General features: G+C 40.7%; 5 protein-coding genes and 1 long non-coding RNA gene across 26 annotated transcripts in view; 4 read left to right on the forward strand and 2 right to left on the reverse strand.

Annotated features, from left to right (window-relative positions):
* LOC126953753 (uncharacterized) overlaps nt 1–1702 on the reverse strand; it is a 9906-nt gene extending 8204 nt beyond the window's left edge. The window contains exon 1 of one of the 2 annotated variants that reach the window (XR_007725349.1): nt 1626–1702. This is a non-coding gene — a long non-coding RNA (uncharacterized LOC126953753). Of the gene's footprint in view, nt 1–1263; nt 1431–1625 lie in introns of those variants that run through there. The other variant, XR_007725348.1, reaches the window with a different exon arrangement.
* Nucleotides 1703–2258: 556 nt separating this feature from the next.
* On the forward strand, nt 2259–11034 carry ZNF165 (zinc finger protein 165). 3 transcript variants are annotated; one of them, XM_050789362.1, is made up of 4 exons: nt 2259–2344; nt 6936–7346; nt 7626–7764; nt 10034–11034. In XM_050789362.1, the coding sequence occupies exons 2-4, from the start codon at nt 6936–6938 to the stop codon at nt 10939–10941; spliced, it is 1458 nt and encodes a 485-aa protein (XP_050645319.1). In that variant the 5' UTR covers nt 2259–2344; the 3' UTR covers nt 10942–11034. The 3 variants fall into 3 exon arrangements, with proteins under 3 accessions (XP_050645319.1, XP_050645320.1, XP_050645318.1); XM_050789363.1 differs by lacking the exon at nt 2259–2344 and adding an exon at nt 2561–2645; XM_050789361.1 differs by lacking the exon at nt 2259–2344 and adding an exon at nt 2645–2904.
* A 44798-nt stretch (nt 11035–55832) lies between these two features.
* Nucleotides 55833–81630, reverse strand: LOC126953752 (uncharacterized). 11 transcript variants are annotated; one of them, XR_007725346.1, is made up of 6 exons: nt 81287–81372; nt 76196–76252; nt 73799–73896; nt 67349–67475; nt 64769–64929; nt 55833–61446 (listed from the first exon to the last, which is right to left on the reverse strand). XR_007725346.1 is itself a non-coding variant. In XM_050789370.1 (3 exons), the coding sequence occupies exons 1-3, from the start codon at nt 81628–81630 to the stop codon at nt 64803–64805; spliced, it is 528 nt and encodes a 175-aa protein (XP_050645327.1). In that variant the 3' UTR covers nt 64769–64802. The 11 variants fall into 11 exon arrangements, 4 of the variants coding, with proteins under 4 accessions (XP_050645327.1, XP_050645328.1, XP_050645329.1 ...); XR_007725343.1 differs by having other exon boundaries at nt 55833–64929; XR_007725341.1 differs by lacking the exons at nt 55833–61446; nt 64769–64929 and adding an exon at nt 65698–66905.
* Nucleotides 69580–74204, forward strand: ZSCAN16 (zinc finger and SCAN domain containing 16). Of its 2 annotated transcripts, none has more exons than XM_050789364.1 (3): nt 69580–70056; nt 70919–71057; nt 73551–74204. In XM_050789364.1, exons 1-3 carry the CDS (start codon nt 69580–69582, stop codon nt 74069–74071), a joined length of 1137 nt encoding a protein of 378 aa, XP_050645321.1. In that variant the 3' UTR covers nt 74072–74204. The 2 variants fall into 2 exon arrangements, with proteins under 2 accessions (XP_050645321.1, XP_050645322.1); XM_050789365.1 differs by having other exon boundaries at nt 73493–73643.
* A 500-nt stretch (nt 81631–82130) lies between the features above and the next one.
* On the forward strand, nt 82131–104427 carry ZKSCAN8 (zinc finger with KRAB and SCAN domains 8). Of its 4 annotated transcripts, XM_050789358.1 has the most exons (7): nt 85835–86526; nt 87052–87154; nt 93028–93536; nt 94195–94336; nt 96804–96895; nt 97218–97341; nt 98021–104427. In XM_050789358.1, exons 3-7 carry the CDS (start codon nt 93120–93122, stop codon nt 98977–98979), a joined length of 1734 nt encoding a protein of 577 aa, XP_050645315.1. In that variant the 5' UTR covers nt 85835–86526; nt 87052–87154; nt 93028–93119; the 3' UTR covers nt 98980–104427. The 4 variants fall into 4 exon arrangements, with proteins under 4 accessions (XP_050645317.1, XP_050645315.1, XP_050645314.1 ...); XM_050789360.1 differs by lacking the exons at nt 85835–86526; nt 87052–87154 and adding an exon at nt 82131–82486; XM_050789357.1 differs by lacking the exon at nt 87052–87154.
* An 86-nt stretch (nt 104428–104513) lies between these two features.
* Nucleotides 104514–114552, forward strand: LOC126953749 (zinc finger protein 3-like). 4 transcript variants are annotated; one of them, XM_050789366.1, is made up of 6 exons: nt 104514–106768; nt 107525–107715; nt 109542–109843; nt 111441–112522; nt 113378–113498; nt 114373–114552. In XM_050789366.1, exon 4 carries the CDS (start codon nt 111507–111509, stop codon nt 112314–112316), a length of 810 nt encoding a protein of 269 aa, XP_050645323.1. In that variant the 5' UTR covers nt 104514–106768; nt 107525–107715; nt 109542–109843; nt 111441–111506; the 3' UTR covers nt 112317–112522; nt 113378–113498; nt 114373–114552. The 4 variants fall into 4 exon arrangements, with proteins under 4 accessions (XP_050645323.1, XP_050645324.1, XP_050645325.1 ...); XM_050789367.1 differs by having other exon boundaries at nt 113381–113498; XM_050789368.1 differs by lacking the exon at nt 109542–109843.
* The last annotated feature ends 28754 nt before the right edge of the window (nt 114553–143306 follow it).

Raw genomic sequence — 143306 nt, forward strand, 5'->3', positions numbered from 1 at the left:
TAGTGTTTCCTCAGATGAGAGGTAGTACAGAGAGGGACTAGAAAAAGAGTAGTATTAAATCTAAGTTGTTGTCAATCTATAGTTCTTATAGATCAGGTAATGGATTAAAAAATGTTCACACTTTAAGGCCACGCATGGACCAATGACAGCCAGTGGTTATAATTAATACCATTTTGAATATCTGAGTTCCACTGGAGTAAGGCGATGAATCAAACAAGGCCTTAGAAGAAAAGTTGCATGGGAATGCAGGAAGGTTTTGCAGAGGAGGTGAAGTTTCAGTTGCATCCCTGTTGCGTCGGCTTCAATTTCACCGTCTGAGATTTAAATAGAGGCAGGAGTCACTCAGGCTAGAGTGCAGTGGTGCAATCACAGCTCACTATTGCAGCCACCACTTCCTGGGCTCAGGCGATCCTCCCGCCTCAGCTTCGTGAGTAGCTGGGAGTACAGGTGCACTCCACAACCCTCGATTATTTTTTTTTTTTAATTTTTGTAGAGACAAGGTCCCAGCTATGTTGCCCAGGCTGGTCTCGAACTCCTGAATTCAATTAATCCTCCCATGTTTGCCTCGCAAAGTGGGGAATTAGAAAAGTGAGCCAACACGCCCGGCCCACTAGTGTTAAAAAATAAAAACAAAAGCAAGAATCTGACAGATAGAGCCAGGGTCTCTTCAAGGGTCTCTTCATAGCCCTTCTCAGGCTTGTACGCCTCATAAGAAAACTATCACATATGACTGCAAAACCCACCTTACACCAAAAATACTTCTGCAAGGACATCTGCCCAGCAACTGTTTGTCTAACCTCAGACTGGTGTCATCCTTGTTACCAATCTTTGTAGTCAAGGATAATGATTTTAAACAATCACATAAACCTCCTCATTCTTCCTTTAAAAACCTTTGTCTTCCCTTACCTCCCTGAATAGAAACATAGTTTACTCTGGCAAGTCTATTCTTTAATGCAATTTCCTATTCCCGAATAAATTTTTTTTTTTTTTTTTTTTTTTTTTGGTGGAGTCTTGCTCTGACGCCTAGGCTGGAGTGCAGTGGCATGATCTTGGCTCACTGCAACCTTCACTTCCTGGGTTCAAGCGATACTCCTGTCTCAGCCTCCCAAGTAGCTGGGACTACAGGCACTCGCCACCACACCCAGCTAATTTTTATATTTTTAGTAGAGACAGGGTTTCACCATGTTGGCCAGGCTGGCCTTGAACTCCTTGTTAAATACAGTGCGTTCTAAATTTCTCTTCAAAGAACCAGTATGTCAGTACCTTCAGTTCTTTGTTCTCCATTTTAAAGTTTAACTTCCTCATTTTCCTCATCTCCTTGCTTCTAGTTTCAGTAAACGACCTTTTCCGCCAGTTCTAATCAGTAGTTCACATCTGTTTCCCTGGTGACCTGCTCCGTCCTGAGTCACCCCTAGTCACCTGCTCTGTCGTGAGTCACCCCGGTGACCTGCTCTGACCTGAGTCACCTTTAGTCACCTGTTCCGTAACCGTCCTTCGCGCCGAAACTACTCACCTCACCACCCCGGCTCTTACCCCTGCTCTCTTTAAAATAGCCAATCGGAATTAACTTAGACTGTGCGGCCCAACCCTAGCCAGCACGGGAACGACACAGCACTAGGGACTACCTGCGTCAGGGATAAGAACCCCTTCCCTTCCTTTGATCAGGTGTGCTCTAGCCATTGCTCTATCCGTGAGACGCACCCTTCTATAGAAGTAAATTGCTTTGCTGAGAAAATTTGTGCTCGAGTGTAAATATTTTTTTTTCCTTCTTCTTCTTTTTCTGAGTCTCACTCTGTCACCCAAGCTGGAGTGCAGCGGCGCGGTCTCGGCTCACTGCAAGCTCCGCCTCCCGGGTTCAAGCGAGTCTCCTGCCTCAGCCTCCCAAGCAGCTGTGACTACAGGGGCGTGCCACCACGCCCGGCAATTTTTTTTTTTTTTTTGTATTTTCAGTAGATACTGGGTGTCACCCTGCAAGCCAGGATAGTCTCGATCTTCTGACCTCGTGATACGCCCGCCTCGGCCTCCCAAAGTGCTGGGATTACAGGCGTGAGCCACTGCGCCCGGCCAACGTCATTTTCTTTTCGAGAGTCCCCTCTGTTATTTAGCGAGACACACTACTACAATGGAGAAAAAAGACGCCTTCTCCTTCAAGCCCTGAGAGCTTCAGGACTTTGGCGAAAAGTCTGCGCCTGAAGCGACCCAGGAAGGATTCTCGGAATCATAGTCCAAAGGCATCCCGTCTTCTGCGCAGACTCACAAGTCCCTGTGGACGGAATCCTTGAAGTGTAGTGCCGCTCAGTCCTTCCACCGGAAGTGTCCGATCGGAATCAGCCCTGTCCGAGAGGTGAGTCCGGGTTTGGGGACCCAGACGTCCAGCCCTGTTTCCCCCTCCAAACATCCAGTCCCTCTCATATTGCCTTTGAAATTAGCAGCCTCTGGGTGACTAGACCTTGGACCTCAGAGGAATCCCGGAGAAAGGTGGAACCAGCTTCGGCGTTGGGAGGGCAGGCGCGCTTACGTATTTAGTGAGGGTTTGGCGGTCTCCATAGTTACCTCCGCCGCGCGTGACGTCATAGTGGGGCGCTGAGAGGGCGTGGTGGCGTGGGGTGGGGGCTGTCCTGCTGATCCTGAATTTGGGGTCACTGGTAAGAGGAGTTGCCCATTCCAGCCAGGTGGAACGGGGAGGGGTGTCAAATGTCTCGCATCTGTTATTGTCTGCCAAAAGAAACTGCTGTGACGACCATCCCCAGTCCCCTGCTTCCCTTGGGAAGAGTAACTGCCCTTTTGTAGGACACTTGGGGACAACCCCGGCTTGTCCTGAAATTTATTGACACGGTAAATAGTATTTCCTGTGTGCCGAGGATGCAGTGAAACCAACACTGACCTACCCTTGAGAAACACAAGGTACTATGGGAGCCTTTACCAGCATGCCCCTTGACGCCTCTGTTCTGCTTTGTGGTCTCTACCGGATTTCCCCTGACTCTCTCCCCCTCCACCAACAAAACTCTCACCCGTTTTCCCCTCCTCCATATACCCACCAAGGCATGGTCATCCATCAGGAGCCCTCCTCTTTAACCTCCACCTTTCTCATAATTAATTACTCGTTCCTCTCTGTTCTCCTAGCGTTTGTTTACACTTCTGCTTACCCGTTTTTGTAAGTCCTCCTAACACTATTATAAGGCACTAGATGCTCAAGAAATATTTATTAAAGCTACTAACTTTAGAGGGACTAGGTTTTAAATGGATGAGAAGTGATAAAACACCTGGAGATAGGACTGTCAGCTGAGATAACATGCTTAGCATAATTGAAGTTTCATTCGGATTATATGGGCCTACTTTATACCCATCTACTATGGTAAATGAGATCATGCTCATTAAGCATTAGGACACTACTTGGTTAGGGCATCTAGGAAACATAACAAGAAACATCAAAGGAATGGCCCAGTAAAATATAAGGGATTGAGACTCTCTGGTTAATATACCATGGAACTAACCCCCTCCTTTTTTTTTTATCATTGATAAATTTTGTTCTTATACTCACTCAAACTGTTTGTTTTCCAAGGTTCAGTCTGAACCTGTGATATTTATTTCATAGTCTTGGAGAATTAATACTGATAGATATCTTCAACTACCCTTTTCATGAATCTTGTCTGCGGAGACCAACTCGGTCGTAGAAACCCTAACGCAGTGGCGCTAGAGAAATTAAAGACACACACACAGAAATATAGAATGTGGAGTGGGAAATCAGGGGTCTTACAGCCTTCAGAGCTGAGAGCCTTGAACAGAGATTTACCCACATGTTTATTGACAGCAAGCCAGTCATAAGATTTACTAAAAGTATGTTAATGAATATATATTAAATATTCATATAATTTCTTGCAAATATTAAGTAAATGCACATTGAATTTAATCTCTATATGTTTAAAAATGTATAGATATATGTATAAAAAAATAAATTCATCTAAATATTAGTAGCATTTAAAAAAAAAAAGTATTCCTTATGGGAAATAAAGGGATGGGCCGAAATAAAGGGATGGGCTCTGGCTAGTTATCTGCAGCATGAACATGTCCGTAAGGCACAGATCGCTCATGCTATTGTTTGTGGTTTAAGAACTCCTTAAGCCATTTACCACCCTGGGTGGGCCACGTGTTCCTTGCCCTCATTCCGGTAAACCAACAGCCTTCCAGCGAGGGCATCAAGGCCATGATGAGCATGTCACAGTGCTGCAGAGATTTTGTTTATGGCCAGTTTTGGGGCCAGTTTATGGCCAGATTTGGGGCCCTGTTCCCAACACTTGTCAAAATCTGTCTTCCCATTCCAAGTTCCTTTCCATTATTGAAATATCATTGTTTCTGTTGGAAATATTTTTCCAAGTAGATGTCTTATTATCATCTTAAATACAGATCATCCAAAACAGAAGTCATCTGAAACTTTCCAAATTTTTCCTTTCATTCAATCAACAAATATGAAGCCTTAAGAACACTTAATAATGCATGGTCCTTAACCTCATGGAACAGCAATCAGTTGATGAAAAAAAGAGCCAAACAACTAAAAATAATACAAGGACTTATATATTCATATATGTATGTGTTAGGAATTGTAAGAACTCAGACTAGAGTTGAGCAATTTCTTAACAGAGGCAGTAGAGTTCTTAGTCACTCCAGCCACCATACCCTGTAAGCTGATCTCACCATCAACCTGCTGCTCATTCCCACTTCCTCAACTCTGTTCCTGTCCTTTCCTTTCTGAATCTTTCTCATCCTTTATTGTCCAATTTAAGCCCCATGTTAAATACAGTGAGTTCTACATTTCTCTTCAAAGAATTATTATGTCAGTATGTTCAGTTATTTGCTCTCCATTTTAAAGTTTAACCTCGTCTCCTTGCCCCTAGTTTCAGTAAACAACCTTTTCCACCAGTTCCAATCAGTAGTTCACATCTATTCCCCTGGTCACCTGCTCTGACCTGCATCACCTTAGTTACCCGTTCCATAACTGTCCTTCCCGCTGAAACTGCTCACCCCACCACTCTGGTTCATACCCCTGCTCTCTTTAACATAGCCAATCGGAATTAGCTTAGACTGTGCAGTCTAACCCTAGCCAATAGGGGAATGACACAGCAGTAAGGGCTACCTGCGTCAGTGATAAGAACCCCTTCCCCTCCCTTGTTCAGGTGTGCTCTCGCCATTGCTCCATCTGCAAGACGCACCTTTCTATAGAAGCAAAATTGCCTTGATGAGAAAATTCATGTTCGAGTGCTATTTATTTTGCCGCCCAAAAATTTATTTCTAACACCCACCACCTCTGGGAAATACCTTCTACCATTGACAGTCTCTTCCCACCGCAGGACAGTTAGAACATTCAGCATCTCCACCATAAATTCATTTTATACTTCAATATTCAACATTTAACAAACATGTGCAATGTATATGTCATGTTAAATGTTTCTCATTTAAATCTTTTATTTCCATGTTTTATAATTTCTTCCCAACTAGTTCACAAACTCAAACACTTCTTGTTTAATCCATTAAGCTGTATATTAGAATACAGATTTTCCAGGCATATGCCATACTGACCAAGTTACCATCTCTAGGAGCAGGGCCCAAGTCAGCATCTCCAGAGGTAGGGTCTAAGAAGCTGTTTCTACCAGAGATCCCATATGATGATTAGGCAGCAAGCCCAGTGTCAGATTCAGACTTTCTTGTAAACCATCGCTATACAACTTATAGCCCAACACTGTGCTTGTGATAAGATTCTTAATAAAATGTATGTGATTGCATCAGTCAGTAGTCAACTTAGTGAAATGTTCAGTAAAAGAACCTCAGGCCTGGCACGGTGGCTCACACCTGTAATCCCAGTACTTTGGGAGGCCGAGTTGGGCAGTGGGCAGATCACAAGGTCAGGAGTTTGAGACCAGCTTGGCCAACATGGTGAAACCCCATATCTACCAAAAATACAAAAAAATTAGCCAGGTGTGGTGATGTGCATCTGAAATCCTAGCTACTCAGGAGGCTAAAGCAGGAGAATCACTGGAACCTGGGAGGCGGAGGTTGCAGTGAGCCGAGATTGTGCCATTGCACTCCAGCCTGGGTGACAGAGTGAGACTTCCTCTCAAAAAACAAACAAAAAGAACCTCATACTTTCATGAATACAGTGGCTTCTGTCTTTTCCTATTACTACCCACCCTAGAAATTAAGAACATATTCATCTCTACAGTGTTCAGCAGGTCATTCTGCTCAGAAGAATTGACTCCTCTTCAATGACTCCTTAGTGCCTAAAAGATAAACTCCAAATTCATGAACCTGACATTTGATGTTTTCTGCAGTGACATCTCCAAGCTTTGTCTCGATAATTTTCTTATACAAACCTACTAAACATTTTGCTTTCCCACTTCTGTATTCCTACCCTTACCCAATTGTTCAGACTATTTCTCTGTTTGTAATTTCCTACTTCTTTCTCTCTTGCATCCCAGTCAAATCTTTTCTATTCTTCAGAATTTCATTTTTTCATTAAGCTTCCCTTGACCACTGCAACCATCTGTATTTTTCCCATCTCCATTTTATGAAGCACTTCTGTCATTTTTCTTTTTCATCCTTATTTTCTCTGTGACTTTTAAAATTTAATAACATGTACCTTGTTAATATTTAGTATTACATTTAAGTTTATTGTTTCTAATTTAAATTCTTATTTTTAAATTTAAATGTTAAGCTATCTTGAAGCAGAAATCATAACAGTTATATTCTACAAATCAAGTATGTCAGTGCTTTTGCATACAATAAATGCCCAGTAAATTTTTGTGTAATGGAGAATGATGATTTTTATTACATGGTCTTTCATTTTCCTAGACAGTAATAGTAATTTTTGATCCCTCAGGAGGACTCTTGAAACTAAAGAAGACCCTTTCCAAAGCAGTTCTGATAATATATTCTTTCCACAGATGGCTACAGAATCAAAGAAAGCTGCAGCCCAGAACTCTCCAGAGGATGAAGGACTTTTGATAGTGAAGATAGAAGAGGAAGAATTTATCCACAGGCAGGACGCTTGCTTACAGAGAAGTGAACTCCTTAAGCAGGAGCTCTACAGGCAGCTTTTTAGGCAGTTCTGCTACCAGGATTCTCCTGGACCTCGCGAGGCACTGAGCCAGCTCCGGGAGCTCTGCTGTCAGTGGTTGAAGCCGGAGATCCATACCAAGGAACAGATTCTGGAACTGCTGGTGCTGGAGCAGTTCCTGACCATCCTGCCAGGAAATTTGCAGGCCTGGGTGCATGAACATTACCCAGAGAGTGGAGAGGAGGCAGTGACCATAGTGGAAGATTTGGAGAGAGGCACTGATAAAGCAGTACTCCAGGTGCATAGGGGATGGGAGATCTAACACCTCCATAATGGATAAAGTCCCACAATGGGAGGAGAGGCCTGAGATTGCGTATCTAGCTTGCAGGACCTATTGGTTGAATGTGCATTTATGTCTCCTTTCCTGTCTGTTTGATTCCACATGACATTTTACAAATGACTCAGACTCGATTCTTCCTTCCCCAGTTTTGTATTCCTATGGGAGTTTCTCTTCGTTGTTAGAAGATGTTTAACACAGGGATTCTTTTATAGCCCAAATGTACTTTATTTTTCTCAGGTTCAAGCCCATGAACGTGGACAAGAAATATTCAGGAAAAAAGTGTCACCACCTGGACCAGCACTTAGTGTCCAGTTACAGCCAGTGGAAACCAAGGCCTATTTTGATTCATCAGAACCCCAGCTCCTATGGGACTGTGGTAAGGGGCAGAATGCCATACAGTGCACATCACTGAAGAAACAGGAGAATGAATCTCCCTTCACAAACTAGTCTTGGTAACTGTAGGTGGTCCTTTCCTTTATTACCCAATGAAAAGAGAGAATTTGTGGCCAGGTGCAGTGACTCATGCCTATAATCCTAGCACTTTGGGAGGCCGAGGCAGGCAGATCATGAAGTCAGGAGATTGAGACCATCCTGGCTAACATGGTGAAACCCCGTCTGTACTAAAAAATTAGCTGGGCATGGTGGCAGGCACCTGTAGTCCCAGCTACTCGGGAGGCTGAGGCAGGAGAATGGTGTGAACCCAGGAGGCGGAGCTTGCAGTGAGCCAAGATCGCGCCACTGCACTCCAGCTTCGGCGACAGAGCGAGACTCCATCTCAAAAAGAAAAAAAAAATGAAAAGAGAGAACTTGTTTTCCTGTGAGTCTTTGGCCAATTGTGGGGGAAAAAATAATTTTGTTCCTCATCCAGAATATTTCCAAAACACAGAACATTTTTATGATATGACCAAATTAAAGGAAATAAAAGTGAATGAGTGAAAAAATATCATAAAAAGAGAAAAGAAGCAAAACAAAAAGAAATACATGGGCAGAAGCAAAACATGTTCATAGAGAAGTACATATAATGATCAAGAGAAACAGATACACGATGATATACTGAGAAATAGTATATAATTCACAAGTAACATAGACCCTGGTCCATATTTTTCCTCTTATGCTCTTGGTCTTATAAAGCTCTTTTACACTTTTATAGAAAGTTAGCTATACTTCTAGAGACTACTTCCATAGACTATGCATCTCTATTCTAAGACTCATCTATTTAAAAGATTCATAGATACAGTATCACTTAAGGTGTGAATGGTCCCTATAGTAAACCCAAGAATAACTTACTGTTTGTTCGTTTGTTTTGTTTTGTTTTGTTTTTTCCCGAGACGGAGTCTTGCTCTGTCACCCAGGCTGGGGTGCAGTGGCGTGATCTCGGCTTACTGCAACCTCTGCTTCCTGTGTTCAAGCAATTCTCCTGCCTCAGCCTCCCGAGTAGCTGGGGTTACATGTGCCTGCCACCAAGCCTGGCTAATTTTGGTATTTTTAGTAGAAACGGGGTTTCACCATGTTGGCCAGGCTGGTCTCAAACTCCTGACCTCGTGATCCACCTGCCTCAGCCTTACAGAGTGCTGGGATTACAGACATGAGCCACCACGCCCAGCCATCATTAATTTTTAATAAATTTCTACACATTGTGCCTTCAGGTTTGTTCTGGAAACATCTCCATCTATCCTATATAAAATTGTAAATTTCCCTCACCCCGCGAACAGCACTCCCTAACCCTCTTTCCTGCCCTAGCATATTGTAGACAAAGGATACCTTATAACAAAGAAGGGCAATTCAACTCCAGCATGGTATAGAGTTGTGAGCTACAAGGTGGGATTTGTGAAGACTAGATGATAAATGGATCTTGGAAACCAGGCTGGGGAGTTTAGTCTTGTAACAAAAAAGAGAGAGAGAGAGAGATTCAAGGTTTTTGAGTAGAGTATGTAAGGATGACAGTGTTTAATGACCATTAGTCTAGTAAGGATCTTCAGGATAACTAGGAAGAAGAAAAGTGCAGTCAAAACAGCAAGGAGGCAGTTAAAGTCTAGATAGGAAATGGTGAGGTTGAAGGCTACAGCAATGGTAGCAGAAATGTAAAAGAAGGGATTTATACAAGGGACACTTAGCGGACAGAGATGACAGGATTTAGAAGACTGATTTACCATGGAATATGAGGAAGAAATAGACGATAGTTGGATGGAAGTTTTCTCACACATACTTCAGAGTAACATAGCTTTACTTTTTTTGTGTTCTAATCTGCTTTCTTTGAGGTAGTGCCTCCATTTTCCCTCTAGAAATGTATCATAGATCCAAGGTTCCCAAGATCCCCTTCAGTCAACATTGTAGAGTTCCTTCTCCTTACTCTGTCTCCCCCTATCTCTTGAGTTCTTGCTGATGGCAATCCTCCTCCCAATCTTTTCTAATATATATGCTTCACATGTCTGATTCCTCTCTCTGCCAACCACTGCAGGCATTACTTGTTCTTACCAATGTTTCTTTCATTCCTGTCATCCTCTTTCATTCTATCATTCCTCTCATATGAAAGTCATATATTAAAGTGGGCATATCAATATGTTACTATCTTGAGCATGCTGCAAAATTTTCTTTCTTCTAGTGCAGCAAACAGATGATACTTACCTCTTTCTTTTTTATTTTAGATAATGAGAGTGAAAACAGTAGATCCATGCCAAAGCTGGAAATTTTTGAAAAAATTGAATCACAGAGAATTACATCTGGAAGAATCTCAGGATACATATCAGAAGCATCTGGTGAATCTCAAGACATCTGTAAGTCTGCAGGCAGGGTAAAGAAGCAATGGGAAAAAGAATCAGGGGAGTCTCAGAGACTGTCATCTGCCCAGGATGAAGGTTTTGGTAAAATCCTCACCCACAAAAATATAGTCAGAGGTGAAATAATAAGCCATGATGGATGTGAGAGGAGATTAAATCTGAACTCAAATGAATTCACACACCAGAAATCTTGTAAACATGGTACCTGTGACCAGAGCTTCAAATGGAACTCAGATTTTATTAACCCTCAAAGAATTTATGCTGGAGAAAAAATTCACCAATATGGAAAATCTTTCAAGAGCCCGAAACTTGCTAAACATGCAGCAGTTTTCAGTGCAGATAAAACTCATCAGTGTAATGAATGTGGGAAAGCTTTCAGGCACAGCTCAAAACTTGCTAGGCATCAGAGAATCCACACTGGAGAGAGACGCTATGAATGTAATGAATGTGGGAAAAGCTTTGCAGAGAGCTCAGATCTTACTAGACATCGGCGAATTCACACTGGGGAAAGACCCTTTGGGTGCAAAGAATGTGGGAGAGCATTCAACCTGAACTCACATCTTATCCGGCATCAGAGAATTCACACCAGAGAGAAACCCTATGAGTGTAGTGAATGTGGGAAAACCTTCCGAGTGAGCTCACATCTTATTCGACACTTTAGAATTCACACTGGAGAAAAACCCTATGAATGCAGTGAGTGTGGAAGAGCCTTCAGTCAGAGCTCAAACCTTAGTCAACACCAGAGAATTCACATGAGGGAAAACCTATTAATGTAAGGGACTTAAATTTGTATGTAAATGCTGAGGAAATGACACAATATGAAAAATATTAAATAAAAAATAAATATTGGGCAAGATGAAAGACTGAAAGACCAGTGTCTGGTCTTCATCTGTGTGTGTGTACTTTCTGTGAGACTGATGATGTACCCCTTCTTTCATTTACTACTAAAGTCAAACCGAAAGAGCTACATTTAGGGGGCCTAATAAATAGGGTAGTCTATGGCAGTGCAGTGTAGAGAAATAGAGACTGGGGAAACAACCATGATTACAGTGTGGGAAGAAAATAAAGATTTAGGTAAAGAGACTGATAATCAGTCCTAGTTTATTTTCCTAGTTAGTTTTGCACAAAAAGAGGTCAGCTAAACCCAGGAGTGAAATAGCTTGCACAATGCACTGCAGAACAGTGTTTTCAGAGCATCCCTTTAAAAACTGAAGACCACAAAACTAAGTTAGATGCTAATGTTAAGTTAGAGAGTCATGTCAAATAAGGACATATGTAATGGTGGCATTCCTATATGAGGCCAAAATCTGTGTCCAGAGGTCATACCAGGGAGTAAAAAAGCAGAAGAGCACCCCAGGGAAGAGGCCAGAATCCAGATATTTAAGTAAGACAGGAAGAAATAGAATTGGGTTAGGAGTGAGAAAATGTGTTCAAATTGAACTAAACCTCAGAAGTTGGAGGATAAACACAGGATAACCAGGCTTTTACTGGTTTTTGGCACCTTTCTGGGGTAGGTTGATAGGGACTATAGTGAGCTCTCCTGACAGAAAGTGATAGGATTCTCTGGCTACTGGCAATTGTGGTAGATTACTGAGGAAGTTAGTACTGGAAATAATGGTCCTGAAATGTTATTTCATTGCTGCTGGCTGCTGTCTACAGAAGACTGAGAAGAGAGTGTAGAGCAATAGTATATGAAAGAGGGTAGGGAGGAATGATTTAAGTCTGAAACATTCCATAGTATGTAAGGTTTTTACATTATAAAATGTAAACAGGAGCTTGATGTTAGATGTATGATAATGTGAAATGTACAAAATCTCCCACTAAGAGGCTTTGTAAGAGATAGCATTTACTTTCAATGACTTTAAAAATGTCCTGACAGGATCTAAGTAACACAATATTTGGTTTGTTTTTTAAGGTAATGTTGAGCCCACAGTTTTTTACAGGCACTATACTAGTATGTCCTACTTCATTCTGTAACGGTTATTATTTTTCACATTTTATAGGTGAGAAAACTCAGCAGTAATGAAGTTAACTATCTTGCTAAAGATCACATAGTAAGTGGTAGAACCAAGATTTTAACGCATTTTATTCCAGGGCCCTAGTTCTTAATGCTTAAACTTGATTATGTCACTGAAAATATTCCTATGGAATATAACATCAGAAAAGATAGCGCTTGTACACCACAACTCTAAAGTTGGTGGCGGGGGAAAGAGGGAGACCTAGCACCCTTCTAGAAGGTTAATGCATCAACATTTCAAAATCATGGAGGGAGCTGCCACCCGCTAGGCTAGGAACCGACTGCACCTTTAAACCCCGCGGCGGCTCCCTCCCAATACGGGGTGCGCGAGACCACCACGGAGAGCCTCTTCCTAGAGGGGCCGGAAGCAGCAGGAGCCCCGGTACACGCCCATCTTCCGGCCAGGATGTGTGTCCCGGGTGAGTGAGTGTCCTGTGGCGTCCGGGACCGAGTTTGTGGCCCAGGGTTATGTGCAGACTTCACACGTCTAACTTTTCTCAGGGTTCCTATTGATTGTTAGGAACAGGATTTCGGGGATGAAGGTGGCAGCTGCAAGAGGAGGCTGCGACTGAGACCCCAGATTCGTCCCCCCTTCACCACACACAACACCAAGATGGGCCCCAGGAGGGCATGGAGAGAAGACTTCCTTTCTTCTCCTCTCCCCTCCTGGTGCTGGCAGTATGAAGCTGTCTCCCAGAGGCATTAGTAGAGGAGCCCTGTGGAAGAAATGAGGTGTATAATCACACTTAAATCTGTTTATGCTGTCATTGAACCTCTAAACACAATTGGATTATTTTCTAATGATCAGAAGTGTTATATGTAGATGTATTTGTAGTGAGACACACTAGTATGCTTGCTTTGGTGTCTTAATTTTATAATATTTGTAGTCAAGCTTCACATTGTTTCCATTGTTAAACTTAAAAAAAGTTGACTCGCAAATGAGAAATGAAGATTATAACCTAGAATGCACAGAATGGCAAGCCACTAATGCATTCAGTGAGGGAAGGGTAAAGGCAAGTTTTTATTAGCAAAAAGAGAGGTTCATATAAGCTGCTTAGAGACCGTGTTCATTGGTTTCAGAGGCTCAAATCTGGAGTTGTCAGTTCATGGTGGAGATGCCATAATTGGGCAAGTGTTCTTTCCAGAACATCGTATCTGAATTATAGCAGTCCTAAAGAATGTCTACTGATAAACCTTGTCAAAGCAGGAGATGCATGGAGGAAATGAAAGGGTTTCTTGTGCGGTGTTTAGAAAGACCTTGGAAACAGTTCTTATCTCAAACATGTAAGCATGAGCCTCCTCTCCTTCATGCCTTCCCAGCCGTATTTTACCTGGGTCTGACAAAAGTGATTTCATCCTCGTATCTGCAGTTTTCAAATCATATTATTAATTGTATGTCTGTCTTACCTAGTTTGTGCTTTCTGTCGCACATGATAAAATTCACCCGAATTGTCCATTTTCCTTTTGAATTTGTGGTTCAATGAGTTTCAAGATAACTAGATGTCTTTAATCTTAAAAAAATAAATAAAAGTTCTTAGCAACCTTTTCATTTCTGCAAGTTAGTAATGATTTATTTTGCCTTGGGAGTGACCCAAAAGAAACTTGCCCAAGGACAGCCTCCTTAAAGCAGACTTCTATATACCCCAACCTGCAAAATAAGACTTTACATGAACTGTTATAGCCCATAACAGCTGCAGCCTTGACTAATAAATCTCAAAGGGAATAGAAAAGTCGCCTGACAGTTAAAGCAGAGGACTACACTAGGGGCCAAGATATGGGCTACTTCATATGGAAGAACTCCAGCAACCAGGAGGTAGCTCATCAGAACGTTAGGCATTTCTGCTACCAGGAGGCACCTGGACCCTGTGAGGCTTTGAGCTGATTCTGGGAACTTTGCCATCAGTGGCTGAGGCCAGAGACCCGCACCAAAGAACAGATCCTGGAATTGCTGGTGCTGGAGCAGTTCTAGACTATGCTGCCAGAGGAGCTCCAAGCCCAGATGTTAGAGCATCAGCTGGAGAACAAAGAGGATGTGGTGATCATGGCGGAGGATTTGGAAAGAGAGCTTGATGAAACAGAATGTCAGGTGTGATTAAAAGGCACATGAACACCCTAGCCAGAGAAAGAAGCAGCCACACACCCAGGGAAGCAAGGTCCCTCCCACTAGATATATAATTCTCTGTGTTTCTCACTCTCATCTTTTCTGGTTTGCTCCTTACTTCTTAAGGGTGGAAGAAGACTGTGTCAGCATTCTTTCTCTATTCTATGCCCTGAGATGTGTTCTGTAAGATGTCTTTTAAATATATTAACTGTGGTTCCCTCATTGAGTCTTTCACAAGCCCAGCCATATCTAATCGTTTCCAAGTTGCAGCCAGTGCATGTGGAATGGGACTGCACTCAGAATATCATCATCAAGCAGCACAGGAGCCACCAACTATTCCTTTCCAGCCAATGAAAAGACAGTTTAAATGGGAATATCCAGAATTCCAGGCCATTCATGAGCAAGGTGAGCATTGCAATCCATCTCAAGAGAAAGGGAGTGGTTGAAAGCTCTGCCAGTTACCCAGGCTGAACAGCATCAGGAGCATCTCAGACATAACACCATGCTGAATCAGACTGAAGGTCCATCTCCTGAAGTACTACATTCCAGCTTATGTGGCACTAACAAAGGACCTGATGCAGAATGGCATAATGCTGTCCTCCCTCATATCAGCCTCAGCAGGAAGTTGTACACCAGCTTCCCTAATATCTTTTAAAAAGCTATTCTAGGCCACTCTCATAAAACAAAAGTACCTTTAATTTTTTGTAATATTTTCATAATATATAACTTCATATACCAATCTCTACTACACATTTAGTGCTTTCTCTGTAAAGTAGACTTTATTCTTTTGTCTTAAAATTACCTTTTCTGAATCCCCTGGATCACCTAAAGCCATTTTGTACCCTCTTTTCTGTTCCCTTGTAATAGAAGCTACATCATTGACCTGATCTTTTAGACTCATCTAAACATTTTTATTCTTTAGTCCCTGTTGTCTTTAATTCAAACATTACAAATAATTCTAAAATATCCCTTAGGTCAATCGTCTTCAGTATTACTTCCTCATTGGACCCATTACTTCTAACTTCAGTATGTTGGAATTTGTCCTGACTCTCAATAGAAACAAATTATTTTTCTCTTACCTGTCACTTTCCACATGCCATCTTCAGAACTTCCACTCACTTTCATCCTCCTCTACTTTTGACACTCATTTTTACTTCCATTGCTCAACACAGCTCTCTTCTTGGTTGTTCCTTTATTCTGTCTCTTCCTTTGCTCAGTGGTTTGGACTGAATGTTTGTGGTCCCACCAACAACCCCCAAACAATTTATACATTGAGGCCCTAACCTCCAATGAGTTGGTGTTATAGATGCGGCCTTTGAGAGGTAATTAGTTCTTGAGGGCAGGGCCCTGGTATAATAGGATTAATGCCCTTTTAAAAGCAGACACCAGAGAGCTTGATATCTCTTCCATGCACACATGAAGGTAAGGTCTTGTGAGCACAACAGCAAAAAAGTGATCATCTGAAAGCCAGAAGGAGAGCCCTCCCCAGAAACCAACCATATTAGTACCCTGATTTCAACCTCCAGAACTGTGAGAAAATAAATTTCTCTTATTTAAAACCACCAGTATAGTATTTTGTTATGGCGGCCCAACTTAACACCACTTCATGTCCCAATTCTGTGGCAATAATGTGCACGAGAGGTCTCCTTCCATTTACCAGCTATCTTATTCCTCGCTTACAAGGAATATATTCTTAGAGATATCACAAGCAGGGAAGATAGTTATCTGCATGGAGCATAGCTTGCTTGCTTAAAGAAAAGGACAAAAGTATTAATAGTAGATTTTGACTGAAGAACCATTTACATTTTCTAAGGGCCATTTTTTCACAGAAAACCAGTGTGTGCTCCCAAAAGTATAAGTAACCCAATTTAGTATTTTATTCAAAGTGAAACATATACTTAGGAATAGAATTCATGAAAAATTTTAAAAATATAGGATGCATACTCCATTCACAGTGGCTATATCCTAGAAAATCCCTAAGTATTACTCTGTACTATATTTCTTTCCCTTAATTTGGGGAAACTTTAGTTACTGAGATTATACCCTTGAGATACGGAGATCTTTACGATTCAAGACTCAGACTTAACTAGCCTAGTTTTCCTTTTCTTTATTCTGGTTCCCCATCTTCCAAATGAGTCTGTAGTTGGAAACTCTCACCCCTTAGTTTCCTCCCGATCAGCACCAGTTTGGGGGAGTTAAGGAATTATTTTTCATTTCCAGCTCTGGCTCTAAATAATGTGTCTCCAGCAGTGAAATGTAGGCCAAGATAGCTCTCTGATATGTAGCTCCTACAAAGGAACCCACTTCTCAGAAGCACTGAAAAAGGCAAATTATGAAGGTTCATAATACAATATAATAAAAATTCTTTAGTCATCCACTATTACAGATAATAAGCCAAATTTTAAATTCATACTGTATAACAAATTTGAATTTAGAAATAATTCCTCTTTATTCTTTTCATTTCAACCCAAAGTTACTTACTGATATAGTTCAGATATGTGTCTCTACCCAAATCTCATGTTGAATTCTAATCCCCAATGTTGGAGATAGGGCCTGGTGGGAGGTGATTGGATCATGGAGTTGGATCCTTCTGAATGGTTTAGCACCATCCTCTTGGTACTGTTCTCCTGATAGTGAATTCTTGTGTGATCTCGTTGTTTACAAGTGTGTGGCACCTCTCCCTTCTCTGTCTCTCTTGTTCCTGCTCCTGCTCCTGCCATGTAAGAATCCTGCTCTCCCTTTGCCTTCTGCCATAATTGTAAGTTTTCTGAGGCCTCCTCAGAAGCCAAGCAGATACCAGCGTCATGCTTCCTGTACAGCCTACAGAAGCATAAGCCAATTAAACCTCTTTTCTTTATAAATTACCCAGTCTCAGGTATTTCGTTGTAGCAATGTGAGAACGAACTAATACACTAACTCTGAAACATAACTTTTTATGTATCCACATCATTTCGTAAAATTTTGTAGAAGTCTTAAAATATTTTAATCCCATCTTTCTCATCTGAAAGCACTGACATTCCACGTTTTTTCAAGAAAAAATATTTGGTTAGAAACACAGTAAAGTTTGTCTTCTGAGTATGTACATTTTATAAAGACAAAATAAAAAACCCTTTATAACATAAAGCCTGGGAAAAGATTTTGGTCCATAGCCTAGAAATACATTTGTAATATGTTGCTTAAATGAGATTCATGACATTTTAACAGGTATTTTATGATTGTTTATTTCTTTACTTATATGTCATATAATCCTTTTGTTCTTCCATTTTGATTTGGCAGAGCCAATACTCACCTATACTACAGCTTTCTTATGCCAGCACAAGAATGCTGTATTCAAAATACTTTCCATGTATTATCTTCTTTTATCCTCATATCCTTGGCAGATAGTAGGGCAGATATTACCCTCATCTTATTGAAGAAAATTCTGAGTATAAGGAAGTCAAATAACTTGTCAACAGTTACACGGTTATGAGGCAAAGAAGCAACAGTCTCCAAAGCTACAGCTATTTATACAAAGACAATACATAAACCCTTACATTATAAGTGTCTAGTGCATTGCAAAGAAGACTTATGAGTGTTTAGCTAGAAGACTGAAGGAATTCAGGAAATGCCACTCCAAACTATGCCAATTTGGTATATGGGTTAATTCTAGCCAAAGCGACTTGAAAAACAACAAATGTAAGGAGAAGCTTTCTCTGAACTCCCCCTATCTGCCTGAAGACAGATCCTCCAAAAGGAGCTCAGCTGTCATCAGTCCCCTCCCTGAGAGTTTCATCAACCAGGGAAGATTAACTCTTATCACAAGAGAAGAGGCTAGAAGTTGACACAGCACCTAGACAAACTTCTTCAAAAACTATCAGCTCTTCTGAGGACCCATTCATCTTTCCCAAACATTATTTCTCCCCTAAATTGCCTACATCTCCCCTCCCCTCCCCTGTAGATAGAAACTCCTGAATCTCACTGGTTGTTTAGGTGTATGCTTTCTTTTCGGTACTGCCTCCATGCACATAATAAAATTGTACATCTTCTCATGTTAACCTGCCTGTTATCAGTTTCTGTCATAGACTCAGTTATCAAATCCTCAGAGGGTAGAGGGAAAGTCTTTTCACCTTGCAAGACATTTTGAAGAATCATCTCCATATGAGGGCCATCAAGTCAGGAAAAAATGTGCCATGTGAGAAGGAAATGACTTTGGAGCTTTCTTTGTGCTCCTTCTCATAACATCCTTTTCCAAAATGCATTATCCATTGGGAAAGGCCTGAATTCTTAGCAAAATTGGTCCCCACATTTATTCCATTATTAGGGTCTCTTATCTACATGGAAGTTTGGTGCCTTATCAGAGCTGAGCTCACCCGAAAACTTCTCTTACATTCATTGCATTCATAGAGTTTCTCTACTGTGTGAAGTGTCTTGTACTGAATAAGGCTGGCACTTTAATTTAAAGCTTTCCCACATTCTTTACATTTATAAGACCTCACTTTGACATAAATTTTCAGGATAACAGTGTTGACCAATTACACTTATTACAATGATACAGTTTCTCCCAAGACCGACTTCTCAGATACCCAGTTAAGTTGGAAACACTAAATAAAGATTTTTCCACTCACTATAATTATAAGGTTTTTCTCCAGTCTGGTTTCTCCTGTGTCTAATGAGATTTGAGTTCCAGGCAAAATTATCCTCACAATTACAACTTGTATGTTTAAAGGCTTCTCTGCAATTGTCTTCCTTGTCAGTTTCCCCATTGAGTCTGCTAGATCTTCATGCCTGGCCTCAAAGATGTGTGACCTATGCAGTCACACAGGCCACAGGGCCCAGTATTCACGAGGGTACTGTGTTTAGAGGGCCCTGAGCACAGTTTAGTGCTCTGTTGTCACAGGCTTGAAACTGTTAATTTTACCTTTGAACTTGTGTCTTGTAAGTGAGGTAAGTAGAACAATAGGGCATCCACATGAGCAGAAGCTCTCCATGCTATATGTGTTATCTGTGGTTTCCTGCTGCACCATTCACGTATGGCACTTGTGATCCTCCATGAGCATGGAATTCTGGTGGGTCAACAATGCATCACAGTTCATTCAGCAAGATTCAGAGTGAGTACAAGGAAAGTATTTGAGTAAGCTGGGGCACTCACAGCCTGGAGAGATCATGCTTTCTGCAGGAACCAGAACTTGCTTTTAAGTCAGAAATCTGTCAATGGCAGGGTCTAAAAAACTGGAGTAGCCAAGGAACTATCAGGGCTCAAAGCATGGTGTGCCAAAGTATGGCACCTTGGCATGTGCTGAAGGAGACAGGAGGACTTCAGAAGCAAGAAAGTCTCTCTGACCTTCTCCTCCCTCCTGTCTCTTGCCCATCTTTCTCTTTTTATAGTTTGCTTTCTCAAAGCAAACTATAACACCTACTAAGGTCACTCTCTCTGACCTACCTCCCTTGAAAGTAGGTCACAAGATCCTCATGGGTCAGATGTCCTGCCTTATACTTAAAGGAAAGGAATTCATGCAGAGAGACCAAGAAGAATCTGAACAAAGAGACCTTGCTCAGTTTATTACCGTAAAATCATACCCTTTTTGTTCAATCAGGTTTCTCCACAACCATCTGCTTTTTTCATCATACTTAGGCTAAAAATACAGTTTTACCTGATTCAGTCTTCATTTCTGAAGGTTCTTGTGGCATGTAAAACTTTAATTAGATAAATTTGTAATGCTTTCCTCTTGTTAATATGTCTTTTGTTATAGGTGTGTCAGCCATGACTCCTGTGTTTCATAAGGAAAAAGTATTTCTTTTTTATTCATGTTACTTTCTATATTAGGCAAACACTTCCTGAAAATGACACAGAAGGAAAGGGAAAGATTGAGCAACTCATAGTTCTTTTTTCTTTCAATCCTTCCTAACTCATCAGTAAGCTAAAGATAGAGAGTTTTGGTAGACTGTGTGCCTTTCAAGTGATGAGTTCGTTTTATACAGTGTTTTTACTAATGTGGTAAGAACAAAATATATATGCATGTAGAAGCTACAAAATATGAATTTTGTGTAATCTTGGTAATTCTACACATGAGATAAATCCTTTTATGTTTGCATTTAAAACTGGCATTGCATAATATAAAGATGAACAATAAAATTAATGCTAATAATTTAAAATACACCCCTAGCTATTATGTTTCCCTGACTGGTCTATAAAAGAGGGAAAAATAATTTTCCCTTTACCCTTCTAAGTTTTTGTTGGGGCCCCTGTAATAAAAGACAAATTAATAAGAAAAAAACAAATAAGATGGTTAACATGTATTATATCTCATGTATGCATGGGGAAAAGCTCAAAGAAAGAGTAACTCTCGAAGAGATGGCTTAGAATTCAGGCTTAAACACCATCTTTAGCTAAAAACAGAGGTGTGAGAGAGACCAGTTATGGAAATGACCAGGAAAAGTAAACAAGAATAAGGTTTGTTGTACAAATCAAAGTTTGTGCCTTCTCCATTGATATGACTGTCTTGTAATTCAGAGTCTTCCTTCTCTTCCTGGTATAGAGAGGGAGACACCCTTACAAATAGAGATGTCCTGTTTCATAAATACAAGTTTCACTTTCATTAGGGTAACTTCTACCTTGTTTTCAGATCTTCTCCCATGTTTGCTGTTTCTCAGAATAATCCTTATGTCAAAAAAGTGTATTTGGGTTGTGGGGGGAAGAAAAGAAAATAAACCTTTTATCTAAGAAATGTGAGCCCCTTTAAATTATCAGGCCCAGAGAGATATTAGAATGAAACAGCAGTCATGTCACTCCACCTCAAGTTAAATAATTATCTCTTGAAGCCACCTGCTGTGTGGACTCTCAAATAACTGATGCCAAGAAGCAATAAAGTACAATATGCTGGACACCATAACTCATACCCCATAGTTCATATAGCCAATGTTAACATATAACCAATCATTAATCAATGTTATCTCTGTAAACCAATGAGAATTACTGTCAAACATTGTTGCATCAGTTCACTCCTTGTTCCCTTTGACTTTAAAAGCCTGCTTGTAACCAAGGCTGGCACAGCACTCCCCAGGCAACTTGGAAGTGTGTCCTGGGCAGCTGTCCTCACTTTGGCTCAAGTAAACTCCTTAAATTATATTTTGTGCCTCAATCTCTTCCTTTTAGGTTGACATTTTTGGCACTGTGAGCAGGATTCAGAACAACCCATCCCCTACCATCCAACGTTCCTCCTGGACTCAAGAGGTTGGCTGCCTCCAACCCCTTATGTTCATTCTTCTGACTCCGAGAGAAATTGTTGAAGATAAAGGGGTAAGTTCTACTGAAAATCTGTACCTTTTCACTTTTTGGTTTAAAGTCTATACTTTGTTTGAGTTATTCTTTCCAATCCTCCCTTTCTAGAATGAAGGTTTTCTGTTGTCACCCTGCAGATAGAAGATTTGGGTTACAGGAAAAACTGCCTTTTCTGCCTCTGCCTGAGGACAGAAGGTTTAGGTCACAGTCAGGCAAAGAGCTTTGCAGAGAATTCCTGCCTTTTCCACCTCTGTCCCACAGAGGGTTCAGTTCAAAGTACTAGCAATTAGGCACTGGTGGTTTCATTTTACATGGCATGCTTTTAAGACTACAGGTGTTTTCTATTGCTGGAAATCCAGATGTAGATTTTCATTTGTTACTAATTCCTGTTAGTTATAACTGAAAAATATATGAGGGTGAGTTCTCTTGACCTGAAGAAAAGAAGCAATTGCGCCTTCTGACCCATTCAGGTGTTCCAGATGACTGAAGACTTTGCAGAGGTGTCAGGTATATGGCCTAGGATGTGAAGTGGCCTTGTAGGGCATTCCTCACCAAAATAACATTTTAGGGATCCCCTTCTGCTCTTCAGGTATAATATGAGGGTATGGTCCCCTATACCTTGAGCACTCTAATGTCACCTGGTAGTTAGAGATAGCCCAAGATATGTAAGAGAGCAATTCACAACTCTTGGGTGACACCTAGAGCAGTGACGCTTATAAGCAGCACACTTGGACTCAAAACACATTCCTAGCCTTAGTCACTTTTGAAAAGTTCCTAAAATATGAGAAATCAAGCCTAAAAATCTAAGCACTCTTTTAAGGGACAGCCACTTTTAGAAATACCAATTGAATTTATAATGTTTATGGAGTGTCCTCTTATAAACACCTAGGAATGTGGACCCACCTAAACCAGGATGGTCATAGCAGCAATGGCCAAAATAGGCATCTTTAGAAATGGCTAAATCATTTATTGGTGCACACAGTTGGAAGAAGCTGGTTTAGAACCAGACAAATTGAATGGGGAGACTTACTTCCAACGGCAACTAGAAACTTCTAAAGAAATTCTGAGAAAATTTTCTCTATTCAAGAATGTGACAGGAAAATACCTTGGGCCCCCAAAATCACTAAGCTGAAAGGAAAACTCAAGCTGGGAGCTACTTAGGGCAAACCTGTCTCTCATTCTATTCAAAGTTTTCTCTCTGCTCACTGAGATAAAAGCATATCTGATTGCCTCCTTTGGAAAGGCTAATCAGAAACTCAAAAGAATACAACCGTTTGTCTCTCATCTATCTGTGACCTGGAAGCCCCCTTCCCACTTCCAGTCTTCCTGCCTTTGCTTCAAGTTGTCCCGCCTTTCCGAACCGAACCTATGTACTTCTTATACGTATTGATAGATGTCTCATGTCTCCCTAAAATGTATAAAACCAAGCTGTGCCCTGACTACCTTGGGTACATGTCGTCAGGATTTCCTGAGGCTGTGTCATGGGTGTGTGTCCTCACCTTGGCAAAATAAACTTTCTAAATTAACTGAGACCTGTCTCAGGTTTTCGGGGTTCACAAGAGGTAAACAAAAGAATATCTGAAACTATTTCTGAATTTTAAAAGACTTCAGAGACTTGCTTTCTTTCACCTCCAGCTCCTCCTCCTTCTACTCCTAAAATAGCCTCTGCAAAAATTATAACTCAGGAAATTATGACAATGAAAGAGATCAAACTAACCAACTCCATCTTGTTTGTAACCTCTAAGCTGTCCTTGTTCATCTCTGGGCATAGGCCGAACTAACCTTGGGAAGGAATTTATCATCTAACATTGAAACAAAAATTATAATAGCCCTTTCCCAGAAAAACAAAACAAAAAAACAAAACAAAACACACAAATCCTTCTTGCCTGGGGACCAGTCTACTTTAGTAGTACTAACAAATTAGCTGTAAGATTACTGTTTGAGGCCATGCAGCCTCTAGCTGCAAGAGTCTGAACCTCCTCAAGGGGCTCCTGGGAATAACATCACTGGTGTAAACCCCAAGATCAGTTCTTGAGATATTTTGCAGATCCTGCATTCCAGTGCATCAGCTGACACCACCAGACGGTAATCTGGATCAACCAGTTCTGCAGTCTCACCCAGGAACAGAAGACAGCAAGAAAAACTCACTTGGACCCCCTGTGATTCCATCTCCAACCTGACCAATCAGCACTCCCCAATTCCGGAGCCCCTACCTGCTAAATTATAGTTTAAAACTCTGATCCCTGAGTTTACAGAGACTAATTTGAGTAATAATAAAACTCCAGTCTCCCACACCATAAGCTCTGCATGAATAACTCTTTCTCTATTGCAGTTCCCCTGTCTTGATATATCAGCTTTGTCTAGGCAGTGGGCAAGGTAAATCTGTTGAGTGGTTACATCCCTGTGCCTTCATATTCTTTCTTATCTGAACTCCCCTGTCGTGACTTGCCTCTCCTTCCATTATCACTGCCTGAGGAAGTCTCCTAGGTCTTTTCTAAACATGTAGATTAGAGTAGAATTCCACAAGGTACTCAAACATCAGTTGATTCTGTACTTGATTATTTTGAACGATTTGAAGAAAACTTTTAAACAAAATTCTGAATGGCTGATTCTAATCTCCAAGATCAACAGAATGATTATCTTATAAATTCTACTTTCCTCAACGACTTAAATGAGGACTTGGTTATCTTAATTAAAAGACACCAGCTTAATTGGGTGAATATATAAATTCATGAATTAGCAAGCTTAGCAGATCAACTTTCTAAAGCTACTAAGAAAAAAAAAATAACTAAGGGCTGAAAGAGGCCTTAGTTTGTAACTACGACAATTGACTAGTCAAACTAGGCCTTTTGAGAAAAGATGAATGATCCTTTCTAATGACAAAAGAGGCATTTGCTTCTATTGCAAAAAGCCTGGCCATTTTACTTATTTATTTATTTATTTGAGATGGAGTTTCGCTCTTGTTGCCCAGGCTAGAGCACGATCTCAGCTCATCGCAACCTCCACTTCCTGGATTCAAGCGATTCTCCTGCCTCAGCCTCCCAAGTAGCTGGGATTACAGGCATGTGCTACCACGCCCGATTAATTTTGTATTTTGAGTAGAGATGGGGTTTCTCCATGTTGGTCAGGCTGATATCGAACTCCTGACCTCAGGTGATCCGCCCACCCTGTCGGCCTCCCAGAATGTTGGGATTACAGGAGTGAGCCACCGTGCCCAGCCATGCCTGGCCATTTTTAAAAGGATTGTGGAAAACTTAAATGACAACAGGAACAACAAGAGGACAGGGCCTGACAAGATAAGTAGGGTTGCTTCAAGGACCAAAAGGGGGCTTTCCCATTTCTCCAAATGTATCTTACATCTTCATGAATGGAGAACAGACACATACCCTCAAAACACTAGAGCTACTTTTTCTGTCCTCTACCCTACTACCTTAAACTGTCTGCTTCCTCAGAGTAATGAAACTAAATGGTAGGCGTATCTAATCAACCTATTACTGTATGTAAGTCCAAAACCTTAGAATTCCAGGTAGGTTTCCTCAGTGTTGTTCCTTTCTGCTTGTTCCCTCAGCTCCCGTATATCTCTTAGGCAAATATTTTTTGGAATTTCAAAATGCACACATTTTCTTCTCTTGAAAGGGAGAAATGTATTTAAATTTGTAACAGAAGGAGCAAATGAACAACTACGGAATAAGAATGAAACTCCTAAGATTATAAAAAATACATATCCAATAATATTTTTCTACACTGGGACTAATAAATGCCATTGATAATTTATTGCAAGCTTTGCCAGACCATTTATGGTCCCAATCCTCCACTGACATTGCTAAAATGTATTCAGCTGCCACCATTAAAGTGGAAGTAAACCCGATTAAATCCTTACCCAATATCAGCCAATACCCTTTGAATGTCTTGCTGGATTTTGCAGTCTCTTGAAGATATAAATCTTATTATTCATTTGAAATGTTAACATCCAAGGAATTAGCTAAGCAGCATTCTAGCTGAGATCAGATTTGAAAGAGTTAAAATTCTTTAGGCCATCACAAAATTCCTTTCCTCAGTGGATATGTTACCAGAAAGGGGTTCTGATCCAGACCCCAAGAGAGGGTTCTTGAATCTCGTGCAAGAATTCAAGGCAAATCCATGGAGTAAAGTGAAAGCAAGTTTATTAGCAAAGGAATAAAAAATGGCTACTCCCTAGGCAGAGCAGCAGCTTGGGCTGCTTGACTGATAATACTTGAGTATGTGCTAAACAAGGGGTGGATTATTCATGAGTTTTCTGGGAAAGGGATAGGTAATTCCCCAGAACAGAGGGTTTCTCCCCATTTTAGACCATATAGGGTAACTTTCTGATGTTGCCATGGCATTTGTAAACTGTCCTGGTGCTGGTGGAAGTGTCTTTTAGCATGCTAATGCATTATAATTAGCATATAATGAGCAGCGAGGACAATCAGAGATCCCTTTCTTAGCCATCTTGGTTTTGGTAGGTTTTGGCTAGCTTCTTTACTGCATCCTGTTTTATCAGCAAAGTCTTTGTGACCTGTATCTTGTGCTGACCTCCTGTCTCATCCTGTGACTTAGAATGCCTTACCTTCTAGAATGCAGCCCAATAGGTCTCAGCCTGTATTTTGCCCAGCTCCTTTTCAGGATGGGGTTGCTCTGGTTCAAACACCTCTAGCAGACACCATTAGCTCAGGGGAAAACAAACAAACAAACATATATTAGAATAAATTTGAGTTATTTGTTTCAAATTATTCATATGACTCTTGACATTTTGGGGTACTCATTTGTAATTCTTTCTACTATAGGAAACTAAAATATTCCTCTCTAAAATACTGAGCTAGAAAAGGTGAAAATGCATGAGGACATTCTGCCTCCTTCCTTGCTTGCCTGATGGCAGGAAAGCGATTTTCAAAGACAAAGGTTTTCCTGCCTTTTCCCACCTGAAGACTGGTCCTTCTACAAAGCTTACATATCAGCTCAGAGACAGCCCCAGAGAATCTAGAAGCAGACTTTACTCTTCCCATAAATTTACTTTTCCATATTTTCCCACCTTTGGCACTACCCCTATAGGCACCTTTGGTTTTCCTGTTTTGCCAGCTGTCTCTTTCAATCTTCCATTTGGCCTTTATGTGTAGGACATCAGCTGAGAAGCAGAGACCCTAGAGAATATGGCCTGACTAAAACATAGGTTGTATACCATTTGTGGCTTGCAAGAATTTCTTTCTTTGACATTTGAGTTGGTTCTGGGTCTTGTGAGGACTGCTTTGCACCTCTTTGGAGATTTCCTTGTGCATCACAAGGCCTTAGGTAAGGCTTATTGGTTCAGGTGAGTCACTTGAAAAGGTACCTTTGGTTTAAAAGAAAGAAAAAAAAAAGCTTAAAAGCTCGGAATATTGGCTGTTTGTCCCAGATGAAATCTGATAAAAGATGTGAAAAGAATTTTATTAAGAGCTCTATGGTCAGAAGTCAGCTTAATTAAAAGCTGATAATCAGGCGTGTGTGTGTGTGTGAGAGAGAGAGTGTGTGCGTGTGTGTGTGTGAGTGTGTGTGTGAGAGTCTGTGTGTGTGTGCGTGAGATGTATGTATATATGGCCTTTCCGCTTTTTCTCTTTTGGATTCTGTTTCCAGGAATTTTTGTTTGTTTTTTCCGTCAACATAAACCACCTTTTAATTATATGCTTGGTCCCTCACTTTGCTTGCATGACTTTCTTTTTCTTTTTCTTTTTTGTAATTATTATTATACTTTAAGTTCTGGGATACATGTGCAGAATGTGCAGGTTTGTTACATAGGTACACATGTGCCATGGTGGTTTGCTGTACCCATCAACCCATCATCTAGGTTTTAAGCCCCGCATGCATTAGGCATTTGTCCTAATGCTCTCCTTCCCCTTGCCCCCAACACTACAACAGGCCCCAGTGTGTGATGTTCCCCTCACTGTGTCCATGTGTTCTCATTGTTCAACTCCCAATTATAAGTAAGAACATGTGGTGTTTGGTTTTCTGTTCCCGTGTTAGTTTGCTGAGAATGATGGTTTCCAGCTTCATCCATGTCCCTGAGAAGGACATGAACTCATTCTTTCTTATAGTTGCATAGTATTCCATGGTGTATATGTGCCATGTTTTCTTTATCCAGTCTATCATTGGTGAGCATTGGGGTTGGTTCCAAGTCTTTGCTATTGTAAACAGTGCTGCAATAAATATACGTGTGCATGTGTCTTTATAGTAGGATGATTTATATTTCTTTGGGTATATACCCAATAATGGTATTGCTGGGTCAAATGGTATTTCTGATTCTAGATCCTTGAGGAATCACTACACTGTCTTCCACAATGGTTAAACTAATTTATACTCCCACCAACAGTGTAAAAGTGTTCCTATTTCTCCACAGCCTCTCCAGCATCTTTCGTTTCCTGACTTTTTAATGATCGCCATTCTACCTGGCATGAGATGTTATCTCATGGTGGTTTTGATTTGCATTTCTCTAATGATTAGTGATGTTGAACTTTTTTTCTTATGTTTGTTGGCCATATAAATGTCTTCTTTTGAGGAGTGTCTGTTCACATCCTTCACCCACTTTTTGATGGGGTTGCTTTTTTCTTGTAAATTTGTTTAAGTTCCTGTAGATTCTGAATATCAGACCTTTGTTAGATGGATACATTGCAAACATTTTCTCCCGTTCTGTACGTTGCCAGTTCATGGTGATGATAGTTTCTTTTGCTATGCAGAAGCTCTTTAGTTTAATTAGATCCCATTTGTCAATTTTGGCTTTCGTTGCAATTGCTTTTGGAGTTTTCGTCATGAAATCTTTAAGTCTTTGCCTATGTCCTGAATGGTATTGCCTAGGTTTTCTTCTAGGGTTTTTATGGTTTTGGGTTTTACACTTAAGTCTTTAATCCATCTTGAGTTAATTTTTGTATAAGGTGTAAGGAAGGGGTCCAGTTCAGTTTTCTGCATATGGCTAGCCAGTTTTCCCAGCACCATTTATGGAATAGGGAATCATTTCTCCATTGCTTGTTTTTGTCAGGTTTGTCAAAGATCAGATGGTTGTAGATGTGTGGTGTTATTTCTGAGGTCTCTGTTCTGTTCCATTGGTCTATATGTCTGTTTTGCTACAAGTACCATGTTGTTTTGGTTACTGTAGCCTTGTAGTATATAGTTTGAAGTTAGGTAGGCATGATGCCTCCAGCTTTGTTCTTTTTGTTTAGGATTGCCTTGACTATATGGGCTCTTTTTTGGCTCCATATGAAATTTAAGGTAGTTTTTTTCCAATTCTGTGATGAAAGTCAATGGTACCTTGATGGGAATAGCATTTAATCTATAAATTACTTTAGGCAGTATGGCCATTTTCACAATGTTGATTCTTCCTATCCATGAACATGGAATTTTTTTCCATTTCCATTTCTGTTTCTTTGTCCTCTCTTATTTCCTTGAGCAGTGGTTTGTAGTTCTCCTTGAAGAGGTCCTTTACGTCCCTTGTAAATTGTATTCCTAGGTATTTTATTCTATGCAGCAATTGTGAATTAGAGTTTATTCATGATTTGACTCTCTGTTTGTCTGTTATTGGTGTATAGAAATGCTTGTGATTTTTGCACAATGATTTTGTATCCTGAGACTTTGCTGAAGTTGCTTATCTGCTTAAGGAGTTTTGGGACTGAGATGATGGGGTTTTCTAAATATACAATCATGTCATCTGCAAACGGAGACAATTTGACGTCCTCTCTTCCTATTTGAATACCCTTTATTTCTTTCTCTTCCCTGATTGCCCTGACCAGAACTTCCGATACTATGTTGAATAGGAGTGGTGAGAGAGGACATCCTTGCCTTGTGCTGGTTTTCAAAGTGAATGCTTCCAGCTTTTGCCCATTCAGTATGATACTAGCTATGGGTCTGATATAAATAGCTCTTATTATTTTGAGATATGTTCCATCAATACCTAGCTTATTGAACATGTTTATTTGTTTGTTTTGAGATGAAGTCTCGCTCTGTCACCCAGGCTGGCGTGCAGTGGCACAATCTCAGCTCACTGTAACCTCCACCTCCCAGGTTCAAGCAATTCTCCTGCCTCAGCCTCCTGAGTAGCTGGAACTACAGGCGCACACCACCACGCTAGGCTAATTTTTGTATTTTTAGTAGAGACGGGGTTTCACCGTGTTAGCCAGGATGGTCTTAATCTCCAGACCTCGTGATCCACCCACGTTGGCCTCCCAAAGTGCTGGGATTACGGGCATCATCCACCATATTGAGTGTTTTTAGCATGAAGGGGTGTTGAATTTTATTGAAGGCCTTTTCCACATCTATTGAGATAATCATGTGGTTTTTGTCATTGCTTCTGTTTGTGTATTGATTACGTTTATTGATTTGTGTATGTTGAGCCAGCCTTGCATCCCAGGGATAAAACTGACTTGATTGTGCTGGATAAGCTTTTGATGTGCTGCTGGATTTGGTTTGACAGTATTTTATTGAGGATTTTCACATTGATGATCATCAGGGATATTGACCTGAAATTTTCTTTTTTTGATGTGTCTCTGCCAGGTTTTGGTATCAGGATGATGCTGGCCTCATAAAATGAGTTAGGGATGATTCCCTCTTTTTCTATTGTTTGGAATAGTTTCAGAAGGAATCGGATCATCTCCTCTTTGTATCTCTGGTAGAATTCAGCTGTGAATCCACCTGGTCCTGAGCTTCTTTGGTTGGTAGGCTATTATGCTGCCTCAATTTCAGAACTTGTTATTGGTCTATTCAGGGATTCAACTTCTTCCTGGTTTAGTCTTGGGAGGGTGTATGTGTCCAGGAATTTATCCATTTCTTCCAGATTTTCTAGTTTATTTGCATAAAGGTGCTTTTAGTATTCTCTGATGGTAGTTTGTATTTCTGTGGTACCAGTGGTGATATCCCCCTCACCATTTTTATTGTGTCTATTTGATTCTTCTCTCTTTTCTTCTTTATTAATCTGGCTGGTGGTCTTTTTTTTTTTTTATCTTTTCAAAAAATCAGCTCCTGGATTGATTGATTTTTTGAAGGCTTTTTCGTGTCTCTATCTCCTTCAGTTCTGCTCTGATCTTAGTTATTTCTTGTCTTCTGCTAGCTTTTGAATATGTTTGCTCTTACTTCTCTAGTTCTTTTAATTGTGATGTTAGGGTGTTGATTTTAGATCTTTCCTGCTTTCTGATGTGGGCATTTTGTGCTATAAATTTTCCTCTAAACACTGCCTTAGCTGTGTCTCAGAGATTCTGGTATGTTACCTCTTTGTTCTCAATGGTTTTAAAGAACTTACTTATTTCTGCCTTAATTTCGTTATTTACCCAGTAGTCATTCAGGAGCAGGTTGTTCAGTTTCCATGTAGCTGTGTGGTTTTGAATGACTTTCTTTATCCTGAGTTCTAATTTGATTGCACTGTGGTGTGAGAGACTGTTATGATTTCTGATATTTTGCAATTGCTGAGAAGTGTTTTGTTTCCAATTATGTGGTCAATTTTAGAATAAGTGCTATGTGATATTGAGAAGAATGTATATTCTACTGATTTGGGTTGGAGAGTTCTGTAGATGTTTATTAGGTCTGCTTGGTCTAGAGCTGAGTTCAAATCCTGAATATGCTTGTTAATTTTCTGTCTCATTGATCTGTCTAATATTGACAGTGGGTCGTTAAAGTCTCCCACTATTATCGTGTGGGAGACTAAGGCTCTTTGTAGGTCTCTAAGGACTTGCTTTATGAATCTGGGTGCTCCTATATTGGGTGCATTTATATTTAGGATAGTTAGCTCTTCTTGTTGCATTGATCTCTTTACCATTATGTAATGCCCTTCATTGTCTTTTTTGATCTTTGTTGGTTTAAAGTCTGTTTTATCTGAGACTAGGATTACAACCCCTGCTTTTTTTTTTTTTTTCCTGCTTGGAAAATATTCCTCCATGCCTTTATTTTGAGCCTACATGTGTCTCTACACATGAGATGAGTCTCCTGAATAAAGCACACCAATGGCTCTTGACTCTTTATCCAATTTGCCAGTCTGTGTCTTTTAAATTGGGCATTTAGCCCATTTACATTTAAGGTTAATATTGTTATGTGTGAATTTGATCCTGTCATCATGATGCTAGCTGGTTATTTTGCACATTAGTTGATGCAGTTTCTTCATAGTGTCATTGGTCTTTATATTATGGTATGTTTTTGCAGTGACTGGTACTGGTTTTTCCTTTCCATATTTAGTGCTTTCTTCAGGAGCTCTTGTAAGGCAGGCCTGGTGGTGACAAAATCCCTCAGAATTTGCTTGTCTGTAAAGGATTCTATTTTTCTCCTTTGCTTATAAAGCTTAGTTTGGCTGGATATGAAATTCTGGGTTGGAAATTCTTCTTTATAAGAATGTTGAATATTGGTGCCCACTCTGTTCTGGCTTGTAAGGTTTCTGCAGAGAGATCCACTGTTAGTCTGATGGGCTTCCCGTTGTAGGTGACCTGACCTTTCTCTCTGGCTGCCCTTAACATTTTTTCCTTCATTTCAACCTTGGAGAATCTGATAATTATATGTCTTGGGATTGCTCTTCTTGAGAAGTATCTTAATCATGTTCTCTGTATTTCCTGAATTGGAATAATGGCCCATCTTACTAGGTTGGGGAAGTCCTCCTGGATGATATTCTGAAATGTGTTTTCCAACTTGGTTCCATTCTGTCTGTCACTTTCAGGTATACCAATCAATCGTAGGTTTGGTCTTTTCACATAGTCCCATATTTCTTGGAGGCTTTGTTCATTCTTTTTCATTCTTTTTTCTCTAATCTTGTCTTCATGCTTTATTTCATTAAGTTGATCTTCAATCTCTGATATCCTTTCTTCTGCTTGATCGATTCGGCTATTGATACTTGTAGGCTTCACAAAGTTCTCATGCTGTGTTTTTCAGCTCCATCAGGTCATTTATGTTCTTCTCTAAACTGGTTATTCTAGTTAGCAGTTCCTGTAACCTTTTATTAAGATTCTTAGCTTGCTTGCATTGGGTTAGAACATGCTCCTTTAGATCAGAGGAGTTTGTTATTATCCCCCTTCTGAAGCCTACTTCTGTCAGTTCATCAAACTCATTCTCTGTCCAGTTTTGTGCCCTTGCTGGAGAGGAGTTGTGATCATTTGGAGGAGAAGTGGCATTCTGGTTTTGGAATTTTCAGCATTTTGGGGGCTGGTTTTTCCTCATCTTCATGGATTTATCCACCTTTGATCTTTGATGCTGATGACTTTTGGATGGGGATTTGGGGTGGGCGTCCTTTTTGTTGAAGTTGATGTTATTGCTTTCTGTTTGTTAGTTTTCCTTCTAATAGTCAGGCCCTCTTCTGCAGGTTGGCTGGAGTTTGTTGGAAGTCCATTCCAGATCTGTTTGCCAGAGTGTCACCAGTGGAGGCTGCAGAACAGCAAAGATTGCTGCCTGATCCTTCCTCTGGAAGCTTCATTCCAGAGGGGCACCTGCCTGATGCCAGCCAGAGTGCTCCTGTATGAGGTGGCTGTTGACCCCTGCTGGGAGGTGTCTCCAAGTCAGGAGGCATGGGTGTCAGAGATGCACTTGAGGAGGCAGCCTGTCCTTTATCAGAGCTTGAGTGCTGTGGGAGATCCGCTGCTCTCTTCAGAGTCGGCAGGCAGGAATGTTTAAGTCTGCTGAAGCCGCACCCACAGCTGCCTTCCCCCCAGGTGCTCTGTCCCAGGGAGATGCAAGTTTTATCTATAAGCCCCTGACTGGGGCTGCTGCCTTTCTTTCAGAGATGCCCTGCCCAGTGAAGAGGAATCTAGAAAGGCCAATCCGAACTTCACGGTGGCTTCCTTAATACTGTGAGGGGAAAACCGCCTACTAAAGCTTCAGTAATGGTGGGTGCCCCTTCCCCCACCAAGCTTGATTGTCCCAGGTTGATTCCAGACTGATGTGCTGGCAGTGAGAATTTCAAGCCAGTGGTTCTTAGCTTGCTGGGCCCCATGGGAGTGGGACCCGCTGAGCAAAACCACTTGGTTCCCTGGCTTCAGCCCCCTTTCCAGGGAAGTGAATGGTTCTGTCTCCCTGAGGTTCCAGGCAACACTGAGGTGTGAAAAATAATACTCCGGCAGCTAGCTCGATGTCTGCCCAAACAGCCACCTGGGTTTTGTGCTTGAAACCCAGGGCCCTGGTGGTGTAGGCACATGAGAGAATCTCCTGTTCTGTGGGTTGCAAAAACCATGGGAAAAGCATGGTACCTGGGCCAGATAGCACAGTCCCTCATAGTTTCCTTTGGTTAGGGGAGGGAGGTCCCCTGCCCCTTGCCAATTCCCAGGTGAGGCGATGCCTCACCCTGCTTCTGTTCACCCTCCATAGGCTGCATCCACTGTCTAACCAGTCCCAATGAGATGAACCGGGTATCTCAGTTGGAAATGCAGAAATCACCACCTTCTACATTGGTCTCGCTGAGAGCTGCAGGCTGGAGCTGTTCCTATTCGGTCATCTTGTCAGATCCCTTTGTCATGACTTTTGCTGAGAAAAATGTAAAACTTAATTGGCCTTTTGGAAAGCTTAAACTCTTTCTCTTCACTTTGAGATGTAAACTTGCTACCTTGTTCTCTAAAACTCAGTTAAGGCTTCAGCCTTGTGAAACAGATAAACTTTAACTTCTTCCATTTACAAAGGCACAAATTGTCCTTTTAAACTAGTGAGTTTTATCTACTTCATGGAAAAGTTTTAAAATAAAAGCTATAGGCTGGGCGCAGTGGCTCATGTCTGTAATACCATCACTTTGGGAGGCCAAGGTGGGTGGATCACGAGGTCAGGAGATCAAGACCATCCTGGCTAATATGGTGAAACCCATCTCTACTAAAAATACAAAAAAAAGCCAGGCGCAGTGACAGACGCCTGTAGTCCCAGCTACTCGGGAGGCTGAGGAAGGAGAATGGCGTGAACCCAGGAGGTGGAGCTTGCAGTGAGCCGAGATCATGCCACTGCACTCCAGCCTGGGCGACAGAGTGAGACTTTGTCTCAACAAAAGAAAAAATAAATAAAAATAAAATAATTTTTAAAAATGCTATAAAAGTTTTTGTCTCTACTTTTATGTATACCTGTATACCTATCTGTTTGTATATTATCTACATGGTACCAAGTTGACTTATAAATAACTGAGCACTCATGAATTAATAAGCCCAAATATTTTTCAGGTTCATGGGACTTTAGTAATCTTCATTAAATAAAACTAGTTTTAAAGTTGTTGGTAAATTTTCTTTTGTGCTCGTATCTCTAGGAAAAACATTGTTGGTAAAGTAAAAATGTCTTCAGAATTGTCAGTATTAAATATAATTCAGACATTTTGCTTGGGTCTGCTGGTCAGACAGGTTTAGGCTTATCTCTACTAAATGTTTTAAGTCATAAAACTGTTCCTTCTGTGATATTCTTTGATACTTGCTCAATTTGTGTGTGAGCATATGTCTTAGAGCCATTAAATTCTGGAATCTAGACAGGTGGCCTTAGCCTGGGAATATATGTATGATGACAGCACTTCGGCCAATAGCTGCAGGGAAGTACCAAACAAGTATATTCTCCCTGGCTCAGCTGTATCTCCTGGACATGCTAGGAAGGGTTAGTTTCACCAGACATTATCTTCACAAATCTATCTTTTGTCCTGGACTCTGCATCTGGTACATAACAATGAAAATTGCTTAAATTGCTTACTCGGGATCAGCACAGTGGCTTACAGCTGTAATCCTGGCACTTTGGGAGGCCAAGACAATAGGATCACTTGCTGGCCTGAGCCCCTAGGGAGAGGGGTGGCTATAGTCTCCACAGACCAAAAGATGTAGACTTTCCTGCTGCTAGTTCTGAGGAATCTAGGCAGACCAAACGAGTGGGCTTCTCCCCCGAGAAGCACACCCCCTCCACCAAGGGACAGTCAAAATGCTTCGTTTAATGGGTCCTGTTCCCTGTGCCACCCAACTGGGTGAGACCCTGCAAGAGGGGTTGTCAGACACCCTATACAGGAGTGTTCCTACTGGTATCAGTTCGGTGCCCCTTGAGGTCAGAGATCCTAGAGGAAGGAGCAGGCACCCATTTTGTGCTCTCCAGCGTCCTCAAGTGACATCTCGCCCTCTGTGGGCTGCACCCACTGTCTAACCAGTCCCAATAAGATGAACCAGTTACCTCAGTTGGAAAGGCAGAAATCACTCACCTTCTGCATTGGTCTCACTGTAAGCTGCAGTGAACCAGGTGAATAGGGCCTGAAGTGAACCCCCAGCAAACTGCAGCAGCCCTACAGAACAAGGACCTGACCATTGCAAGAAAAACAAATAGAAAGCAACAACAACAGCATCAACAACAAAAAGAAAACTCCCCACAAAAACCCCATCCAAGGGTCAGCAGCCTCAAAGATTGATACTAGAAAAATTCATGAAGATGAGAAAGAATCAATGAAAAAATGCTGAAAACCAAAAAGGCCAGAGTGGCTCTTCTCTTCCAGATGATTGCAGTGCCTCTCCAGTAAGGGCACAGAACTGGACAGAGGATGAGATGGACAAATTGACAGAAGTAGGCTTCAGAAGGTGGCTAATAACAAACTCTGCTGAGCTAAAAGAGCATGTTCTAACCCAATGCAAAGAAGGTAAGAACATGACAAAAAAAATACAGGAACTGGTAACTAGAATAACCAATTCAGACAGAAACATAAATGACCTGATGGAGCTCACAGCACGAGAAGTTTGTGAAGCATACACAAGTATCAACAGCCAAATCAACCTAGCAGAAGAAAGGATATCAAAGTTTGAAGACCCTCTTGCTGAAATAAGGCATGCACACAAGATTAGAGAAAAAGAACGAAAAGGAATGAACAAAACCTCCGAGAAACATGGGACTATGTAAAAAGATCAAACCTACGATTGATTGGAGTTTCTGAAAAAGATAGGGAGAATGGAACCAAGCTGGAAAATACACTTCAGGATATCATCCAGGAGAACTTCCCCAACCTAGCAAGACAGGCCAACATCCAAATTCAGGAAATACAGAGAACACCACTAAGATACCTGACGAGAAGATCAACCCCAAGACACAAAATCGTCAGATTCTCCAAGGTAGAAATGAAGGAAAAAATGTTAAAGGCAGTCAGAGAGAAAGGCAAGGTTATCTACAGAGGGAAGCCCATCACACTAACAGCAGACCTCATTCAGGAGGAAGTTGTTCAATTTCCATGTAGTTGTGTGGTTTTGAGTGAGTTTTTTTTTTTTTTTTGAGACAGAGTCTTGCTCTGTCGCCCAGGCTGGGGTGCAGTGGCCGGATCTCAGCTCACTGCAAGCTCCGCCTCCCGGGTTTAGACCATTCTCCTGCCTCAGCCTCCCGAGTAGCTGGGACTACAGGCGCCCGCCACCTCGCCCGGCTAGTTTTTTGTATTTTTTAGTAGAGACGGGGTTTCACCGTGTTAGCCAGGATGGTCTCGATCTCCTGACCTCGTGATCCGCCCGTCTCGGCCTCCCAAAGTGCTGGGATTACAGGCTTGAGCCACCGCGCCCGGCCTTGAGTGAGTTTTTTAATCTTGAAGTCTAATTTGATTGCAATGTGGTCTGAGAAACTATTATTATTTCAGTTATTTTGCATTTGCTAGAGTGTTTTACTTCCAATTATGTGGCTGATTTTAGAATAAGTGCCCTGTGACACTAAGAAGAATGTATATTCTGTTGATTTGGGGTAGAGAGTTCTGTAGATGTCTCTCAGCTCCACTTGATCCAGAGCTGAGTTCAAGTCCCGAATATCCCTGATTAACATCGATGTGAAAGTGCTCAATAAAATATTGGCAAGCCAGATCTACCAGCACATCAACAAGGTTATCCACCATGATCAAGTTGGCTTCATCTCTGGGACGCAAGGCTGGTTCAACATACATAAATCAATAAACATAATCCATCACATAAACAGAACCAATGACAAAAAGCACATGATCATCTCAATAGATGCAGAAAAGGCCTTGGATAAAATTCATCTTTTTCATGTTAAAAACTCTCAATAAACTAGGCATTGATGGAACATATCTCAAAATAACAAGAGCTATTTATGACAAACTCACAGCCAATAGCATATTAAATGGTCAAAAGGTGGAAGCATTCACTTTGAAAACTGGCACAAAACAAGGATGCCCTCTCTCACCACTCCTATTCAACGTAGTATTGAAAGTTCTGGCCAGAGCAATCAGGCAAGAGAAAGAAATAAATGGCATTCATATAAAAAGAGAGGAAGTCAAATTGTCTCTGTTTGCAGATGACGTGATTGTATATTTAGAAGACCCCATCATCTCAGCCCCAAAACTCCTTAAGCAGATAAGCAACTTCAGCAAAGTCTCAGGATACAAAATCAATGTGCAAAAATCACAAGCATTCCTATACACCAGTAATAAACAGAGAGCGAAATAATGAATGAACTTCCATTCACAATTGCTAAAAACAGAGTAAAATACCTAGGAATACAGCTGACAAGGGATGTGAAGGATGTCTTCAAGGAGAATTATAAACCACTGCTCAAGGAAATAAGAGAGGACACAAAGAAATGAAAAAATTCCATCCTCATAGAAAAAAAGAATCAGTATCGTGAAAATGGCCATACTGCCTAAAGTAATTTATAGATTAAATGCTATTCCCATCAAACTACCACTGACATTCTTCACATAATTAGAAAAAACTACTTTAAATTTAATATAGAACCATAAAGGAGCCCATATAACCAAGACAATCCTAAGCAAAAAGAACAAAGCTGGAGGCATCATGCCTACCTAACTTCAAACTATATACTACAAGGCTACAGTAACCAAAACAATATGGTACTGGTAGCAAAACAGACATATAGACCAATGGAACAGAACAGAGACCTCAGAAATAACACCACACATCTACAACCATCTGATCTTTGACAAACCTGACAAAAACAAGCAATGGGGGAAATGATTCCCTATTCCATAAATGGTGCTGGGAAAACTGGCTAGCCATATGCAGAAAACTGAACTGGACCCCTTCCTTACACCTTATACAAAAATTAACTCAAGATGGATTAAAGACTTAAGTGTAAAACCCAAAACCATAAAAACCCTAGAAGAAAACCTAGGCAATACCATTCAGGACATGGGCATGAGCAAAGACTTCATGACGAAACTCCAAAAGCAATTGCAACGAAAGCCAAAATTGACAAATGGGATCTAATTAAACTAAAGAGCTTCTGCACAGCAAAAGAAACTATCATCAGTGTGAACAGGCAACGTACAGAATGGGAGAAATGTTTGCAATCTACCCATCTGACAAAGGTCTAATATCCAGAATCTACAAGGAACTTAAACAAATTTACAAGGAAACAACAACCCCATCAAAAAGTGGGTGAAGGATATGAACAGACACTTCTCAAAATAAGACACTTATGTGGCCAACAAACATAAGGAAAAAAGTTCAACATCACTAATCATTAGAGAAATGCAAATCAAAACTACAATGAAATAGCATTTCATGCCAGTCAAAATGGCGATTATTAAAAAGTCAAGAAACAACAGAAGCTGGTGAGGCTGTGGAGAAATAGGAACACTTTTACACTGTTGGTGGGAATGTAAATTAGTTCAACCACTGTGGAAGACAGTGTGGTGACTCTTCAAATATCTAGAACCAGAAATACTTATTGACCCAGCAATCCCATTACTGGGTATATACCCAAAGGAATATAAATCATTCTACTATAAAGACACATTCACACGTCTGTTTATTGCAACACTATTCACAATAGCAAAGACATGGAACCAACCCAAATGTCCATCAATGATAGACTGGATAAGAAAATGTGGCACATACACACCATGGAGTACTATGCAGCCGTGAAAAGAAATGAGATCGTGTCCTTTATGCAGGGACATGGATGAAACTGGAAGCCATCATCCTCAGCAAACTAACACAGGAACAGAAAAACAAATACTGCGTGTTCTCATTCATAAGTGGGAGTTGAACAATGAGAACACATAGACACAGGGAGGGGAGCATTACACATGGGGGCTTGTCAGGGGGTGGAGGCAAGGGGAGGGATAGCATTTGGACAAATAGCTAATGCATGCAGGCCTAAAACGTAAATGACGAGTTGACAGGTGCCACAAACCACCATGACACACATATATCTATGTAACAAACCTACATGTTCTGCACTTGTATCCCGGAATTTAAAGTAAAATTTTTTAAAAAATGGTTGCTTTAAAGTGAAAGGCTTAAAAAGAATAATAAACTGAATGGATACAGAAATTTGGGAAAAGAGAATAGGAAAAATTGTAAAAGGTTATAAAAAGTTTGTGGAAAATGTTTTAAAAAGTTCATGGTCAAAGCTTATGAGAATAGATGGATCTGTTTATAAGGTATTATTAAAATTATGTTTAATATTAACAATACACTGATACAAAGTAGAATTTCATTGTCTTGCTTGAACAATATAGTATTAATAAGAGATATAAGACTGGTGTTCATCTTTTGAATAAACTGTTAAAAATTTAAAAAGGAGAGAGAGAGATTCTTGTTTTGAATCTCCTCTCTTTCAAAGAGTAAAGGTTTATGCTTTTTGAAATACTTCAATTATCACTTTGGCTAAATAAATGATTATTATGACTTGTGATCTTATTTTTGATATCAAAGGTTTTAAGACTTTGATATTTGGCATACTTCCCAAAATCAAATTTCAAATTCTAAAATTAAGTATTTTCTATAAGGAATGTCTGATAGGTCAAGAGAAACATATTAGGCTTATTTGGCATGTTAAAATCACACAGGAAGCATTGTCAAATAAGAAATGGCATTTAACTTTCATTGACTAGAAGATGTGGGAAAAGGCAAAAAAAAAAAAAAAACCCCAAAACTTTCAGTCACATCTGTATAAATGTTATTAACATGTGTTCCAAAATCGTATATTCCTAAATTCTGACGTGTCTTTGTTATCAGTCATAATTATGATTATGGCAAATTTTGTAGGCCACAGAAGTAACCAAATTTTCTTGTTAACTGTGTGTTTAACCATGGCTACTCTAAGCCTTTTGTCATCCCCAGACAATTATTGTCTTTCTTTACTTCTCAAAAAGTGATGTACAATTCGCTACAGTCTAAAATTTTATTTTTCTTCAAGGAAATTCATGGAAAGGACACTGCCAAGTACTCTTGAATGCAGGTCTCCGATAACTTTGGAAATCACACCACTGGACTAACTAAAAACTTCCAGAACTCTTAAAAAAAAAACAAAAACAAAAACAAAAACTGATGGATTCATGAAGATTACAAACCCAACATCAAGCAGAACAAGAATTAATAACATAGGCCTAATCTGATAGAAGACTACAGTGATCTTTTATGACATTTTGTTTGAAACAATTCTGATTCTTTTTTCGTTTTGTTTTCCAGAGTCAAGAAAGACTTCATTTTTATTTTGAGCCATTTATGGTTACAGTGATTGGGAAAAGTGTACTTTTGTGAGAAAACTGAAATTCCAGGTATGTGGACAGGGATGAAGTGGGGGAGGTTCCCGCCTGCCGACCCGAGCGAGCGGGGAGTACTGACGGACTCATCGCTGCGGAACTGGCACTCAAATCCTTTGTTTGGGATGAGACAAGTTGTGAAACAAAACCCCATGCCTAAGTGACCCCATTTAGAGACTCCGCGGCGCGCACTGGGGACCTCACACGGTGCGCACCTCTTTGAAGCCTCTGGAAGCTGGGGCGCAAGGTCGGAAGGGGTTCGCAAACGCACTTCCGCCGGCGGCCAGGCAGGGCGCAGAAGAGCTAGTTAGAGCTGGGCTGCAGCGGCCACTCGGCCCAGGTAGTAGGACTGGCGGGAAGAGAGCAGGACGCCGCCGCCGGAGTCTCCCAGCTCAGCCAGGTGCAGGCGGGAGGAGCCCCGTGTTTGCTCATCCCCGCGCTGGAAGCGCCGTCCGGAGACACTGCACGGGGCGGACTGGTGGGCTTCCCGGCACTGGCACCGCCGGGTTGCCCTAGCTAACCGGAGCCCAGCTCCCCACGCGGCCCAGACGTTTCCCCAGACGTTGCGAAGTCCGACTCTGGTTCACAGACGCCGACCTGGTCGGTCTGTGCGGACCACCCTTTTCTCCAACGTGACCGCCGATTACTGGAATTTTTTTGGGATCTGTCAGGCCCTGATGGCTTAAGGAACATAGCCAGATCTTGTTGAGTCCGAGGCTCGTTATGGTTGTCCACTGATGATCTGCCATTTCGTTTATGTTACAGAGTAAACAGGGAAGGTGTTTGCAGTCTCGTTGGTTAACATGTATTTTGCCTTATTCTTTCAAAGATCTAAACTAGTGGAAGGCAACCTGTAGAACCCGCTTCCATGTCCTTTATCTTGAATGATTCCTGAAACAGCCTTTCTCCAAACCTGCTCCAGAAGCCCCTGAATTAATCCTTAGAGCCCAGGAAGTGAAGATATCTTTCAAAGATGCCGATTGGGTAACAGAAGTTAAGCACAGAGAAGGCAGTAGAGGGCCTTTTTGCGTGGTCCTAAGTTCTGTGCCAAAAAACAGAGAAGTGTCCCTGAGCACCAGGTGTGGACTCCCCTGCCAGCCCCTGGATGACCAGGTCAGCGATAACTGCAGTCCTTTACTGAGGTCTTACTAAGTGCTAGGCACTGAGTCTAATGCTTTCCAGGCACTGCATCTAATGCTTTTTGTAATTTTTCTAAAACAACCCTATATTATCAGGTCTGTGGTTTAACCACATTGTACCAATACTATTTTTTGGCCTTGCAATTGTGCTATGGTTATGTAAGATGTTAATATAATAGGAAGCTGGGTGAAGGATATAGGGACTATTCTATACCTTTTTGGAAATTTTCTCTAAGTTTAAAATTAGTTCAAAATAAAAAGTTACAAACAAAATTAGAAGTTTGTTTTTAACAGCGGAAGGGGAATAGAAATTTAGAGAGATTAGGCCACTACACATAAGAGAATGTGACAAGATTCGAGCCCAGGACTTTTGGAATTCTCAGCCCATGCCCTTAACCACTGCCCACCATGTTAATCCTGGGTAACAGATAGGCCCTGCCTAAATCAGTTATTACTTGGAAAATTGGAAATGCCTATACCCACACAGCCTCCTAACTACGTTGGCATAATTTTACTATTCAACTGTCTTTACTAATGTGATACTACTATTGTACTGTCTTTATCAACATGACTTTAGTATTCCAGGACATTATTGCTGTAGGAGATAAAAATTGCAAATATTTTTGTTTCAAGAACTTCCCCCTCAAAAAATCTATTTAAATGAACATCACATTCTTCAACTTTAAATAATTAGCATCCAGACTTTTTGAAACCCTCACCTCAAAACCTTCATCTTAATGAATGTGTCCATCAACCTTAAATTATTGTATCACCATCCTTGCCCAGTCCTAATTCTGCTTTGAAAGATCAGCATTAAACCTTTCAAATCTTGTAAATATCCTGACTTTGCCTTCCTCCCTCAGAGATGCTACTAGGACTCTGTCAAGGTAGTGCTTTTTATCACCCACAAGAATAAACTTCATTTTGCCTTACCAACATTGTTTTGTTGTTACTTTTGGGAAACAAGCATCCAAAAATTTTCTCAGGACTGTGAAAACTGCTGTTTCTTGACAAACATTCCTTCTATTTGAGAAAAGGTTTGAACTGCTTTACACTTTTATTTTTTGAACTATAGTTTCTGTTACCTTAGGAGTGTGTCTTAACATAACACTTACAGCAGCAATCCTCTTAGCCCATTGGAGCTAGAATGCCCACTGTGTCCCTTTCATGGGCTCCTGAAGAGACAAAGCAGCTCTTTGAAGTAAACAACAAAGAAAGCCTTGCCATGGAGCAGGGATCCAGCCCAAAAAGGAGTAGCCCAAACAAACAGGAGTTATTCTGCCACCACTTCTGACAGTTCTGATACAAGGAGACTCCTGGGCCCTGTGAGGCCTTGAGCCAGCTCTGGATGCTCTGCTGTGAGTGGTTAAGGCCTGAGATGCACACCAAGGAGCAGATGTTAGACTTGGTGCTTGAGCAGTTCCTGGCCATTCTGCCCATGGAGCTCCTGGCCTGGATGTATGAGCATCATCCAAAGAATGGAGAGGAGGCAGTGGCTTTGCTGGAGTTAAGAAAGGGTCCTATACACTTGGGTAGAACAGCCTGGAGAGGGTATCCAAGCTGGTCCTTTGTGGGATCTCTGGGGATCATGTACACTGTCGCCCCTTCAGATGCCCAAGTGAGCCTGCTAGTCCTCAGGTTTCAGCCCAGGTCCATGTGCAGGAAGTGCTTTCTTTTTTTCTTTTTCTTTTCTTTTCTTTTTTTTTTTTTTTTGAGACAGAGTCTCACTTTGTCGCCCAGCCTGGAATGCGGTGGCACGATCTTGGCTCACTGCAACCTCCGCCTCCCAGGTTCAAGCAATTCTCCTGCCTCAGCCTCCCGAGTAGCTGGGACTACAGGCACATGCCACCATGCCCAGCTAATTTTTTTGTACTTTCAGTAGAGACGAGGTTTCGCCATGTTGGTCAGTCTGGTCTTGAACCCCTGACCTCAAATGATCCACCTGCCTCGGCCTCCCAAAGTGCTGGGATTACAGGCGTGAGCCACTGCACCTGGTCAGGAAGTGCTTTCTGAGACTTCAGTGCCTCTCAATCCTTCCGTGGAGACTCAGCTTAAAAGTGACTCTCAGGACTCTCAACAGCAAAAGGATTGTGGTTAGTGTTGACACTTGGGTCATATGGCTCCCCTGGAGACCTTAGAATCATCCATCATTTGGCAAATATATATTTACTTTTTATGTGCTAGGCACTGTGCAAGGCTCTAGGAATAGTGAACAAAGCAGACATGATCTTTGCTTTCATGGAGACAGTCTTGTGACAGAGGTACTAAACACACAAATAAATACACTGTGACAGATTGTATATGGGGAGAGAGGGTAGTCAGGGAACGCCTCTTTGAGGAAGTAATATGGGAGCTGAATCTTAAAGGTGGTGTAGAAATTAGCTAAGTGAATAATAGAAAGGAAAGCATTCCAGACCAAAAGAGCATGTGCAAAAACTGGAGTGGGAAAGAAATTGGTGGGTTTGAGGAATTGAAAGAAAACCAGTGTGACTGCAGCATGGAGGCAGAGCCCCAGAGAAGAGGTGGTCAGGGACCAGGACATGAGAGCTTCGTGGCTCCTGTTAAGAAGAAAGAAAATGTCAGCTACTCAGCAGGCTGAGGAAGGAAGATCGCTTGAGTCCAAGTGTCTGAGACCAACCTGGGCAACACAGTGAGACTCCAGTCCCCCCACCAAAACTTCACTAAATATTTAGCTTTCACAGTGTGTAAAACCTAGCTCTGGTTTCTATGAGGGTCCCTGCCCTAAAGGAGTTGGGTACCAATAAAAAGATTGCCTCATTTGAGGCCATGAATGATTGCCAAATAAGAGATAACAGTTCTGAGAAGGGAGAAATCTGTCTTTTCAGGCCCTGATGGTAATGTTAGTGGAATGATTGGAATTTGAACTGGATCATAAAGAACTGGTAACATTTCACTGGGCAGACAGTATCAGGAACGATGTTCCTCATACTTACCCCTCTTCTAGCTCTCTGTCCCTCTATTATCTTCTTCTGTCACATTAAGACTTACAGTCATTCATCCCTTTTTTCCTCTCAATGTTTCTTTCCCTGTCCCATCAGACCCATGGTACATTTCAGATTTTTGCATCGGACCCATGGTACATTTTAGTTTTTTGCAAATATGGCCAACATTTTTCCACCCCACTGCCACATACTCACATGTACACACACACCTCCACCTTGTTGAGCTAGTCTTGTAAAATACCACCTCTGACCAAACCTTCTCCATTGTTCTGCCAACCCAATTCATAGCTATTCTTCAAGATTCAACTCAGTTGTCACCTTCTTTAGGAAGCCTTTCTTGATACCCCCCACATGTTTGAGTTATATGATGCATCTTATGCATACTTCTGTCATAGCATTAGCATACTGTATTAACTGCTTCACTTGTCTGAAGTTCTTGTGTATCCCCTGCAACTGATATGTAGAAAATGCTCAGTAAAGGTGAATGATGAAGTCTAAGCAGAGGAATACTGTGGAAAAGTACAAACAATGATAAGAGGATGTGAGTGTATCAGTTTGGCTGAGACAGAGTAGCCAATAGAGGAATAATGCTAACTAGGTGGTCTGGAACAAAATTGTAGACAGCCTATTTTTCTTTTCTTCTTGAGATGGGGGTTAATTTGAGCAGTTGGTTTGGCTCTGTGTCCCCACCCAAATCTCATCTCGAATTGTAATCCCATGTGTCCAGGGAGAAACCTGGTGGTAGATGACTGGATCATGGTGGCAGTTTCCGCCATGCTGTTCTCGTGATAGTGAGGGAGTTCTCATGAGATCTGATGGTTTTAAAAGTGGCAGTTTTCCCTGTGCACTTTCTCTTTCCTGCCACCTTGTGAAGAAGGTACTTGCTTCTCCTGAACCTTCCACAATGCTTCTCCTTAACCTTCCGCCATGATCGTAAGTTTCCTGAGACCTTCCCAGGCAGGCAGAACTGAGTCAATTAAGCCTCTTTTGTTTATAAATTACCCAGTCTCAATCTTTATAGCAGTGTGAAAACCAACTATACAAGCAGGAACTAACATGTGCCCTATAAACTAGATATAAGCTGTATTGCAGAGGGAGGAGAAAAAGGACCACTTTAAAGACTGTTGCTATAGTTGCAACTCAACATTATGAGGGCCAACAGTAGCGCAGCTTCAGGTGGTGGATGGAGAGGGAGCGAGAGATTTAGCTAGATCACTTGTCCTAAAGCTCCAGAGCATACTGGAAAGAGGACAGAATGGCTCTTTCTGACACCTCTCCTGGCTTCAGTAAGGATCCAGGTATCAGGGTTGGAATCTTCCTATGTCTGATGGGTGGAAATGATGCTCACTTTCCCAATGGAAATGAAGAACATAATTTTTGGAACTAGTGTCATCTAAAAAATATGAGCTATGTTTTCTTCATAATGGTCTTCCTCATTATACCTAGGGAGGACTTTTAATGACTGTAGGATACATCTTACCTATAGGGGTATGTTTGTTCATTCTGGTATCATTGTGAAATGCATGTTTTCCAAATTTTCTAGTAAGAGCATTATTAGAAAATAAGGTGTTCTACATGCTAGGGTTTCCCTAAATAACTGAAGCTTGCCATTTGTTGGTCAAACTTTATTATTTAATGGTCATCTTACTAAGATGTATAACATATTCTTGGAGTAGGGTGAACACAAATGATCCTTTTCATGAAGATTTAAATTAATTACAATTAATTTAATTAATAATAAAACTATTGTTCATAATTTAGAAATTTTTATAAATTATGGACATGAGTGCTCACTCTGGCCTGCAAATCACTGCTGCCCTTAGAGGCTCTAGGTAGATAGGTCTATCAGATTTATCCTAAAATGGTATTAGACTGCCATATTAATAGATAGCAGATGTAGAATTTAAATAGCCTGTCTCCAGAGCCCATGTTCTTAACTCTATAGTAGAGATGGAATGTAAAAATGTGAGAGAGGTGAAGAGTTAGGAAAATGAAACTGGAAAGGTAGGCAGGGCAGTCTCACATCAGAGTGATGTGATTGTGCATCTGGATGACTTTAAAAATTTATCAGTGGCTGGGCCTCACCCTCAGAAAGTGGATTTTCTTTGGACTACAGTGGGGCCCAGGCATGGGCTTGCTTTTTCTTCTTAACTCTCCAGGTGTAGCTAGGGTCAAGAATCCCAGTTCTAGGATCATGAAGGGCTTGTATGCTCAACAGATGAGTTCTTTAATAGTAAATTAAATTTTTTGATAATTTTTATCAATTTCCGAGGTCACCATTCTTGTATACTAACACCTTTCCTCTGGGTTCACTCTTGTTGAAGTCTATCCTTTAAAAATTATTTTAGCTGGGCGTGGTGGCTCAAGCCTGTAATCCCAGCACTTTGGAGGCCAAGACGGGCGGATCACGAGGTCAGGAGATCAAGACCATCCTGGCTAACACGGTGAAACCCCGTCTCCACTAAAAAATACAAAAAACTAGCCGGGCGAGGTGGCGGGCACCTGTAGTCCCAGCTACACAGGAGGCTGAGGCAGGAGAATGGCGTAAACCTGGGAGGTAGAGCTTGCAGTGAGCTAAGATTGTGCCACTGCACTTCAGCCCGGGCGACAGAGTGAGACTCTGTCTCAAAAAAAAAAAAAAAAAATTATTTTAGTGAGGTTCTTTGGGTGGTAGACTGAGCTTTTGCATGTTTGAAAGTTCTCTTATTTTACCCTTCCTTTGAAATCATGTAGCTGGGATAAAATTCTAAACTGACATTTTTTTTTCCCTTAGCATTTTGAAGATACTATTAATACTTTACTCTCTTCTAGCTTCTATTGTTTGCTAGCAAAAAGCTACTAGTAGTCTGCCTTTTAAAAAAAAAAAAAAAAAGATTCCATTTTTTCTCTTTAGTAGCTTTTTAAATTTACTCTTAACTTTTATGCTCTGAGTTTCACTAAGTATGTCCAGTACAGTTTTATCTTTGTTCAGCTTGCTTGGCCTATAAATGCACACTTTTGCTCTAATACCCATGTTTTTCTTCAATCTGGGGAATTCTCAGCTATCAGTTCCTTAAATAAGCATCTTTTTTATTCCTTACATTATCGTCTGCTGGGGCTTCCAACATGTACTCATTAAAACCACTTACCAATCATCGATTCCACTTAACTGCTTTTTCACGTTTTATGTCTTTGTCTCTGTGGTACATCCTAGTGGATTCCTCTTCTACTATCTTCCAGTTTATTCTCCCTTTGACTGTCTTCAGCTTATCCATTCCACTGAAGATTTTATTTCAAAAACTATTACTTCTAAAATTTCTATTCAGTTTTCATAGCAATTATCCTTGTTCTGCTTATTTCGTTTCATAAATTTATGTTTATTTGCCATGGATGGTATGTTATTTATCTTTTTTCCCCATATCTTTAATCTATTAATTTCATCAGGATGTTTGATGAAAGTAATTTCATCTGGATTGAATTCATCTTCCAGTTGGTGATTTTGTCACCATCTTTCTTAGCATTCAATTCATTCGTTTTGAAATTTCTATTTCTAGCCTCATTTGGAGTTCTGGCCTATTTACTTTCTCTTCTTATTTGTTTACCAATTCTGTTGTACCTTTACCTGCACCTCGTCCTCCAGAACGAGGTTTTATACAGTGATATTTTAGGACTCCTGTTCCATGTGATATTGAAAGGAGCTGGGCACATTCCTCAGCCCCGGGCTCAAAACTCCCTGAGCCTAGCACAAACACATCCCATCCTCCCATCCCACCACCATATATCTCTCAAACTCCCTGAGCTCAGTACAAACACCACCTGGAAAGTCTCCGATAAGGAGACAGCCGTTCAAGGTTACTGAAAGCGCAGGAGCCAAAAGAATTTCTTTGTTCCCCTACAACTTTCGGGCTATAAAAAGCAAACGCTTGCATTGTTCGGGGCCCTCTTGTATACTGTGTAAAGGAGGGACCAAGTTCGAACTTGTAGTAAAGATCCTTGCCGCTTGGCTTTGACTCTGGACTCTGGTGGTCTTCTTTGGGGAACAAACAGTCTGGGCATAACATCTGGGGGCTCGTCCGGGATTCCCCAAGCCCACCAGACCCCTGGTCAACGGATCTGCTAGGATCGATCTACTGATAGGTGAGCTGGCTCGTCTCCGTTTGTCTGTCTGTGTCTGTGTGTCTGTTCTGAATCTGAATCTCTGACTCGCGAGGTCTGAAACTGAGGCTGGCACAGTCCTGGCGGACGCGCTATAGGACAGCCAGTGGAGACCGGTGGGAGACGTCCCCTGGCTCTCTTCTGATTTAAATTGCGATCTGAGTTGCCGGAGCGGGTTCGCAATCCGGGCAACAGCCGAATCTGACCCCGGTCCTCGGGTGCGCGCTTGCAGTCTGAATCTGACCCCGGCCCCCGGGTGCGCGCTCGCCGTCTGAATTGCCCCGGTCCCCGGGTGCGCGCTCGCCGTCTGAATTGCCCCGGTCCCCGGGTGCGCGCTCGCCGTCTGAATTGCCCCGGTCCCCGGGTGCGCGCTCGCCGTCTGAATTGCCCCGGTCCCCGGTGTGCGCGCTCGCCGTCTGAATTGCCCCGGTCCCCGGGTGCGCGCTCGCCGTCTGAATTGCCCCGGTCCCCGGGTGCGCGCTCGCCGTCTGAATTGCCCCGGTCCCCGGGCGCCCGGCTCCGCGCGCGAATCCCCCCGGTCCCCGGGCTCCCGGCTTCCGGTGCGCTCCCGGCCCCGGTCCCCGGGCTCCCGGCTTCCGGCGCGCGCTCCCGGCCCGTCCCCGGGCTCCCGGCTTCCGGCGCCACACTTCCGGCCCCGGTCCCCGGGCTCCCGGCTTCCGGCGCCACACTTCCGGCCCCGGTCCCCGGGCTCCCGGCTTCCGGCGCCACACTTCCGGCCCCGGTCCCGGGGCTCCCCGGCTTCCGGCGCCACACTTCCGGCCCCGGTCCCCGGGCTCCCGGCTTCCGGCGCCGCGCTCCCGGCTAGCTATCAGTAATAAGTCAGATCAGATTTCCTCTATTGGGATTCTAACCCACATTCCTTTACAAAAAGAGACACAGAAAGTGAGACTGGAGAGAAGAGAAAATAAGTGAGAGAGAGACCATAGAGATGGAAAAGGGAGAAAGTGAGAAGGGAAATCGGAAAGAGAAAGGGGAGAAAACGGCAGACGTGGAGAGTCAGAGAAAGAGACTGAGTATAAAGGAGAAAGGACATGGGATGACAGAGAGAGAGAGAAAAAAAAAGCGCGCAAATGAGATAGAAACTTAAAGAAAAGACCCTGTAAGTATGTCAATCAAAGATTTAGACAGAAACGGAAAGATTAGAGACAGAGATAGAGGGAGGGAGCAGGCGGAGGGGAGGTGGGCTCGCTGAAAGGGAAAGTAACTTTAAAAGGCCGGGAGGGCGGACACGAGGGCGCACTTCGCGGACTAGCCCTCCCCCCCCAGCCGCCTGACTCCACGGTGGCTTTACCCCTTCGGGAAATAAAACCCCCAGATGACACAGGAATCCCCAAGCTCCAGTACTGGCCATTCTCCACCAGTGATCTGTATAACTAAAAGGCTCAGAGTGCTCGGTTTTCAGACAACCCCAAAGATTTACTGGCTTTACTGGATAGTGTCATGTTCACCCACCAGCCCATTTGAGATGATTGTCAGCAGCTCCTCCGAATCTTGTTTACCACGGAGGAGCGAGAGGGAATACAGGTAAAAGCTGGAAAGCTGGTCCCGGGGGACGACGGTCAACCGACTGCTAACCCTGACCTCATAAACGCGACCTTTCCTCTGACCAGGCCGGTGTAGGACTACAACACGGCAGAAGGTAGGGGACGGCTACACCTTTATCGCCAGACTCTATGGCAGGTCTCCGGGCAGCTGCTTGCAAGCCCACTAATTTGGCTAAAATATATTCTATTCGGCAAGAAAAGACAGAGAGCCCAGCCACCTACTTAAAAAAATTAATAAAAACTTTTAGACAGTACACCCCCATAGATCCAGAGGCTCCAGAAAGTCAGACAGCTGTTGTAATGTCATTCGTAAATCAGGCAGCCCCAGATATTAAAAAAAAAAAAAACTCCAAAAATTAAAAGACTTGGAAGAAAAGCGGATTCAAAACCTCCTTCAGATAGCCCAGCAGGTTTATAATGACAGAGATACTCCAGAAAAAAGGCAATTTAAGGCCACTAAAAAAATGACCAAGGTCCTGGCAGCAGTAGTACAGAAAGAACATCTACAGCCAGAGTACACCCAACCTAGGCGGCCCCCCCAGGCATGATAATCTGAAAAAAGACCAATGTGCCTACTGCAAGGAGGCTGGCCACTGGGTAAAAAACTGCCTCGCTACTGCCCAACCTGGACCTGGACGCCCCACTCCACGACTGCACCGAGGTACTAGCTCAGGTGCACGGAGTTCGAGAAGACCTGCAGGATCGCCCACTTCCTGACGCCGACCTCGTCTGGTTCACTGATGGGAGCAGCTTCATGCATCAGGGCCAGAGGTACGCTGGAGCGGCAGTGACTTCAGAGACTAAGGTAATCTGGGCGGAACCCCTGCCCCCGGGGACATCGGCCCAGAAGGCCGAACTAATAGTGCTCACCCAAGCTCTTACCTTAGGGGCAGAAAAAAAGCTGACGGTATATACAGACAGCCGATATGCTTTTGCAACAGCGCATATACATGGGGCCATTTACAGGGAGCGGGGGTTACTAACGGCTGAAAGAAAAGAAATAAAAAACAAGCAAGAAATCCTAGCCCTGCTAACAGCCCTATGGAGGCCAGAAAAGTTAGCCATTGTGCATTGCCCAGGGCATCAGAAACTAACTACTCCAACTGCTCAAGGCAACTTTCTAGCGGACCAAACTGCAAGAAAGGTGGCGAAGGCTCCCAGCCAACTCCTTGCACTCCAGCTCCCTGACCCGGGCCCCCGGGACTTGCCATATTTCCCTGATTATTCAGAACAAAATCTCCAGTGGATTGACAAGCTTCCCCTGAAACAGATCCAGAATGGGTGGTGGACTGATACTAATGACCAAACCATCCTACCAGAAAAATTAGGACAACAAGTGTTAGAACACATCCACCGAACCACCCACCTGGGTGCTCGGCGGATGATAGACCTGATCAGACGCTCTAAGCTCAAATTCAGACATACAGCCGAGATGGCCAGCAACATCGTGACAAGTTGCAAAGTCTGCCAGCTTAACAACGCCTACCCCCAATCCCAGGCTGCAACGGGAACAAGGCTCAGGGGAACCAGGCCCGGTATCTACTGGAAAGTAGATTTTACTGAGATAAAGCCAGGAAAATACGGGTATCGGTACTTACTTGTCTTTGTAGATACTTTTTCAGGGTGGACTGAAGCATTCCCCACCAAGAAAGAGACTGCTCAGGTTGTAGCAAAGAAAATCCTGGAAGATATCCTCCCCAGGTATGGCTTCCCCGTCCAGATAGGGTCAGATAATGGGCCGGCCTTCGTCGCTAAGGTAAGTCAGGATTTGGCTTCCATCCTTGGGGCAAATTGGAAACTACATTGCGCTTACAGGCCCCAGAGTTCAGGACAGGTAGAGAGAATGAATCGGACCTTAAAAGAGACCTTAACTAAATTGACTATGGAGACTGGCGCTAATTGGGTGGTCCTTCTCCCCTACGCTCTGTTCCGGGCCCGTAACACCCCTTACAGACTGGGCCTTACTCCTTATGAAATTATGTATGGCAGACCCCCACCCTTAGTTCCCGGCCTAAAAGATGATCTGCTCAAGTCCGAAACAGAAAATGTCTCTGAACTCTTGTTTTCCCTACAAGCCTTGCAGAAAATTCATCAAGAAATCTGGCCCAAGCTGAAGGAACTATATGAGACCGGTCCCCCGCCGACACCCCATCCGTACCAGCCGGGAGACTGGGTCCTGGTCAAGCGACACCGACAAGAGACCCTAGAACCCAGGTGGAAAGGACCACTCCAGGTACTCCTAACCACACCCACCGCCCTGAAGGTAGAAGGCATCGCATCGTGGATCCACTACACCCACGTCAAGCCAGTGGACCCAACCTCTGATCTTCTGGGACCAATCACGGCGGCGGCTGAAGCACCGGACACGTGGACTGTGGACAAAGCTAGGAACAACCCCTTAAAACTCACCCTGCGCCGGCAGCATAGCTCACTGCAAACATGCAGTTAGGTAGTCTAACCCTAATGTTAGTCGCCCTAGTGGCCGCTGGAGAAATCACAAAACCAGCTCATAATCCCTTTGTCTGGAGATTCTGGCTTTATGAAAACCGAACCCACCCTGGGCAACCTCATAAGCCCGGAAAATTATTGGCCAGTGCTGACTGCCCTTCCTCAGGGTGCAACAGCCCAATTCTACTAAATTTTACTGGTTTTCAAATAGCCAAACCTATGACACCAATAATATGCTTTGAGTTTGATCAGACTAAATACAATTGTAAACACTATTGGTGGCACCAAAATGCTGGCTGTCCTTATAACTATTGTAACATCCACAGACCCCGTTATTGGGGAGAGAGAAAACAGTTAGACCCTAAATGGCCCTTCTATCATAGACGGGATAGAGACTTTCCATATACATGGATAGTTAGAGACCCCTGGAACTCCCGCTGGACCACACCTCAACATGGGGCTGTATACTACTCCCCCTCCTCCACATGGCCTAGCAGTCACCTCTATCTGTGGCGAGGCCTAGTGCAAGTACTGCCCCTGGTCCACGGGAATATCCAACGACAGGAAAACAGACTAACACAAGACTTACGTCCTTTCTCCTGGTTAAAGTTATTACAAGAAGGACTAGAACTTGCTAACCTTACAGGACTTCATAGCCTGTCTGGCTGCTTCCTGTGCGCCACTCTAGGGCGTCCACCGCTAACAGCTGTCCCTCTGCCATGGGGACCCTCTACCTTTGCCCAAGCTAACAACCTCCGAAACCACTCGTATGCTCCTATCCTGAACGTGCCCCTATACCTAAACCCCAGTCAGGAGAAGTTTCCCTACTGTTTCTCAGGAACCAATTCCAGCCTCTGCAGCATCACTGCAACGCCCCCTAATATCACCTTAAGGGCTCCATCAGGCATATTCTTCTGGTGTAATGGAACCTTATCTAAGAACCTACCTAGTCCTTCTGTTAATAACCTACTATGTCTCCCTGTCACATTAGTTCCCCGGTTGACTCTACTAACTGCTGGCGAGTTCCTAGGGTATACCGGTAACTGGACTAGTGCTGTTATTCACCCAGACCCTAGACCAAGACCTGCACGAGCCATATTTCTCCCCCTCATTGCAGGAATCTCCCTCACCGCATCCTTCATTGCGGCCGGACTGGCGGGGGGAGCCCTAGGTCACACCCTCATAGAAAGTAACAAGTTATACCAACAATTTGCCGTTGCTATGGAGGAGTCGGCTGAGTCCCTTGCCTCCCTTCAGCGGCAGCTCACGTTCCTAGCTCAGGTAACCTTGCAAAACCGGAGGGCCCTAGACCTACTCACTGCAAAAAAAGGTGATACATGTATATTTCTAAAAGAAGACTGTTGTTTCTACATAAATGAATCAGGACTTGTAGAGGACCGGGTCCAACAGTTACGCAAGTTAAGCACTGAAGTAAAAACACGGCAGTTTGCTTCAGCTGCAGACCAATGGTGGAATTCCTCTATGTTTTCTCTGTTAGCCCCCTTCCTTGGACCCCTGCTAAGTCTACTATTTCTGCTTACCGTAGGACCTTGTGTTGTTAACAGAATTTTACAATTTGTTAGGGAGAGATTTGACACCGTACAACTCATGGTCCTCAGAGCCCAATACCAACCTGTAAACTCTGAAACAGAATCAGACCTATAAGACCCAAGATTGGCTCTAAAGATACCTGAAAAAAAGGGGGGAATGAAAGGAGCTGGGCACATTCCTCAGCCCCGGGCTCAAAACTCCCTGAGCCTAGCACAAACACATCCCATCCTCCCATCCCACCACCATATATCTCTCAAACTCCCTGAGCTCAGTACAAACACCACCTGGAAAGTCTCCGATAAGGAGACAGCCGTTCAAGGTTACTGAAAGCGCAGGAGCCAAAAGAATTTCTTTGTTCCCCTACAACTTTCGGGCTATAAAAAGCAAACGCTTGCATTGTTCGGGGCCCTCTTGTATACTGTGTAAAGGAGGGACCAAGTTCGAACTTGTAGTAAAGATCCTTGCCGCTTGGCTTTGACTCTGGACTCTGGTGGTCTTCTTTGGGGAACAAACAGTCTGGGCATAACAATATCACAAATATCATCAACGTAGTCACAGGCTTCCAGATGGCTTCACATGGTTCTTGGCCACAGGGTACTGTCTTGCTCTGTGCATGTTAAGGTACTTGTGTATGTGGGTACCTGTCTGTTCCACCTAGCCTTTGGCACCATGCAGTGTGGTGGTGCCAGTCCCTCCTCTCATGGAGCACTTGTAGTTCTCCAGGTTCCCCTGGTGACAAGACTTCAGTCATTTTTTAAGACCAGGAGCCCAGCAGGCCCAGAGCTTCAGCTATAGCCACCATTCTGTGTTTTTGCTTCCTTTCTGGTACACAGAAATGTTTATCTTGTTGGGTTTTTTTCCTTTTCCTTTTTTTTTTTTTTTAGCACAGATGTGTTTACAGATTTTTAATTTTTATCTATTACTTTTTGTATTTGGAGGTGAATTATGAATTCTGTGGGGAAAAGAAAGAGAGATCAGCCTGTTACTGTGTCTATATAGAAAGAAGTAGACGTAAGAGACTCCATTTTGTTCTGTATTTGAGATGCTGTTAATCTGTGACCCTACCCCCAACCTTGTCCTTGCAAGAGACATGTGCTGTCGTGACTCAAGGTTTAAAGGATTTTGGCCTGTGCAGGGTGTGCTTTGTTAAACAAGTGCCTGAAGGCAGCTTGCTGGTTAAAAGTCATCACCATTCTCTTAATCTCAACTACCCAGGGACACATATACTGCCAAAGGTGGCAGGGACCTCTGCCTAGGAAAGCTAGGTATTGTCCACGGTTTCTCCCCATGTGATAGTCTGAAATATGACCTCGTGGGAAGGGAAAGACCTGATCGTCCCCCAGCCTGACACCCGTGAAGGGTCTGTGCTGAGGAGGACTAGTACAAGAGGAAAGAAGGCCTCTTGGCGGTTGAGATAGAGAAAAGCATCTCTCTCCTGCCCGTCCCTGAGCAATGGAACATCTCGGTGTAAAACCTGATTGTATGTTGTGTTTACTGAGAAAGAAAACTGCCTTAGGGCGAAATGTGGGACTTGCTAGCGCAATGCCGCTCTTTATGCACTAAAAAGGTTTATGAAGATGTTTGCATATGCTTATCAAGGCACAGCATTTTTCCTTAAACTTATGTCACAGAGATCTTTATTCATACGTCTTACTGCTGACCACCTCCCTACAATGATCCTATTATCCTGCCACTTCCCTTTTTCTAAGATAGTAAAGATAATCAGCAATAAATACTAAGGGAACTCAGAGACTGGGGCCCGTGTGGGTCCTCTGTATGCTGAGCGCTGGTCTCCTGGGCCCACTTTTTCTTTCTCTATACTTGGTCTCTGTGTCTCATTTCTTTTCTCAAGTCTCTTGTTCCACCTAACGAGAAACGCCCACAGGTGTGGAGGGGCAGGCCACCCCTTCAAACTCACTGTGCCATCTTGACTGGAAATACACCATTTTCCTCAACCTCTTTTATTCAGTTACTAATTGAGTTTCTATGTTGTGCTTCTTTTTTATAATAATCCATATATTTTCTTCTGATGCTAATATGGATTTTAGTTACTATATCTGTAGTAGTCTTTTGGATGCCATCTATGATAGTCACTTTTTTATCTGCTAATGGTTCTAAAAGACTATGTTCTTTTATAAATGTGTATCTGTGCAATTTGCTTTCAGATTCTGCACACAGATATATTTCAGGTAGCTCTATGGTTTGAACCTGTCCCCCAGAGTTCACATGCTGGAAACTCAATCCCCAGTGCAACAGTGTTGAGAGGTGAGATATTCAGGAGGTGACTAGGTTATGAGGGCTCTGCCCTCATGAAAAGATTAATGTCTTTATTGTGGGAGTGGGTTAGTTATCATGGGAGTAGGTTCCTAATAAAAGGATGAGTTTGGTGTGTTTTTTCCTCCAACACCTCTTTCCCCTTTTCTTTCTCTCTCTTCCCCTCCATCTTCTGACTAGGATGACACTGCAGGAAGGCCCTCACCAGATGTCAGCATCTTGATCTTGGACCTTCGAGCCTCCAGAAGTCAGGAAATAAATTTCTGTTCTTTATAAATTACCTCGTCTATGTATTCTGTTATAGCAGCACAAAATGGACCAAGACAGGTAGCTGTAACATAAAGTTTTAAAGTACCCAAAGACTTTAAGATAACCTTAAATAGCCACTAACAGTGAGGGGTTTTTAAGCAGTGTGGCAAGCTGGTATGGTGAGATTATTGCAGGCTCTGGTGTAAAACGAGGCCCCCAGAGAAGGTTGATCTCACTGTTGGCAATGTGCTTTCTCAGCTCTGCCTCATCCCTTGTTCCTGCCCTTCACAGAAGTTCCAAGACCCAGATGAGAGTCATTTTTCTCAGACAGATTGCTTAGTGAACTTTATTCCTCATCCACATTCTCAAAGATTTGAATTCACTGTCTCACCATGGCTCCTTCTCTTCTTCATCCGAGTCTGTTTAGTCAACACATTTTAGTACAATGAATCCCACTGCCTCTGCCTAGAGTTAGCTGTGACTTGTCCGTGTCCTAGTGCTTCAGCTGTCTTCATGATTTTTTTTTTTTTCCATTTAATGTTCCTTATCCACTCAAAACACTGCTTTTCTCTGTGTTCTTCCTATGTAGTTACAAATTCTCCCCTTTACTCTGGGTCCTAAAAATAGGATTAAGTTCAAGCAAATATGCCTTGGGTATGAAAATCTCATGTTTTCAAAAACTATAGATTACTGAGGATATGGCCACATCTCCTGCCCTGAAGAAATGAGGGTATTGAGACCCTGCTCAGAGGAACCTCTCCAGAAAATATAGGCAGAGGAATTATAGGAACATGGATCCCCTGGGCAAAGACAGATGCAGGTTGAGGGTCTGTTAAAGAACCTTCTCTCTATTAGTGACTGTTAGCCTGGGAAGTCTGAAATGACCCAAAGAATGCAGTTTCAAGCTTGACAGATCCCCAGTGTTCTCTACAAAAAAAGTAGTGAGGTCTTTAGGGACCAAAGTAATTTCTGTTCTATTCCCGTGATAACATCTTGTTTTGTCTAAGGTGCCTAATCTGTTTGTTCTGCACATGGGAAATGGGATACTTCCCTGTGCTCTGATTCCCTGACTTTTTCGGTATTCCCAGAGGCCTTCAGGGCAACCTGCACAGAACTATTTCATGGCACTCACGGGTTACCTGCCACTGTTGACTTCCTGTCTCTCTTTTTACTTTTCTCTACTCAACTTCCGGCCTTTCCTGGTGAACATATTTTTATCTTAGATCTCTTCTGTTGTTTACTGTGCTTGCTCACTGGATCATGATTATCATTCCTCCCTACTTTTCTCCATTCTTTTCTTCAATCATGCCTTCAAAGTTCTGTCCATCCTCTCTTCCATTGCCATCCCCAATTTCCTCCTCAAATGTTTTAAAACCATTTTGTTGGTATATTTAAGCCATTTACTTCTAGTATATGATTTTAGTTCCTGTATACCCCAGTGACATTTGGATGCTCTACTTTTTATTTCAGATTATGTTATCAGAATCAATAATATAGAACTGATTCAAGGGCAGGAACTTACTGTAGATATGGAATCCCAAGAAAATTTGCCTGGCAAAATCAATGGAAAGGCTTCTGAATGAGGAGAAACCCAAGAACATGAAGGATGGACAGAAATATATCAGAGAGCCGAGCGCAGTGGCTTGTAATCCCACCACTCCAGGCAGAGATGGGCGGATCACCTGAGGTCAGGAGTTTGAGATCAGCCTGGCCAACATGGTGAAACCCCGTCTCTACTAATACAAAAATTAGCCAGGTGTGGTGGTGCAAGCCTGTAATCCTAGCTACTTGGGAGGCTGAGAGGAGAATCACTTGAACCTAGGAGCTGGAGGTTGCAGTGAACTGAGATCGCGCCACTGCACTCCAGCCTGGGCGACAGAGCGAGACTCCGTCTTTAAAAAAAAAAAAAAAAAGCAAAGTAGTATATCAGAGAAACACAATCAACTGAGAGAAAATATAAGTGTGATGAATGTGGGAAAACATTCACTCAAAACTCAAGCCTCATTGGACATAAAAGAATCTGTACCGTAAGACACGCTGTTCATGTATGTAATGTATGTATCAAAACTTTTACTCAGAGCTCACAACTTACTGACCATCAGTAAATTTTAGTTTAGCCAAATAAAACCCTATCAGTGTGATGAGTGTGAAAGTCTTTTATTACAGTTCATATCTTATTCAGCATTGAAGGACCCACACAGGAGAAACATTTCCAATGTAGTGAGTGTGGGAAAGTTTTTCATGACAGCTCAGATGTTATTTGACACCAGAGAACTCACACAGAAGAGAAACCATACCAGTGTAATGACTGTGGGAAATCCTCTCTGAGCTCATATCTGAGACAACATCAGAGTTTATACTGAAGAGAAGCCATAGCAGTGTAGTGAGTGAGGGAAAAGCTTTAGCTAGTGCTTGGGCCTCTTCTGTCACAAGAAAATCCACAGTGGAGAGAAACCATATGAATGGGACAAGCATGGAAAGGCCTTCAGATACAGTTCAGCTCTTGTTAGACACCAGCGAATCCATGGTAGAGAGAAGCCCTATGAGTGTGATGTGTGTGGGAAAGCTTTCAGTAACAGCTCACATCTTTTGGGACACCGAAGAACCCATACTGGAGAAAAGCCCTGCAAATGTGGTGCATATGGAAAACTTTTCCAGCGGAGCTTACACCTCATTTTACATCAGCAAATCCACACTGAAAAGAATCCCCGGTGATGTCAAGCGTGGTGCAACATTGTTCATCTACGCTCATTCCTGTGGAACATCAAAAAAGCCCAACTAGAAAAAGATGCCACCAATACAGTCTTGTAGGGAACTCTGCAATCACTATTGCAATTTCAGCAGTCATTTAAAAATACAGCCAGGCATGGTGGCTCAGGCGTGTAATCCCAGTAGTTTGGGAGGTGAAGGTGGGGGATCACTTGAGACCAGGAGTTCAAGACCAGCCTGGGCAACATAGAAAAATTACATATAACAAAAAATTACATACAACATACAAAAAATTTAAAAATTAGCTGGACATAGTGGTGCATGCCTGTAGTTCCAGCTACTCAGGAGTCTGAGGCAGGAGGACTGCTTGAGCTCAGGAGTTCAAGGCAGCAATGAGCTATAATTACACCACCATACTCCAGCATGAACAATAGAGCAAGACTCTGTCCCAGAAAAAAGGAAAGAAAATATATGTGAAGGCTGAAATGGGCAAGCACCTGCAGGCTTGCTAAACAAGGCTTTCTGATTCTCTGCCATTAGGCACATCCCCTGATAAACTGGGACTCTGCAGGGGCTTATTCCATACTCTCAAAATGTCTCTAAAGCAAGTGGCTCAGGAAATCTAAAAATTCTATTAGACATATACTGGAGGTTTTAGCAATTACTACTGTTCTCTTTCCCCTTCCCTTTTTCTCCTCTTCTATTTGCTTTCTTTGAAGTTGGAGTAATAATCTTCTCTAGAGTGTGAAATTAGAACATCTGATCTACATAAAAAAGCCCTGTATTTTTTTAACTTGATAAAATACTATAGCTTTTTACTTACTTACCCTAAAAGCATTGTGAAATACAAAAGCCATTTTGTGATATTAGAGTGAATTATTATTTACACAGGTAGGATGGTTCAGTGAGGGTAAAACAAGATTCATCATACCAATTCCCAGTAACCTTTCACATCTTAGAGAAGGCAAACAGTCCAAGTGGGCTGTATTTGGCCTGCACAGGCATTTCCTCCCAATGCAGTATTTTTAAAAATATTTAAAACTATTACCATTATTTAAAAATCTGGAGATTTCACATAAAATCTAACTTTCCAGATACTTTTACAAAAATGCATGACGTGACTACATTAGACACCACATTCCCACATGGCAGCAGTTGACGAGCTGATTCATTCTACTCTCACCTAGAACACAAAGTACTAAAAATACTGCATTGGGTGGGGAAATGCCTGTGCAGGCCAAGTACAGCCCATTTGGACTGTTTGCCATCTTTAAGATGTGAAAGGTTACTGGGAATTTGCGTGACGAATCTTGTTTTACCCTCACTGAACCATCCTACCTGTGTAAATAATAATTCATTCTAATAATTCATTCAAATTCATTCTACTCTCCAGTTGGACACGGTCCTCACTGCCACACAGCTTCTGTTGCTTTATACTGTCCTGTGGGGAAAAGAGAGATCAGCCTCTTACTGTGTCTATATAGAAAGAAGTAGACATTAAGAGACTCCATTTTGTTCTGTATTTGAGATGCTGTTAATCTGTGACCCTACCCCCAACCTTGACCTTGCAAGAGACATGTGCTGTGGTGACTCAAGGTTTAATGGCTTTTGGGCTGTGCAGGATGTGTCTTTGTTAAACAAGTGCCTGAAGGCAGCTTGCTGGTTAAAAATCCTGCCCGTCCCTAGGCAATGAAACATCTCGGTGTATGCTCTGTTTACTGAGATAGGAGAAAACTGCCTTAAGGCATAAGGTGGGACTCGCTGGCGCAATGCTGCTAAAAGGTTTATGGAGATGTTTGCATATGTGTACCAAGGCACAGTATTTTCTTTTGAACTTATTCATGTCACAGAGATCTTTATCCATATGTCTTACTGCTAATTTTCTCCCTAAAATGATCCTATTGTCCTGCCACTCCCTTATCTTTAAGATGGTAAAGATAATTATCAATAAATACTAAGGGAACTCAGAGACTGGGCTGGCCGTGGGTCCTCTGTAAGCTGAGCGCCGGTCCCCTGGGCCCACTTTTTCTTTCTCTATACTTTGTCTCTGTGTCTCATTTCTTTTCTCAAGTCTCTGGTTCCCCCTAAGGAGAAACACCCACAGGTGTGGAGGGGCAGGCCACCCCTTCACTGTCCCCTTCATTCACCCATTTAAACTGTGTGCCCTAAGGATTTCTTACTGAGGCTTCAAAGACTGTAGATGCTTTACCACCCAAACAGCTTCACTTTCATTAGTTTTATATATTAGCCTTCCAATTAAATTTTTCTATGAAGAATAGGTTTTCTGCTAACAAATCTGAAGATTTAGATTAAAAATTTTAAATATATTCTTTGATCACCTGAAGTTAGAGGAAAGCCACTTCGAAATCTTATTTGGATAGAATTTGTAGGTAATCTATGGGAAGTCAACTATAATAGCTTCTAGGAGACTCCTTAAAGACTAGTTCTTTGGGTAAGATAAAAAACACATGAAGGGGGTCAACATTAAGTGTAATAGTGAAAAAACACCGGGCCAAAAGCAGGTATTAAACTGAGGAGAGAATCATTTACATTTGAAGTATTTAGTATTAGGAGCAGTTGTGGGAAAAATGGTAGAATGGGGCCAAAGTGGGAAAATGGAGAGGTAGGCTGAAAAAAGCAGCGAAGAATAAGGGAAGGATGGGAATAAACTCTATGAGCAAAGGAAAGTGAAGAGAAATTAGGAGGGGGGAAGGGAAAAAGTGGTTAAAAAGGACAAGGACATGACAAAAACAAACTAAAAAGAGGAAATGGAAGCCAAGCTAGTGAAAGTATAGTAGGGGAGAACGCAGCAACCTTTAGAGAAATGTGAGATGGAAGCTGAAGGTCTCTGGAGGTAGGAGTACTTTATGTTCTTTTTATCACTGACTTCAGAGTAATAATCAACCTTTTATTTCCAAGCCATGTAAGCCAAATGCCTTATATGAAGGATCCTAACCCAAATCTAAATTTACTACTATTCCTTGAGGGCCACTCAGGATCCTTGCCCTGTGTTAGTCTCTGAGTGTTGACACAGGATACCTCTCCTGTCTACCACTCTAGGCCCCAATTTGTTGAATCCTGCTCAGCCTAGATGCCACTTCAGCAAAAAAGGTTCTCCTGAGGAGCAAAAATATATGCTTGGCTTCTCCAGAGGCATCCAGAGTGCTCCTTTGTGGGAAGAAGTTTGTCTATTCCCCCTCTCCACCCTGCAACAGTATTTTCTGAGATAATAATACTCATTCTGAATTAAATAAATGATACATGCAAAAGGAAAAGCCCTTATAAAGTATAGCAATAGTAGCTGCCATTTGTTGAGCACTTACTGTGGTTCAGACATTGTACCAAGCACCTTATATATTTAATGTAAACTTTCCAATTCTTCTTTTAGGTTCTATATATTTTCTTAAACAATGTATAGACAAATTATTCTTATGAAAAGTTTATAATAAAATGACAAGTTTTTATTACATTAAAATGTCAAGTAGCGGGCCGGGCATGGTGTCTTACACCTGTAATCCCAGCACTTTGGGAGGCTGAGGCGGGTGGATCACAAGGTCAAGAGATTGTACCATCCTGGCCAACATGGTGAAACCCTGTCTCTACTAAAAATTCAAAAATTAGCTGGGCATGGTGGTGTGCGCCTATAGTCCCAGCTACTCGGGAGGCTGAGGGAGGAGAATCACTTGAGCTTGGGAGGAAGAGGCTGCAGTGAGCTGAGGTAGCGCCACTGCACTCCAGCCTTGGGAAAGAGCGAGACTCCGTCTCAAAAAAAAAAAAAAAGTCAAGCAGCATAGCCGTGCTTGTGTTCTTTTCATCACTGAATATATTACATAATATAATCACAACTATGTAAAATATTTAAAATATTAAAAATTGAAAGGAAATTACAACAAACTCAACTGTATTTGGGTAATTAGGTAATTAGATTTCCCCTTTTTTCTTCCAATTTCTGTATATTCCAAATGGAAAAGTTAGAAAGAATTCATCACACACATGTAAATGCTTTTGAAAAATTAAAATGCTACAGAATTATCTGAGTCCAGAGATTATTCTTTCATAACATTTTCAATTATTGTCTTTAGGGTAGGGTTCGTTTATTTAGATTTGTCCACTTCTCAAATGAATTTTGGAACTAATATTTTTTCCCAGAAAATCACTAATTTCATTGAGATTTTAAAAAATGTTAGCAGGCTATTTTCCTCTGCTATTTGTGATTTATAATGTTTAAATGTTTTCTCTCAATTGGATTTACCATAGGCTTGTTAACAAAGATTTTATTTTTGTATTTATTTATTAATGTCACTATTTTTCTATTTTCTATTTTCTAATCAATTTTCTTCTGCTTTTACTTTATTTTTTTCTAGCTTTTTCCTTGGGGGCAGGGGAGGCTTTCTCCTTTTTGTAATTCCTTGAGTTGGATGCTTAGTTCATTTATTTTCTTTCTTTTTTCTATAACGAAAGCAAGTGAGAATATACATCTACCAAGTACTGTTATTTTTTAAATAGTCCACTGTAGGGATTTGTGTGTGGCAGGGGTGAGAAGGTTGGGGCTTTCTGTTTTTGTAGTTTTGGAAGATACAGGGGCAGGAGAGGAAGGTCCTGCTTGTCATATACCAGACTGTATACTTAGACTAATGAAGACGTCAGAGAGGCTTTATCCTAGTACAGGAAGAATACACCTAAGCTGAGGATAGAGCCAGGATTTTAACAAGATCTGCGACAATGATTGGAATCCTCCTTTTGTCTGGTGTTCAGCCACCCACGTTACCACAGCAGGTGCTCCAAGGTGCTAGCCAGTTAATTCTCCGAAGTTGGATGATGAGCCAGGGGCATATTTGAATATTCTGGGCTATTTAGGAAGTTCAGGAAGGTTGACCTGTGGCAGGTGTCATCCAGAAAGCAGGCTGGGCTTGTGCTTAAAAACCTGATGAGATAATTTAATTCAGTAAGATATTTAAAATAAAGAGAGCAAAGGGGAACTAAAGGGGAAGCAGGAAATTACTAAGCATTGTCTGGATTTTTTATCTGTTCAGTTGCCTATGAGGGACATGTTATGTCACAGTCAAGGGAAAAAGGGACTTTGGCTTTTGATCATGTACTTCTAATGGAAAGAAATGCAGGGGTTATACTTTTTCTAAAATTTTCTTTCCAGAGTGGAGAGTGTTCTAAAGTTTATTTGAAAATTATTTATATCTACACTTTCTAAATGTTTCACACAAATTTATTTGCTCACTTATATTTACTGTTTAAAAGCACAGGGAATTTGAATCTGATTTTCATCTTAAAGGAATTATACCCTTTTACAAGGCATAATTCCTTTAAGATGAAAGGTATATATCTACAAAAGGTATATATCTACGGAAGGATATACATTTCACAAAAAAAAAAAAATTGTCAAACTAGATGCTGGGGACATTTATTCTTTTTAATAAATTTATGTGAATTCATTACTTATCTTTGACTTGTCAAACAAAGAATTTCAGAGGAGGAAAATAGATATTGATGAAATTCTCCATCAATTTGTAGGTTGTGGAGAATAAATGGGTTTTTAAGAACAATTATCTTTTCCCATTTCCCAGTAGCAAATCTTCATAAGAAATTGAAATATTCCAGAAATATACAATGTATAAAATGCAAGTTATCCTTAAGATTACCCCCAACTGATACTCACGGTGAATTTTATTTATTTATTTATTTATTTATTTATTTATTTTACTTTATTTTGTTTTTCTTGAGACAGAGTCTCACTCCGTCACCAGGCTGGAGTGCGGTGGCATGATCTCCGCTTACTGCAACTTCCACCTCCTGGGTTCAAGTGATTCTCCTGCCTAAGCCTCCTGAGTAGCTGGGACTATCAGGCACATGCCACCACGCCCAGCTAATTTTTGTATTCTCAGTAGAGACGGGATTTCACCATGTTGGCCAGGATGGTCTCGATCTCTTGACCTCGTGATCTGCCTGCCTTGGCCTCCCAAAGTGCTAGGATTACAGGTGTGAGCCACCGTGCCTGGCCAACATTTTTAAGATAATAATTTTCACAAAAACAATCATACCATATCTTTTGTAACTTTTTATTTTACTCAATATACCTTTGGCATCTCTTAGTTTCTAAAAACTGGGTGGTATTTTAATGAATAGACATATAGAAATTTAAATTCCAAATATTAGGCATTCGAGTTTCCCAATTTAAATAAACAGTGCTTCTTTGTACATACGTTCAAACATTTAAGTAAGCATTTCTATATAGATAAATCCAGGAAGCTAAGTTTTGAATCAAGGGGTATGGACAACTTCTCACCTTCTAAATAAGTCTTACCTTCTAAAAATGTACAACTAAGTATGCCCGTATATCCATACACTTCCTAACACTGAATATTATAAATTGTTTGTCTTTAGCAATCTGAAAGATTTTTAAACATCTTTCTTGTTTTATTTAAATTCTTATTAGTGAATCTTTTCATATTCATTATTCTTAGTTTTGTGTTCTATAAATGTCATCTGAGTTCGTGTGAAGAGAGTCCACCAGGCTTTGTGTGAGCAATAAGGCTGTTTATTTCACTTGGGTGCAAGTGGGCTGAGTCCAAAAGGAGAGTCAGCAAAGGGAGATAGGGATGGGGCAGTGTTACAGGATTTGGGTAGATAGTGGGAAATTACAGTTAAACGTGGTTATCTCTTGTGGGCAGAGGCGGGGGTCACAAGGTGCAGGGTGGGGAGATCATGAGACTCATTGTCGGGGGTGGGGGGAATGTCACAAGGTCGATTGATTAGTTGGGGTGGGGCAGGAACAAATTACAATGGTGGAATGTCATCTTTTGTGGTTCTGCAGTTGCTCCAGGTCATCTGGATGTATACTTGCTGGTCACAGGGGTTATGATGGCTTTGTATCATATTGTCAGAGGCCTGACAATAAATGCATGCAGGTTAAGTACTTTGTCTATTTTTCTATTGGCTTGTTCATATTTTTATTTTTTGGTAAGATAAAAGGTCTTTGTATATAAGGAAAATCAGCTGTGTCTTTTAGATGTGTGGCATATTTTACTTTTAATTTATATTTTATTTTTACTTTTTTCATTCAAATATTTTAATTTTACAAGACCAGTTTCATTTATCTTTTCCTCCATGGCCTTTTCAGTTTTATGTCTTTAGGGTTTTGCGTTATTCTTAAAAAGCCCCTTCCCAGTCCAGTTTTCCAACCTGTCTCCCTGCTTCTGCCCTTGCCCAACCCCTTCACATTCAAGTCTACTGTTAACATAGCAGCCAAAATAATAATTTCAATACCCAAGTTTAATCATGTTACTTCTCTACTCAGAAATCTCGAATGAGCCATGCTGTGTAGCTCACACCTGTAGTTCCAGCTAGTCAGGAGGCTGAGGCAAGAGGATCACTTGAGCCCAGGAGTTTCAGGCTGCAGTGAGCTATGATCACACCACTCACTGCACTCCAGTCTGGGTGACAGAATGAGACCCATCACTTAAAAAAAAAGGAAAAGGAAAGAAAAGAGAAAAGAAAATGAACTTTCAGTAGCTTAGCATTTTATCATTTTAGAGTAAAAATACCCTTGCACTCACCGAAGGTTCTCACTCTCTCTCCACCCAATGCTCTTTTGCTCACTCAGCTCCAGAAAAACAAGTATCCTTCCTTTGCCCAAATTACTTAAAACATACCTCACTCCAGGCTTTTGCATTTGTTATCCCTCTCCCTGAAACATCTTTATCCCTGATGGCCCATTCCCTCAGCTCCCTCAATCTTTGCTCAAATGTCAATTTACTAGTCAGGTCCTCCATGAATATCCTATTTAAACTGTATCACTTCATTCTCACCCCAAATTCCCTATTTCCTTTATTTTCTCCTTAGCACTAATATTCACCATCTATACACTATATTTTTTTTGGTTTATTGCCTGCCTTGCCACCACACACACACATACACACACACACACGATTATAAATTCCATGAAAGAAAGGGCATTGTTTTGCTCAAAATTAGTTCCAGCTTCCACAATAGTGCCTGGCATAGTAGGTAAATCAATATTTGTGGAAGAAACGGGAAGAGGGAGGAAAAAACTAAGAGCATTTTTCAACCATCAGTTTAGCAAAGATCAAAATATTTTATAACACTGTGTTGACAAGTATAGGTAAATAAGAATATTGCTAGTAGATTCTATGATTGGTGATTTGGCATTAACAAAAGTACAAATTTCCCTCTTCTATGCTGTAGTAACTCCCTTTCTAGAAATGCAGACTATGGATATATCCTTACACATGAAAAATGTGAGTTCACGGTAAGTTATTGCAGCAATGTTTGAAAAAGAAAAATTGGAAACAACCTCATGGCCACCAATGGGGTACTTTATTAATATATTACGGCACATAATACACAGTTGAATACTGTGCAGTTGTTTAAAAAGACCAAGATCAAGGAAACAGTTATGTACAGTCTTTACCAAGATCACTTGGTAAAAAGAAAAATAAGAAAGTTACAGAAATGCTACTCTTTATGCAGAGGGGAAAAAGCGCAGACAATCTATAACGGTGTAATGTATCTATGGAAGGATATACAAGTCACGAAAAATACTGTCAAACTAGACGCTGGGGGACATTTACTTTTTTTAATAAATGTATGTGAATGCATTACTTATCCATATTACTTATTTAATAATTAAACCGGAAAACATTTTTAAAAAGTAGAAATAAGACTTGCTTGCAGGCCCCGCAATCCCATCAATACGAGGTGTAGAACCCGGGTCCTCCACTGCCTAGGGCTGAGGAGGCAAGCCCTAAAGCTGCCACAGAGGCGAAGCTTCCTAGAGCGGCCCGGAAGTGCCCGGCTGAAGCGGCCGGGCGCTGATTGGTGTCTTTAAGTCTAGTCTTTGTTCGGGGCTGTCCAAAGGACGCTAGCTATTGCACCTGTTCCTCCCCGCGCGTAAGGTGAGTGTCTCCCGGCTCCCAGGTGGAGAAAAGGGGACAAGGCGCAGCTGTGGTCAGCAGCAACACCCTCCCCACACCTCCCTGTCGCGGGTAGAGTGTAATACTCCTCTCCCTCCCTCCGTCCCCCAACAGATCTACGGGAGAGGAGTTGGCCCGACCTTCTGGGAGAGGACGGGTGGAAGGGGGACACTGGTTGCGGGTTCCTTTGCAGAGGCATCTGATTCCCTTCCAGGGCTGGCACACATATCCTATAACCAGTGAATCCTGGGGACACAAATGGCCCATGCATCTCATAGTAACAGAATGAAGAGCCTTTTAACAAAGCAGTTAATAATACTTGGTGTTTATTTAGTGCTTACTAGTGCCTGCTGCCATGCCAGAGACATTGCATACGTTCTCATGTAATCTATGTATCAACCCTGTAACACACATGAGAATTGTACATGAGGATCTGTAGTTCTAGTCCAAATAAATAACTTCCCAAGTTACACAATAGAGCACAGATTCAAACCATGTCCCTGCGTCACTGTTTATTGTTTTGTTTTGTTGTTTTCAGCTTCCTATAAGACTGTTTTCTCTGATTGACTTCTGGTGGCTTGGCTTCATTATGATGTGTTTATGTTCACAGCAATTTTTGTAATTTCTCTATGGTAACAACTTTTTATGCCTTAGGAGTGTCTCTGAGGCAGGATTCTAAGAGATTCTCTTTGACTCAATCTCTCCCGACAGAGCCCAGAATGACCACAGCCCTGGAACCTGAGGAACGAAAAGGACTTCCGATAATTAAGGCAGAAGACCATTACTGGGGACAGGATTCCAGCTCACCAAAGTGCAGTCCTCACAGGAGGGAACTCTGTAGACAGCACTTCAGGAAGCTCTGCTATCAGGATGCACCTGGACCCCGTGAAGCTCTTACCCAGCTGTGGGAGCTCTGCCGTCAGTGGTTGAGGCCAGAATGCCACACCAAGGAGCAGATTTTAGACCTGCTGGTGCTAGAACAGTTCCTGAGCATTCTTCCTAAAGACCTGCAAGCATGGGTGCAGGCACACCATCCAGAGACTGGAGAGGAGGCAGTGACTGTGCTGGAGGATCTGGAGAGAGAGCTTGATGAACCTGGAAAGCAGGTGTGAAGGGGCAGTCATCTGGCTGTGAGTGATAAGGGCATATGGACGGAGCCAAAGCAAAAGGCATATGAAAAAACATCTCAAAATATTTATACTCTAAAGAACAAGGCATAGGAAAGGACCTGACTACCTATGTCAAATAATTAAAGTGTGGCTGGGTAAAGAGAAAAAGAGTCACTAGACTGATTCTATGCCTGTTTGGAAGGCTAAGATCAATGGGAAGTTACCAAAAGGCAATCAGGTATTAGAGGAAAAGAAATAATTTTCTGCCATTCATAGATACCCATAAATAAAATAGGCTACCCCATAAGAAACTCCCTTTCCATATAGGTATTCAAGCGGAGATTCAAGTAGATGTCAAGGATATTGCAGAATAGACCTGTCCAACAGAAATGTAATGAAAGCTGTATATGTATTTAAATTTTCTAGTAGCCACATTAAAAAAACAAAAACAGGTGAAATATATTTTTAACCCACGATATTTATCTCATTTGTACTAGCCATATTTTAAGTACTCAGTGACCACATTTTGCTAGTGACTACCATATCAGACAGAATGGTTATAGAAGAAATGCTCCCATTTGCTGGAAGTTGGGCTAGATGATTTTTAAGCTACCTTCCAAATCCCAGTGCTCTGATCCTGGACTTCTGCAGATCAATGAAAGAAGAGACACTGAATTTTACTCTCTAGTGTCCTCAATTGTAGAGATTAGCCTCTGTTCCTTTTCCTAGCCATTATTGCCATTTACAATGAAATGAGACTTTGTCCCCCCTTCCTATGTCCCTGGCAGATGTTTCATTTGATTATCTGAAGTTACTTAAGTTTCCATAAAGTTCACCTTACACACCTTATTTTCCCTAGGTCCCAGGCAATTCAGAGAGACAGGACATACTCATGGACAAGTTGGCCCCCTTGGGAAGGCCATATGAATCACTGACTGTCCAGCTCCATCCCAAGAAGACCCAACTGGAGCAGGAAGCTGGGAAACCACAAAGGAATGGTAAGCAGGAACAGCTCTAAGTATATGAGGGAAGAGGTGCTTCCTTCGGTGAGACGAGAACTTTCTCCTTTTAAAGATTCCCTGCTTGTCCTCCACCTCACTGTGGATAATTTTCTCCTGTTATTACCCTTGCTCCATGATAGAGTTATATTTTAGTTTCTCACTGGACAAAAAAAGCTGTTATTTGGCCCAAGGGATGAGGATGGAGTTTATTTAATATCCTTATAATTCTGCTGTTATCTAATGATTCTAGTTCCAAATCTCCCTAAATTTCCATTTTGAGACAGGAGAACTTATGGCACCCTGTATTGGTCAGCGAGGCCTGCCATACAAAATATCATAGACTTATGGGTGGCTTAACAATAGAAATTTATTTTCTCACAGTTCTGGAGGCTGGAAGTCCAAGAAGAAGATGCTTACAGGGTTAGTTTCTAGTGAGGCTTCTCTCCTGGGCTTGCAGACTTCTTGCTGTGTCTTCACATGGCCTTTCTCTGTACACACACACTCCTGGTGTCTCTTCCCCTTGTAAGGACACTAGTACTACTGGATTAGGGTCCTACCCTTATGAATTCATTCAACCTTAATTACTTCATTAAAGGCCCTATTACCATATACAGTAATGTTTGAAAGGGGTTAAGGCTTCAATGTGTGAATTTGTGGAGGAAGACAAGTCAATCCATAACACATTCCCATGATGAAAGAAGTAGGGAAAAGAGACAATGATCAGTCAGTACAGCAAAGTTTCTTGTTTTTATCTGCATGTCAAATTAACTGGGTTTGGTCCCCCATCCCAGCTCCCTAATTACAAACGAGGGTGTCTAGTGTATCCCCCAGGCTACATTAAAAAGCAGGTGAATTTTAAATTCCAGTTTGTCCAAACCCTACCTTTTTCAGTGCTTACCGCCCTTTCTCTAGAGGCTCTCATGTCTAATAATGCCTCTCCGGGTAGTTCCTTTTACTCCAGCCTATTTTGTATTCTTACTACTTAAGTTTTACCAATATAGTTCTCCCATTTTGTAGGATCCCTACCCAATGATTTGTCTAATCTGAAAGATTATTTTGAGCGAAGATGTTCCTAGCTGCTATCTGGAAAGGATGACATTTAATTATATGTAACATAAAGAAGCATTTAAGTGCTTTAACTCTAGGAGTGGAGTACTGGTTAGTTTGACTTTAGAAGTGAGATTGAGAACCTCCTATCTGTTCTTTTTTATTTTTATTTTATTTTATTTTATTTTAGAAGAGAGGTCTCACTATGTTTCCCAGGCTTGTCTCAAACTCCTGGGCTCAAGTGATCCTCCCACCTTAGTTTCCCAAGTGCTAGGATTATAAGCGTGAGTCACTGTGCCTAGCTCAACCCATCTTTTGATTCATTCATCTTTCATTGAGCATTTACTAAGTAGCAGCTGTATGCCAGGCACTATACTAAAATAAATGTAAGGAATACAAAGGTAAGACACTTACATTACTTCTCTTCAAGAAGCAGAAGAGTGAGCACTTACAATAGCATAATAATTACTGTACTAGAGATACACTGTGAACTGCAAAGAGCATAGCTATCCCTAAGGTGCACCTGCAAAAGTATCACAGAGTAGGCTTGCTTGAGCTGAGAAGGTCATGTGGGAACTGAAAGGGGGTGACATTTTAGGCAAAGAAACAGAGAAAAAAGCATCAGAGAATAATATTCTAAGAATAGCAACTGCTCTGAGTTTGATTCTGATAAGGAGTCATCTGTGGGAGGGAAAATCAGCAATCTGTGTTTTAATAAACCATCCAGCTGATTCTGATGCACAGTAAGGTTAGAAACCACTAAGCTAGGATTTAGACAGGAGGCGATAACAGCAAGAACATCAGTTTCAGGAAAAAAATATTTTATCCAGCATATACACTGACTATCCATTGTCATTTCCTATTCCTTTTCATTCCTCTGTTTACCCTGACCTGCATGTTGTCACCCTGCTTCCAGCTAATTATTATCCTTCAAACACACGCCTCTCCTTGGATGGTTCCTATTCACTATATTCCTTTCAGACCCCAAATCCTATTATCCTCTCCATTCACTTTTACTTGATTTTACTTGCCACCTATGTTTCAGGCCCCTGCATGTTTCTCCCAAACTTTTACCTCCATCCCCATCTCTGTTCTCCAGTCTCTCTAATTATCCTTGGCATATCTATAGTCCTCTCATTTATCCTTCTTCCCTTATACAGTATTGCTAGCTTATCTTTTGAGCTCTATTTTTGCCTTTTCTTCTTAATCTACTCTCAAACAACTTCTTCTGCTTATATCTTCCTTATTTCTTCCCTCCATTGTGACTCTGTGCTATGATGATACCAAAAATAAGATGGTACCAAATATTTGATATGTGTGTTGTTATGTTGACTTTCATTATTTTATAACACATTTATAACATTTACATGTTCTTTCTTCCATAGGCTGTTTGCTTCTCAAACATACAATAGGACCCGTTTGTGTACTGTTTGTTTGTTACAGGTGATAAAACTAGGACTAAGAATGAAGAGTTGTTCCAGAAGGAAGATATGCCCAAAGACAAGGAATTCCTTGGGGAGATAAATGACAGACTGAACAAAGATACTCCTCAGCATCCTAAGTCCAAAGATATTATGGAAAATGAGGGCAGATCAGAATGGCAACAGAGGGAAAGAAGACGATATAAATGTGATGAATGTGGGAAAAGTTTCAGTCATAGCTCAGACCTTAGTAAACACAGGAGAACTCACACTGGAGAGAAGCCGTATAAATGTGACGAGTGTGGAAAAGCCTTCATTCAGCGCTCACATCTCATTGGACATCATAGAGTACACACTGGAGTAAAACCCTATAAATGTAAAGAATGTGGGAAAGATTTCAGTGGGCGCACAGGTCTTATTCAACATCAGAGAATCCACACAGGTGAAAAACCCTATGAATGTGATGAGTGTGGAAGACCTTTCCGAGTAAGTTCAGCTCTTATTAGACATCAAAGAATTCACACAGCAAATAAACTCTACTAATATAGTAGTGATATCAAAAGTTCTTTAGACACTCAGGCCTAACTAGTTATCAGAGAATCTAATTTAGAAACCTTGAGTTTCCTCAGTGTGGTCAAAGCTTCAGTCATCATTAAATTTCTCTGGCACCAAAGAATCTACCTGAGTAAAATGTCCTTTTATTTCAAATTAGTTCAGTTTTGAGGGGGAATCAAGAATTCTTTCAGAAAGCTTTGTCCACTGACAACACTGGTCACCTGCAGTCCAAGATCAATGGTTCCTGGATGAAAGACAGTGAATTAATTCTGTCTCTGCTCTAGATCCTTTTAGTTGACCATTCACTGTCTGACTTTAGGCAAGACATACAGTTTTTCTCTGCCTTCATTTCCCCTTCTGTACAGATGATAATGGAAGCTCACCAGGTATGTTTTGACAAGTTAAAACAGATGAAAACTACTTTTGAGATTAACATATAAAACAATGCTAATTATTTGTTTTCCATCATTACTCATATAATATCCTAAATATCCCTTTTTTATCTTAAAATGGGGAGTATGATTATTTTTTGGAAATTTTTGTTTGCCAGTGATAAAGAATAAGCCATCAGAAGACAAGGCCAGCCTGGTCAACACAGCGAGACCCCACCTCTACAGAAAATTAAGAAAAATTAGCCAGGCATGGTGGCACACACCTGTAGTCCCACACAACTATTTAGGAGGCTGAGGTGGGAAGATCACTTGAACCCAGGAGTTCAAGGCTGTAGTGAGACGTGATTGCACCATTGCACTCCAGCCTAGGCAACAGCAAGACCTTATCTCAAAAAGAAGAAAAAAAAGGAGGCTGAGGAAAACAAAATGGAGGAGAAGGCAGTCTGTGATCATTAGGAGTTGCTGGGGAGAGGAAAGGATCTATAACTAGATAAATAACTTCTTTTCTGGATTTCAGGTTATTTTAAACTGAGGGAGATAGGAAGGGGTTGATCTAACTTGGTCCAGTTTGTCCAGATTGGTGGCCAGTACTCACATTAACTCAAATAAAATGGAAAATTCAGTTCCTCACATTTCAAGTGCTCATAGCTACATGTTAGTGGCCACTATATTGGATAGCACAGATACACACTTTTTTTGTCTTTTTTTCACCCAGGCTGGAGTGATCCTCTGTTCACTGCAAGCTCCACCTCCCGGGTTCAAGCGATTCTCCTGCCTCAGCCTCCTGAGTAGCTGAGATTACAGGCATGCACCACCATGCCTGGCTAATTTTTGTATTTTTAGCAGGATTTTGCCATGTTGGCCAGGCTGGTCTCAAACTCAAGTGATCTGCCCACCTCAGCCTCCCAAAGTGCTGGGATTAAAGGTGTGAGCCACCACACCTGGCCACATCACTAATTTGAGAATCTTATACCATGACAGGAATTGTGGCCGAAGGCCTTGCACATTCAAATTCACACCACCAATCAAACTGCCAAGAGCAGAACTCTGGTTCTTTGCTTAGTTCTAGGAATAATGATCACCAAAACAATCAGGAAAGAAGCGATCTAATCTCTTCAAATCTCTTGTTTTCAATTAAGAGATTTCAATTGAAGATATCTATTAAGAACACCTGCTTTATCGTTGTGTTTAAGATCAGGAAAACTACAAGAATCATTTTTATGTCTACAACTATAGGAACATGAATCTTTAAAAAATAATAATAATAAAGAGTTTAGCCTCATTGTCCAGGCTGGAGTACAGTGGCACAATCATACCTCACTGCAGCCTGGAACTCCTGGGCTCCAGCGATCCTCCCACCTCAGCCTTCCTAGAGTAGCTGGGACTACAAGCACACACCACCGTGTCTGGGTATTTTGTTTGTTTTAGAGATAGGGTCTGACTATGTTACTCAGGCTAGTATCGAATTCATGGCCTCAAACAATCCTCCCATCCTCCTCCCAAAGTGCTGGATATTACAGGCATGAACCACCATGCCCCGCCAAGAAAATGAATCTTGAGGTATTTCTCATAATGCCCTAAACATAAACTGAGCTTTTATGTCCCTTTAACATAATGGTCCTTTAAAAAAAATGTATATTTACTTTGAATATCTTACATCAACACATTTTTTAATGTCAGGTTTCACACGAATACTTGTTTTGTGACTTACTATAATTACCTGAGCAATATTTCAAAGAATTTGAAACAGTCAAAGAAAGGATTTTCTTTAATGGTCCTGAAAAGTAAAGTATGAAATATTTAATATTAGTATTAGAAACATCCTTATTTTAAAAATAAAGTTAGGTGCTTTCTGAATAATGGCTTTTCCCCTTTTACCTTTAATCTTTCTGAGAAACACTACAATGCTTAGAAAGTGTTCAGATCTTTAAAGGGGAAACTCATGTTTCTGATCTTATCCTTCCTTGAATTTAGGGAGGCTTCTGCAATGGTAAGAAAGATGATTTTGGCTACCCCAAGAGTAGATTTCCTAAAATTGGTAAACACATGACAGACTGATTTTCCTTTATCCTCTGTATCAGCAGTCCCCAACCTTTCTGGAACCAGGGACTGGTCTCGTGAAAGACAATTTTTCCAGGGACAGGGAAGTGGGTGTGGTTTCATTTATCATTAGATTCTCATAAGGAAAGTGCAACCTAGATCCCTCGCATGTGCAGTTCACGATAGGGTTTGCGACCCTGTGAGAATCTAATCCCACTGCTCATCTGACAGGAGGTAGAGCTCAGCTTTGCTTGCTCACTGGCCCCTCACCTCCTGATTTCCTGGCCATGGCGGGGACGTGGGGACTTCTGCTATATATGACAGAACATTCCATTCAGCTAGTAGTTTTGAATACGTATTATGTACAAAGAGCTATTCTAGTCTTAGAGTTCTGCACCCTTAAAGGCTGAGTGAAGAGCAGTCTGGAGCAGTATAACCATTCTACCCTTTTTAGATTTTTTTTTTTTTTTTTTTTTGAGACGGAGTCTCGCTCTGTCTCCCAGGCTGGAGTGCAGTGGCCGGATCTCAGCTCACTGCAAGCTCCGCCTCCCGGGTCCACGCCATTCTCCTGCCTCAGCCTCCCGAGTAGCTGGGACTACAGGCGCCCGCCACCTCACCTGGCTAGTTTTTTTTTTTTTTTTATTTTTTAGTAGAGACGGGGTTTCACCGTGTTAGCCAGGATGGTCTCGATCTCCTGACCTCATGATCCACCCGTCTCGGCCTCCCAAAGTGCTGGGATTACAGGCTTGAGCCACCGCGCCCGGCCCCTTTTTAGATTTTATGTTGATTCCAAATTGCCACCACAGTGCCCACCACAGGTTTGGTCTAATGTTAATCAGAAGGGTAACGGTAAGAGTCAGGGAGGGACAGAAAGACATGGGGCCAGAGACAGCCTAGCATGATGTAGGTAAGAGAAGAACAGTCAGTGGGATCTAGGATAATTGCAGGCAAAAGGCAAAAGAGGCATGAGGTCAAAGGAAATCGAAGTAGTTGCTGGTACTATGGAGACGCAGGCAGTGTCTTAGTAAGCATGTAGAAACCCACAGAAGAAACGGGTGAGAGTGCAACCAGTTGGAAATAACACAGCTCAATCAAGCCACATTTCTTGGAAGAGGAGGTGTAATATTTTGGACACTGTATCAGTTCTAGAAGAGAGCCATCCCGAATGGACAGCACCTGGTCTGAAAAAAAAAAAAAAAAAAAAAAAAAAAAAACCCTGAACATCGAAAGCAGTTCCTCAGAGAGTTGTGTCGAAAGCAAATGTGTTGTTGTTCTTCATATCTTTCTGGAGGGTTTTTTTTTTTTTTTTCTGGGGGAGGAGTCAAGAATTTATATTTTGTAGTTTCATGGACTAACAAGACAGTAATTACAACAGACAGCTATAGGGATTATGGGGGACAGCTCTCTCAGACACAGATGGGATAGTAGTGAACTGGCAGTTCTAAGTGAGGGTGTCAACAGGTATGAATGGAACAAATAGATGAGTGTTGAGGGAGGGTTTATAGGAGGTGTCAGTGGGTATTGATGAAAAGGGGGAAAACGAGGAGAAAGGGATGAAAAGAGAATAATTTTAAAAGGAGGGCAAGGGCATAGGGAGAGGAACAACTATAAAACAAGGGATGGAGATAGGAAAGATAGACAAGTGATTCTAATATATTGGCATCAATCATTGTTGGAGACAGTGGATCATCTGATACAAGCTATATAAAGGTAAAAAGACTAGCTCCTGATCCCAAGTGCTTTGAGTCTTATGTGTACAGCACACACTATATTAGCTTTATTAAATGGTCTACATTCTTATCCTGAGGATGAAATTATTTTATTATAGTCTCATCACAAAATCCATCAACAGTGGAAACAAATGGAAACGGAAATGCTTCAAAACAACCTGTTTTTCCCATCATACTATTACAAGGGAGTTAGGCTGAGGTTTTAAAAGAGTAGGTATCTCAGTCTTTCTTACTCAGATCCTCTAGAGCAAGGTTTCTCAACCTTGAGAAACTATTTCTATTGACATTCTGGGCCAGACAATTGTTTGATGTCAGGGGCTGTCCTCTGCACTGTAGGATGTTTAGCAGTATCCCTGGCCTCTACCCACTAGATGTTACTAGTACTTCCACTTGTGATATCCAAAAATGTCTCCAGGCAATTTGGTGGGCAGGCTGAGTGAGGCAAATGTCCCCTGAGAGGCAAAATCACCCCCAGTTGAGAACCCCTGAACTATAGGAAAATAATCAGATTTCTATGACTGTTCCACATCATATACAATAAAATTCTACTTAGAAATGCTACATGTGGCCGGGCACGGTGGCTCACACCTGTAATCCCAACACTTTGGGAGGCCGAGGTAGGTGGATCATCTGAGGTTGGGAGTTCCAGACCACCCTGACCATCATGGAGAAACCTCGTCTCTACTAAAAATACAAAATTAGCTGGGCATGGTGGCGCATGCCTGTAATCCCAGCTACTCAGGAGGCTGAGGCAGGAGAATGGCTTGAACCCGGGAGGCAGAGGTTGCAGTGAGCCGAGATCATCGTGCCATTGCACTCCAGCCTGGGCAACAACAGCAGAAACAAAAGGAAGGGAAAGGGGAAGGGAAAAGGAAAGGAGGGAAAGAAGGAAATGAAAGAGAGGAGGGAAAGAAAGGAGGGAAAGGAAGGAAAGAGAAGAAAGAAATGCTACATGTGACCAGCACTACTGGACCATTTTCCTACCCCAGAAAATTATTCCCAACATATCTAAAATCAGTGCAGCAATGATGCTAAAAAGTAGTCTACTTTAGAAAGCCTTACCTTATTTACTAGTGAGGACTAGTAATGTGACTTCAGTGTGACTTGCATAAAGAGCTTACACTGCATTTTTGCAGACCTTCCCCTTCCCTCCTTGCCACACTTCTGGTGCAATTTTCTTCTTTGCCCCTTGACCCAAACATGAACATAGACATTTTATCCTTGATCTAAATCTGTACTGTCCAGTGTAGTAGCCACGAAGTACATTCGGCTCTGCAACTGAGGAACTAAATTTATAATTTTAATTAAACTTTAAAACTCATAATTCACTAGGTAACTTTTAAGTATGTTTGAAATAATTTGGATATGTGAATCTATTTTTTCCATTTTAAATTTTATGTAATCTCAGTATAAATTATTTATGAAAATGTAATATGTGAATTGAGATGTCCAATAAGTATAAACACACTGGCTTTCAAAAAATGGAATACAGGATATTAATAATTTTTATAATGATTAGATGTTGATATAGTAATATTTTGGATATGATGGTTTAAACTAAAGATAATTTCACCTGCCTTTTTGCATTTTAATATGGCTATTAATAAGAAAGTTTTAAATTACATAGGTGAATCCTATTATCTTCCTATTTATTAGACAGAACTGACCTTCAGTTCTGCAGAAGACCATTCCACACAAAGGAGAGAGGTAATGCAAAGTCTCTGATTAGGAATGAATTTGGTGTGTTACAGGAACTGAAAAAGGTCACGTGTTGAAAGCACTGGATTAAGGGGAAGGTCACACAAGATTAGGTTAGAGAGGTGAGCAGGGGCCGGGATGTGTGTTCTAAACGTGATGGGGAACTACTAGAAGGGAGGAACATAATCCAATGTTTGTTTTTAAAAGATCATTCTGGCTCCTTAAAGAGGCAAGAATGAGAAAATAGCAGAAGTAAGGAAATCAGTCCAGAGGCTACTGTAGTAACCCAAGTGAGAGAAGGTGGTGGCATGGACCATGGGTTCCCAGTGGGTATAAAGAGAAACAAACAGATTTAAGATACATTTTGGAGATGAAAATATAATCTTGCTCATTGTTGTAGATTCCTAAATTCTGCTTGAAAAGATGTCTCTGTATTAGGTTAAACAAATGAAATCCCTTGTTTTTGTGGGTCAAAATGGTTAAATACCAGAAAGGTAAAATGATTTAACCTAACAGAAACAAATAATGACAGAGAAGAATCAGAGGCATGAAACTGGAGAGGGGACATTGAAATGGGGCTTATTTATTAAAATGAAAATTTTTATTGTTCTCTTCTCCTTAAATCTCTCTGTGGAAGGCACCCTTGTCAAAAAAAAAAAAAAAAAGGGAGAGAAAAAGAAAAAACAAACAAAAACAAACAAACAAAAAACCCTTTGTTTAAAGACAAATTGCCAACAAACCCGATGAGATTCAGAACACTGCTGCAATAACGTATCTCTGTAGAAACTTATACTTTCATCTGGACAGCAAATTTCCTAAGCTGATAAAACCAGGTTATCAACGAAAGGCGAGAGTACAGAATTTAAAGGAAGAATGCCTGAGTATGAATCTTTGTTCTGCCAGTTACTAGTTATATGACCTTGGCTAATACACTTATTTTCTCTGAAACTCAGGTTCCCCATCTGTAAAACAGTATTATAATGATATCTACCTCATAAAGTAGGAATTAAATGAGTGACCAAATGTGAAAGGTTTAGAAGAGTGATTGGCCCATAATGTTATAAAAGTCTTAGTCCCTAACAGCGCACTTAGATCTTTTTGTTAGCCTTAAATTCAGCATTTTCTTCCTATCAAAGCTGCTTAAATCAGTTAACTGACATTTGATCTTCATGGACTCATTGTATTGTTGCTGTTGTGTGTATTTTTAAATAATACTCGTAATCTTAACAATTAGCATAATTTTGAACCGCTCCCTAATACTTAACCCCAATCCCAAACCGGACGGTCGAGCCTATCCACCGGCAGAGAACACCACCCAACCTCGCTCTCACTCTGACACTCACCGGCCAGACCTTTTCTTCCGTCCGTTTTCTGCCTCTGGCCCAGGGCCCAGCTCACGTAGCGTTTTCGTGGGCTGCTTGGGAACCGTTAGCAACCGGAAGTGGCTAGAGGTCGCGAGAGACCTGAAAAAGGGGGCCCGTCTTTCCCAGCCGCCTAAACACTTGGGTTCCGGCCTGGAAGGAGGCCCAGGGCTCCCACAAGGAGAAATTAGGGACCTATTTGGATGGATCCGAAGAAACACTGTCTGGCATCTGATTTGAAAGAGGCTCGCCGCAGCTGGGCCCTTTTCGCAAAGTAGGCCCACTGCAGACCTGTGGGAACCTCCGGGATGCCTGGGGACCCGCATCTGCCGCTACCCGCAATTTCCTATCCCGACCCTCTCTGCAGTTGTCGACCCCAGCCTGAGACTTTGAGCGTGGGGTCCCGCAAACCCTGGCACCGAGGGGGCCGAAGCCGAGCGATCTTGGGGTAGAAGAGTGGTCCTATAGAGCTGCCGCTTCGGGAGAGCCCCCAGTCGACCGCTGATGGGGAATGGGGGATTTTACTGTTTTAGTGCAGCCCGCCCCCGGAGAAAGGCGGGCTCGGACGTTCTTGACTTTAGGATAGACTGGGGAGGGGCGCCGAGGAGCATTCCTCCCTTTACGTCTCGCGGTCGCAGACTGTATTTGCCGGTGCCCTGCTCACTGGGAACTGGCAGGACCTTGCGGACTTACGGAGACGACAAGGGGCCTATTTTGAGTTTCTCTGATCCTTAGGGGAAATGAGTGTCTAGAGCGAAATAGGTGCAGAGTGCCGGCACTGGAATTCTTTAAACCTGGATTCAAATTCTGACTCCACCACTCTCCAGTGAGGACTTAGGGCAATTTATTTTTTAACTTCTTCAAGCCTCTGTTTACTCGTTTATGTAAGTCAGGCTAATAACGTAGTGCCTATTTCATAGGGTGGCTTTGACTATTAAGTGTGAGAGTGCATGTAAGAACAGTCTAAGGGCATTTCCCTGCCTTTCCCCTTGTCTGCTGTCAACTCTCATCCAAGTCAGACAAATGGAATTAATTAACCAACTTCCGCTTTTCTGAAGCACGGGTGAAGAAGAGTGAAGTACAGGACTTGGGTAAAGGAAAGACCAAGAAGGATACAAAAGATGGATGGATGACAGAGGTGCTCATCCCAGCACTTTCTCCTCACTTGTCGTCTGTCACATGGTGGGTGCTTGATAAGTACTTGGGTGAATGAGGACCTACCTAAGGAGAAGGAATTATTGAATAAGACTAGAATTGAAGGAAGAGGATGAATCAGATTGATTAGCTACTTGACAAAAAAAGGCAAACCACTTTTCCTGTCAGAAATGTATGGCACATCTGCATATTTCAAGGGCTACCACTTACTAGAACTGGGAGGGAGATCTCAGAACCCACACCTCAACTATGGAAGCTTTAATCTATTGACAGCAAATGTAACAATAGCAAGTAATATAAGACAGAATAAGATCAGTGCAAAATCGAATAATAAAGTCTTGAGAGGGGGTTATTAGAATAATAGACGAGTGTTTAGATTGAGTAGTGAGCAATGAGATAAGTCCTTTGACTTGGGGGTACAGGGGAATTGTGACCAGGGGTATGGGATAGGGAGAAGGTCATTCTGGAAGGCAATAAAAGGCAGACTGGATGCTAGTGGTATAAAAAAAGGAAAACACTTGTTTATCAATGTCTATCAACGGGGAAGAATTACATATGACATATGCTATTGAGGAATACCTTTCAACCGTTAAAATGATAAATGATCAGTGACAAAAGGAGTGTCAGAACAATATATATTCCATTTTTGTTGAAAAATTTTGTGTATATAGATATAATTTGTGGGGTATTTGTACAGGAAAAGGATGCACTCCAGACTTAACAGTGATTACCCCATGTCGAAAATTGTGAAACTTTTACCCTACTTTGCAAGCTAACAATTTAACTTGCCACAGTTTTATGGATACTAACAGAAGACACTGGACTCCTGCGTCAGAGACATAAGACTTTATTACTTAATAACACAGGCAACATAAGCTTTATATTCCCTTGTTCCCAAAGCTTATGTTCCCAAAGCCCACAGAGTGGCCTAAGCTTGGCATTCCTCTGCTAGGATGGAACAGTGGGTTTGCAACCTAACAGAGGAATGCCAAGCTTAGGAAGCCCATCCTTTGCTTAGCCTTGCCCCAGAATGAGCCATTATCTTTATCCTGGTCAGGAAACAACTGTGCTCTAAAAGGAGATACAAATATCCTTGAAAAGCTAACCTGAAAGAAAAATCTACCATAAGACTAGGAGTAATTTGAGAGACCATTAAAGAATTATCTCCCAACAATCTAGGTAAATACCATTTGAGGGTAGAGATACCAGCTTTTAATAATTTGATATAATATATCATGTTTCATTTATTTTTAAAAATACAAAAAATAAAAGGCAAACAGAGAAGTTTAAATTTTACTTAGAGATAAGGAACCACTCAGGGTTAGTGATTGGAAGAATGATAATGATATTTAAGGACCACGTCTTGGATAGTTAGGAAGACTATCTCAAGTCTGTTGCAGTCACATAGGTATGAATTAATTAGAACTGAGGATGGTGGTTACATTAATGGAGAAAAGTAACATTTCAAAGGAGAAATCTGGTGCTGATAATTTCTCCTTTATCTCCATATTTCATTGAGTAAGCTAAGGAAGCCTCTCAAACCTGGATAACTTAGAAATTGGTGATATTATCAACCATTCTAATGGATATGTGGTGGTAATTCATTGTGGTTTTAACTTTGCATTTCCCTGATGAATAATTATTACTTTTTAGTGTGCATACTGGCCATTCTTTTATCTTTTGTAAACAAAGTGTTCAAATATTTTGCCTATTTGTGTTGAATTATCTTATTCATTTAATTGTGAGAGTTCTTTATATATTCTGGATAGTTCTTTGTCAGATAGATGTATTACAAATATTTTCCAGTGTATAGCTTTTTCTTCACTTTCTTAATGGTGCTTTTTTTGAGAAGATTTAAATTCTGATGAGAATTTAAATTTAAAATTTTGAAGTCAAATTTATCAATTTTATCTGTTATAATCGGTGTCTGTGTGTCCAGTTTGAGAAAACTGCCTATAGCATGATGCTATTTTACTTCCTATGTGTACACAATTTTATACATAGTATGTGCAGTCATACTTGTGTGCACATTGAATTTGTACAACTACGTATGTGCACAACTTCAGACTTAAAAATTATTTGTTTGTTTATTTAAGATGAGACAGGGTCTTGCTCCACTGATCAGGCTGGAGTGCAATGGCAGGATCTCAGCTCACTGCAGCCTCTGCCTCACAGGCTCATGTGATTCTCCTGCCCCAGCCTCTGGAGTAGCTGTGACTACAGGAGCCCACCACCATGCCCGGCTAATTTTTGTATTTTTTGCCAAGATGGGGTTTTGCCATGTTGGCCAGGCTGGTCTCAAACTCCTGAGCTCAGGTGATCCTCCCGCAGCTTCCCAAAGTGCTGGGATTACAGTCATGAGCCACCTTGCTCAGCCAAAAAAGTTATTTTTTAAACGTAAAAAAAGAAACAAAGTAGAGTTCTAATCTGTCACCAGTTACTTCCAGTTACCATCCCAGGTGGAAAGCAACAGCTGTGAAATAAAAAGCAAAAATAAGTGCTTTGAAGGAGTCCAGAAGCACTGTAGCTTCCTAGTGTTTACTATTATTTACTTGTTTTCATGTGATAATTAGATGACAAAACCCTTAAATCAAAACAACTTTGTCAGTACACAAAATTTGGGGAGTTAGTAATTGGGAAGGGATAGAAACGGTGGTGGTAGCTACCAGCAGGAGCAGATAAAGAGGGAAATTAAGGTGAAAATTGGAGGAGCCCTGAGAACTCAATAAATAGGTGGTTGGGAAAGGCGCTGAAGGAAATAAACACATGAGACCTAAACAACAAAAATTAACTCTTGCCACAACCTCCACCCCTGAAATCCTATTAGTCTCAAAAGTTAAAAAGCTGTAATGCAACAGGTCTGTTCATTACATAGGGCCAGGGCGGTGGCTCATGCCTGTAATCCCAGGACTTTGGGAGACTGAGGCAGGAGGATCACTTGAGCCCAGGAGTTCGAAACCAGCCTGGGCAACATACTGAGACCCCCCCCCACCCCGTTTCTACAAGAAAAAATTTTTTAAAGCTGAGGTTGGTGCACACCTGTAGTCCCAGCTACTTGGGGGACTTAGGTGGGACGATTGCTTGAGCCCAGAAGGTTGAGGCTGCCGTGAGCTATGATCACACCAACACACTCTGCAATAGCGCCCCGTCTCAAAAAAAAAAGACTAACAAAAAAAAAATGAACATAGATTTGTTCCCCAAATTTTGTGGTATTAAAACTAGGGTTTACTCCCCAAGCTTACATCATAGGTTTAGCATTAAAACAGCTAAGCAGCAAAGCAGATGTTGTAAGCAATTGAAATTCATTAACATAGGAAAGAGTGGGAAATATGTAAAGATCCAAAAATAATATATATTTAATTACGATTTTTTGAATACTTAATAAAGTATGCGATTCCTAAGTGCCATGCCATAGGGATTTCACAAAACTATGAACTGTGATTAGCAGGAATTTCTCATGAAGTTTGTACTCTATGTGGGAGGATTGGATATATTTATGAATATATTTATGAACAGTAAAGTACAGGGTATGTAACGGGGCCAAACGCGAGTCCAGTTGGAATCCTAAGGAACCATGAAGTGCTCCCTCCTCCAACACTTTCCTAGCCTCCTTACACAGCTCTAGCCTCCCTACGTCGGATATCTACCCCCAGGGGGCCGTTACTATTGTCAGCGAACGCGCGGAGCTGCACGAGCACACAAGGCAGAGGGGACACCAAGGTCCGTTATTCCCCAGCACGTTCACTGCCCCAGCGACGGGGAAGCCTGAGGCACGCAGACGAACCCGAGGCACAGCACACAGCAGGTGAGGGGCGTGGTACTCCTGTACCCGCAGTCGGCAGACCATAGAGCTTTTAGACCTCCAGGACTCCTAGAGAGCTTCCGGAAGTGCCTTTGGGGCAAGATGCGTGCTGGACGGTGTTGTGCCTCCGCAGATTTGGAAGTTAGTGGCCGGAGGGCCCTGGTTGGAGTACAGTTTTCATCTCCTTTACTTCCCGACCTTTCTCCGGGTGTGTTTATCCGTTGCAGCGTACCTTCCCCCCGCCGGGGCGCCTCTGCAACTCACAGTGAGTACGGTCGGGCTCTGGGTCGGAGAAAAGTGGGTGCTTTGTGGCTGGTCCAGGCCGCAGCTGAGGACTGGCGTGAGGGGTCCGCAGAGGGGCCTGTGCGGTGGTCGTCGCCGCGGACCGATTCCGACGCCTTAGTTGCTGGTACAGGCAGAGTACGTCCCCACGCATTGCCCTCGAACTTTTTGCGAGGGAACCTTTTATGAAGCTTTCTTCATAGATAATCGTTTTGTGGTATGATTTTGTAGTCGATCGTGTTTGTCTTAAAATGGGGAACTGACCCCCCCCATGTTATTTTTTATCCAATTATTTCCAGAGTCTGAATTGTTTTCAGATAGCGCTATTTTGCGTTTCGGTCACAACAAAATTCTCAGTTTTTAAAAAAAGACATATTTTGCTTTTGGAAGCCCCAGTTTTCCATGCATACCCATTTTTGCTGTTACTCTGCTTTCTTTAGTGTTTTCAGAAACTGGTGGTGTGTTGACTAGATAATTGTACGAAAGTTTGTTTTGTTTTAATTTCAAGGTAATTCAGAATTCAGCGTTATCAGAATGCCTATTTCATTCGTTAAAGCAAACTGAAGTTAGCCAACGAGGAACTCTGGGAGGTCCCCATTTCCAAAACTCTGGTTAGTCATGAATAATTTTTGTCAGGCTACTTTGACTGCCACCACCACCTTTAAAAACATATTTCTGTTTTTTGTTAGTTCCGTTGAGTATATTTACGAACAGTCATTGTTTTAGCAAATACATACATGTTTTGAATTTCTGTTGTGGTTAAATGTAAAATGTGATGTTAATTAAAACTTTCAGCTAATGCAATTTGAGATAACAAAGCATAGTATTCGCTTCACCTACTTTTTCTTGGATTTTAAATCCCGGAAAATGTCTTTTTTGTTTTGTTTTCAGTTCCCAAACATTTCTCAAATTAGACTTAGTCTGAAGGAAGAATACATTCCTTCTACAACTATTGAAAAAATAATGCTGTTAAAATTGAGTTGTGCCTTCGGTATCTCACAGGATTACAGCATTTAAAATTCAGAGGAAGCTTTAAAGATGGCATATTAAACTCATGTAAACTTGACTAGGTGTTATTTAAGGAGACTGTAAAAATCAGTCTGTATCCACACAGTGCTCACCAACTTAATACAGACATGTACGCACAAAACTGAGAGGAAAGTACATAGTAGAGTAATTTTGCACTCAGTTATTTATAGGTTGTAATTCTCAAAAACTAGCTGATTAGAGAGGGAAGAGACTTAAAAATATGGAAAATTAGCCACTAAATAGAATAATCAAGATGGGCAATGGGCAAGAGCTGTTGGCCGATTTGGTATAAAAAATGAACAAACCTGGTAATTAGCTGGTTTTCATCAGTATTACTATTGAGACTTTTTAATACCACATCAACAATATAAAGTTCTTGAATGCTGCACACTTCACATTAAAATATTTTATAGCCTCCTGTACTGGTAAGAAGTGGGATTGCATCTGTGACTAGACACTGCACTCAAGCCTGAGCAACATAGTGAGACCCTGTCCCTAAATAATAATAATGATAATAATAATAAATATTTTATAACCATTATGGATGAGGATTGTTCAGTAATAGATGGCCAGTTGTTCAGTAGTTAAAAATGAACTTCGGCTTTAAGGAAATTTACAAGAAAACATGGTAAGACTATCACTATATAACATCACATTCTAAACAGTTAGAATTTATGTCCCATGTAATGACCTTTAAGTTTTTTAACATTAAACCACAAGAAGCTATTTTAAGAAAATTTAAGTTTGTTTTGATTTGAAAAATTAAATTATTTTAAAATGAGCTAAGATCATTTTAAAATAAATTATCTTAAAATTATAGATAATTTATTCAAACAAAAACAAATAGGTAATTTGTTCAAACCAAATTGATTACCCTTTCTCAAAAAAATCTCAGCATCTTCCTCAAATTCTCTCTTCCCCCAAATCTCACTATTCTAGCAAATTCCTCCACTTTCCTGTAAAATCGTAATCAGTGAACTATACCCCTGATGTTAATTGATATATTTAACCATATCTTTTGCTCCTTGGTTCTTCTAATCTGTAGTTTACTCTCCACCCTGTTGTTCCTGGCCTTGTCTAACTTTAAAAATAATTTTCAAATTCGCTTCCTTTTCTGTACATACTCTCTATGGAGGATTTGTTTGTTTGTTTGTTTTTAACCTTTCTGTCATTCTTAGATGGCCTTTGAGTCTGTGAACCCTGCTAAAATTGAATGTACAATTTTGTATCTGTGGACATTTTGCTGGAAAGAAGTTCTGTGTTTTCTTTAGGTTGAAGAGTCTATAAACCAACCCCCACCCCCACCCCCCGCCGCAACTCCAAAAACTAGAAAGATAAGCGCTGCCTTGATGATCCGTATGGGGAACTATATGTACAGTAATCTGATTTTTTTCCTAAGTACCTGTCTCTTCTTTGTGGACTATAGGTCTCTGGTTTTATCTTGATGTTAGCATCTTATGACAACTGGTTTTGGGTATGCTACCTTTACTTACATTCTTCTTCATTCTCTACAGTGTTTCCTGAAATACAAAGATAATGATCACCTCTGTCAATAAACATTTGCAGTAAGGCTATGACCCATTCTCACAATGTGATAAGTCCTAAATTTGGACCATGTAAAAAATGCTTTGGTAGGAATGACAAATGGCAGGGGGATGACAGAGAAGAACTCATGAAAAAGTTCTTCTATAATTTATCTATAATTTATCTATAATTTTTTTATAGATAAATTTATAATTTATCTATAAAATTTATCTATAATTAATAGATAAATTATAGTTAAGAGTTGAATGGTTTTAGGCCGGGCACAGTGGCTCACACCTGTAATCCCAGCACTTTGGGAGGCTGAGGTGGGCGGATCACGAGGTCAGGAGATCAAGACCATCTGGCTAACACGGTGAAACCCCATCTCTACTAAAAATACAAAAAAATTATCCAGGCGTGGTGGCAGGAGCCTGTAGTCCCAACTACTTGGGAGGCTGAGGCAGGAGAATGGCGTGAACGCGGGAGGCAGAGCTTGCAGCGAGCCGAGATTGTGCCACTGCACTCCAGGCTGGGCGACAGAGTGAGACTCTGTCTCAAAAAAAAAAAAACAAAAAGTTGAATGGTTTTAGCTAGACCAAGATTTATCAACCTTGGCGTTGACACTTTGGGCCAAATAATTCTTTGTGGTGGGGGCTGTGTTGAGCGTTGTAGGATCCCTGGCCTCTATGTATGAGATAATAGTAGCACCCCTTCCCCCCAAGTTGTGACAACAAAAATATTTACAGATATTACCAAAGGTCCCTGGGATGGGGGTAAGGACAATATTGCCATCAGTTTTGAACCACTGAGCTAGAGTAAAGAACTCTGTAGTAGAATGGAAGTATGAGAAAGCCACAGCCCAAAAAGGCTTTATGTGAGTTTAAAGTAGATAAAGCCAGCCAGGTTTACATTCATAAAGGGCCTTGCATACCATGCTAAATAATTTGGTTCCTATTGAAATATTTTCAGAAAGTGAGTCATACTACATATTTTTAAAAAATCTCTCTGGCAGTATAGGGCTACTGTAAAAAAAAAAAAAAGTATCATAAACCTGGTAGTTTAATACAATAGACACTTACTGTCTTATAGTTAGGGAGGCTAGATGTCCAAAATCAGGGTGTCGCCAGAGCCATGCTCTTCTAGCTTCTTGTCATTGACAAGCTTTGGCTTGCGCTGTATAACTCCATCTCTGCTTCTGTAGTCACTTAGCTGTCATTCATCTGTGTGTCTGTGTCTTCACATGACCTTCTCCTTTCTGAGAGTCTCTCTGTGTCTTTTCTCCTTTTAAAAGTGTGCCAGTTGTATTGGCTTCCATTCCAGTATAACTTCATCTTAACTTGATTACATCTGCAAAGCCCCTGTTTCCAAATAAGGTCACATCAACAGGTACTAGAGGTTAGGAAATCAACATATCTTTTTGGGGGACACATTTCAACCCACGGTAGGCAATACTGTAGAACATGAATGGGAAAAAAGCATAACCAAAGTTACCATTGCAATTCTAGGCAAAAGATGATGTCTATACCAAAGATGGAAACCATAGACATATTTCACAAAGAAATAAGATCATGAAATTGAACTTTTTTTGGACGTCAGGTCTTGTTTTTAAACCTCACTCTTACAAGAAATATAAACATGTTCTGTGTTTGCTATTGTAAATACAGCTAATGTTCTTCGAGTCTATCAATAAGATAAAGATATGGACCTTTGCCTCTGGGGAAAATACAATTAAGTTACGAAGTCAGAATTCCTTTAGAACTAATAAATATACAGTTATGGGGAAAGTCACATTAAAACAATACACATTTAAATAACAGAGGTATAGAATGAGAGGAAAATAATTTAGAATTGGAGACACCAGGAAAGGATTTTAAAGGCAACAGTATTTTATTTTGTCCTTTAAGAAGGTAGTGTCAGTACTGATGAAAGAAGTCAAAGAAGACTTCAACAGAGTGACATATTGTATTCATGGAATGGAAAACTCAGTATTGTTGAGATATCAATTGTCCCTAAAGTGAGCTATGGATTCAGTACAAATCCAATTCAAGAATTTTTGTAGAAATTAATACACTGATTCTAAAATGTGTATCAAATGACAACAGAACTAGAAAAGTGAAAATAATTTTGAAAATGAACAACAAAGTTGCAAGACTCACACCTACTTGGTTTCAAGATTTTAAAAGTCACACAATCAAGACTATTCTGTATTGGTGAAAGAATAGATGGTCAAATAACAAAATAGAGATTCCAGAAATAGACCCTTATATATACATACATATAGTGAGCTGATATTTGACAAATACAAAAAGACAGTTGAGTACGTAAAGGAGAATCCTTAAAATGAACCTCCATCTATACCTCAAATTTTATACAAAAATTAACTCAAAATGGATCATAGGCCTAAATGTGAAACCTAAAATTATAAAACTTTTAGTAAAAAAAAGGAGAAAATATTTGTGACCTTGGATTAAGCAAAGATTTCTTAGATATGACACAAAAAGCACAGTCACTAAAAAAAAATGAACTTTTTTTCTTCAAAAGACCTTGTGAAAAGAATGAAAAAGAGTGAATACTTGCAAATTACATATCTCATAAAGGACTTGTGTCCAGAGTATATAAGGAACGCTTAAAACCTAATTTTAAAATAACTAAATTAAAAAATAGGTAAAAGTTTTGAACAAATACTTCACTAAAGAAGATATACAGATGTTAAGTAAGCATAGAAAAAGATGCTCAACATTATTGGTAGAGAAATGCATACTAAAATCATACGAGATGTTAAAACCATAATGATTTGCCACCACACATACACCTATTAGAATATCTAAAATTAAAAACAAAAACAATATCAAGTGCTGGTCAAATTGGTGAGCAACTGCAGCTCTCATATACAGGTAGTGGAATGCAAAGTGCTTTGGAAAACAGTTTCGCAGTTTCTTATAAAGTTATACATATATGTGTTTTATGACACAGCAAGTTTACCTCTGAATATTTGCCCAAATAAAATGAAAACTACACTCACACCAGAACTCATGCAGATGTTCATAGTGGCTTTATTCAGTGATAACAAAACAACTCAGATATTGCTCAACTGGGAAGTGGATAAACATTTAAACATTCGTCCACGTAAGGAACAAACTGCTGATGCATCATTGATTAAAAACAAATGTATTATGCTATGTAAAAGATGCCAGACTCAAAAGGCTACATACTATATGATTTTATGTGAGATTCCCACTCCAGAATCTCACATCAATAAAATCATATGGTATGTAGCCTTTTGAGTGTAGGAGTAGACTTTTGGATTGTAGGTGTCAATAGGGCATCCTGGTTCCTTGGAGTGCTCCATAGAGAGTTTTTGAGTTGGAGGTCACATCCATAGTAGAGGAAATTAACCTTGAGATAGGAGGAAAGATGGGGAGCACAGGTAGGATAAGGAATGTTGGGTGGAGAAGAGCAAAGTGTTAGGAAAGTTTTTGACAATACCTTGAATTAGATTATATGGAAATTAGTCTCATCTGTTACAAGTAAGGGAAAGGTTGAGAGCTGAAGTGTGTAGAACCAGGTTAGTACAGCTGGTGTAACAAAGGCTAAAAGGGGTTAAATGAGCAGCCCTGAAGGCTAGCTGAGATTGAACACAGAATTTCAACTAGACCCAGTCTACATAGTTTCCTAACTTTGCTTAGCCATGTTCCACATCCCCAAACATGGTGATGAAAGCAGAAGGAAGGGGTTTTTCTATGGATGGGTTTGGCGTGACTGGCATGGCAGAAAGTTAGGGAAGTAAGAAGTTATTTCTGGAACAGTGGGGAGGATCATTTAGTTGGCTGAACCGTGAAGTCCGTGTCATGATAAGGAACTTGTTAAGATACCATAGTAAGTTACAGTGACTTTTGACTTGCCTTAACACTATCATATTTTCTTCATGAAGAAGTACCCTTAGAAAGAGGCCCTCAGAAGAGTCTTCTCTTAAGAAGATAAAGAAGATAGTGGAAACGAACCTACTGAACTTTTCAGGCTCTAATGGCTGAAGAATCAAGAAAGCCGTCAGCCCCATCCCCACCAGACCAGACTCCTGAAGAGGATCTTGTAATCGTCAAGGTAGAGGAGGATCATGGTTGGGACCAGGAATCTAGTCTGCATGAGAATAATCCTCCTGGCCAAGAACTGTTCCGCCTGCGCTTCAGGCGGTTATGCTACCAGGAGACACTAGGACCCCGAGAAGCTCTGATCCAACTACGGGCACTTTGCCATCAGTGGCTGAGGCCAGATTTGAACACCAAGGAGCAGATCCTGGAGCTGCTGGTGCTGGAGCAGTTCTTGACCATCCTACCTGAGGAGCTCCAGACTCTGGTTAAGGAACATCAGCTAGAGAACGGAGAGGAGGTGGTGACCCTATTAGAGGATTTGGAAAGGCAGATTGATATACTAGGACGACCAGTAAGTAGAAGGAGGTGTGCATGCTGTGACTGTGGGAGTCCTGGAAGCTTGGTAGAGGGACATAGGCATCACAGTGGGAGAGCAGATGCTTAGCATCAGTTTCTGTTGGATAAGGATGAAAATAGTTTTAGTGTAGTTATGACTCGTACTTGTAGAGTTCTTTTTATGTTTGTAAAGGATATAAATCCTTTTTTTTTTTTGTCATAATGTCCCTACAACTGTGTTGTTCTTATTTGCCAGATGGGAACTTAATGCATAGGAAGCTTAAGTTACTTTTTCAGGGACACCCAAATAATTAAAGGTAAATTTGAGACCAGAAATCAGGCTTTCTAGTTCCTTATTAAAAGATTTTTCTGCTGCATAGCACTGCTTTGTTATTTTCCTCCTTCTTCTGCCTTAGGAGCACAAAATATTGGTGTTCTGTGTAGCAGGGAAGGCATCCGCAGAAATATTTTCCTTTAGTACTAAGCAAAAATGATGCCTTTCTTTCTGTGCTCATCTACATATTGGTGTTCCTTACTGTCCCTAAGGAGTAAGGGAGAGTCCGCTGCTTCCTTCCCCAAGTATGTATCCCTATAGATGTGTTCTTGGTCCTTTTTCATTGTTCATTACATTTCGCAAAGGAATTTCTTATTATCCAACTGTTTGTTGTTTCCAGGTCTCAGCTCGTGTACATGGACATAGGGTACTCTGGGAGGAGGTAGTACATTCAGAATCTGCACCAGAGCCTCCAAATACTCAGCTCCAATCTGAAGCAACCCAGCATAAATCTCCAGTGCCCCAAGGGTCACAAGAGAGAGGTGAGTAGCCAGATTTCATTGATAATAAGGAGGGGAAGTAGAAATAAAAGTCCATTTGGGGCCGGTGTGGTGGCTCACGCCTGTAATCCCAGCATTTTGGGAGGCCGAGGTGGGCGGATCACGAGGTCAGGAGATCGAGACCATCCTGGCTAACATGGTGAAACCCCATCTCTATTAAAAAAAAAAAAAATACAAAAAATTAGCGGGCACCTGTAGTCTCAGCTACTCAGGAGGCTGAGGCAAGAGAATGGCATGAACCCGGGAGGCAGAGCTTGCAGTGAGCCAAGATCACGCCACTGCATTCCAGCCTGGGCAACAGAGCGACACTCCATCTCAAAAAAAAAAAAAAAAAAAAAAAAAAAAAGTCCATTTGGGATACCTATCTCGTTCCTGAAGACCCAGGAACTAAAATCCTGTTTACAGACCAGTCCCAATGTCTGTGTTTAAATGTTTAGGCTTTAAATATAGATTATTCATTCTAGTGGTAAACTCATGGACAAATTAAATAATTTGGCTATTTTTTATGTAGTTGCATATTTCTGTTACCCCAGTACATTTACAACACAGGTGTTTTTGGGGTTATGCTGATAGTGTCATGCCACTTCATTTGGAAATACTCAGTATGTATTTCCTCAGACAAGAGCATTTCTTAGGTAACTTAAATAAATACATTCCTAAATTTATCACAATTAAGAAATGTAGTATTGCTACAATACCAACCTAGGCCACAGTTCATATTTTACCAGTTGCCCCAATTATGTCCTTTCTGGTTCAGAGTCTAGTCCGGATTCACACTTTGCGGTTAATTGTCATGGCTTTTTAGTCTCCTTTAATTTGGAACAGTTCCTCAACCTTTCTTTTTCTTGAACAGTACAGGTGTGTTATTTTGTAGAATGGCTGCAATTTGGATTTGCATGATGTTTGATCATGTTTACATTGAGGTCATATATACTTGGCAGGAACACCTCACCCTGCCAAGGATACAGGACCTAAATCTTAACAAGAGATGTTGTACTCCTTCTTAAGGGTACAACAGGAATTTGTCCTATTATTGGTGGTGTTATCTTTGATGACTTGGTTAAAGTTATTCTTGTATAGTTACTATTTTTCCCTTTGTAACTAATAAGTAATTTGTAACTAATAAGTAATAAATAATTTGTGGAAGATACTCTTGAGTGTATTTAAATATCTTAGTCCTCATTAAACTTTTCTTGTTAAAACACTAGTTTTAGTGTTCATTGGTGCTTCTTAACTTAGTGATTACTGAAATAGTTATGAAGTAGTGGTTTTCTAACTCTGTCATTTCTTCTACATTTCTTTATTGTAAAGGAGAGTGTTCCCTTGTCCCAATTTTATTATTTTTTCTTTGTCAATATGGACTCATAAATTCCTATTTATTCCATAAATATTCTGTTACTGTCTTTATTTTGTTTTTGTTTTGTCTTTGAGACAGAGTCTCACTGTCATCCAGGATGGAGTGCAGTGGCTCACTGTGATCACAGTGATCTCAGCTCACTGGACCCTCTGCCTCCTGGGTTCCAGCGATTCTTATGCCTCAGCCTCCCCAGTAGCTGGGATTACAGGCACATGCCACCATGCCTGGCTAATTTTTGTAGAGACGAGGTTTCACTATATTGGCCAGGCTGGTCTTGAATTCCTAGCCTCAAGCGATCTGCCCACTTCAGCCTCCCAAAGTGCTGGGATTACAGGCATGAGCCACTGTGCTCGGCCACTGTCTTTATTTTGCTAAATCATTTCAGATTTGGCCACAGAAGGCCCCTTCAGTCTGGCTCTTGTATCCTCTTGACATTTTCCCATCGTTTTTTGAGTATTTTTTTTACTTTATTGCAGAATGAGATGTTCCAATCTCATCTTCCCCTGCATTTCATATTTTTTCATTTATGCGATTTAGTTTATAAATATGACTTTTTAATATTTCTAAAGAGGCATTAAAACACTCTTAATAATTCTTGTCTAAAGTCCTAAAGCTTGTTGCCTGAGATACAGTAATCTATATTTTAATAGTAAGTTGTTTGATATCTATAGAAAGCAAATACTGGAAGCCATAGTAGACATTTCAGAAAGATAATGAATTAATAGAGATTGATTGATTCTGATACTTGGTTTGCCAAGAGAACAGGACCTAAGGAAATACTGTGTACAAGCACAAAGATAGAAGTAGTTTTGATGGTAGAGAAGAAATTGAAAAGTGATTCCTGTTAGGAAACCAGTATACTTTCTATTTTTGAATGTAACTTCAGTCTGACTTCAGGGACATTGAGGTGCATATGTTTTGTGGGGCAACCATAGATATGGGCCCAGAATCCAAGATATCAGCACTTCATGTGCAAAATCTTTGGCATACATGTATATCTGCTGAAATACAAATAATTTGGAATTGGTGACTGCCGACTCCCACAACCACAGGACAGGACTGGTCTCATTCATAGCTCCTTTCTCCTCTCAGCCATGTCTACTTCCCAGAGTCCTACTCCTTCCCAGAAAGGAAGTTCTGGAGACCAGGAAATGACAGCTACACTTCTCACAGCAGGGTTCCAGGTGAGTTGTGCTCCTTCTCACTGAAACCCCATAGCTGCGCTTGTCAGTGTTTGTGGCATCTGCCCTATATCTAGACTGTCTAGTTTGTAGCAGTACCTACCCAAAAACTTGTCCCAAAAATTCTTTTGCCTAGGGACAGATCGATCCTAAATTTCCCCCAATTGATCTCATGCATTTTCCTCTTCTTCCTGGCTATTCATATCCCTTTACATAGTACATTTCCAAGTTGTAATCTTCTCCCAATACTGGTGGATCTCCCAAGCTCTAGGTTTGAGCTGTGAAAGAATCACAGTCCCCAAATGGGTATCTTGTTTTGTTTCAGACTTTGGAGAAGATTGAAGACATGGCCGTGTCCCTTATTCGAGAGGAGTGGCTTCTTGATCCATCACAGAAGGATCTGAGTAGAGATAACAGGCCAGAAAATTTCAGAAACGTGTTCTCCCTGGGTAAGAGAACTGTGGTTATTATTGTCATTTTAGATTTTTTGTTTGTTTGTTGTTTATGTGTATAGTAGCTACAGCCTTTCTGAAAGACATAGTTGAGTTTAAGCTCAGGATCCAACGGAGGGATATAATGTTTAGACTTCTTGAAATCTTACATGAAACTTCTGTTCTCCTGTCCAGAACTTCCTTATATTTTGTACTAGGGTACTGGCGTGTTTGCCAGTTGGAAATTGACATCTCACAGGTGCTGTCTGAGTTCATACATTTCTTCTCCAAGTTGTCATGGGATTCCTACATAGATTTTTCTCACATAAATTAATTGTATCTCCTCCCTTTTGATGACTGTTTGGGGTGTTTTCCCATTTCTGTCCTGCTCATTAGTTTTTTTAGTAGTTTCATATTCCTCTCACTCCCCAGCTTTCATCTTACCTCAGTTGATCCTTTCCTGACTTTAGTTCCCCTTCCAGTTACCTTTTTTTTTTTAATGGTACCTCTTTCCCAGTTGACTAGCTCATATTAAGCAAGGTCACTATTAAGAAGCTGTTTTGGAGACAGAAGTTTTGTGTTTACTTATAGCTGTTCATGTGTACTTTCCTTTTCCCCTATCTTCAGTTCCTTTCTCCTACCATAAAGAATAGGATGTGACATTGGCTTAATGTTTATTTATTGCATTTTTATTCAGGTGGTGAGACCAGGAATGAGAACAGGGAATTAGCATCAAAACAGGTAATATCTACTGGAATCCAACCACATGGAGAGACAGCTGCAAAATGCAACGGGGATATTATCAGGGGTCTTGAGCATGGAGAAGCCCGAGACCTTCTGGGCAGATTAGAGAGGCAGCGGGGAAATCCCACACAAGAGAGACGACATAAATGTGATGAATGTGGGAAAAGCTTTGCTCAGAGCTCAGGCCTTGTTCGCCACTGGAGAATCCACACTGGGGAGAAACCCTATCAGTGTAATGTGTGTGGTAAAGCCTTCAGTTACAGGTCAGCCCTTCTTTCACATCAGGATATCCACAACAAAGTAAAACGCTATCACTGTAAGGAGTGTGGTAAAGCCTTCAGTCAGAACACAGGCCTGATTCTGCACCAGAGAATCCACACTGGGGAGAAGCCATATCAGTGCAATCAGTGTGGGAAGGCTTTCAGTCAGAGTGCGGGCCTTATTCTGCACCAGAGAATCCACAGTGGGGAGAGACCCTATGAATGTAATGAGTGTGGGAAAGCTTTCAGTCATAGCTCACACCTCATTGGACATCAGAGAATCCACACGGGGGAGAAGCCCTATGAGTGTGATGAGTGTGGGAAAACCTTCAGGCGGAGCTCACATCTTATTGGTCATCAGAGGAGCCACACTGGGGAGAAACCCTACAAATGCAATGAGTGTGGGAGGGCCTTCAGTCAGAAGTCAGGCCTTATTGAACATCAGAGAATCCACACTGGAGAAAGACCCTATAAATGTAAAGAATGTGGGAAAGCTTTCAATGGGAACACTGGTCTCATTCAACACCTGAGAATTCACACAGGGGAGAAGCCCTACCAATGTAATGAGTGTGGGAAAGCCTTTATTCAGAGGTCGAGTCTCATTCGACATCAGAGAATCCACAGTGGTGAAAAATCTGAATCCATAGGCTAGTTTAGGAACAACTTCAGTTACAATTTGAGCATTATTCAGCATTAGAGAAACCACACATCAGTGAGAGGTCTTTCAGTGTACTAAAAGGCAGAAAGGTCATCACAACTTTAGTGTCAGAATCTATAGTGGTGGCAAAATTAGGATAGCTCTTCAGTAATTTGGGCCCAGTGCCTTGGGGTTTGATTAGCTTGACTGTCTTTGAAAGTATCTGATGGAGCTCCTGACAAATGTATCCTTTAGAAATTTAAAATAGCATTAGAGCAAGTTGCTTGTCGTGGCTTGAGGCACTTAAGTTTGTCTTTTAGGTGAGTAGCTATAGATTTGAGAGAGGCTGCTACTCCTAGTTCCTCTGCTTCTTCCTATCTCCTGTGATCCCTCTCTCCCATTTATTCCCTTGAAGGTGCCCTTGTATTCCTAATCTGATCTAAGAAGCTGCTTTAGAGTCACAAGTAGCTTCTGTGTGAAACTTATATTTGTATGTAGCTTTCTAGGAAAATTTTACAGACACTTAATGTTTATTTATGCTTAAGTGTGCATTTTTTTATTCTAATATTCCTTCTAGTCAGTGGAAATTTGTATTCCCATACAAACTCAGAATGCTATATTTTTAACAGCACTCCAGCATTTTTCTTCATGTATCACCTTCACTGACTCCATTGAGTCATTAAGCATCTATATATATCCTTCACCACCCCCAGTCCCAGTACCTGTATCAGCAAAGGAAGTGGACACATATAGTGATGGTTATGGGAGTAATACAGAGAAAGAGGTGAGTGGAGACTCAGCCCAGCTGCTCTTGATCTTGGATAGTTATACATTTTGCTGACTTCTGACTCTCCTTCTACCTCCCCACTGTACACTGTGGTACAAATAGTTTGCACTATGCTAGTTATGGCATCAGGTAGGAGAAGGAGACAAAGATGCTTTAGGAAGATAAAAACCTTACAAAGAATGTATACTCATCCTTTTTGGCCCATTACAGTACTGCTTTCTCAGGTTCTTATCAGCCTGTGCAAATTCCCTGACTAGATGGTCTGTCACTCCTATCACTACCTTGCACCCACCTCTTTAGATGGCCTTAGCACCTCACTCGTTATTCTCCATCTGTTTCTTGCCATTAGTTTATATGACTTTAATATCCACAGTGGTAATCTAATATCTTACCTCACAGTTTTTCATTCTTTTGAACTCTGGTGCACTTGATCTGTAATCCATGTCTGTAATCTACCAACAGAGATGTACTATTAAACTCGGTATCACCAGGCACTATATTTCATCTTTGAGGCTTTCATTATACCAAGGAATACTATATAAAGTAATGAGACTGGTTTAAAGTAACATGCCAGAACTTACGCATCCAATGTGGGTTGTCACTTGTTATTCCCAAGTACTGTTATTCCAATAGTACTACTGTATTCTTCCAAATATTTGGAACATTCTTAGAATTCCCATTTAATAACCCATATGAGAAAACCCTCTATTACTCTTACACTTTAGTTTTACCATTTGAGTAGCCACTTATTTACCAGAGTTGGAGTTAATTTTGGGCTTTCCAAAATTAACCTTCAAACTTAAAATTGATTACATTAAGCCTATTCAGAAAAAAAAATAGGTTCTGATGAAAGCTTCATAATTTCACCCTGTGACTATCTTGAAAAGAAATAACACTTAATCATATTATTTTATGATTGATGGGTCAAAAATAGCAATCAAAATCTTATCTCATAGAGGACCACCTTTTGGATCATAAATTCTTTCCCTATAACATTCCTTCTCTGCCTCCCTATGGCCCACTTTGACTACTAACAACATCAGAATTATCTACATCAATTTCATTGAGCTATTGGTGAATGAAGGCACCCATCACTTGTCAAATTGGTTTCCAACAGTCCTTTTCATTATCCTTTATTTTATTCTCCCTTCTCTTGTTTCTTTTTTTGATTTATAAGTTACCATTCCTAATTTCTTTGTATTTGAAATTTTAAGAAACCAGAAACAACTAAATCTGGTCATATCTAGATCTTCGCTCTCTGTTTCAGTTGTGCCTTACCCTCTGTAAGATACTGATTCTTCCTGGGGCCAGTACTACCTTGTATGCAGGTATTACATATGATAGGTGCATTGTCAGAGGGAAAATACATGTGTGTGTACACATGTGTATGTATACACACACACACCTGCCGTACACTTTAGAAGAACACTTCTATTCCAATAAAAAGCCCTTTTAGCAAAGCAACATAGTAACAAGATTGGGTGCATTCAGGGTGGTATGGCCATAGACCAGAGCAACATATTGAAATGTGTACATATGTACTAGCTAAAGTCTCTTTATGTGTCAGTATTCAGAGTAATGTGTAGCCAGATTACTTAAATCTCAGAATCACTAAGCATCTGGCATAAATTCGGAGAAAATAATGACTAGAAAAATTAGTGTTATATTCGGTGTGAGAAAAGACTGTGTCTTAAAAGAATTATCAAAGCTGATACAGCACATATATAGAATTAGCCAAACGGTATAAGACAATAGAAAAAGGCTGTGGATTCTTTGAGGACATCATTATAAATCATTCTTTGTCTCAAGTTCACACTCTTAGCATAGAATATTATTGACCAGGCTGTGTGTTATTTTGAGCTCTTAACTGTGAATGGCATTCATTAAGCTCCTTTATCCTATAGATTCTATCTTTATGTTACCTGAAATGAACTATTCATCAGTACTTTTTCCTCCCATCCTAAGCTTCTCATTTTAGGAACTGACATGATAAGGTGGTTCTTTCATAACTCTAATGCCATCCAACATAGCCCTGGGAGAGGCATGTTAGGTTTCAAAGATTTTCTCCGTGGAGCAAGGTGCAGTGCTAGAATATGGTGGTTGATTCCCAAACAGAGCAGTTAACTTTACTGTTGGTTCTGAGTCTCCAGATAATAATAACCGACATTTATTGAGCACTTACTGTGTGCCCAACCCTGTTATGCCTTTCTCAGGCTCATAATAAGTGTATTAGTCTGTTCTCATGCTGCTAATAAAGAGACATACCTGAGACTGGGTAATTTATAAAGGAAAGAGGTTTAATGGACTCACAGTTGCATGGCTGGGGATGCCTCACACTCATGGTGGAAGGCAAGGAGGAGCAAATCATGTCTTATACATAGATGGCAGCAGGCAAAGAGAGAACTTGTGCAGGGGAACTCCTCATTATAAAACAGTGTGATCTCATGAGACTTACTATCACAAGAATAGCACAGGAAAGTTCTGCCCCCATGATTCAATTATCTCCCACTTGGTCCCACCCACGACACATGGGAATTGTGGGAGCTACAATGCAAGATGAGATTTGAATGGGGACACAGCCAAACCATATCAGTAGGTATTATTTTATCCCCCATTTTATAGATGAGGAAACGGAGGCTTAGAGAGTTGAGTGAGTTGACCAATATCACACAGCCAGTATGTGATAAAACTGATTCTGACCCACACAGTTTGATTCTAGACTAGAGCCTGTGCTTCTGACTACTGTGCTATGCTGTGTATAATGTACATGGTAATCTAGTCAGCTGTTTAAAAATATGTAGCCCTTGTCATGAGAGGTACTGGGGAAGAGAATATGCAGTAGAGTGCAAATACATTAGAATTACTGGTAAATTGGTTGAAAATGCCCTTTGGGGTTATAGTTATATCATTTTTAAGTGCTGATGCTTTGTAGTACCATAAAACTAAATTGTGCAAACAAAACATATTTAACAGAGTAACTGGGAGGATAAAGCAATAATAAATTCAAATATAATTTTTCTCTAAACTGCCAAAGGGAAAGTAGAATTGTGGAGGGAAATGAAATATCCATGTACCAGGCCAGGCAGATGGTCAGTTAGGATAACAATAGTAAGTTCATCTGCAGCATAAAACGTGAAATGCTTTCAACCTCATTGCCCATTTCTAACTACCATTCTATTTCTCCTCTGTTGTTCATGGTTTTTCAAACATGTCTTCCGCTTTTCAACCCCCCCTTTTTCTTTAATCTGTTTTTAAAACTTCTTCTTGCTGGCTTTCATACTTAGCATTGCAGTGAAATGTTCGTAGACTCACCAGTGGACAAATAGTAAGGCCTTTTTTTTTTTTTTTTTAAATGTCCTTTTTGATCTAATTTATATTTTATATTGTTGAATTCTCCTTCCTTTGGTGGGAACCTTTTTCTCTAATATCTGGCTTTCTTTTTTTGACTGATCTTTCCACCCACTCCCCCTTCTCTTCTCCGCTGAGAATAATCTCCCTGTCTATCTTTTATTCACTTTATTTTCTGTACTCCTGTTTATCCATTTTGATTGTTTATACCTACTATTTGTATTCGAATGACTTCATTTTTCCCACCCTGTGGGTCAGTTTGTGACTTTTGGAATTTTCCACAGGTACCTGTACAACTTGATATTTGAAAACAGGATTCATCACCATATATCGCCAACTCCTGTTTTCTTTTTAAACAGGCCTCATTGCCTAATTCCTTTGCCCTGAAAAGTGTCACCACCTTTCATATTTTTACCCCAGCCTTGGAGTTATCTTTTTCTGCTCTCCATTCTCCATGTCCAAAAACTTGCTGTCAGTCTAGTTTTTAATCAGTTTTCTCCTTGAGGCTTGATCTCCCATTTCTCACATCCCATTATAGCCTTTCTTATAGATCTGAGGCCCAGGTTTCTGTAATTCTTTTTTTTCCAATTTCCTTGCTCCCAGGATCCCCATCTTGTATAAAGTTTCCAAGGTGGTCCTCTTCAAACTCCATTTTTACAATATCTGTATTGTAAAATTTTCATTTTCACTAAGTAACACCCAGTAGATAATTTTTCCAAGGCAATCCTCCTCAAACACCTGTTTTTTACAATATCTCTATTGTAAAATTTCATTTTCACTAAGTAACACCCAGTAGATAATTCCTGTGGAGCAGTGGTGTTCCAAATTCTCCATTACCTCTATGCTTAATATTCATCAGCCTTCATTACTCTAGCATATTCACCTTGATTCAACAGATTCAAACTTCCTACAGCCTTCTACTGATGTCTTACAAGCTCTTGCCTCTGTGCCTTTCTCATGCTATTCTTTTTGCTTAGATTACTCTTTGGTCCCAGCTCATGTTCATCACTCCCTTCAAAGCTTATCTTTATATCTTCTGAGTTAGCTCTCCCTGATTGACATCACCTTATGTGGTGACCTCCCTCATTCTGTGCTGCCTCAGCACTTATCTTTTGAGTTTATACTGTGGTCCATGTACTTATATGTTGCTTTGTAATTATTTTCTAGCACTCTGTGTTATAGTTTCATATTTGTATTTATTTCCAAAATTAAATTGTAAGCTCCTTGAGGGCAGGAATAATAACTTTTACATTTGTATCTCTGCACCCCCAAGTGCCTAGTATAGTGCTGAGCACATAGTAGGCGTTTAATAAATGCTTGTTGAAGTATTGTGTGGATTATTTGTGGTGTTATCTACAGAAATTTTTAAGCTGTTTTCAAGAATGTGTCTTACCACTTTGGGTGCTCAAAAATGTACAGACCTATTTTCATATGCTAGTATAGTATGTCAGGACCTGCCTCTACCTGAGTAAGGCCAAAAAAATTCAACTTTAGGAAATTATGTGTAAAAAGCTGAAGCTTTCCATTTGGCCAGCCTTATTGGTCAAGAAAGAAAATAAGCACTAAGACTATTGTGTTAAGGTTATAATTCCAAAAGTGCTTGAGAATAGGCTTTGGTATATGAGATTAGTGATTCTCTTTGGGAGAAATTTGGCAATGTTTGGGGACATTTTTGGTCATACCATTGGTGGGCAGCTGGGATGTTACTGGCCATCTAGTAGGTAGAGGCTGGGGATGCTGCTAAGCATCATGTTTGCACAGGACAACCCCACCCCCCACATTGCCCTGCCCCTGCCCCTGCCCCTGCCCCCGCCCCACAAAGAATTATCTGGCCCAAAATCCTTAATGCTGAGGTTGCGAGACTTGATATATTTAAGGTAAATAGGAGAAAGAGATATGAAGTACTGGCAATACAATTAGAAAAAGTAGCTATTCCAAGCTTTAAGAGAATCCTAAGTGTGTGCATATTTTGTGGTGTTTAAGACTACAAAAGAAAAAGAAGACTTAGTGTTTGGCATTCACAGCAACATATGTCAGGGTATTGAGAAACAATAAAGTTATTGATGTTTTAAGGTTGCTTTCAGCATCAGACCTGCCATCATCTCTATGCCAAGTGTTTCAGCATACAAGTGTTACAGAAGTACTAGTTTTAGTCTTCCACATCTTGATTCATTATAGCATCAACGGTAAAATGCTGGGGGCTGTCTCTTTAGCAGAGGGGCTATAACATCAAAGATTTATCCTTGAGGTCAACGTACGACCCTCAGTCCCTTGGACAGCCACTAGGCAGGAATTACCAGCACACCAAGGAAACCACAAGCCAGAATATTGTCAGTTTGCCAAGTAAAACCATTCCAGCTTTACTTGTTTTTAACATAGTTTTTAACATACTGTGTTAATCCTATTTAGGAAGGCAAATATGTAGGAGGAAATGTGATTTCCTAAATTAAATCGTTAAAAAGTAGGCCTTTAGAAGCACTAGCTTCCTTTTGCCGTTCAGTGGTAGTAAATCCAGCAGGTTTAGAAAGGTTCAACCCCTGGGTGCAGTGGCTCATGCTTGTAATCCCAGCACTTTGGTAGGCCAAGACAGAAGGATTGCTTAAGGCCAGGAGTTCAAGAGCAGCCTGAGCAACAGCAAGACTGTCTCTAAAAAAAAACTTAAAAAATAAAAAAATTAATCAGGTGTAGTGGGATGCGTCTGTAGTCCCAGCTGCTCAAAAGAATATGGTGGGAGGATCCCTTGAGCCCTTGCAGTGAGCTGTGATTATGCCACTGGGCGAAAGAGGTCTCAAAAGTTCAACCCAAGTTAGAAAATCAGTTTAAATGTGTAATACACCAAAGAAATAACTGCTTGTTCTGTCATATTTAAATATTCATAGTCTAGAATGCTAAGTTTAGTGTTCCAATCCATTATTCTGTAAATGGAGGCTCAAAGAGGCCACTTGGTTAGGTTTCCTGGGGCTTTGCCCATTCTCCCCTAGTTATGCTCTCAGATGTGACCCTTGTATATTCTTAATTCATGCTCTGCCATAAGATGGATTCAAACTTTGTGCCTCCACCTCTAATGTTTTGTTTTACGAATTACTCCTTTTATCAGCTTTATATTCAAGCCAGTATATTTACTGACTACAGTGTTTTGAGTTAAATTCTTTCATAAATAATTGAATAGCCGGAGAAATTTTACAGTATCGCAGTCATGTTTTGAAAAGATTGCTCTTGGTTCTTGTCTCTAATCTTTGAGAAAGCACACAGGATATAGTGGTTGGCTTTCAGATCACTAATAAGACCAGATTTCTGTGGCCCCGTTTGTCGGTTTAAGGGATCCTGTAGGGCCCACACGAGATATTTCACCAGCTGTACTATCTTTAAATTCCAACATACACGGGTGGTCGTGCCCTGGATAAAACTCAGGAAGCAAAAACAACCTTCGGGAGAGGTGAGGTAGGAAGTCATAGCATTGCCGACGGTCCAGAGCAAATCGCTCCCGGTCTAGACCCCGCCCGTACCACAGCCTGGACAGGTTGAGGTTTCAACCCCTCTCTGGCAAACTCGGGCGCAGCCAGGCCCCGCCCAGAGATTTCCGGGGCACGCCCCGGAAGTGCTGAGAGGGACTTCCTCCCTGCGGCGAGGCCTCGGAGCTGGCTGCTGCGCACAGGCAGAGAAAGGCTGGTATGCATCTGGGTGCCGCTTGGGTGGGTGTTGCACAGCTGCAACCCCTCAGACCTCCTCTCTCCGCGCCTGCCTGGGTGGAATGTGAGCAGGAACCCCAGGAGAGGCAACCCCTCCTGGGACAGTGGGGATTGTATGCAAATGCAGTCTTCCAGGAAAGGGTTTTTCCTCGAGATTTAGTGCTGCAGGGGCCCAGAGTTGGGATACTTCCCTTTCAGTTACAACCCTGGTCTTTACTGCCGTCTTCAGAACTTCATTGAGTACCAACTACAAGTGTGCTTCTGGTACCAATTGGTATCACTGCCCACCAGATCTTCAGCTTTTTCAAACAAAAGGGGGAAATTGCAAAGAATTGGAAATAAGTGTTCGGTGCTCTAAATTCAGGAGAGGCTTGTTCTACCACTTAATTGTCCCCGTGACATTTCATTTTGAATGCAGAATTCGTTCTCTCTGTACTTCAGCTTGGCAGTAAATGGCTACCCTTCCCTTTAACAGTCACCTCCATCCACGCCAGGACCACCTTACAGCACCCTTAATGCTGTTCTCTCATGAGCCCTTCCACTATCCCAACCAGTGCTCAAAGGCAATGGGAAAGATTCCCACTGCAGACCTGCTGCCCCAGCATGTGATCTGAGAGCCCTTTGCAAAATAGCTCCTTATTTAGCATTGCACTTCTTTCCCCCCAAAACCCTTAGTAGTGTAACACCTATGGCAATCTTTGCTTTTTCTTTGAGTAAAATAATTTTTCTTTTACAGAAGTGTTCTTGAAGACTCTTCAATTACAGGAAAAGACGCTTGACTGCATCTTTAGAGGAGTTGGTTTCGCTGGTTCCAAGGATTCTGTTAATGAGAAAACTCCACAGGCCAGCATTCTGTAAGCTGGCTCCAGCAGTCCAGTTGACAGTGGCTGAGGCCAGTTCCTGATCATCCTATCTGAGGAACACCAGGTCTGGGAGAGGGAGCAGTACTGACCAGGGGAGGGAGGGAGGATTTTCCTTGGGGAAGTGGCTAAGCTGGATGATTTCAAGGAATTGAGTGAATCCAGAGAGCAGGTGGGGAGAGATACTATCAAGTTATCTTAAAACTTTTGGTCCCTTAGGGATTCTTCCCTTTTTTCCCCTACTTTTTAAGCACGTAAGTCAGAAGCCAGACTAACTGTGATTTTGTCCAAGTCATTTTATCTTTCTGTGCCTATATGCCATCTGTCAGTGGGGATAGTAGAAGTACCTGTCTAGAGTTGTTATGAGGATTACATGAACAGTACCTGCTACATAGGAAGTGCTATCCAGGTATTTGTTGTAATTATTTCTTACTCTCCTTACCTCCCTGGGATTAGCTTGTTCTGCTGATTTATTCATTTCTACAGCGATTCTTTCATAAACTCATGTGTTTATTTTTTTTCTGGTCCCAGCTCTTGGGTACAGTCAGGAAGTAGGCAAGAAATGCCAGCTCTGGAAGCAGAGGGAGAATAAGATATTCTCTAGTGCCATCCAGGAATATGCCACTGAGGTGTCAATGACAGACTCTTCCCTCTACAGAAGAGTTGTGCTAAACTTGGCGTTTTGTGGTCTTCTGGGGATTCTGGAAGTAAGGGACCTGAGGAGACTTTAAAACAACTGCTATAGGATAGGATCAGGATAAGTGAGTTGTGAATGCTTAGCAGAGTCTGATTAAGTTCAGAGTGAGACTGGAGCAGGAGAGAATACAGCTCAGATCTGCCATTTCCACGTTTTTTTTTTATCATTCAGGAGCTTCATTTTGGCTGCCAGTTTTCAGAAATAGAAATTGTAACTGTATTTCCATTTTTTTGTCTTTGACTTTACTTAAAGTGCTTTTGTTTGTTTTACCTCACAGGAGTTTTTATTCTATGTGGGTCAAGTTTATCAATCTTTTCATTAATGACCTCTGGATATCGTCTCATAGAGGGGGTCGTTTCTTTTTTGAGATGGAGTCTCGCTCTGTCACCCAGGCTGGAGTGCAGTGGTGCGATCTCTGCTCACTGCAACCTCCGCTTCCCGGGTTCAAGCAATTCTCCTGCCTCAGCCTCCTGAGTAGCTGGGATTACAGGCATGCACCACCACGCCCGGCTAATTTTTGTATTTTTAGTTGAGACGGGGTTTTACCCTGTTGGTCAGGCTGGTCTCAAACTCCTGACCTTGTGATCCACCCACCTTGGCCTCCCAAAGTTCTGGGATTACAGGCGTGAGCAACTGTGCCCGGCCAGGAGGAAGGCCTTTCTATTCTGAGGTTATAAAGGACTCACCTCATGTTTTCCTCCGGTACTTTTATGGTTTCATTTATAACATTTAAAACTGGTTTATTTGGAATATATCCTAGTTTATAGAGTAAGGTAGAAATCTAATTTACCATCTTTCCAGATGGTTATCCAGTTCTCACCATGCATTTGAAGAGTTCACTTTTTTTTTTTAACTTATTTGCTACCTTTATTGTATGCTAAATGTATGTGCCTATTTCTGAGCCTTCTGTACCATTTTCATGAGTACTACACACTTTAAGTATTAAGGCTTTGTAATATGTAAGTTCTTTAGGATAAGTACCCTTCTTTCTCAGTTTCCCCAGGTAGTCCTGCATGTTTAGTCTTCTAGGTGAACATTAAAATCTTCTAAAAAGTTGATATTTTCATGGAAATAGTGTTGAATTTACAAATTAATTTGGAGATTACTCTCTGAGTACTAACCCCTGAGGAGCCATAAAGTGGCTTAATCTGGGAAGCAAGCCCTAGATTGAAATTTCATCTTGGCTGTTTTAACAGGTGCCTGACCTCGGAAAATTTATTTGCTTCTCAGTTTTTATATATATGCGAGAAGGACTTGAATGTCTGCCCTGTAGGATTAAATGAGATAAAAAGCATAAAATGCCTTCTTGGAGTAAGCGATCCTTTCTTCACACGGTCCATTCTGGCCAGCTCACAAACCACTGAGAGGGAAGCCTCCAGGATCCTAGAGTAGATGACCAGATGCCCAGGCGCACAATCTGTGGAAGTGAAAGTCAAGCTTTCTAGGCCAACAGCTGTCCTCAGTCGCTTGGTCAGATAGTCTAATCGCAGTTTTTCAGGTGAGTTCCCTCTTGACTTTCTTCTAGGGTTTTGCTTATGCCCTGGGGTGGACACCCTCGGAGGATGGGAGAAACTATGTACTGTGCCAGGTCGCCTCAGGCCTGCCTTTTCCCTCCATCCTTCCCCACCCCTCCCCTCTTCCACCCACTTTCTCACACTCCTCCTCTTTTCTCTTTCCTCCCTTTTCCTCCCTCTCCATCATCCTCCCTCTTATATTTCTTTCCCTTCACTACCCCATCTCCTGCCTGGCCCTTCTGCACTGGCAGAGTAGACCCTCAGAAACCCTGGGAGAGAGGATGGATGGGGCAGGCTGATGTCTTGAGTCCTGTCCTTGGCTGTCTCTGAGGCTCTTAAAACTCCTAATTAGAGGAGTGACTCCGACTTGCTTTTCTGACAGGGCTAAATTTGCGAGAGTGGGGTGCAGGTATGGAGACCTTATTTTCTGTTGGTCTGGATCCTCAGTTCTGCTTTGTGTTGGTTTTTGTTGGTAATGTTGTTGTTTGTTTGTTTTGTAGAATATCATTCAATTGGGATTTAACTGTTTTTGTCATTATTATACTGAGGTTATACATTCTGGGGAGGAAGGCCACAAAGTTGAAGTGCCATTCTCATCATATCAAGGGTGCATACTGTTAACTTATAACTGTCGAGACATAAAACAATTTGTAAGGTGGAAAAAAGCAGAGAGGGGTAATTAGTGTAATTTGAGTTGGAAGCAAAAATTTTATCAAGTTTGGACACAAAACTAGGTTTGTTCCCAAGAAAGTAGCAGCCATCCATTTTCTTTGGAGAGGTGAAGGGTTTATTCTGTCACAATTCCAGCAGAGACAAAGCATCCCTGTTGCTGAGATACTGTTTATCATAGCAACAACAGCTGCAGAATTAGTAGTGGCATAGCAATGAACAGAGCTTTTTTCGTCCCCATGTCTCTCTTCCATCTCAAGTAGTATGGACTCCTGTGGGTGGTAAAACATACCTGTTAATGGTGTTATTGTCATTTTTCCAAACTTCTTATCAGTTGAATTTGTTTCTATTGCCATTTCTATTCCCATACTCCTTCATCTGCTCTATCTGCAAATCTCTTGAGTTTCTGTCTTGTTTTCCAATTTAATTAAATATGATTCGCCTTTAAAAGTAGGAACTATATATTATTTTTATATTTATTTATATTCCAGATTGTATGTGTATGTTTTAGATGCCTTTATAGAGGATATTTTATTTATGCATATATATTTTTTGAGACAGGGTCTTGCTCTGTTGCCCAGGTTGGAGTGTAGTGGCGTGATCACAGCACACTGCAGCCTCAATCTCCCAGACTCAAGTGATCCTTCTGCCTTTGCTTCCCAAGTAGCTGAGATGATAGGCGTGTGCCATGAAGATATATTTAAATAGCCGTTTGAGTCAGATATTCATTCCAGCAGTTCTTTGATGTTACTGAGACATGATACAGGCTGAATGAAAACATTTTATGTGAGTGCCATATGATTGGCGTGTCCTGGGATTACTGAACGTGTTTGAGAGCTCTAGTCTATATCATATTATATTGCTTTAGCAACAGGAATAAAGCACATTTCAAAGGTCTCTTTATTATTTTAGGATTCAAGGCCAGAGGTGTGAACAAGGTGTCAACTCTGAAGGGCTGAAGGGAAGGTTTTTCTAAGGATGGACCCACACCAGAAGGTCCCTAGCATATATAATGGGGATACTTTACAGACTCCTGAGTATGAAAAAGTCTCTCAGTATGAGGACCAGTTAGAAAGGCATGAGGGTAGGCGCATGGAAGAAAGACGGTATAAATGCAATGATTGTGGAAAGAAGTTTGCCCAGAGCTCAGGCCTTGTTCGACATCAGAGAATCCACACTGGAGAGAAACCCTATGAGTGTGATCACTGTGGAAAAGCCTTTAGCGTGCGCTCAACCCTTACTGTGCATGAAAGAATCCACACTGGTGAGAAACCTTATACTTGTAATGAGTGTAAGAAAGCCTTCAGTGTAAGGGCACACCTGATTATACATCAGAGAATCCACAATGGAGAGAAACCCTATGAATGTAATGAGTGTGGCAAAGCATTTAGTGTGAGCTCAGACCTTATCAAACACCAGAGAATCCATACTGGTGAGAAACCTTATGCGTGTGATGAGTGTGGAAAAGCTTTCAGTGTGAGCTCAGCCCTCATCAAGCATCAGAGAATCCATACAGGAGAAAAGCCGTATGAGTGTAAGGAATGTGGGAAGGCCTTCTATGTGAACTCAGCACTTATTAATCACCAGAGGATTCACTCTGGAGAAAAGCCCTATGAGTGTGGAGAGTGTGGAAAAGCGTTCAGCCAGATCTCAACCCTTATTCATCACCAGAGAATCCATACTGGAGAGAAACCATATGAGTGTGAAGAGTGTGGGAAAGCTTTCCGTGGGAGTTCTAATCTTACTAAACACCAGAAAATACATGCCAAAGGAAAGTGTCATCAGTGATTTATGTGGCAAATATATTCCAAAGGGCTTTTGTTACATCAGAAGATACCATCGAAAGAAGAGTATGGTTAAAGTTAATCCCTTAATTGACACTTCATCCTTGAAATACTGAAGTGAGAAATCACTGAAAAGTAACTCCATCAGCATTGTTTCTAAGGCTCTAAAATCACATCTACTTCTGAGAATGTAATTTTGCAACTCATAAGGTAAAGCCATTTAAAAACCATATAGTATATAATGTAGTTTATGTTGGCTTAGAGCAAACTAGCAATTCAAACATTTTCCTCTTATGAGCAAGCCTTTTGTTGTTGTTTTGTTGCTGTTGGTGTTATAGATAAAACATTAGATTTTGACATTGGAAGCAATTGGTGAGAGAGGAAGGACATATCCTTAGTTGAATCTGGAAAATACCAACCCATTTATCTTTCTTTGCCTTTGATGTACCACTGTGCTCTTAGGATGATTAGATGTGTTTGTGACTTCTTGGCAGAAGGTAGAGCATCTTTTTAGGTAGGAAACCCAACAGATAATTTTTCAGGGAGATTCTTGCATAGTCAAAAAGCCTTAAACCTTTTTTGACTTACTGACTCAATAAGCTTTTGAGTTTGACTGAGGTTCCTCAACCAACGCAAACAAAACAAAGACAAAAACTTCCCGAGGAGATTTAAGTATTTCTGACTTCTGACCCTTGCTCATAGCTGATCATAGCTCACTGCTGTGTGTGGTGTCGTATATGCAAAGGCTCGGAGGTATAATAATGGGACATTTGGGGAATTTTTCGAGGTTGGTGTTGGTTTTAGGATGACTATGTGAAGCTTGATACCTAATGTCAACCAAGAATACTCAGATTTGAGAGGTGAGTTTGATTTTGAAAATGTTTTTGCTTTGTCTATGGGAATCGCACTAGAGCTGTCCACCAGACCGTGATCTCACTTCCTAACCCTAATCTCCAAAGCCTGTATTTGCACATGTGAAACTCAGGAGAGAAATCTGGACTTTAAAATTACTTTGTTACTATTTTTCTTTCCTTTTTTTTTTTTTTTTTTTTTTTCCTTTTGAAGCAGGATCTTGCTGTATCATCCAGGCTGGAGTACAGTAGTGTGATCCCACCTCACTGCCGCTTCAGCTTCCTGGGCTCAAGTGATCCTCCCATCTCAGCCTCCCAAATAGCTGGTTCTACAGGTTTGCACCACCATGCCTGCTAATTTCTTATTTTTTGGAGAGACAAGGTCTTACTATGTTACCCAGGCTGGTCTCCACTTCCCCTGCTCAAGCGATCCTCCCGCCTTATCCTACCTAAGTGCTGGAATTACAGGCATAAGCCACCGGGTTAGGCTGTTTTTCTATTTTAACAGTGATTTCTCCCTCGTGAGTAATAGTCCTGAAATTTTTTATTCCTGAAATTTAATTAATGTGAGGTTCAAGATGAATATGCCAAATTGATAGAAATTACAAATAGCTTTGGTGGTTCACATTTGGAAGAGATTATAGAGAACGCTCTCTGGGAAGGTGAAATGTTGTTCACTTCTCAGAAAGAGGCTCTGTGTTGCAAAGGGATGCACAGTTTCCATGAATTATCCTAATCAGCACTTCAGGCAAGTCAGCTGTAAAACACACTGGACCTCATGAAGCTCTGAGCCAACTTGTGACCAGAAGGCACTAAGGTCAGAGATGCATGTGGAAAAGCACATGATGAAGCCTCTGGTATTGGAGTAGTGCCTACAGCCCTGCCCAAGGCCTGGATATGGGGATTGAAGGCAAAGAAGATCATGGTTCTGGAGCTCACATTGAGGAAATGGACCTTACTCAGGGAATTGGGCACATTAGAGAAGTTAAAACACATACTGTACTTATAGCAGAAGTGAAGGGCTTCAAGAAGTTCTCTTTGCATTGCTGACTTCATGTGTGAATTCTTTTGCCCTGCTTCTTCCTGTCTTTGACAATTGAAGGAGACTAGGTTTTCCTTTGTTTGACCTGTCACCCCATTTCTGTGCTGTTATCTTCAATGTTTTTAATGTTTATCTTTCTAACCCCAGCTATCTTGGTTTGTTTCTAGAATGGAGGTTTACAGACAGTCATCTGGGTGGAGGACACCCTTTTGGAATCAGCACTGAATGTGATGCCATATCCCACTCCAAACCAGCACAACTATAAATATTAAGCAGTGAGTGGTATTCTGAAGACTTTGAAGGAGGAGCTATTTCTGAAAATAAATTTATTTTGTTGAAGAATTTAACCATTAAGCAGTCAGGATATGTGTACTGTGGTTATTCCTTTTGAGCTCAAAGTGAGGTACTAGTGATTATTTGTTTTAGGTTGGGTCTTGTGCCAGGTGCTAGGAATACAAAAATAAGTGAAAAAAAGCACCCTAATCTCAGGGGACTCGCAGGCTATTTGGTGACAGGGAGAAGAGAGTAGATAGAAAACAACAAATACTGTGATAAAGCCACTGGATTTGTAGAGTACTTTGCACTGAAGAAGGTTTAACAATGACTCACTAAAACAATTGGAAAGGCTTTGGAAGAGGACGAAAGTTTGGAGGAAAAAAAATGAGTTCTTGAGCCATATGATAAAGAGGAATGAGGGAAGGTACAGTGAGAATAGCATGTGAAAAAGCACAATGCATCTGGGGGTAAAGAAGGAAGTTCTCATGGACCTTGATTATATTTCAAGAATCATAGAATATGCATATGAAAGTAGTATATTATGACCAGACCATGACATTCTTTGTTCTGCTAAGAAGTGTGAAGCATATTCTTTAGACCAGTGTTTCTTCAAACATTTTGTGCAGTAAAAAACCCATTTTATGTTGTAACTCAGTGTACCATTTTTGGGAGAGACCATCCTCCTTGGGCCTTGCACTCCTACATGTCTTGTTGGGTGTGCCAACATTGCAAGGGCATAGCAGCTCTTACTCAGGCCACTTTTTATTGTCATGCAGCTAGTAACCTTGAAAGATGAGGTGACATCTCTTGGACTAAGAGTAGGTTAGCTTCCTTGCTTACTTATTACTGTCTGGTATTCTTTTGGAAAGTTCTGTTCAATTTTTTTACATGTTTATAGGAATTATTTACATATTCTGGATATGAGCTCTTTTCATAGAGGATGCAAATATTATCTCCATCTTTATAGCTTACCTTTTATTCTCTTAATGGTGTCTTTTGATGAATATAAGTTTTTAATTTTAATATAGTCAAATTTATCAGTCTTTTTCTTTCGTGTGTGTCTTGTGTCTTTTGTATAATTCTTTCTCTCCCTTAAGATCAAGAAGATAATCTCGACCATTCTAAAAAGTTTTCTAATTTGCTTTCTCATTTGTATCTGTAATCCATTTGAAATTTATTTTTCTGCCTGAGTGAGGTAAAGTCTAATTTCATTCTTTTCCCATATGGATATTCTTTTCATCCTTCATCACTTATGGGAATGCCTGTTATTTCCCACTGTTCTACAGTGCCAATTTGTCATTAATTAATTTTCCAAAAATGCATGGATCTGTTTCTAGTTTCTCTGTTACGTTCCATTGCTTTATTTGGCTCTCCCTGCATCAATATGAGATTTTCCTAATTATTGTAGCTTTACATTGTTCTGGTATCCAGTGGAGCAAATCATCCTACTTGAAGAGTCAGACTCCGTGCCAAATTTTATGTGTCATTTTTCAGGCCCAACCGTAGGCAGTTACAAAGTCCGTACACCTCATGAAGGAAAGCTACGCTTCCCATGCCAGACTTGGGGCACAGCCAATGCATTGCAGTCTCTGAAGAAAGTTGCAGTCAAGGACCCAGACCCCCAGCCCAGCCATGCTGTTAGGCATATCTGCATACCAAGCACCTCTATTTGGAGGTCTGTTTATTGGTGGCCTCCTCTAAACAATTCTGAGACCTTTTTACTGGGATCAGGAACCTTGATGCCACTTGTCTTCACTTTCAATATTTAGTACTTTTCCAGTCCTAGCAATTTTCACTCTTTCTCCTACCAGCCCTTAGGCCCATAAAATGGATGGAGCCTTTTATTCAGGTTTGTCTTAGTAGTGAGATGATCCCCATACTTGGCTGATTCTTTTGACGCTCGCTTGACTCTGTTCCATGGGTAAGAATGTAACACTGCAGGAGCCAGCACTTTTTCCTGCTGAGCCTCTTGCTAATGCTACTGCTGATCGAAGGCTTGACTGATACCTTATCGTTTTGGCACGTTTTAACTGACCACCACAACACCTGACAGCTCAGTTCTTTCTGCATCAGCTTAGTTCTTAACACCACCTTCTTCTCCTGCTTCATAAGTGTCTTGGCTGTTCCTGGTTCTTTGCATTTACATATAAATTTTAGAATCAGCTGTCAAATTTGACCCATTCCCTTCTAAAAAATTATTGGGATTTTGATTGAGAGTGTATTGAATCTATAGATTAATGGGGAGAACCAACATTCTTGCATGAATTTTCTAATTCATGAACATGGTATAGCATTCCATTTCTTTAGGGTCTTAATTTTTCCCAATAATATTTTATGGTTTTCTGTGTTGGTCTTAATGATCTGTATTAGATTTATCTCTAGACATTTGACATTGCTTCCATGTAATTGTTAGTAGTGTCATTTTTTAAAATTTACTTTCTGTTTACAGAGACTTAGCATTGATTTTTATATATTGACTTTGTAGCCAGCATTCTAACAACATATAGATATTTTTGGTCTTTACATATACCATTTGCAAATAATGACAGTTGTATTTCTTCCTTTCAAATTTTTATACTTTTTTTCCCCCTTATTACATTAGTATGACCTCTACTACCATGATAAAAAGAAGTGGTAATAGTTGGCATCGTTGTCTGGAAGGCCTGCTGTGACCTCACCTGTAGATTCCTTTCTCCAGTGACTCATCTTGAGATTACCCTTCTCTCATACCTCCAACATTTTTGAAACTTGGATATTCCAAGCCTTTGCTAACCATTCACTTCTTTGGATACACTCAGCAGAAGAGAAATAGAAGGCTGCCAACCTCTTAGACTCAAACAAAATCATTTTCCCATTTGTTACCATCAGAAATTGGCTCTTCCCGTCCACAGGTTCCACATCCATGGATTCAACCGTGTATTGTCAGTAGTCAGAAATAATAATAATTAAATAAATAAATAGTTATCTTGATCCTGATCTTCACAACCTGCCTTGCCTAAAAATTTAACATTTTTCACACTACCTGTATGCGAGCTAACCAGCACTAGCTGAGAAGGGTTTCACATTTTTTTGACTCTGTTTAACCTGCACAAAAACAAGACTTTAGAACAAGTCTTACTTGGTGGTTGCACAGTTCATTAAAATATTTTAGGTTGAGCTCCACTGGTAGCTGATTTCTAAAATAATAGAACATTTTAAAAATATAGTATAGCAACTATTTACATAGCATTTTCATTAAATTAGGTATGATCAGTAACCTTGAGATGATTTAAAAGTATATAGGAGGATGTGTGTAGTTATATGTAAATACCATGTTATTTTATATAAGGGACTTGTGCATGCTGAGGTGTCCTGGAACCAGTCCCCAACAGATACCGAGGAACGACTATATACAGTCAGTTCACATTACTTGTCGTTAGTTGGGTCCTATAATGTTACCACAAACACTGAATTAATGAGTACTGAACTGTTGTTCCTAGAGTTAATGGGGGGTTAAATTCCTGTAAGCCTGTACTCATAATATTTTCATCAATCCATATATCATTTGCATTGTAAACATTTGTTCGCCAACATGCTTGTGAAATAAACCAGTCCCATCAGGGTTTGAAAGCAGCTCTTCCTTGGCTGAGCAGGTAGGTGGCTTACACCTGTAATTCTAGCACATTGGGAGGACAGGGCAGGAGGATCACAAGCCCAGAAGTTTGAGACCACCCTAGGCAACATAACAAGACCCTGTCTCTCTAAAAATAAAAAATAAAAATAAATAAGCAGCTCTTCCACATAACCCTTTTCTGTATAATACTACACAGGTGTTTAAAAAATATTCCATAGCCTTCTAATCTTTAGAACCTGTCTTGCCTGAAACTTTAACATTTTCCACACACACACTTTTAACATTTTCCACAGTATGGGAGACAGCCAGCACTAACTTAGATGGGTGTCACATGTTCTTGGTTTTTTTCTTTAATCAGTTGTCATCTCATGAATTCTCAATTTTTTTTTCTTTTTTTTTGAGATGGAGTTTCACTCTTGTTGCCCAGGCTAGAGTGCAATGGCGCAATATTGGCTCACCGCAACCTCCGCCTCCCTGGTTCAAGTGATTCTCCTGCCTCAACCTCCTGAGTAGCTGGGATTACAGGCATGCGCCACCATGCCTGGCTTTTTCTTAGCTTCATCCCACACTGTAGCTGTGGCTTTTTAGCACTTTCCCTAGTGACCTCATGTACAGACGACCAAATTTTCTCTTCCTTTTTCTGGATGTACTGAATTGTTGAATCATTAACATTGTATTTATAGCCAATAGCACTATCACTCATGCATGAATGAAGCTTATCTAACACACCTATTTTCTCTGTAAGGCACATAACAGTCTTGTTGCACTTAGGAACACTAGACAGCACTTCACCACTATATTTGGGTACCATTTTAAACAAAAATTACCCCCAAAACGGGGCACTAGTTATGCCCCAAAAGGAAACTTGTTGATAAGAGCTAAAACGAAGGCAGAGTGTCCCCTTGTTTGAACTTTTCAGATGGTATTATTTTCATAGGGTTGCCATAGTAGATTACCACAAACCTGGTGGCATGAAACAACAGAAATTTATTTTCACACTGCTCTGGAGGCCAAAAGTCCAAATTAAGTTGTTGGCAGGGCTGCACTCCATCTGAAAGCTCTAGGGTACTTCCTGGCCTCTTCCAGATTCTAGGAATCCTAGGCTTATAGCCACATCACTCAAATCTCAGCCTTTGTATTCACACAGCTTTTGTCTACTCTCTGTCTTCTCCTTTCCTATCTCTTACAGGGATCCTTGTCACTGGATTTAGGGCCCACCTGGATATTCCAGGCTGATCTTTTCTTGAGATCATAAACTTAGTAATTATCTGCCAAGACCCTTTTTTCAAATAAGGTCACATTCACAGATTCCAGGGGTTAGGACATAGACATAACTTTTTGGGGGCCACCACTTAACCTACTGCAGATGATAAATTTTTCTCTTCTCAGAAATAATTGATTAATGCACTTGAGCACTGAAGTTGAAGTTTTCTGGCAATTAGCAAAAGGGAAAATAGGTTGTTTTATATTGTTTTTTATTTGCCTAACAAAAGAAAGCAACTCTCTTTGACTGCAGAGATGAACTTTTTCCTGGAACTAAATTCAAATAAACATATTGCTTGAATCCCTGTGTAAAATATATTAAATAATAGATATTGTCTTCAACTATAGTTTTAAAAAGAAAAAATGGGTCATAGTGAACCCTAAAACAATCCCACAAAATCTTGTGTTAACTTCTATTAAATTACAACACACCTACAATATACAAATCATAAGCATACAATTTTATCACTTAAACTAAGTGAACACACTTGTGTAGCCCACACCCAGGTCAAGAAATAATATTTTCAGCCTTCCAAAAGCCTTTATCCCCATGATTCCTTGTAACACCATGATGAATTATGCCTGTTTTTGAACTTTGTGTATACCACGTAACTCCTTTGTGGCTGACTTGTTTCTTTTGACATTGTGAGATGGATCCAAGCTATTGAATATAGTTTTAGTTCATTTTCCCATGAAATTTCTAACTTAGTGAAGCATTTCTACATGATGCTAAGAGTATGTTCAGGGATTTGCTTTATATAATCTTGATTTTGATAATCAAAAGGGTTCGACTTCAAGAATCTAAATGGATGGAAAGTTAAATGATTATCAAGTAGTGTCTCTCAGATTTCACATACATTAAGCAAGTATTGGCTTAAGATTCATGATTGAATTCTGTGACAAGTATCTGTGATCACATATTCTTTATAGCTACCTCAGATTCTTTTTGTGATGGTTTAGGAGATGGATGTGTGAATAGATAGCTAAATTTTATTCTTGCCCAGCTATAAAGCCAACCCACTTCAGCATGAGCATGAGTAGTAGACGAATTTCTAAGTAAAGACAATTTGTTCCTCATGAAAAAACTCTGAATCTTCTGCATCACAGTTTGGGTGCTTAGTTGGGATTCCAAACTTCTTTATCAAAAAGTAGGAAAGCTTCAACCTGGAAGATGTTTAGAACAAGTTGCACAGTTCATTAAAACATTTTAGGTTGAGCTCTATTGATGTCTGATTTCTAAACAAACATATTTGCATTTCTGTAACTACTTCCAATCTTCCCCTTCTTTCACCTCCCATAGCACATTGTTTCTTTCTTAGAACATTCATCTTCTCTTTTGCTTTGTTTGTTTTTTTGTTTTGAGCCAGTTTCTCACTCTGTTGCTTAGCCTGGGATGCAGTGGCACAATGTCAACTCAAGGCAACTTCCAATTCCCAGTTTCAAGCGATTCTCATTCCTCAGCCTCCTCAGTAGCTGGGACTATAGGCATACGCCACCTTGCCCGGCTCATTTTTGTAGTTTCAGTAGAGATGGAGTTTCACCATGTTGCCCGGGCTGGTCTCAAACTCCTGAGCTCAGCTAATCCACCTGCCATGGTCTGCCAAAGTGCTAGGATTACAGACGTGAACCACCACACCCAGCCCTATTTTACTTTGTATGTGTCTCTCTTGTCCTGCTCCTTTGATTGTGAGTTTTTTGACTGCAGGGATTATTATTATTCTTTATGGATTCTTTGCAGCCCTTGGTATGGCTTGAGATTGTACAAGTCATCTTGGGCTAATTAGGATCAATTAGCTTTTTGTCATGTAACCAACAACCTCCCAAATCTCAGTGGCTTGCAATAACAAAGGTTTATTCTTACTGCACATCAGTTATGGGTCAGTTGCAGCTGTGCAATACATTCTCTCTGTTCTAGGATCCAGTCTAGAGGAGCAGTCCTACCTTGAATGTGCTGCTCTTATAGCAATAGAAAAAACAGTTGTAGGACTATGTGATGGATTTAAATTAGCTACTCTGGAGGAGCATATGTCACTTCCACTTCATTAGCTAAAACAACTCAAATTACCAAGCCTAGTATCTGTGGGGTGGGGAAAATAATCCTTACAAAGAATTCAGTGTGTAATAACAATAATCTATTATTGAGATAGCGTATCTACCCTGATAGCCAATATTTATGGTATGCTTTCTATACCAGGGCTTTTCCTGAATGCCTATATATATATATATTTTTTTTTTCTCAATGAATAACAATGCTATGAGACAGATACTTCTGTATTCCCATTTTACAGCTGAAGAAGTTGAAGAACAGAGACATTGAATAACCTGTCCATTAGGAAACGGTAGAGCCAGGAATTGAAACCAGAAGTCTGACTTCACAATCTTTTCTCTTAACCACAGTGCTGTATTATGAGAGTTTTAATCTGAAGGTTTATGTCTATGTACCATGTTGGGCTTTAAAGAGTCATGAGGTGTGCTAGTAAAAACTCTAAAAGTGAGATTGAGATTCAGGAGCCCTTGGTCTCATCCAGTCATTACCTCTGAGTAACCGTATTACCTAGGCTCATGCCCCATACCTGGGCCTCAATTTCTGTATCCTTAAAAATGAGGTAAACAGACCAGATATTCTCTGATACCCCGTCAGCTTTGAATTTCTTATCCTTTCTCCAAGTACATAGTAAAATACTTTATTGATGTTGATATGATGACCTCTTTCATCCTCTGCTTTCTATGTTATTATCTTCATAGTAGATCTTGTATCAGTATTGAATCTCCCCAATCCTCTTACTTCTATTTTACTTCTCCTGTTTTGCTTTAACGATACTACTACTACTACTACTGTCTACCATTTATTGAGACCTACTGTTTCAGAACAGGAAAATAAACCCAAAGAAAGCTGAAGGCAGAAAGTACTAAAGATAAGAGCAGAAATCAATGAAAAAGCAAACATATCCTTACTTAGAGCCTTCATATATAAAGAGTGTGTTTTAGGTAGGTTCTCTCTGTAGGCTACTCATATATGTTACATTAGAATTCCCCTTTCTGTCTCCAGGAAAAAGGTGCTAATTGCATAATCAACCTGTTCTTTCAGATGGTGACTCCTGGCCTTAAACAGGAGTCTGTTTCAAAGCAAGACTTTTCCAGAGGAAGTCCAACACAGAGTGATGCCCAGGGGACTAAATAGAAACATTTATTAGGGACCCAACACTGAAGAAGTTCATGGGCTTCTGAATAGTTTTCGCAAGTGAGGGGAGATCCCCTTTGAAGAAGCACAACAGACATTGCCTAAAGCTAAGGAGAGTATCACTGATAAAGGAACCTGAGACACCTGGGAGAATTTGCTCTGAAATTCAGTCCTGCCAATGCTCTGAGAGTGGGAAACCCTCCTTTCAGTTTGCGCATGATTTTCAACCTCAGCAACTGTAATAAAACAAGCAGGCTCTCAATGTAAAGTTAGTGGGAAAGTCATTTTTCTGAAAATATCCCTCCCTATTTAAAAAAGCCTTAATACACCAGCAGCCCTGACTTGAACACCAGCATGTCCAAACTGGAGGAAAGCCCTATGTTTATCTTCAACATGGAAAGACCTTCAGTGTAAACCCAAGTTCCATGAAACAACAGAGAAGCCATCCTGGAGAGGGCTTGCATGAGAGTAAAGAATGTGGCAAAATCTTAAGACACTGGATCTTGTCAGTGTCTTGTCAGACATCAGAGAGCTCTTATGGATATCTTCAGTGTGGAAGGCCTTCTGTGTGAGCTCAGTATTATTGAACATAAGTAAATTCATTTTGGACAAGAGCCTTATCTATATTCGTGGGTGTAGCAAAGCCTCAAAGTGCTGTGACAGCCTTATTAAACATCAGAGAATCTGCACTGCAGAAAAACCCTATTGGTCTGAAGAAGATAGTAAAAGGTTCATTGTGGTTCAGCTCTGGTCACCCACCAGAGAATCCACACTGGAGAGCAGCACCGTTATGAATGTAGTGTATGAGGGAAGGCCTTTATTTGGAAGCTAGCACTTTTCAATCATCAGAATGCCCATGCTGAAGTGAAAATTTATAAATGTAAAAATGTAAAAAAGCTCAATCGTATACATCAGAAAATCCACACTGGAACAAAACTGTATGCATATGACCATAGGGAAGCTAACAGTGTTAGCTCATTGCTTAAAGGGCATCAAGATTCCCATAGAGGGAAAAGCTCTTTGTAAATTATGTGGGAAAACCTTCAGTCAAAGTTCAGATCTTAACCAGCATCAGAGTCCACACTAGATGGAAGCTTTGTGACTTGGACAAATGTAAGAAAACATTTTGATGAACTCATCCTTTACTAAGCAACAAAGGATACACAACAAAAATGGACCTCAATAATCAAATATGTGGTAGAGAGATAGTAATTTTTCAACATCATCTGTCATGATTAAGGAAAAGACCATTAAATAGAAGTGGTGACAGTAAAAAAAAAAATAGACCAAATGCATATTATCACTTTGACATTATTTTATGGAATTAAAGACAATTGTTATTAGAAGAAGATTGGCATGTCACTTCATGGGCAGAGTTGAGGAATTAATCTGTGACCAGTCTCTATGGATATTTAACTGTCTTTGATACTATTAACTTTTTATTTTCTGTAGTAGAGGTAGAGAGTAGAGGGTAAGTCTTTATAACTAATCACGTAACTATAACCTGGATAATCCAAACATTATTGACTATATTGTTGTTTGTTTGGAATTCATAATGCTCACTAAAATTTTTCTAAGAATGATTTTGACATTTATTCCTGGGACCCAATAAGTGTATCACTTCTTCCAGACTTACTCCCTTTTATTTTTTATGATGTTAGTCTCAGAAATGCTGCAAATAAAGATGTGTGTTTTGGCAAATCATTTCCCAAAATTTCCTATTCCTTTGTTTAAAAAAAAGGCGTAGAAATGTGCATAGACTGTGTGAACCTGCAGTATGATGAACAACAGACCTTACTGCCTTGTTCATCTTTGTGTCTCTAATATACAGAATAATGACTGATACAGAAAAGGCCCTCAAAACATGCTTGTTGAATGACTACTCCAAGGGTTCTGTTTATGGGTTGGTCTCATTCCAGCCTACAGAGGGGCCACTAATTATGTTTGCCATAGGATTCTACCCTCTTCCCAGACCTGATCAATGAATAACTTCGGGTGCTCAGTGTGGACTGATTATGAACTCACTTCGTGGCACATCATAATCATTGGTCTGTGTGAGGCCTTGCTTTCATTCTTACACACTTTTTCTCCTTTACTTTCATCCCAGTCGTGTTTCTCCCATCCTTAAATATTTGATTTACAAAACTGGTCTTGTGTTAATATGTCTCATTTTATACCATTCTGCTTTTTGAGGTTTATTCATGTCAATATATGAAAGTCTAGTTCACCCCCTTAACTGCTGTGCAATGCTTAGTCATTGATTCGTTCCTCTAATGAAGGTTATTTTAAACAACTCTTTATAATAAACAGTCTTGCTCTGAACACTTTTGGGAGTGTTTTTCTGGAGAACATACCCAGGAGTCAAATTGCTGGGTCACAAGTATGCACAGTGTCAATATCACTAGCAAGTAATGGTTTCTGTTCTTTGTGAACTAAGAGACCTGTCTGGCAGCTTAGCCTGATCATGATAGCCCCTTTTCTGCATGAATTTCTGAGAGCAACTGACAACTAAACCAGGCAGGCATATTCTCATCTGCTAGCAGCCTGGAGTGAGATGAATCTCCAACATAAGAATGAGAAAACCTCAACCTCAGAAATAATGCCTGACTTTTCAGGGTCTGGTGATGCAAACTGATTATACTACTTAAACTACAGTGTAACCTAAGAAGGCACATATCAGACTATGCTATGAGCAAAGAGAAAATAAAATATTTTTCCTTTTTACCTAAGAACATCATCTCAGAAAGGGAGTACAGCCATTGCAAAGGTGCTGACATTGGAGAAACAGCAAGGCCAGTGAGACAGTAGTAGGAAATGAGGTCAGAGAGACAGGGGAGAGGGCCTGTAGAAATAGACTTGTAAGCAGGCTGGGCATGGTGGCTCACACCTATAATCCCAGCACTTTGGGAGGCCGAGGTGAACAGATCACTGGAGGTCAGGAGTTCGAGATCAGCCTGGCCAACGTGGTGAAATCCTGTCTCTACTAAAACTACAAAAATAAGTCAGGCATGGTGGTGCACGTCTGTAGTCCCAGCTACTCAGGAGGCTGAGGCAAGAGAATCAGGAGGTAGAACCAGGAGGTGGAGGTTGCAGTGAGACGAGATAATGCCATTGCACACTAGCCTGGGTGACAGAGTGAAACTCTGCCTAAAAAAAAAAAAAAAAAGAAAAGAAAAAGAAAAGAAATAGACTTGTAAGCCAATTTATGGACTTTTGAATTTTATCCCAAGTGAATTGAAAGTTATTATAGGATTGTAAGGAAAGATATGACATGTCAGTTTTTAAAAAGTCAAAACTTATAATAGACTATATGGGGCCAGGGTGAGAGCTGCGAAAACAGTTAGGAGCTATTTAGGCTTTCTTTAGTTTTTATTTGCATTAATGAATTAAAGCTAATCCAGAAAGGAAATGAGAATGGCTTAGATAAAGGTAGCAGAGGTGGTGATATGTGATCAGATTCTAGATAAGCATTGAAGGCAGTGCCAAGAAGATTTTGTTGATGGATTAGACATAGAGCTACAGAGAATGAGAAGAGGCAAGAATGTCTCTTAAGGCCCAGCTTGGTAGCTCATGCCTGTGATCTCATCACCTTCGAAGGCTGAGGCAGGCAGATAGCTCGAGCTCCGGAGTTCAAGACCAGCCTGGGCAACATGGTGAAACCCCGTCTCTACAAAGAACAACAACAACAACAACAAATTAGGTGTGGAGGCATGCACCTATAGTCCCAGCTCCTCACAAGGCTGAGGGGAGGATCACCTGAGCCCAGGGAGGTCAAGGCTGCAGCAAGCCATGATCTGGTGGCTGTACTCCAGCCTGGGTGACAGAGCAAGACCCTGTCTCAAAATTATTTTGACTCATTTTTATTTAGACTCTTAATGTTTTGGCACTGAGCAACTGAAAGAATGAAAGAATGGAGTTACTTTAACAGTGATGGGAGAATGCAGTTGGAGCAGGGATTTTTTGTATTTGTTTTTTATTTTTATTGAACGTGTTAAGTCTGGGATATCTGTTAGTACCTCACACAAAGTTTGGCATTTAAAAAAAAGGAAGAGGCATTCTTGAGACAGCTTCTGCCCCTCAGTCCAGAAGCATTCCCCAGCCACACCTGTCAGTACCGGTGAAAGTTTTAATTACAGGCAATCCCCTTTTCACCCCAGACACTGCTAAAGACCAAGAGTTTAAGAAAGCAGTATTTTTCTCAACTGGATTTTTATTTATTTATTTATTTTAAGACAAGGTCTCTCTCACCTAGGCTGTAGTGCAGTGGTGCGATCTCAGCTCACTGCAGCCTTGACCTCCCAACTCAAGTCATCCTCCAGCCTCAGCCTTCCGAATAGGACAACAGGCGTACACCACCATGCTGGCTAATTTTTGTATTTTTTGTAGAGATGGGGCTTTACCATGTTGCCCAGACTGGTCTTGGACTCCTGAGTTCAAGCTGTCCTCCCACCTTGGCCTCCCAAGGTGATTACAGGCAATTGCAGACTGGGATTACAGGCATGAGCCACTGCACCCGGCCCTCACTTGGATTTTTTTAAAGGATTTAGGCTTAAAATGCTGAAGGACATCCTGAAATTATCTGGTCTAAAATTAGAGAATTTTTTCAAAATCGATAGTTTCTCAGGAAGAATTGCTTATAATGTATTCTTTTTTTAAAGAACTTTTAATCAAATAAGTTAAACATAAATGTTTCCTTAAGTTAGAATGTCAAAATAATTCATAGGAATTGGAGTTGAAATCACTTTTCTAATTACATCTACCCTGCAAAAACATATGACCAGAATTCTGATTCCGATAATAGCAGACAAGGTACTATGAACCAACTCTTCCACTGAGGAGAAGTGGAAAAGCTGGGAATAATGCTTTAAAAAAAAATCTACCTAATGGCATTAGAGAACTAATTAGAGAGTGAAAGATTGCTAGATTAGAGGAGCATGGAGATAGACGGAGATGAGCCCTGTCTTTGGGGCCATTGTTTTTCTAGGTATCTTCTGATTCTAGGAGGGGCACCTGAGAAAGTGAGTCAAATGTTTGATAAGTTCACAAAAGAAAAAGACACCAAAGTTGAATTCTGGGAACTTCCAAGTTGGGGTTTGGGGAAAGACAGGACTGACTAACTTGCTCACTGATAATGTGGGACCCCAAAGGATGAGTAAGGGTGAACCAGACAGGCAGGCCCAGGACTGTAGCTCAAATTTGAATATTCTTCTGCAGTTGGATTTCAGTGATTCCATAATGCTATAGCTTCCTGGAAATCCTCTCTATGAGGAAATATTATCATAGCTCTCAAATTATTTCTCAAATAATTTTGCAAAACATTTTAAAAGCTAGGCATATGAGAAGAAAAAATGACACAAAGGAAAACCCAACAGAAGCAACAGATAATAGAATACACTGAAGAGGAATATAGAATTGGAGTTATACAAGATTTTTAAATAACTATGTATACAGTGTTCAAATATAAGTGACAGGATTAAGAAGTTTAACAGGCCAGGCGCGGTGGTTCACACCTGCAATCCCAGCACTTTGGGAGGCCAAGGCGGGCGGATCACGAGGTCAGGAGATAAAAACCATCCTGATCAACAAGGTGAAACCTCTTCTCTACTAAAATACAAAAAATTAGCGGGCATGGTGGCACACACCTGTAATCCCAGCTACTCGGGAGGCTGAGGCAGGGGAATCACTTGAACCTGGGAGGCAGAGGTCGTGCCACTGCACTCCAGCCTGGTGACAGAGTGAGACTCCACCTCAAAAAAAAAAAAAAAAAAAAAGTTTAACAAAATGCCGGGGGGAGGGGGAGGTAGGCGAGGGGGGCAGTTGGGGGCGGACAATGAAATGGAAATCCTGAAATTGGAAAACAACTGAAATAGTAGTGGATGGATATAGCATCAGATGAAACAGCTGAAGACAATAGCTTAGAAAAAAATATCCAGAATGAGGCACAAGGGGACAAAATATGGGCTATATAGGAAAAGGGTAAGACACAGAGAATATAGATCCAAAATATTTGTCATTAGGATTTCAGGAAAAATGAGAGGAAATGAGACAGACACAATATTTACAGAGAGAATAGGTGAGAACTTCCTAAGATTTATGAAGGGTATCAAGCACAGATTCAGGGACCATAAGAACCATATGAACCTCAAATAAGATAAATGAAAAAAATTATTTAGATATATCATAGTAAAACTACTAAAAATTAAAGTCAGAAATATATTGTTTTTTCTTTGAGACAGGGTCTTGCTCTGTTGCCCAGGCTGGAGTGCAGTGGTGCAATCTCTGCAACCTTTACTTCCCAGCCTCAAGCAATTATCTCCTCAGCCTCTTGAGTAGCTGGGACTATAGGTGCACACCACCATGCTTCACTAATTTTTGTATTTTTTGTAAAGACAGCATTTTGCCATGTTGGCCAGGCTGGTCTTGAACTCCTGAGCTCAAGCAATTTGCCCACCTCGGCCTCCCAAAGTGCTGGGATTGCAGACGTGAGCCACTGCACCCAGCGGAAGTATCTTAAAAGCAAGAAAAAAAAGTACCTTAAAAGAAGCAACAATTAGATTGGCAGCTAAGTAAAACAAAGTCAGTGCCAAAAGACACTGAAATTTGTGGAAAGTAACTGCCAACACAGAATTCTGTACTAAGCAAAGCATTTTAAGAACAAAAGTAAAGACATTTTCAGATAAATAGAAGCTGAGATAAATCAACATCTAGAGGTCCTCAAAACACTCAAAACAAAGCTGGAAACAGTACATATTCCCACCAGCAACATGGAAGAATCTCCTAATTCACAAAGCACTGGGTAAAGTACTTGGAAGGGGTCTGCCTCAACAATGAGTAATAGGTAGCTATATTAGTTTCCTATTGCTGCTACAACAGATGACCACAAGCTGTCACTTAACACAAGTGTATTATCATCCAGTCCTGGAAATGAGAAGTCCAAAATGAGTATTACTGGGCTAAAATCTCTTTTTTTCAGAGCAGAAGAACTTGAGGGGTAAAATCAAGATGTCAGCAGAGATGCATTCATTTAGGGGACTTAATGAGGAGAGTCTGGTTTATTGTCTTTTCCAGGTTCTAGAGGTTGTTCACATCCCTTGGCCCTATTTTTCCGTCTTCAAAGCCAACATTGAGTTGAGTCTTTCTCATGTCATATCATTCCAAGCTCTCTTTGGACTCCCCCTTCTACTTTTAAGGATACTTGTAATTACATTGGGCCTACACAGATAATACAGGACAATCTCCCTATTTTAAGGTCAGGTGATAGCAAACCTTAAACTTCCCTCTTGCCACATAACATCATATTCACAGATCCTAGAGATTGGGGCATAGACATCTTTGGGTGGGTGGGAAAATTTCTGCCTACTACATTTCCCTAGGTTAAAAATGTGGTTTCTGGTGAGGGTTGCCTTCTTGCTGTATACTCACGTGGCAAAAAGAGTGAGAAAGCTCTTAGGTGTCTCTTAATAGAAGGGTACTTATAATCCCATTATAAGTGTCCCACCATCATGACCTCATCTAACTCTAGTTACCTCCCAAAGGCTCCATCCCCAAATGCCACCTCAGTGGAGGTTAGGGCTTCAATATGTGAATGGGAGCAGGGGACAAAAACATTCAGTCCATAACAGCATGTAATGGAAATACCATAAGGAGAAGAGAAAAAGGAACAGAAGAAATATTTGAAGCAATAATGACTGAGTTTTTTCCAAAGTTAATCATAAACACCAAGCTACAGATCTAGAAAGCCCAAGAGAATGTGAAGCAGAATAAACAAAACATCTACACCTAGGCATATCATATTCAAACTGCAGAAAACCAAAGAAATAAAATCGTAAGCTAGAGGAAAATTTACTTCGCCTATATGGAAGCCAGAATAAGAATTACATTGGCCTTCTCTTCAGAAAGCATGCAAGCAAGAAGAGAGTAGAGTGAAATATGTAAAATGTTGAAAAAAATCTCACCAACCTAGAATTCTATATTCAGCAAAATTATCCTTCAAAAATGAAGGAAAAAACAAAAGATTTCCTCAGACAAAAAGTGGGAGATTTGTCGCCCATACACATCATTTGCCAAAAAAAGTTCTTTAGAAAGGAGCATAATGATGTAGGTCAGAAACTGTGATGTGCATTAAAAAAAAAAAAAAAAAGAGCCAGCCAGGTGCAGTGGCTCACGCCTGTAATCCCAGCACTTTGTTAGGCCAAGGCAGGCAGATCGCCTGAGGTCAGGAGTTCGAGACCAGCCTGACCAACATGAAGAAACCCCGTCTCTTAAAAATACAAAATTTAGCCGGGCACGGTGGCTCAAGCCTGTAATCCCAGCACTTTGGGAGGCTGAGACGGGCGGATCACAAGGTCAGGAGATCGAGACCATCCTGGCTAACACCGTGAAACCCCGTCTCTACTAAAAAAAATACAAAAAACTAGCCGGGCGAGGTGGCGGGCGCCTGTGGTCCCAGCTACTCCGGAGGCTGAGGCAGGAGAATGGCGTAAACCCGGGAGGCGGAGCTTGCAGTGAGCTGAGATCCGGCCACTGCACTCCAGCGTGGGCGACAGAGCCAGACTCAGTCTCAAAAAAAAAAAAAAAAAAAAATTTGCCAGGGATAGTAGTGCATGCCTGTAATCCCAGGACTCTGGGAGACCGAGGAGGGTGGATCACAAGGTCAGGAGATCAAGACCATCTGGCTAGCACAGTGAAACCCCGTCTCTACTAAAAATACAAAAATTAGGCGGGCATGGTGGTGGGCACCTGTAGTCCCAGCTGCTTGGGAGGCTGAGGCAGGATAATGGCCTGAACTCGGGAGGCGGAGCTTGCAGTGAGCAGAGATTGCACCACTGTACTCCAGCCTGAGCGACAGAGCGAGACTCCATCTCAAAAATAAAAATAAAAATAAAGAAAATAAAGCATTATATTCTACCACCCAGAGATTATGATTGATGACTTTTATATCTGTACATCTTTTTCCATGTTTATATATGTGTATGTGTGGATATATGCATACACACATATACCTTTTACAAAAATCTGATCATATTATGTATGGTATTTTATAACCGATTCTCTTCAGTTTATAATCTTCTCCTTTCCCCGTCATTACATTTTAATATTACCTAAATTCAGCCCAAATTCAAATTAGCCCAGTTTTCCCATAATGTCTTTAAAATTGATTTGCCCAAACCAGAGCTATACGATACCTATGGTTGTTATGCCTCTTAATTTTTTATTCTAGAGCAGTCCTACTGTCTCTTCCCTGCCCCCCTCCCCCCCCATTAAACAGTCTTTTTGATGAGTCCAGGCTAGTTGTCTCACCCTCTGAAATTTTGTTTGTTTCTTCGTTATGTCACTTCCTTTGATACCTACATTCCCTATATTTCCTGTAAACTGCAAGTTAGATCAAAAGGCTTGAAGGATTCAAGTTAAACATTTGGGGATAAAATTAATATTAGGTTACAGGAGACACTGATATCTGGGTGACCCACTATTAAATCACTTTCTTAGTATGATGAGAGTCTGATCCCTCCATTGAACAGCTAATTTTTCCCCTTGTTACTAACTTTGTGGTGTCACTTTGGCACTATGTGAATGGCCAGTTTCTCATCAACAAAATACATAATGTTTGATAATCTTTTTATGGGTCAGTCATTTTATCAAGGGTGACAGAATGATTTTATAAGTATTTCATTCCTTCTACATTATTAACTGACATTTTTATTTATAGTAGAGTTTTTCCCTCATCAAATATGTCAGTTTGGTCACTTCCTACTAGGAAGTTATTAGTACTTAGTTTTTTTCCCTTTATTTACCAATTTTTAAGTCCAAGGAGTGGTTTAATAGGCACTTCAAATTGTGACATGAGATTTTAGGACTTTCTCTATGTTACTATTGTAATAGACTTACAGATTTTCATTGAATCAGGGTTTTAATCCACCATAGTCATTACTTTTTTTAATGCTCAAATTGACACATCTTTGGCTTGTGTAGACATCTTAAGTTTTGCGTCTACATCTGTTTGCCATGACCCTATTAATTTTTGAATGCTTGCTTTCTGAGCAAAATTAATTGTTCCAGGCTCACTTTGTACCTCCCCTGTTCTCAGATCTGGTCTCGAGCATTTCTGAAGGAGCTTTGGTTCTTTTTAATGGAGACTAGTACTGGAAAACAAAATCTGGGTGCTAGGGGTGTCCTTATCACTAGAGTAACACTGCCTCTAGACATTTCCTGGACAGAGCTCAATGGACAGTTCTTTTCTAAAAATTCATGAGTTCCTATTGATGTATTCAATTCAGTTTTAACATGATAGCGTTTATTTTTAATAGTTAATTTGTTTCTGCATTTATTTTGGTTAATTCCTTCCATGTGTTCTCCTTTGGTTCATTTATTTATTTACATATTTTAAGTTGTAGTAGATTGTATCAGAAGTGATTCCAGGAAGCACAAGGAGGGATTATTGAAACAGGAAAGGGAAAAAAAGTCAACAAAGTGTGCATTAATGAGCAGGCTCTCTTGGATTATTCTGTTGTGTGTTTTTTTCCTAACTTTTAAGCTGGGTTGGTTTTATTCGCCCTCTGTTTCCACTCTCCCTCTATTACTGATTTATATGGTGCTATGAATATTTCCTTGAACACTGATTTAGATGAATCTCAAATGTTTTAAATGTAGTATTTTTATTATTTTTTAGAATATATGAAATTTATATTTGTATTTTGCTTTTGAACCAGTAATTAGTTGAAAATTTTGAAATTTTTAAATAGAAGGACTTGTTTGTTTTCTGACTATGTTATTAATTTTAGATTTGTTGCATTGTTATCTGAGAATATTTATGTTCTTGGTACCTTTTAGAATTTATTGTGTTTTTTTTGTGGCCAAATAAGTAATCAGTTTTCATTAATGTTCATTGTATACCTGAAAAAGATAATTCTCTATTTTTAGGGTATAGAGCTTGACATATGTAAATATTCCATAAGATTTAATTTATTGATTTCATTCATTTTTGTTCATTTGGTGTTTTTTAGGCAGAGGACAAAGTCTCTGTTTTTTTCTAAAACTTTTTATATCTCCTATAATTTTTGCTTTAAGAAAGTTACTCTTGTTATTTTCTGCATAATTATTCATATCTGTTCTATCATCATTTAAACTGTATTCTTTAACATTATAAAGTACTCTTCTTTATCTCACTTTATTCTTTGGTCTTTTTCTGAAATTGAGAGTTTGATGAATTCTTTCTTTTTATTTGTATTTGCTTAATTTACCCTTGTTCATTCTTTATTTGCAACTTTTTTCAATCATTTTATTTTAGTTATATCTCTTACATACATAATAAAATTGAGTTTTGTTCTGATCAAATCTAATTTGATCTAACCGGTAGATTAAGCCTATTTGCATTTATTTATATGACAGCTATGTTTGATCTTAATATAATTTTCTTCTGCTTTCTGTTTACATGTCATACACATGCAAATATATAGACATAAGTATAAATGTATATACACACACATAGATATGTATTGTGTGTATGTATATATGTATATACATATATATGCTTTTTAATGTGTGGTTTGTTTTTACTCATTTTTTAAAAATTACAGTTCTTATAGTTAGGAAACTTTGCATTTGTATACTAGTGGTGTATTTGTTATTTGTTGCTGCTTAACAAATTACCACAAAGTTAGCAGCTTAAGAAGACACACATTTATTATCCACAATATCTGTGGGTCAAGAGTCTGGGTATGGCTTAGCTGGGCCTTTTGCTTCAAGGTCTTTTATGAGATGTTGGCTAGGGCTGGCATCTCATCTGTTACAAGGGAAGGATCCACTTCCAACCACACATGGATGTTGGCAGGACCCAGTTTCTTGAAGGTTGTCAGACAGAGGGCCTCACTCTCCTGCTAACTGCTAGCCAGAGGTTACCCTCAGTTCCTTACAACATTGGTTTCTCCATATAGTGGCTGTCTACATCAAAGTCGGTAAGGGAGTATGTCAATGGAAAGAGTTTACTAGCAAGATAGAACTTGGAATCTTCTATAATCACAGAAGAGACATCCTATAAAATTTACCATATTCTGCTGGTAAGTCAGCCATGCTTTATTCTTTCTCACTTCCATACCTGTGTTACTACCATTCCTACTGCCTTGACTGACATATTTCTCTGAACTCCAAATAAAGAGACTATATAATATCCACTGCTAAAATTAACCTAACATAAAGACTGGCCTTTCTAGCTGTCTGTCTCTTAAACTACTATTTTTGGGTTGTCTTTTCTCCTCAAGTTTTGTGGTTTGTTGTTTCAGATGATGATATGAAGACTGAGATCACAATGTTAGGCATGAAGCAGGAATTTTGTTAAGTAACAGAACCACATAGGGAGGAGTTTGATGGATGTAATGAAACTGTGTCTCAGCATGCCAAACATAGAATAGACAGTGAGCCTAATGGCAATTTGGAATTGCACGATGAGGATGCCACGGGTGAAAAAATATATAAATGTGAGGAGTATGGGAAAACTTTCACCTGGATCAGAGGCCTTCAGATACATAGGAGGATCCATAATGGAGAGGAACCATACCCATGGACAGAATGTGGAAAGGCCTTCATCACACGTGCAGAACTTACCCAGCATCAGGGGCTTCACAGCAAGAAAAAAACCCATAAATGTAAAGAGTGTAGGAAAAGCTTCAGTGAAAAGGCAGGACTCTTCCAACATCTTAAAATCCACACTGGAGAAAAGCCCCATCAATGTAGTAAATGTGGCAGATGTTTTAGTTGGAGATCAGTTCTTACGAAGCATCAAATTCTCCACACTGGAGATAAACCTTTGGAATGTATGAACTGTGGGAAAGCCTTCTGCCATAGTTCATACCTCATTGAACATCAGTAATTCCACAACAAAGAGAAACCTTATGAATGTAATGAATGTGGGAAAGCCTTCAGGCAGTGTTCACCTCTTATTAAATATCAATGAATTCACAGTGAAGAAAAACCCTATGAATGTAAAGTATGTGGAAAAGCCTTCACTCAGTATGCCGGACTTAACCAACACCAGAGAATCCACACTGGAGAGAAACCTTTTGAATGTCCTTATGTGGACGAGCCTTTAGCCGGAGCTCAGAACTAATAATACATCACAGAATCCACTCAAGGGAAAAATCCTATGAATGCTCTGAGTATGGAAAAACCTTTAATGTGAGCTCAACCCTGATCATACATCAGAGAAGTCACACTGGGGAAAAGTCCTATAAATGTGATGAGTGTCTGAAGCCTTTAGTCAATGTTCAGGCTTAATAAACACAAGTTAGGAGGCAAGCATGGAAACTCTCCTGAGCCTAGAAAATATAAATGTGATAATTGTGTAAAGACCTTTACTCGGTCAACTGGCCTGAGGAACCACAAAAGAATCCACACTGGGGATAAGACATACCAATGTCCTGAGTGTGGAAAGGCCCTCACAAGGGGAGAGGATCTTATAGAACACCAGGGGATTCACAACAAGGTGAAGCCCTATCAGTGTCAAGTGTGTGGCAAAGCCCTCAGTCAGAAGACAGGTCTTACTTACCATCTCAGAATCCCCCCAGGAAAGAAACCTTTTGAGTGTTCTGAATGCGGGTGAGCTTTCTGCTGGAAGTCAGATCTCAACAAACATGAAAGAGTCCACTCTGAGGAAAAACCCTATAAATGTGAAGAGTGAGGGAAAGCCTAGGGGCAGAGAGCAACCCTGGTTCAACATCAGAGAAGCCACATTGTGCCAAGACCTGGGAGTGGGGTGAGTGGTGCAAAGCCTGCAGTGGAAGCTCAGCCCTGATTAATCACCAGAGAATCCACTACAACTGAACACCTTGCCCATGTGTTTGGTGACAACTTCAAGTAGTATCCAGTATTTTTTCTTACTGAGATAAACTGTTTCTTGAACTTCATTGTTTAAGAACATCATGGATGCCACATTGAAGACTTTTTATAAAAATCATAAATACTGTGAAAGTTGAGAATTTAGGAAAATAAACATCAAGGAATTTACCTGCAATTACCTTTTTTAAATGCAATGAAGTATCAGTGGAACAAAAAAGTATACAAGGGCAGTTGTTTAAAAAATATATTTTTCTACTGAATTCTGTTTATTTTGTTTTGAAGTCATTTCAATTTCTGACTAACTTTAACATAGCCTAGTGTTGAAATTACTTGTTTGAGTACCAGTTGAGGACACTGGAATATCTAAGAGCTTGGAATGTGCGAGGTACGTTGTCTCTGTTTCTTTCCTACTTTGGCTACCTGACCAAGCAAGCCACAATCTAGAAGATGAGTTAAAGACCCTTCCACATCTCAACTCCAGAATCATCATTTCCTAGTGAAAAAAGGATGTGTAATATTCTAAGTAGTGTGGAGGACATAGCAATTTTGGCCCCTAGTAACTCAAAATTTAGTGGCGCCATCATGGCTAAAGCCCAGGGTATATATTTTCCATTGTGAACACAGCTCCTTGAGTTCAAATGGAGATGGACAAACCTTTCATTTCAGCATTTTCACCCTCCTACAAATTATATTTCCTCAACTGAAACCCCTTTCAACTTCAGCACTAACTATGTCCCTCACTGGTCAAGGATATGAGGGACTTCTTTGCCGAAGCTGATAATCATTTTCAAACACTGGAAGAATTGCATTTCTTTGTGCTAGTCACAGTGTAACAGCTCTAGACATGACATACTTTTAAGTTTACTCTGCATTGTTAACATTTTATCTAACATTTTCCTTAATCTGCACAGCCAAGAAAACAATAAACCGAGCCCTGATTTGAAGTGTTTGCCAACATCTAGCTTTCTGTGGTGTACAGTACTTGCACCATGGCTGGTTACCAGTCAAATCACTGAAGTCATGGAGTTGAGAAGAGATGTGGGGTAGCACAGGATTATAGATTCTTTCTACTATATAGATATACAGACAACCTCAAGAGCAGAAGTAATAGTAAAATGTAGTAAATTGGAAATTGATATATTTTGAGTATATATTACCTTTTAATAATTAAATTGTAGCTGAGCATGGTGGTGCACCCCTGTGGTTCCCAGCTACTTGGGAGGCTGAGGTGGGATGATTGCATGGGAGTTCGGGGCTGTAGTGAGTTGTTATCACACCACTGTACTCCAACCTGGGTGACAGAGTGAGACCCTGTCTCAAAAAAATATTAATATTAATAATTTAGTTGTCAGTTTTAATAATGTATTTTTTAATGTCTTGCAGAATTCTGGAAAATTTAACACTCAAGCTCTGAGTCTCTTTGGTCAGGCTCCTACCCACCACTAATTCATGTTGCCTGTATTTGTTCCTTTTTATGGCTGAGTAGCATTCCATTGTGTGGATAAGTTACAATTTGTTCTCCACTGCTATCATTTTGTCATTTCAGTAGTAGTATATAAATCATGTAGTATGTAACCTTTTGCGATCGGCTTTTTGCACTCACTGTAATTTGTTAGATATTTATCCAGGTTGTTGGGTATATCAATAACTTGTTCCTTTTCGATGCAGAGTAGTATTTCATGGTATATGCGTACCAAAGTTTGTTTAATCATTCATCATTGAAAGACATCTGGATTGTTTCGAGTTTTGGCTATTATGAATAAAGCTGCTGTGAACATTCGTGTACAGGTATTTGTGTGAGCATAAGTCATCATTTCTCTGCAATAATGACCAAAAATGCAATTGTCAGGTCATCTGGTATAGTCACATATTTAGTTTTTTGTTTTTCGTTTGTTTGTTTGTTTGTTTTGAGACTCTGTCACCCAGGCTGGAGTGCAGTGACATCATCTTGGTTCACTGCAACCTCCGCCTCCCGGGTTCAAGCAATTCTCCTGCCTCAGCCTCCTGAGAAACTGAGATTATAGGCACCTGCCACCACACCTGGCTAATTTTTGTTTTTTTAGTAGAGATGGGGTTTCACCATGTTGGTCAGGCTAGTCTCAAACTCCTGGCCTCAAGAGATCTGCCCACCTCAACCTTCCAAAGTGCTGGGATTTCAGGTGTGAGTCACTGCTCCTGGCCACATGTTCAGTTTTTTTTTTAAAGAAACTACCAGACCTTGGCGGGTGCCTGTAGTCCCAGCTACTCGGGAGGCTGAGGCAGGAGAATGGTGTGAACCTAGGAGGCAGAGCTTGCAGAGAGCCGAGATCGCACCACTGCACTCCAGCCTGGGCGACACAGCAAGACTCTGTCTGAAAATAATAATAATAATAATAATAATAATAATAATAAAATAAAAAGGAAAAAGAAACTACAAGACTTTTCCAGAGTAGCTCTACTATTTAACATTCCCATTAGCAAAATATAAGTGATCCAGTTTCTCTACATTTTTTTCTATCATTTGGTGTTTGTCTCTGTTTTTATCCTAATAGGTATTCTGATAGAACAGTAATTTCTTACTATGCTTGTAACTTCCATTTCCGTAATTGTTAATGATGTTGAACATTCTTTGGTAAAATGTCTTTTCATATCTTTTGCCATGTTCTGATTGCTATCTTACTATTCATTTTTGAGGGTTTTTTATATATTATAGAAACTAGTATCATCAGATATGGGTTCATATTTTCTCCCCATTTGCAACTTTATCTTTTTATCCTTCTAAGAGGACCTTTAACAGAGCACAAGTTTTAAATTTTTATCAAGTCCCAGTGGTCAATTCTTCCTTTTATGGATCATGTTGATGGTATCAAGTCTAAGAACTCTTTGCCTAACCTTAGATCCTAAAGATCTTCTATGGCTTTTTTTCATAAAAATTTTATAGTTTTACATTTACTTTTTTTTTCTTTTGGTTTTGTTGAGACAAGGCCTTACTCTGTTGCTCATGTGGGAATATAGTGGCATCATGACAGCTCACTGCAGCCCTGACCTTCTGGGCTCAAACAACCCTCCCAAATAGCTAGGACTACAGATGTGTGCCACCACGGCTACTGAAGCGATCCTCCAGCCTCAGCCTCCTAAACAGCTGGGACTAGAAGTGTGCACCACCATGCCTGGCTAAGTGTTTTAATTTTTTTGTAGAGACGGTCTTACTATGAACCTTGACCTAAGTATCATGTCTTATATACAAATTAACAAAAAATGGATCATGGATTTAAAAGTTAAATGTTGGCCAGGCACGGTAGCTCCCACCTGTAACCCCAGCACTTTGGGAGGCTGAGGCAGGAGCCCAGGAGCAACCTGGGCAACATAGAAAGACCCCATTTCTACAAAAAATAAAAATAGCAACATGTGGTGGTGCATCCCTATAGTCCCAGCTATTCAGGAGGCTGAAGCTAGAGGAGTGCTTAAGCCCAGGACATCGAGGCTGCAGTGAGCTGTGATCACACCACTGCACTCCAGCCTGCATGACAGTGAAACTCTGTTTAAAAAAAAAATTAATAATTTTGAGCTCAATTTCCTTGGTATTTATTAGGACATTAAAATTATTTCGGCCGGGCGTGGTGGCTCAAGCCTGTAATCCCAGCACTTTGGGAGGCCGAGACGGGCGGATCATGAGGTCAGGAGATCGAGACCATCCTGGCTGACACGGTGAAACCCCGTCTCTACTAAAAAATACAAAAAACTAGCCGGGCGAGGTGGCGGGCGCCTGTAGTCCCAGATACTCGGGAGGCTGAGGCAGGAGAATGGCGTGAACCCGGGATGTGGAGCTTGCAGTGAGCCGAGATCTGGCCACTGCACTCCAGCCTGGGCGGCAGAGCGAGACTCCGTCTCAAAAAAAAAAAAAAAAAAAAAAAAAAAAAAAAATTATTTCATATTGGATGAGTTGAGATAGTTGGTGTTTTTCAAAGAATTGGTCTATGTTGTTAAATTTATTGTGTACAGTCTGGGCGCAGTGGCTTACGCTTGTAATACCAACAACTTGGGAGGCCAAGGCAAGATTGCTTGAGGCTAGGAGTTGGAGACCAGCCTAGGCAACATAGCAAAACCCCCATCCCCCCAAAAAAATTTAAAAATTAGCTGGGCATGGTGGTGAACACCTGTAGTTATAGCTACCCAGGAGGATGACAAGAGGATCGTTTGAGACTAGGAGTTCCAGTCAGAAGTGAGCTATGATCACATACACCACTGCACTCCAGCCTGGGTAACACAGCAAGACTTTGTCTCAAAAATAGAATAAATATATTTGTAGAGAATTGTTCATAGTATTCCCTATTATCCTTTTGGTGTTTGCAGAGTCTGCTGTGATAGCTCCTGTTTCATTGTAGTCATTGGTCATTTGTGTCCTCCCTAATTTTTTATTTATCAGTCTTGCTAGAGGTTTTAATTTATTGATCTTTTCAAAAAACCTGCTTTTTGTTTTATTGATTTTGTTATAGTTTTTAAAATTTTCCATTTGAGTTTTGCTCTTATTTTTATTATTTGATTCTTTCTGCTTGCTTTGTGGTTTTCTTCTTCTTTTTCTAGGCTCTGGAAGTGAAAGTTTCAATTATTGATTTGAGACTTTTTCTCTTTTCTAACATATGCACTTAATGCTATAAATTTGCTTCTTCTGCTTTAGCTGTGTCCTACAAATATTATTGTTTTACAATTTTCATTTAGTTCAATGTATTTTTTCATTTTCCTTAAGACATCCTCTTTGGTTATTGACTTATTTAGGAATGTATTCAGTTTTCAACAATTTGGCAGTTGTTCCCTATCTTTCTGTTATAATTCCTAGTTTGGTTTCCTTATGGATGCAGAACACATTCTAGTTCTTTTAAACTTGTTGAGGTTTGTCTTTTGGCCTAGGATATGGTCCATATTGTTATATATTCTATGGGTACTTAAAAATAAATATGTGTTCTGCTGGTGTTGGGCAGACTGTTTTATAAATGTCTATTGGTTGGCTGATGGTATTGTTCAGTTCTTCTGTATCCTTGATGATTTTCTGTCTAGTCCTATCAATTGTTCTCTAATATAATTGTGGATTTGTCTATCTCTCTTTTCAGTTCTATCAGTTTTTGTTCACATATTTTGCCTACCTATTCTTTGGTACAGATACATTTAAGAGTATTACGTCACATTAGTGAATTCACTCTTGTCATTATGTAATGTCCCCTCTGTGACTGGTACTTTTCTTTGTTCTGTAGTCTACTCTATCTCACATTAATATAGTTGCTCCTCCTTTACTTTAACTGATATTTGCATGGTCTACCTTTTTTCATCCATTTATTTTTTTTTTTTTTTGAGAGGGAATCTCACTCTGTCACCCAGGCTAGAGTACAGTGGTGCGATCTTGGCTCACTGCAAAGTCCACCTCCCCGGTTTAAGTGATTCTCCTGCCGCAGCCTCCTGAGTAGCTGGGACTACAGGCGCAAGCCACCATACCTGGCTAAATTTTGTATTTTTAGAAGAGACAGGGTTTCACCATGTTGGCCAGGCTGGTCTTGAACTCTTGACCTCAGGTGATCCACCCGCCTCGGCCTCCCAAAGTGCTGGGATTACAGGCATGAGCCACTGTGCCTGGCCCCATTTACTTTTTTTTTTAGATGGAGTCTTGCTCTGTCACCCAGGCTGGGGTGCAGTAGCATGATCTTGGCTCACTGCAACCTATGCCTCCTGGGTTCAAGTGATTCCTCCTGTCTTAGTCTCCTGAGTAGCTGGGATTACAGGTGCCTGCCACTATGCCCGGCTAATTTTTGTATTTTTAGTAGAGATGGGGTTTCACCACGTTGGTCAGGCTGGTCTCGAACTCCTGACCTCAAGTGATCCTCCTGCCTCAGCCTCCCAAAGTCCTGGGATTACAGGTGTGAGCCACTGCATCTGGCCTACTTTTAATATACTTATATCATTATATTTGAAGTAAATTTCTTGTAGACAGCATATACTTGGTGCCGTTTTATTTTTTGCTTTTTGTTTGTTCTCTGTGTTGCATTTTCTTTCTTTCTTTCTTTTTTTTCCTGCTTTCCTGTGGGTAACTGGGACTTTTTTTTAAAGTTCATTTTGATCTGTATATATATATATATGTGTGTGTGTGTGTGTGTGTGTGTGTGTGTGTGTGTGTGTGTGTGTGTATCTTTGTATGGCATTTTTAGGGGATTCTCTATATATTGCATTTTATGTATTTAAGTTGTCACAGTCTACCAGCGTCAAGTTCCCATAAAGTATTTCCATACTTACCTTTCCCAACTTATAATGCTTGTAAATACATACTCTACATACATTTAGAATTACTTTAGACAGTGTTGTAGTTTTTACTTCAATCATCAAACACAATTTAGAAAACTCAGGAGGAGAAGGAAAGTCTGTTACATGGCCAACTCTTGTTGTTGTTGTTGTTTGCTTTTTAGAGACAAGGTCTCACCCTGTCAGGCCAGAGTGAGGTGGTATGAACATAGCTCATGGCAGCCTCAAGCTCCTAGGCTCAAGCGATCCGCCAGCCTCAGCCTCAGCCTCCCAAGTAGCTAGGACTACAGGTGAGTGCCACCACACCCAGTTAATTTTTGTTGTTATTGTTGTATAGATGGGGGTCTCACTATGTTGCTTAGGCTGATCTTGAACTTGTGGCCCCCAAGCAATCCTCCTGTCTCAGCCTCCCAAAGCACTGGGATTACAGTGTAGGCCACTGTGCCCAGCCCAATATTTTTGCTTACTGTGTTTTGTCTTCTTTTCTGGTGTTACAATGTTCCTTTTTTTTTTTTTCATCATTTCCTATTGTTCAGAGAATTTCTATTAGCCATTATTTTATGGTAGCTCTGCTGATAACAAAGTCTGTTTTCCTTCATCTAAAAGTATCTTGATTTCGCCTTCATCCGTAAAGGATATTTTCTCTGGATATAGGATTCTGGACTGACAGTTCT

The sequence above is a fragment of the Macaca thibetana genome, chromosome 4 (genome assembly GCF_024542745.1).
Source record: "Macaca thibetana thibetana isolate TM-01 chromosome 4, ASM2454274v1, whole genome shotgun sequence".
In the NCBI taxonomy this organism is placed as follows: domain Eukaryota; kingdom Metazoa; phylum Chordata; class Mammalia; order Primates; family Cercopithecidae; genus Macaca; species Macaca thibetana.

Excerpts from the sequence above, each read along its gene's own strand:
- ZNF165 (XM_050789362.1), top strand. The coding sequence starts at position 6,936 with ATGGCTACAGAATCAAAGAAAGCTGCAGCCCAGAACTCTCCAGAGGAT. Across the intron at positions 7,347-7,625 it reads CTGATAAAGCAGTACTCCAG|GTTCAAGCCCATGAACGTGG; the intron begins GTGCATAGGGGA and ends TATTTTTCTCAG. Across the intron at positions 7,765-10,033 it reads CCAGCTCCTATGGGACTGTG|ATAATGAGAGTGAAAACAGT; the intron begins GTAAGGGGCAGA and ends TTTTTATTTTAG.
- ZSCAN16 (XM_050789364.1), top strand. The coding sequence starts at position 69,580 with ATGGTAACAACTTTTTATGCCTTAGGAGTGTCTCTGAGGCAGGATTCT. Across the intron at positions 70,057-70,918 it reads TTGATGAACCTGGAAAGCAG|GTCCCAGGCAATTCAGAGAG; the intron begins GTGTGAAGGGGC and ends TATTTTCCCTAG. Across the intron at positions 71,058-73,550 it reads TGGGAAACCACAAAGGAATG|GTGATAAAACTAGGACTAAG; the intron begins GTAAGCAGGAAC and ends TGTTTGTTACAG.
- LOC126953752 (XM_050789370.1), bottom strand. The coding sequence starts at position 81,630 with ATGCGGGTCCCCAGGCATCCCGGAGGTTCCCACAGGTCTGCAGTGGGC. Across the intron at positions 76,253-81,286 it reads CGGAAGAAAAGGTCTGGCCG|GACCATTAAAGAAAATCCTT; the intron begins GTGAGTGTCAGA and ends TTTACTTTTCAG. Across the intron at positions 64,930-76,195 it reads TTCTTTGAAATATTGCTCAG|GTTTTTAAGCACAAGCCCAG; the intron begins GTAATTATAGTA and ends TTATCTCATCAG.
- ZKSCAN8 (XM_050789360.1), top strand. The coding sequence starts at position 93,120 with ATGGCTGAAGAATCAAGAAAGCCGTCAGCCCCATCCCCACCAGACCAG. Across the intron at positions 94,337-96,803 it reads CCAAGGGTCACAAGAGAGAG|CCATGTCTACTTCCCAGAGT; the intron begins GTGAGTAGCCAG and ends TTCTCCTCTCAG. Across the intron at positions 97,342-98,020 it reads CAGAAACGTGTTCTCCCTGG|GTGGTGAGACCAGGAATGAG; the intron begins GTAAGAGAACTG and ends ATTTTTATTCAG.
- LOC126953749 (XM_050789366.1), top strand. The coding sequence starts at position 111,507 with ATGGACCCACACCAGAAGGTCCCTAGCATATATAATGGGGATACTTTA.